The sequence below is a fragment of the Zosterops lateralis genome, assembly GCF_965231275.1.
Source record: "Zosterops lateralis genome assembly, chromosome: 38".
NCBI classification, from domain to species: domain Eukaryota; kingdom Metazoa; phylum Chordata; class Aves; order Passeriformes; family Zosteropidae; genus Zosterops; species Zosterops lateralis.
In genome coordinates this window covers 74,567-214,553 of record NC_139798.1, presented here as the reverse complement: position 1 = coordinate 214,553, position 139,987 = coordinate 74,567, and the positions used below count along the sequence as shown (strand labels likewise).

Below are 139,987 nucleotides of genomic sequence, written 5' to 3'. Positions count from 1 at the left end.
AAGTGGAATTTTTGGGGTCTCCAGGTGTGTTTTCCGCCCCACAAGTGAGTTTTGGGGTGTCCAAACTCCATTTGGTGCCCCACAAGTGCCCAAGGGGGGTCTCGGTGCGGGATCCGTGGGGCCGCTGCCCCCCAAGTGGGTCCCGGAAGGTTCCGGAAGGTTCCGAGGGGGCGGCGCTGGAGCCCAAAAAAGAGACACGTGGGGGCTCCAAAGGGGGAAAATCCGGAGGGGTTTGGGGGGGAAAAATCCCAATTCGGGGGAAAAATCGGAATTTTTTGGGGGGAAAATATCAATTTTTGGGGGAAAAATGTGAATTTTTTGGGGAAAAATCCCATTTTTTTAGGAGGAAAATGTGAATTTTTGGGGGGAAAATTCCCAATTTTTGGGGCAAAAATCTGAATTTTTAGGGAAAATAAACCCGAATTTTTGGAGGAAAAAAATCTGAAATTTTGGGGGGAAAAATCCTATTTTTTAGGGGGAAAAATGTGAATTTTGGGGGGTAAAAATATCATTTTTTAGGGGGAAAATGTGAATTTTTAGGGGAAAAAATCCCATTTTTTAAGGGGAAAAAATCTGAATTTTTGGGGGGAAAAATGTGGTTTTTTGGGGGAAAAATCTCATTTTTTAGGGGGAAAAATGTGAATTTTTGGGGGGAAAAATCCTAATTTTTAGGGGAGAAAAATCCCATTTTTTTAGGGAAAAATCTCATTTTTTAGGGGGAAAAAAGTCTCAATTTTTTGGGGAAAAATCACAATTTTTTGGGGAAAAAACTGAATTTTTTTTGGGGAAAAATCCCATTTTTTAGGGGGAAAAATATGAATTTTTGGGGGTAAAAATATCAATTTTGGGGGGAAAATGTGAATTTTTGGGGGGAAAATCCCATTTTTAAGGGGAAAAAATGTGAATTTTTGGTGAAAAAAACCCAAATTTTGGGGGAAAAAAAATCTGAATTTTTGGGGGAAAATTCTGAATTTTTAGGGAAAATAAACCCAAATTTTTAGGGAAAAAAATCCCAATTTTTGGGGTAAAAAATCTGAATTTTTGGGGAAAATAAACCCAATTTTTGGGTGAAAAAATCCAAATTTTGGGGGGAAAATACCAATTTTTTCAGGAAAAAAATCCCAAATTTTGGGTGTGAAAAGCCCGAGTTTGGGGAGAAAAAAAAATCCCAATTTTTGGGGAAGAACCTGAATTTTTTTGGGAAAAAAAATTCTTAATTTTTGGGAATTAAATCCCAGTTTTAGGTGCGAAAACCCCCCAACTTTTGGGACAAAATCCCCAAATTTTTATATCAAAAATCCCGAATTTTGGGACAAAAAAAATCCAGATTTTTTTTGTGACAAAATCCCCAAATTTTTGAACAAAAACCCCAATTTTAAGACCAAAAAAATTCCAATTTTTCGGACAAAAACCCCCAAATTTTTATATCAAAAATCCCGAATTTTTGAGACGATAAAAACCCAAATTTTTTGTGACAAAAATCCCCAATTTTTGGGACAAAATCCCCAATTCTGGGTGTAAAAATCTGAATTTTGTGTCAAAAACCCCCAATTTTGGGTCAAAACCCTCAATTTTTCGATAAAATCCCCAATTTTGGGTCTAAAAATAAGAAATTTGGGTCAAAAAACCCCAATTTTAGGTCAAAAATGGGAATTTTGGATCTTAAACCCCCAATTTTGGGATGAAATTCCCAATTTTGGGTCTAAAAATCTGAATTTTGGGTCAAAACCCCCAAATTTTTGTACCAAAAACCCAATTTTTGGACAAAAAAAAATCCAAATTTTTTGTGACAAAAATCCCAGTTTTGGGGAAAAAATCCCCAATTCTGGGTCTAAAAATCTGAATTTTGGGTCAAAACCCCCCAATTTTGGGTCAAAAACGGGAATTTTGGGTCTAAAACCCCCAATTTTGGGATGAAATTCCCAATTTTTGGCTCTAAAACCTCAATTTGTGGACAAAATCCACAATTTTGCGATAAAAAAAACCCCCCATTTTTGGGTCTAAAAATCTGAATTTTGGGTGTAAAAATTGAAATTTTGGGTCAAAACCCCCAAATTTTTGTACGAAAACCCCAATTTTTGGGTTAAAAACCCCCAATTTAGGGTCAAAAATCTGAATTTTGGGACAAAAAAAATCCGAATTTTTTGTGACAAAACCCCCAAATTTTGGGCCCAACCCCCCCCCAAACCCCCCAATCCCCTCCCCCCCCTTTGGGCCCCTCCCCCCCCTCGGCCCCTCCCCCCCCAGGGTGGCCCCGCCCCTCCCCCAGCCTGCGCCCCTCCCCCACAGGGGGCGGGGTTACCTCGGGGGGGGCGGGGCCGGGGGCGGCTCCCGGCTCCATGGGCGGGGCCACTGACGAGCTGCAAAGGGAAAAAATTCAATTTTGAGGGGGTTTTTTGGGGGGTTTGGGGGGTTTTGGGGGGTTTGGGGGGTGGGGGGATTTTAAGGGAATTTTTTGGGGAATTTTGGAGGGATTTTTGGGGATTTTTTGAGAATTTTTGGGGATTTTTTGGGGATTTTTTTGGGATTTTTTGGGATTTTTATAGGATTTTTTTGGGTATTTCTCTGGGGATTTTTTGGGGAATTTTTGGGGAATTTTTTTTATTTTTTAGGGAAAATTTTTTGGATTTTTAAGGGATTTTTTGGGGAATTTTTGGGGATTTTTAGGGAATTTTTTGGATTTTAAAGGGAATTTTTGGGGATTTTTAAGGAATTATAAGGGATTATTTTGGGAATTTTTGGGAATTTTTTTAGGATTTTTAGGGAATTTTTGGGGATTTTTATGGGATTTTTTTGGGAATTTTTAGGGAATTTTTTTAGGATTTTTATAATATTTTTACGTGATTTTTTGGCAGTTTTTGGGAATTTTTAAAGGAATTTTTTGGGGTTTTTATGGGATTTTTTTGGGATTTTTAAGGGATTTTTTGGGGGATTTTTTGAGGATTTTTTAAAGGAATTTTTGAGGATTTTTTGGGGGATTTTTTTGGGATTTTTATGGGATTTTTTAGGGAATTTTGGGGGATTTTTTTGGATTTTTTAGGGGATTTTTATGGCATTTTTGGGGGAATTTTTGGGGATTTTTTGGGGATTTTTTGGGATTTTTGGGGAATTTTTAGGAATTCTTTGGGATTTCTATGGGATTTTTTAGGGAATTTTTTGGAATTTTTGGGGAATTTAGGGGGATTTTTGGGGGTTTTTAGGGAATTTTTTGGGGAATTTTTGGGAATTTTGGGGGGATTTTTTTGGGGAATTTTTGGGGATTTTTAATGGGATTTTTTTGGGGATTTTTAGGGACTTTTTTGAGCCTTTTTTGGGGATTTTGGGGGGGTTTTGGGGGGGGATTTGGGGGGGATGGGGGAATTCCTCAATTTTCCTATTTTTCCCTCAAAAATTCCCGTTTTTTTCTCGCTTTTCCCCTCACAACTCCCCATTTTTCCCTCATAATTCCCATTTTCCCCTCAGAAAACCCAGAATTCTCCTTTTTTCCCCTCAAAATCCCAATTTTCGCTTTAAAATTTCCCATTTTCCTCCCACTTTCCCCTCAGAATTTCCATTTTCTCCCTCAAAATTCCCCATTTTTCCCTCAGAACTCCCAATTTCCCTCCAATTTCCCCCAAAACTCCCCATTTTCCCCTCAGAATTCCCTTTTTTCCTCCAAATTCCCCCATTTCCGCCTCAGAATTTCCAATTTTCCCATCAAAATTCCCACTTTCCCCTCAGAACTCCCCAATTTCCCACCCTTTCCCCCTCACAATTCTCTGTTATAACCTCAGAAATCCACATTTTTCCCTCATAATTTCAAGTTTCCCGTTAAAATTCTCCCTTTTCCCACCACTTTTCCCTCACAATTCCCCATTTCCCCTCAGAATTTCCATTTTCCCCTCAGAATCCCCGATTTTCCCTCAAAATTCCCATTTTCCCCCCACTTTCCCCTCAAAATTTCCCATTTTTCCTCAGAATTCTCATTTTTCCTTTAAAATCCCCGATTTCCCCCGCAACTTTTCCCTCAGATTTCCCCATTTTTTCCCCCGAATTCCCAGTTTTCCCCTCACAATTCCCCATTTATCACCCAAAATTCCCATTTTCCTCCCACTTTCCACACAAAATTCCCCATTTTCCCCTCAGAATTCTCGGGTTTTCCCTCAGAATTCTCAATTTCCTCTCAGAAATTCCCATTTTTCCCCTCACAGTTAAAATTTCCCTTTAAAATTCCCATTTTCTCCCCACTTTCCCCTCACAATTCCCCATTTTTCCCCAAAATCCCCCAATTCCCGCCCACTTTTCCCTCAGAAATTCCCACTTTTTCCTCAGAAATCCCCGATTTTCCCTCAAAATTCCCCATTTTCCCCTCAAAATTCGTATTTTCCCTTCAAAATTCTCCTTTTCCCGCCACTTTTCTCTCAGATTTCCCCATTTTTCCCCTCACAATTCCCCATTTTCCCCCTCAGAATTTCCATTTTCCCCCTCAGAATCCCCGATTTTCCCTCAAAACTCCCCATTTTCCCCTCAAAATTCCCCATTTTTCCCCAAAAATTCCCATTTTCCACCCACTTTTCCCTCAGAAATCCCCATTTTCCCCCTCATAATTTCAGTTTTCCCTTTAAAATTCCCCTTTTTTCTCCCCTCTTTCCCTCAGATTTCCCCATTTCCCCTCAGATTTCCCCATTTTTCCGCTCGAATTCCCATTTTCCCCTCACAATTCCCCATTTTCCCCTCAAAATTCATATTTTCTCTTTAAAATCCCCATTTTCCCTCCCACTTTCCCCTCACAACTCCCCATTTCACCCTCAGAATTTCCATTTTCCCCCTCAGAATCCCCGATTTCCCCTCAAAACTCCCCATTTTCCCCTCAAAATTCCCCATTTTCCCCTCACAATTCCCCATTTTCTCCCAAAATTCCCCGATTCCCGCCCACTTTTCCCTCAGAATTTCCCATTTTTCCCTCAGAAATCCCCGATTTCCCCTCACAATTCCCATTTTTCCCCTCACAGACCCTCATTCCCCCCATCTCCCCCTCAGAACCCCCATTTTTCCCGCCCATTTCCCCCTTTTCCCGCCCCCTCTCCCCATTTCTCCTCCCGGAATTCCCATTTTTCCCCATTTTCCCCCATTTTTCCCGTTTTTTCCCCGTTTCCCGCCTCACCCCGCGCCCCCTCCCCCCCCCGCTATTGTGCGGGGCGGCCGCAGCCGGCCGGCGCCGCCATCTTGCCGCGATCCCAGCATGCCCCGCGCCTCGACCAATCAGAGCCGCCCATGGGGGCGGGACATTCAAATTTCGACCAATCAGAGCACGGGGTGGGCGTGGCTAAGAACAGCAGAGCGCCCATAGAAAGAGGAAAAAGGGGGCGTGGCTATGAGGCAATGGGGGTGGGGTTTATGCAAATGAGGGGTGGTGTTTGGGCGCGGCGGGAAAGCCGTATATGGGCAGGCCACGCCCACAGGGATCAGCGCCCTCAGAGCCCAATTGGGGAGGCCCAAAATTCCCCAAAAAATTCCAAAAAATTCCCAAAAAAAGCCCCAAAAATAGCCTAAAAAATGCCCCAAAATCCGCCAAAAAAAAGCCCCAAAAATTCCCAAAAATCACCAAAAAAATGCCCCAAAAATCCTCCAAAAGTCCCCAAAATATCCCAAAAAATGCCCCAAAAATCCTCCAAATATCCCCAAAAAATCAACAAAAAAATCAACAAAAATCTCCCCCAAAAAAAACCCCAAAAATCCCAAAAAATTCCAAAAAATCCCCAAAAAAATCCCCCTAAAAAATCCTCCAAAAGTCCCCCAAAAATCCCTAAAAAATCCACCAAAATCCCACAAAAAATCTCCAAGAATTCCCCTAAAAAAATCCCTACAAATCCCCCCAAAAATCACCAAAAATGCCTAAAAAATGCCAAAAAAATTCCCAAAAATCCAAAAAATTTTTCCAAAAATTCTACAAAAAATCCTTCAAAATCTCCCCAAAAACTTCTCCCAAAAACCCTCAAAAAATCCCCCCAAAAATCTCCAAAAACTTCTCCCAAAAAAGCCTGAAAATCCCCCCAAAATATCCCAAAAATTGCCCCTAAAAATCCTCCAAAACTCTCCAAAAATATCCTAAAAAATGCCCCAAAAATCCCCCCAAAAATGCCGAAAAAATTCCCAAAAATACCCCCAAAAATGCCCAAAAAAATCCCCCAAAAATCCCTCCAAATATCCCAAAAAATGCCCCCAAAATTCACCCAAAAAATCCCGAAAAATTCCCCCAAATATCCCCAAAAATCACGCAAAAAATCGCCAAAAAATCCTCAAAATATCCCCTAAAAATCAACCAAAAAATCCCTTAAAATCCTCTCAAAAGTCCCCCGAAAATCCTCCAAAAATCCCCAAAAATATCCCAAAAAATGCCCCAAAAATATCCCAATAATGCCCCAAAAATTCCCAAAAATCCCCCAAAAATATCCCAAAAAATGACCCTAAAAATCCTCCAAAAATCACCAGAAAATTCTCCCAAATATCCCCCAAAAAATCCCAAAAAAATTCCCTAAAATTCCCCCCAAAATCCCAAAAAAATCCTCCCAAAATCTTTTAAAAACCCCCTAAAAATCTCTAAAAATTCCCACAAAAATACCCCAAAAATACCCCCAAAAATACCCAAAAAACTCCGAAAAATTCCTCCAAATATCCCAAAAATATATTCCCCAAAAACTCCTAAAAATCCCCTCAAAAATCTAAAAAAAATTGCCCAAAAAAATCCCCCAAGTCTTAAAAATTCCCCCCCAAAAAAAAAAAAAAAAAAAATCTACAAAAATGCCCCAAAAAAAACCCCAAAATCCCCTAAAAAATCCCTTCTCAAAGTCCCTAAAAAATCCCCCCAAAATTCCCCCAAATATCCCAAAAAAATCCCTAAAAATCACCCAAAAAATCCCTAAAAATCACCCAAATACCCCCAAAAATCTCCCCAAAAATCTCCCCAAAAATCCCCCAAAAATTCCAAAAACACCCAAAAAATTCCCCCCAAAAATCTCCAAAATTTCCCCCCAAAAAATCCTCTAAAAATCCGCCAAAAATATCCTTAAAAACCCCCAAAAATTCCCCTAAAACCTCTAAAAATCCCCCCCAAAAATCCCTCAAAAAATCCTAAAAAAATCCTAAAAAAATCCCAAAACTCCCCCAGACCCATTTGGGGACCCCAAAAACCCCCCAAAATTCCCCCCAAATTCCCCTCCCCCACTGACCTCTCGTCCTTGGGCGTGTCCCGGCTCTGCCCCTCCCCCTCCTGAAACACAAAACAAAACAAAAAACCATCAAAATTTTCAACCCTTTTGGGTGGGGGAGGGGCCTTTTAGCCCCGCCCCTTTCCCTTGGCCACACCCCCTTTCCCCTGGCCCCACCCACTTTTTCCTTGGCCACGCCTCCTTTTTCTTTAGACTCACCTCAATATGTAAATGAGGCTGGTGGGAGGGGCTTATAAAGCTCCACCCCTTTGATTGGCCCAATTAGACCTCATTGGCTCCGACCTCTTTAATTAGCCACGCCCCTTTTTCTTGGCCCCGCCCCCTTTTTCCTCTCTGATTTATGTGAGTCAAATAAGGAAAAGGGGGCGGGGCCTCTGAAGCTCTGCCCCTTTTTCAAAGCTCCGCCCCTTTTCTGTTTATATTTCCATGTGCCAATAAATGGGAAAAAGGGGAGGGGTCTCTGAAGCCCCGCCCCTTTTTCCTCTAAACCACGCCCCCTTTCTTAAACACTGCCATTTTAACTCAGGCCCCGCCCCATTTTTGGCCACGCCCCCTTTTCCTATAGACTCACCTGGGCAAGTAATGAGACCTCTGAAGCCCCACCCACTTTTTATAAGCCCCGCCCCCTTTCTGAAATTCCTCCCCTTTTGGCCACGCCCCCTTTCCCTCCAGACTCACCTGAGCAGGTAAAGGGACCTCTAAAGCCACACCCCCTTTTACAGGCCCCGCCCCATTTTTGGCCACGCCCCCTTTCCCTATAGACTCACCTGAGCACCAATAGAAGGAAAAGGAGTGACTTAAGCTCCACCCCCTTTTTTCTTAGCCCCGCCCCCTTTTCCCCAGTCCCTCCCCCATTTTTGGCCCCACACATTTTGGCCACGCCCCTTTTTCCCTCCAGACTCACCCGAACAAGTAAAAGAGGTGGGACCTCCAAAACTCCACCCCTTTTAGCCCCGCCCCCTTTTAGCCCCGCCCCCTTTTAGCCCCGCCCCCTTTTCTTAAGCCCCGCCCCATTTTTGGCCCCGCCCATTTTTCATTAGCTTTACCTGTCCGGGTGAGGCGTGGCCGTGTGGGGAGGGCGGGGCCGAGGACGAGGAGGAGGAGTCAGAGGATGAAGACCGAGTGGGGGAGGGGCCAGAAGGGGGCGGGGCCTCCTCCCTGCCCAATGGCGGCTCCTCCCCCTCCTCCTTTAGCCCCGCCCCCTTCTGGGGAAGCTCCTCCTCCTTTTCCTCCGGAAGCTCCGCCCCCTTTGGGGCGGGAATTTCCTGCTCCCCACAGGGGGGCGCCGTCTCCATTTCCTCCACTTCCTGTTTAGGCTCCTCCACTTCCTGTTTACGTTCCTCCACTTCCTGTTTGGTCTCAGTTGTTTCTACTTCCGCTTCCGGCACTTCCTGTTTTGTCTCCACCACTTCCTGTTCTGCTTCATCCACTTCCTGTTTTGTCTCCGCCATTTCCTGTTTTGTTTCTACCATTTCCTGTTTTGGCTCCGCTATTTCCGGTTTTGTCTCAGCCACTTCCTGTTTTGGCTCCGCCCCTTTTCCCGGAGTGGGCGTGGCTTGTTCCGGCCGAGGCTCCGCCCCCTTTTCGGGTGTTTTGGGGGGGATTTTTGGGGATTTTGGGGTTTCTTCTTCCTCTTCTTCTTCCTCTTCTTCTTCTTCCTCCTCTTCCTCCTCCTCCTCGTCCTCGGGGGCGGGGCGGCGCCGCCGGGGGGCGGGGCTTAGGGAGGGGGCGGGGCTTAGCGAGGGGGTGGGGCCGGGGGGCGGGGCCAGGCGGGGCTGGGGGGAAAAAAAGAGAAAAAATTGGTTAAAAAATGGGAAAAAACTGTTTAAAAATTGGGAAATTCGACCCCAAGATGTCAAAATTTATTGAAAGAAAATTAAAGATAAATTTCAAATAAATTAAAATAAATTATTAAAAAATTTAAGATAAATAAGTGTTAAAAAAATTTGCCCAGAAATAGGAAAAATTTGACAAAAAATGGGAAATTTTACTCAAAAAGGAGGAAAATTCACCCCAAAATGTCAAAAAAATATAAAAAATAAATTAAAAATAAAAAGTAAAAATTCTGCCCCAAAAATAGGAAAAATTCATCCAAAAATAGGAAATTCGACCCGAAAATAAGGAAAATTCACCCAAAACGTCAGAATTTATAAAACGTTTATTAAAAATAAAATAAAAAATAAAAATTCTGCCCTAAAAACCAAGAAAAAACAGAAATAAATTCAAAATAAAACTAATATTAAGAATTTTTCCTCCAAAAAACGAGGAAACTTCACCCAAAATTGGGAATTTCGACCCAAAAATGAGGAAATTTTACCCAAAACTGGGGAAAACTTTCTGAAATTTTAAAAACTCCTCCAAAAAATTAAAAAAAAAACAACAAAATTCTCCCCAAAATTAGAAAAAAATCCCAATTTTTTACAAAAAATTCCCAAAAAATTTCAAAATTAGACAAAAAAAATCCAGATTTTTTTTTTTAAAAAACCCAAAATTAAAGAAAAATTCAAATTTTTTTACCAAAATATCCCAAATTACGACAAAAATTTGGATTTTTTTACCGTTTTCCTCCTGTCCTTCCTCCCCCCTCCTTCCTCCTCCTCGTCCTCCTCGTCCTCTCCTCCCTCCGAGGCTGAAAAAAAACACCAAAAATTCACATTTTGGGGGAAATTTGGGGGATTTCGGTGAAATTTGGGGAAATTTTGGTGAAATTTGGGGGTTTGGGGTAAAATTTGAGGGAATTTTGGCAAAAATTTGGGATTTTTGGGGTGAATTTGGGGGATTTTTTGGTGAAAATTGAGTGAAATTTGGAGAAAATTTGGGGGATTTTTTGGGGGAATTTGGGGTAAATTTGGGTGAATTTTGGGGGTTTTTGGGTAAAATTTGGGATATTTTGGGGTAAATTTGGGGGATTTTAGGGAAAATTTGGGGAAATTCTGGTGAAATTTGGGGGATTTTGGGGTGAATTTTGGGGAATTTTTTGGGGATTTTTTTGGGTGAAATTTGGAGAAAAATTGGGGATTTTTGGGGGGGAATTTGGGGTAAATTTGGGTGAATTTTGGGGGTTTTTGGGTAAAATTTAGGGAAATTTTGGTGAAATTTGGGGGATTTTTGGGGTGAATTTTGGGGAATTTTTTGGGGATTTTTTTGGGTGAAATTTGGAGAAAAATTGGGGATTTTTTGGGTGAATTTGGGGGATTTTGGGGTGAAATTTGGGGGATTTTGGGGTGAATTTTGGGGAATTTTTTGGGGATTTTTTTGGGGGAAATTTGGAGAAAATTTGGGGGATTTTGGGGTAAATGTGGGTGAATTTTGGGGGGTTTTTGGGTGAAATTTGGGGAAATTCTGGTGAAATTTGGGGGTTTTGGGGTGAATTTTGGGGGGATTTTGGAGAATTTTTTGGGTGAATTTTGGGGGATTTTGGGGATTTTTGGGATAAATTTGGGGGATTTTTGGGGTAATTTTTGAGAATAGTTTTTGGGTGATTTTTGGGGTGAATTTGAGGATTTTTGGGGTAAGTTTGGTGGATTTTTGGGGTGATTTTTGGAGGGATTTTGGGGTGATTTGGGGGGATTTTTATGGTAAATTTGGGAAATTTTTGAGGTGAATTTGGGGGGATTTTTTTGGGGTTTTTGGGGTGATTTTGGGGTAGATTTTTTGATGATTTTAGGGGGATTTTTGGGGTGATTTTGAGGAAATTTTTTGGGTGATTTTGGGGAAATTTGGGGGGATTTTTGGGGTGATTTTTGGGCTGATTTTGGGGAGATTTTTGGGATAAATTTGGGGGATTTTTGGGGGATTTTTGGGGGATTTTGAGGGAATTTTCAGGTGATTTTGGAGAAATTTTTAAGGTGATTTTCAGGTGATTCTTGAGGGTAAATTTGGGTGATTTTCGGGGTGATTTTTGGGGAGATTTTTGGGGTGAATTTGAGGGATTTTTAGGATAAATTTGTGGATTTTTGGGGTGAATTTGGGGGGTATTTTTTGGCTGATTTTGGGATGATTTTGGGGTGATTTTGGGATAAATCTTGGGGTAAATTTGAAGGATTTGGGGGTGATTTTGGGGTGAATTTTGCAGGATTTTTGGGGTGTTTTGGTAAATTCTTGGGAGGATTTTGGGGTGATTTTTGGGATGATTTTGGGATAAATTAAGGGATTTTTGAGGTGAATTTTGGGGTGATTTTGGGGGTATTTTTGGGGTAATTTGGGGGGATTTTTGAGGTGATTTTGGGAAATTTTTGGGGTGATTTTTGGGGGAATTTTGGGGGGATTTTTTGGGCGATTTTGGGGGGATTTTTGGGATAAATTCGGGTGAATTTTGGGGTGAATTTGGCATAAATTTGGGAGATTTTTAGAGTGATTTTTAGGGTAAATTTGGGAGGATTTTGGGGTTAATTTGGGGATTTTTGAGGTGATTTTTGCGGTAATTTTGGGGGAATTTTGGGGTGATTTTGTGCGAATATTTGGGGGGATTTTGGGGTGATTTTGGAAGAATTTTTAGGGTGATTTTCGGGTGATTTTTGGGGTAAATTTGGGGTGATTTTGGTCTGATTTTGGTCTGATTTTGGGGTGAATTTTGCGGGATTTTCGGGATAAATTTGGGGAGTTTTTGGGGTGATTTTGGGATAAATTAGAGGATTTTTGAGGTGAATTTTGGGATGATTTTGGGGTGAATTTTGTGGGGATTTTTGGTGATAATTTTGGGTGAATTTGAGGGGATTTTGGGGGTGAATTTGGGGGAATTTTGGGGGGATTTTTGGAAGGATTTCGGGATAAATTTTGTGAATTTTTGGGGTGATTTTTGGTGATAATTTTGGGTGAATTTTGGGGTGATTTTCGGAGGATTTTTGGAATAAATTTTGTGGATTTTTGGGAGGACTTTGGGATAAATATCGAGGAATTTTTGGGGGGATTTTGGGATAAATTTTGGGATAAATTTGGGAGATTTTGGGAAGATCTTTGGGGTGATTTTGGGGGGATTTTTGGGGGGATTTTGGGGGTGATTTCGGGAGGAATTTTCATATGATTTTGGGAGGATTTTGGGGTAAATTTGGGGGATTTTGAGGTGAATTTTGGGCTGATTTTTGGGAGATTTTTGGGATAAATTTGGGGGATTTTTAGGGTGATTTTTGGGAAGATTTTTGGGGTTAATTTGGAGGATTTTTGGGGTGAATTTTGGGCTGATTTTGGGCTGATTTTGGGGGATTTTGGGGTGATTTTTGGAAAATTTTTGAGGTGACTTGGGAAAAACTCTGGGGTTTTTCTGGGGTGATTTTTTGGGGGTTTTTTGGGGTGATTTTGGGAGATTTTGGGCTGATTTTGGGAGGATTTTGGGAGGATTTTTGGGGTAGTTTTGGGTTGAATTTTTGGATGATTTGGGGATAAATTTGGGCTGATTTTTGGGGTGATTTTTGGGATAAATTTTGGGGGTTTTGGGGTAATTTTGGGATGATTTTGGGGCTGATTTTGGGCTGATTTTGGGATAAATCCTGGGGATTTTTGAGGTGATTTTAAAGGAATTTTTGGGGTGAATTTTGGATGATTTTGGGGGAATTTTGGGGATGATTTTTTGGCTAATTTTGGGCTGAATTTTTGGATGATTTTGGGAGGATTTTTGGGCTGATTTTGGGATAAATTTGGGAATTTTTGGGGTGTATTTTCTCACCGTGAGGCTCAGGGGGGTCCCGCCGTTGCTGCAGCAGCTCCTGCTGCTTCTCCAGGTATTGCTTGATGATGCTGTTCTGCCCCATGGCCTCGCCCATCTGGGGGGAAAAAACAACAAATTCCAAACATTTGGGGAATTTTTGGGAATTTTGGGAATTTTTTCTGATTTTTTGGGATATTTTTGGGCTTTTTTTGGTGAATTTTTGATGATTTTTGGGGATTTTTTGGCGATTTTTTGGTGAATTTTTTGGTGATTTTTGAGGATTTTTTGGGGATTTTTTGAGGGTTTTTTTGACAATTTTTGGGGATTTTTCAATAATTTTTGGGGGATTTTTTTGACAATTTTTGGGGAATTTTTTGAGGGATTTTTTTTGGGATTTTGGGGGATTTTTGGGGAAATTTGGGGGGATTTTGGGAGGATTTGGGGGGATTTTTTTGAGGATTTTTTGGGGCATATGGGGGGGATTTTTTGGGAATTCTGAGGGATTTTTGGAGGAATTTTTTTTTGAATTTTTGGGGGAATTTTGGGGGATTTTGGGGGGATTTTTTTGAGCATTTTTGGGGGATTTCTGAGGGTTTATTGGGGCCGTTTTGGTAATTTTTTGGAGGATTTTTTGGGGGAATTTTGGGGGATTTTTGGGTAATTTTGGGGGGAATTTTTGACAATTTTTGGGAATTTTCGGGAGGATTTTTGGGGGGGTTTTTAGGAAGATTTTTTGGGAAATTTGGGGGGATTTTTTGGGTATTTTGGGGAATTTTTTGGGGATTTTTGGGAGATTTTTTGTAGATTTTGGAGGAATTTTTGGTGAATTTTGGGGGGGGTTTTTTGGGGATTTTTTAGGGAATTTTTGGGGGAATTTTGGGGCATTTTTGAGGGGATTTTTGGGGAAAATTTTTGGGATTTTGGGGGAATTTTTTTGGCAAATTTTGGGGCAATTTTGGGGGATTTTTGGGGGGATTTTGGTGATTTTTTTGGTGAATTTTGGGGGATTTTTAGGGGATTTTTGGGGGAATTTTGGGAAATTTTTGCGGGAATTTTTTGGGAATTTGAGGGGGATTTGGGGGGAATTTTTTGGCAATTTTTGGGGAATTTTTTGGAGATTTTTGGGGGATTTTTCAGGGATTTTTGGGGTGTTTTTGGGTGGATTTTGGAGGATTTTTATGGGAATTTTTGGGGAATTTTTGGGGGAATTTTTGAGGGATTTTTTTGGGAATTTTTGAGGGATTTTTTGGGAATTTGGGGGAATTTTGAGATTTTGGTGGGAATTTTTTGACAATTTTGGGGGGATTTTTTTAGGGGATTTTGGGGGGAATTTTGGGGAATTTTTGGGGGAATTTTTTTGGGATTTTGGGAAAATTTTGGGGGATTTTTTGGTTTTTTTCTCACCTGGGAGTTGGGCTGGAAGGTGGGGTGGGGGCTCGAGTGTTTCTGGAGGTTTTCCAACATCAGCGCCTGAAATTCGGGACAATTTTGGCAAAATTAAAACTCCCTCAAATCCCATTTTTCATTCAATCCTTTTATTTTAACCCTCCCACCCCAAAATCCCCCAAATTTCCCCAAAAATCCCCCAAATTTCCCCAAAAATCCCCAAAAATCCACCCAAAATTCCCCAAAAATTCTGATTTTTTCACATAATTCGCCTCCAAAACTCCAATTTTTGCCTCAAAATCTCCCCCAAACTCCCCAAAAATGACTCAAAACAACAATTTCACCCCCAAAAAATCTTTAAAATGTTAAAAACCAAAATTTTTGCCCCAAAATGCTCCTCAAAGCCCCAAAAATGTGGAATTTTGACACCAAATCCCCTCAAAAAACTCATTAAAATCAGAATTTTCACCCCAAAATCCTCCACAAATTCCTCAAAATGTGATTTTTAAACCCAAAGTTTCCTCAAAACTTTGGTCAAACTCCTCAAAATTCAGATTTTTCACCCCAAAATCTTCCCAAAAACTCCTCAAAATCAGATTTTTAAACCCAAATTGTCTCAGGATTTTCCCCAAACTCATAAAAACCACAAAACCCCACAAAAAAAATCTCATTTTTAACCCCCAAAAATCCCTTAAACACACCAAAAACATCCAAAAAAAGTGCTCAAGCCTCAAAATTCCCTTCAAAAATCACCCAAAATCTCCTTTTTTCACCCCAAAAAGTCGCTTTTACCTCAAATCTCCCCTCACAATTTGCCCAAAATCACCTTTTTTACCCCAAAAAATCATTCCCACCTCACAACTCACCCAAAATCCACATTTTTCACCCCAAGAAGTCACTTTTATCTCAAAGTTCCCCTCACAACTCACCCAAAATCCACTTTTTTCTCCCTCAAAACTCACCCTCACCTCAAATCTCCCAAAAAACTCACCCAAACCCACCAAAAAATCCATTCTCACCTCAATTTCCCCTCACAACTCACCCAAAACATCCTTTTTTCACCCCAAAAAACACTTTTACCTCACAACTCACCCAAAATCTCCTTTTTTACCCCAAAAAGTCACTTTTACCTCAAATCTCCCCTCACAATTCACCCAAAAAACCCTTTTTTTCACCCCAAAACTCACTTTCATCTCAATCTCCCCTCACAACTTGCCCAAAATCCGCTTTTTTCACCCCAAAACTCCCCCTCACATCAAACCTCCCCTCACAACTCACCCAAAACATCCTTTTTCTACCTCAAAACTCGCCCTCACCTCAAAATTCACCAAAAAATCCATTCCCACCTCAAAGTTCCCCTCACAACTCACCCAAAATCCACTTTTTTACCCCAAAAAAGTCGCTTTTACCTCAAATCTCCCCTCACAATTTGCCCAAAATCTGCTTTTTTCACCCCAAAAAAATCATTCCCACCTCACAACTCACCCAAAATCCTCATTTTTCACCCCAAGAAGTCGCTTTTACCTCAAATTTCCCCTCACAACTTGTCCAAAAATCCACTTTTTCAAATCAAAAAAAAATCTCACACCTCAAATCTCCTCAAAGAACTCACCCAAAATCCACTTTTTCCACCCCAAAAAACCACTTTTCCCTCACAACTCACCCAAAACCCACCGAAAAAACTCTCCCACCTCAAACCTCCCCAAAAAACTCACCCAAAATCCACTTTTTTCACCCCAAAAAGTCGCCTTTACCTCAAATTTCCCCTCACAACTTGCCCAAAACCCACTTTTTTCACCCAAAAAAAAAAAATCGCTCCCACCTCACAACTCACCAAAAATCCACTTTTTTCACTCCAAAATTATCCCTCCTACCTCAAAAATCTCCCCTCAGGACTTGCCCAAAATCCTCCCTTTTTAAATCAAAAAAATTCTCCCACCTCAAATCTCCCCAAAAAAAATCACCCAAAATCCACTTTTTTCACCCTAAAAAATCGCTCCCACCTCACAACTCACCAAAAATCCACTTTTTTCCTCCCTCAAAACTCACCCTCACCTCAAATCTCCCAAAAAACTCACCCAAAACCCACCAAAAAATCCATTCTCACCTCAATTTCCCCTCACAACTCACCCAAAATCTCCTTTTTTCACCTCAAAAAGTCGCTTTTACCTCAAACCTCCCCTCACAACTCACCCAAAATCTCCTTTTTTCACCCCAAAACTCACCCTCACCTCAACTTTCCCTCACAATTCACCCAAAACTCACCAAAAAAACCCTCTCGCCTCAAATCTCTCAAAAAAACTCACCAAAAATTCGCTTTTTTCACCCCAAAAAGTCACTTTCACATCAAAGTTTTCCTCACAATTCACCCAAAACCCACAAAAAAATCCCTCTCGCCTCAAATCTCCCAAAAAAACTCACCAAAAATTCGCTTTTTTCACCCCAAATAATCGCTCTCACCTCACAACTCACCCAAAATCTCCTTTTTTCACCTCAAAAAATCGCTCTCACCTGAACTTTCCCTCAGAATTCACTCAAAACCCACCAAAAAACTCGTTCGCACCTCAAATCTCCCCTCACAACTTGCCAAAAATTCGCTTTTTTCACCCCAAAAAATCGCTCTTGCCTCAAATCTCCCCTCACAACTCACTCAAAAACTCCTTTTTTTACCCCAAAAAGTCGCTCTTACTTCAATCTCCCCTCGTAACTCCCCCAAATCCCTCTTTTTCTACCCCCAAAAAAACACTTTTACCTCACAACTGACCCAAAATCTCCTTTTTTACCCCAAAAAGTCACTTTTACCTCAAATCTCCTCTCACAACTCACCCAAAACCCCCTTTTTTCACCACAAAAAAACACTTTTACCTCACAACTGACCCAAAATCTCCTTTTTTCACCTCAAAAAGTCACTTTTATCTCAAATCTCCCCTCACAATTCACCCAAAACCCACCAAAAAAACCCTCCTGCCTCAAATCTCCCAAAAAAACTCACCAAAAATTCGCTTTTTTTCACCCCAAAACTCACCCCAACCTCAAATCTCCCCTCACAACTCGGCTCAAAATCCCCTTTTTCTACCCCAAAAAACCACTTTTCCCTCACAACTCACCCAAAACCCACCGAAAAAACTCTCCCACCTCAAACCTCCCCAAAAAACTCACCCAAAATCCACTTTTTTCACCCTAAAAAATCGCTCCCACCTCACAACTCACCAAAAATCCACTTTTTTCACCCCAAAAACTCCCCCTCACATCAAACCTCCCTTCACAACTCGCCCAAAACCCACTTTTTTCACTCCAAAAACACCCTCCCGCCTCAAATCTCCCCTCACAACTCACCCCAAAACCCCTTTTTCTACCTCAAAACTCACTCCCACTTAAAATCTCCCTTCACTACTCACCCAAAACCCCCTTTTTTCACCCCAAAACCCCCAATTTATTCCCCTATTTCCTCCCTTCCCCCTCACCCCTCATCACCTTTAATGAGGGGGGGGGGTCTCTCTCTCCTTTTCCCGCCCTTTTTCTCCCCTCACATTTTGGCGGGAAAACCCCCCTGAGGGGAGGGGGGGGGGGTTTCCCTCACCCCCCCCTTTATTTTCCCGCGCATGCGCCGCCATTTTCCCGCCCCCCCCTTTCTCCCCTCACGCCGCGGCCTTTCCTCCCTCAAAGCGCCATTTCTTTTTTATTTTATATTTATTTCTTTTTTTCTTCTCTTTACCCCTCGCAGCCTCTTGATCAAAGCGCTCTTCTGGCCGCTCTTAGCCAGGCCTCGCTGCTCCAGAGCCGCTTTGAGATCGGCGACTCTCAGGGAATGGAGCGGCCGCCCGTCCAGAGTCACCTCCTCCCCGTCCGCCATCTTCCTGTGGCGCCGCTCGTGAAAACCAAAAAAAAAAAAATAATAAAAGGGGAAGGAAATTAAAAAAACCCTTCGGGAAGTTCCGGGTGGGAGATTCGGAGATTTTCGGCAGCTTTTCGGCTTTTTCCGGAATTAATTCGGGGTGTTTGTGAGGAGGGTTTTCGGGAGGGTTCGGGTGGTTCCGGTGGGGAAAGAGGGTTCGGGTGTTTTCGTCAGGGACAATCGGGACTTTCCGGGATTCATTCGGAGGTTTCCGGTGGTAAAAAGGAAGTTCGGGGGTTTTCGGAAATATTCGGGGGTTTTCGGAAATTTTCGGGGGTTTTCGGAAATATTCGGGGGTTTTCGGAAAGGTTCGGGTGTTGTGGGAGGAGTTTGGGGGGTTTTTCGGAGATTTTCGGAGGTTTTCGGAAGGTTTCGGAGGTTTCCGGTGGTTGGAGGTTCCGGGAAGTGACGAGGGAGAAGAATTTGGGGAGAATTTGGGGAAATTTGAGGAGTTTGGGGAAATTTGGGGAGTTTGGGGGGATTTGGGGTGAATTTGGGGGAAATTTGGGGGTTTTCCAGGTGGATTTTCGGGTGAATTTGAGGAAAATTTGGGGTGTTTTGAGGAGTTTGGGGGGATTTGGGGGAAATCTGGGGGGTTTCGGGGGAAATTTGGAGGATTTTGCGGAGAATTTGAGAGGTTTTGGGGAGAATTTGGGGGATTTGGGGGGTTTGGGGAGAATTTGGAGGATTTTGGGGTGAATTTGGGGGATTTTGGGGAGAATTTGGGGGTTTTGGGCTGAATTTGGGGGATTCGGGACTGAATTTGGGGGATTTTGGGGGAAATTTGGGAGGATTTTGGCGTCTCCAGGTGAGTTTGGGGGAAAATTTGAGGGATTTTGGGGAGAATTTGGGGGGATTTGGGGGTAAATTTGGGGGAAAATTGGGGGATTTTGGGGAGAACTTGGGGATTTGGGGGGAAATTTGGGGGGTTTTGGGAGAAATTTGGGGGTTTTGGGGAGAATTTGGAGGATTTGGGGAAATTTGGGGAGTTTGGGGGGATTTGGGGGAATTTGAGGGATTTGGGGTTTTCCAGGTGGATTTTGGGGTGAATTTGAGGGAAATTTGGGGGATTTTGGGGTGAATTTGGGGCATTTTGGGGGAAATTCGGGGGATTTTGGGGTGAATTTGGGGGATTTTGGGTGAAATTTGGGGGATTTTGGGAAATTTGGGGAGTTTGGGGGGATTTGGGGTGAATTTGGGGGAAATTTGGGGGATTTGGGGGGAATTTGGGGGGTTTTGGGGAGAATTTGGGGCATTTGGGGAGAATTTGGGGGATTTGGGGGGAAATTTGGGAGATTTTTGGGAAAAATTGGGGGATTTTGGGGTTTCCAGGTGAGTTTGGGGGAATTTTGGCGGATTTTGGGGGAAATTTGGGGGTTTTCGGGAGATTTTGGGGGATTTGGGGGAAATTTGGGGGGTTTTGGGTGGAATTTGGGGGGTTTTGGGGAGAATTTGGGGGATTTTGGGGAGAATTTGGGGGATTTGGGGTTTTCCAGGTGGATTTTGGGTGGAATTTGGGGGATTTTGGGGGAAATTTGGGGGGTTTTGGGGGAAATTTGGGGGTTTTGGGGGAAATTTGGGGGTTTTGGGGAGAATTTGGGGGGTTTGGGGAGAAATTTGGGGAATTTTGGGGGGGATTTTGGGGAAAATTTGGGGAATTGTGGGTTTTCTGGATGAGATTTTGGGGAGGATTTGGGAGATTTGGGGGTGAATTTGAGGATTTGGGGAGAATTTGGGGGGATTTGGGGAGAATTTGGGGGATTTGGGGGTGAATTTGAAGGATTTTGGGGAGAATTTGGGGGATTTTGGGCTGAATTTGGGGGATTTGGGGGTGAATTGGGGATTTTGGGGGAAATTTGGAGGATTTTGGGGTAAATTTGGGGGATTTTGGGGGTGAATTTGGGGGATTTTGGGGGGAATTTGGGGAAATTTGGGGGGTTTTGGGGAGAAATTTGGGGGGTTTGGGGGTGAATTTGGGGGGTTTTGGTGAATATTTGGGGGATTTGGGTGGAATTTTGGGGAAATTTGGGGGATTTTGGGGGAAATTTGTGAAATTTTGTGGAGAATTTGGGAAATTTGGGGTTTTCCAGGTGAGTTTTGGGGAGAATTTGGTGGATTTGGGGATGAATTTGGGGGAAATTTGGGGGAATTTGGGGGATTTGGGGTTTTCCAGGTGGATTTTGGGGTGTATTTGGGGAAAATTTGGGGGATTTTGGGGAGAATTTGGGGGATTTGGGGGAAATTTGGGGTTTTCCGGGTGGATTTTGAGTTAATTTGGGGAATTTTGGGTTTTCCAGGTGAGTTTTGGGGAGAATTTTGGCGGATTTTGGGGAGAATTTGGGGGATTTTGGGACTGAAATTTGGGCTGAATTTGGGGGTCCAATTTTTGGGTTGAATTTTGCGTTTGAATATTCAAACAAATCCATTTTATCTTGTAACTCATTTACATAAATTTGCATAGAATTTACATATTGACAAAATGGGCGTGGCCAGAACCACATAAGGTCATTCCCAGTCCCTCCCAGTCACCCCAAACCCCCAAAAATTCAATTTATATTGCAAGAAATCAATTTTATTTGGCATCTCATTTGCATAAATTTGCATAATTTTGCATATTAAGTCGGTGGGCGTGACTAGAACCACATTAAAAACACTCCCAGTCCCTCCCAGTTCCTCCCAGTATAAACCAGTAACCCCAAACCCCAAAAATTCCATTCACATTCAAAGAAATTGATTTTATTTTGCATCTCATTTGCATAAGTCTGCATATTAATGAAGTGGGCGTGGCCACAGACTGTCCCACTCCCTCCCAATCCCCTCCCAGTCCCTCCCAGTATAAACCAGTAACTCCCAAAACCCCAAAAACTCCATTAATATTCTAACGGCTCCATTTTATTGCCTCTCTCGTTTACATAAATTTACATAAATTTGCGTTTTAATGAGGTGGGCGTGGTCAAAGACCCTCCCAATCCCCTCCCAGTATAAACCAGTCCCTCCCAGTCACCCCAAACCCCCAAAAAAACTCAATTTACACTCAAAAAAAAATCAACTTTATTTCGTATCTCATTTGCATAAATTTGCATATTAACTCGGTGGGCGTGGTCAGAGGCGGGGCCGCGCCCCCCCGGCCACCAGCAGGGTCTGTCCGGCCACGTAGGAGGATTGAGGGGACACCAGGAACAGCACGGCCTGAGCCACCTCCTCCGGGGTGCCCAGTCTGGGGGGACAAGGGTTAGACTGGGGGGACTGGGTTATACTGGTTTATACTGGGAGGGGACTGGGAGGGACTGGGAGGGAACTGGGAGGGGACTGGGGGGGACTGGGGGGGACTGGGTTATACTGGTTTGTACTGGGAGGGGACTGGGGGGGGACTGGGAGGGGACTGGGGGGGACTGGGAGGGACTGGGAGGGACTGGGAGGGGACTGGGGGGGACTGGGGGGGACTGGGAGGGGAAAAATGGGGAAATTTGGGGGAAAAATGGGGAAAAAATGAGGAAAAAATGGGGTTTAAAGGGTTAAAAGTGGGATTTGGGGTTACTGGGTTATACTGGGTTATACTGGGAGGGACTGGGAGGGACTGGGAGGGACTGGGAGGGGACTGGGGGGGACTGGGAGGGAACTGGGAGAGACTGGGAGGGGACTGGGGGGGACTGGGGGGAACTGGGGGGGACTGGGAGGGACTGGGAGGGGACTGGGAGGGGAAAAAACGGGGAAATTTGGGCAAAAAATGGGGAAAAAACGGGGTTTAAAGGGTTAAAAATGGGTGATAAGGGGATTTGGGGTTACTGGTTTATACTGGGAGGGACTGGGAGGGGAAAAATGGGGAAATTTGGGGGAAAAATGGGGAAAAATGGGGGGAAATAGGATTTGGGGTTACTGGTTTATACTGGGAGATACTGGGAGGGAAAAATAGGGGAAAATGGGGAAATTTGGGGGAAAAATGGGGAAAAAATGGGGTTGAAAGGGTTAAAAATGGGTTTGAAAGGGTTTAAGTTAGGTTAATGGGGAACTGGGTTATGCTGGGAGATACTGGTTTGTACTGGGAGGGGACTGGGAGGGACTGGGAGATACTGGGAGGAAAAAACGGGGGGGAAATGGGGAAAAACGGGCAAAAAATGGGGAATAGAGGGTTAAAAATGGAGTTTAAGGGGTTAAAAATGGGAGAAAAACGGGGTTTAAAGGGTTAAAAATGGGTGAAAATGAGGATAAAGGGGAACTGGGTTATACTGGGAGGGACTGGGAGGGGACTGGGAGGGAAAAATGGGGGAAAAATGGGGAAAAAATGAGGATTAATGGGAATTGGGGTTACTGGTTTATACTGGGAGGGACTGGGAGGGGAAAATGGAGAAAAAATGGGGAAAAAAAGGAGAAAAAAGGAGAAAAAATGGGGGAAAATGGGGAAAATGGGAAAAAATGGGGAAAATTGGGGAAAAATGAGGGAAAAACTGGGGAAAAATGGGGAGAAAACAGGGAAAAATGGAAAAAAAATGGAGAAAAAATGGGAAAAATGGGGAAAAAATTAGGAAAAAATGGAGAAAAAAATGGGATAAATGGGGAAAAAATGGAGGAAAAATGGGGAAAAATTGGGGGGAAAATGGGGGGAAAATGGGGGAAAAATGGGAAAAATTGGGGAAAAAATGGGGAAAATGGAGAAAAAAATGGAGAAAAAATTGAGAAAAAAATGGAGAAAAAATGGGGAAAAATGGGGAAAAAATGGGAAAAATTGGGGGAAAATGGGGGAAAAAAAGGAGAAAAAACGGGAAAAAAAGGAGAAAAAATGGAGAAAAAATGGGAAAAATGGGGGAAAATGGAGAAAAATGGGAAAAATTGGGGAAAAATAGGGGAAAAAATGGAGAAAAAATGGGAAAAAATGGGAAAAATTGGGGAAAAAAGGAGAAAAATGGAGAAAAAATGGGGAAAAAATGGGGGGAAAATTGGGAAAAATTGGGGAAAAAATGGGGGAAAAATGGAGAAAAAATGGGAAAAATGGGGGAAAAATGGAGAAAAAATGGGGAAAAAATGGGGGAAAAAATGGAGAAAAAAATGGGAAAAAATGGGGGAAAAAAAGGAGAAAAAATTGAGAAAAAATTGAGAAAAAATGGAGAAAAAAATGGGGAAAAAAGGGGAAAAAATGGGAAAAATTGGGGAAAAAATGGGGGAAAAATGGGGGAAAAAATGGAGAAAAAAATGGAGAAAAAATGGGGAAAAATGGGGAAAAAATGGGGAAAAAATGGGGAAAAATGGGGAAAAAAATGGGGAAAAATGGGGAAAAATTGGAAAAATTGGGGGAAAAAATGGAGAAAAAATGGAGAAAAAATGGGAAAAAAATGGAGAACAAAAATGGAGAAAATTGAAGGAAAAAAGGAGAAAAAATGGGAAAAAAATGGGGAAAAAATGGAGAAAAAATGGAGAAAAATTGGGGAAAAATGGGAAAAAATGGGGAAAAAATGGGAAAAATTAGGGGCAAAAGGAGAAAAAATGGAGAAAAAAATGGGAAAAAATGGGGGAAAAATGGAGAAAAATTGGGGAAAAAATGGGATTTAAAGGGTTAAAAAGGGGGATTTGGTGTTACTGGTTTATACTGGTTTATACTGGTCTCACCTCTCAGCCCCCATGGCTTCCAGTGCTCGATCCCTCACGGCCTCGTCCTGCCACAGCTGGAACCAGAATGGACCAGTATGAACCAGTTTGGACCAGTTTACACCAGTATAAACCAGTATAAACCAGTAACCCCAAAATCCCCATTTTTTCCCGTTTTTTCACCATTTTTTCACCGATTTTGAACATTTTTTCCCTCCCAGTATAAACCAGTAACTCCCAGTTCCCTCCCAACTCCCTCCCAGTATAAACCAGTATAAACCAGTAACCCCAAACCCCATTTTCCCCCATTTTTAACCCTTTAAATCCCATTTTTCCTCATATTTTCACCATTTTTTCACCGATTTTCCACGTTTTTTTTTCCCTTTCCCCTCCCAGTCCCCTCCCAGTATAAACCAGTAACTCCCAGTCCCCTCCCAGTACAAACCAGTATAAACCAGTGACCCCAAATCCCAATTTAACCCTTTAAACCCCATTTTTAACCCATTTTTCCCCATTTTTTCCCCATTTTTTCCCCATTTTTTCACCGATTTTCCACGTTTTTTTTTCCTTTCCCCTCCCAGTCCCTCCCAGTATAAACCAGTATGTCCCAGTATAAACCAGTAACCCCAAATCCCATTTTCCCCCATTTTTAACCCTTTAAACCCCATTTTTTCCCCATTTTTTCCCCATTTTTTCACCGATTTTCGTCATTTTTTCACCGTTTTTCACCGGATTTTTTTCTCCCAGTTCCCTCCCAGTATAAACCAGTATAACCCAGTTCCCTCCCAGTATAAACCAGTAACCCCTAATCCCATTTCCCCCCATTTTTAACCCTTTTTTCCCTATTTTTAACCCTTTTTTCCTCATTTTTTCACCATTTTTTCACCAATTTTCCCCATTTTTTCCCTCCCAGTTCCCTCCCAGTATAAACCAGTATAACCCAGTCCCCTCCCAGTATAAACCAGTAACCCCAAATCCCAATTTAACCCTTTAAACCCCATTTTAACCCATTTTTTCCCTCCCACTCCCTCCCAGTATAAACCAGTAACTCCCATTCCCCTCCCAGTCCCTCCCAGTATAAACCAGTAACTCCCAGTTCCCTCCCAACCCACTCCCAGTATAAACCAGTATAAACCAGTAACCCCAAACCCCATTTTTAACCCTTTAAACCCCATTTTTTCCCCATTTTTTCACCGATTTTCGTCATTTTTTCACCGTTTTTCACCGGATTTTTTTCTCCCAGTCCCTCCCAGTATAAACCAGTATAAACCAGTCCTCACTGCGGAGCTGAACCGTGTCTGGACCAGCCCCGGGGCGACGCCGTTGAGGCGGATCCCTCGCGGCAGCAGCTCCGGGCTCAGGGCACTGACCAGCCCCAGCAGGGCAGTTTTACTGACACTGTACGGGCCCAGCCCCTGTGACGTCACCGGGACACGCCCACCTCATTAGCATAAACCGGGACACGCCCACAACCCATCCCAGTATAAACCAGTATAAACCAGTAAGGAAAAAACCCAAACCAGTAACAAAAATCTCATTCCCAGTAAGTCCCAGTGACCCAAAATTTCATCCCAGTGACCCCAAAGCCCCTCCCAGTTCATCCCAGTATAAACCAGTAACCCCAGAGGCCAAACCAGTATAAACCAGTAAGAGAAAACACCAAACCAGTATAAACCAGTAAGGGAAAAATCTCATTCCCAGTAAGTCCCAGTAGCTCCAAATCCCCTCCCAGTTCACCCCAGTTCATCCCAGTTCAATCCCAGTTCAAACCAGTAAAGGAAAACCCCAAACCAGTATAAACCAGTATAAACCAGTATAAACCAGTAAGGGAAAATCTCATTCCCAGTAAGTCCCAGTGACCCAAAATTTCATCCCAGGGACCCCAAAGCCCCTCCCAGTTCATCCCAGTTCAAACCAGTAACCCCAGAGCCCAAACCAGTATAAACCAGTAAGAGAAAACACCAAACCAGTATAAACCAGTAAGGGAAAATCTCAGTCCCAGTAAGTCCCAGTAGCTCCAAATCCCCTCCCAGTCCATCCCAGTCCATCCCAGTCCATCCCAGTTCAATCCCAGTTCAAACCAGTAAAGAAAAACCCCAAACCAGTATAAACCAGTATAAACCAGTATAACCCATTCTCACCGCCATTGGTTGGTATCCGGCGATCGATGACATCAGCACGATGGCCCCGCCCCTAAAACAACAAGGGGGCGTGGCTTAGACTTGGCCACGTCCCCTCAATAAACAGAACTGCAATTGGAACTGTCAATCAAATTAAGCCACGCCCCACCCGGAAGTTATGTCCCTTATGTGTCAATCAAATTAAGCCACGCCCACCCGGAAAGTTATGCCCCTTATGTGTCAATCAAATTAAACCACGCCCACCCGGAAGTTATGCCCCTTATGTGTCAATCAAATTAAACCACGCCCACCCGGAAGTTATGCCCCTTATGTGTCAATCAAATTAAACCACGCCCACCCGGAAGTTATGTCCCTTATGTGTCAATCAAATTAAGCCACGCCCCCACCCGGAAGTTATGCCCCTTGTGTGTCAATCAAAGTAAGCCACGCCCCCTCGACTTAGGTAATGCCTCCCCCAGGTGTCGATCAAATTAAGCCACGCCCCCTGAGGTGTCAGTCAGTGTAAGCCACGCCCCCTTTGAAAGGGATGGGAGCTCCCAGTTCATCCCAGTTCAAACCAGTGACCTCAAAATCCCTCCCAGTTCATCCCAGTCCCTCCCAGTATAAACCAGTAACACCAAATCCCCTCCCAGTTCCGTCCCAGTTTGTCCCAGTTCAAACCAGTGACCCCAAAACCCCCTCCCAGTTCATCCCAATTCCCGCCCAGTCCCTCCCAGTACAAACCAGTAACTTTGAGATTCCCTCCCAGTATAGCCCAGTATAACCCAGTATATCCCAGTATAAACCAGTATAACCCAGTATAAACCACTATAAACCAGTATAACCCAGTATAAACCAGTCCAAACCACTGTAAACCAGTATAACTCAATATATCCCAGTATAAACCAGTATAAACCAGTATAAACCCGTCCAAACCAGTATATCCCAGTCCATCCCAGTCTAAACCAGTATAAACCAGTATAAACCAGTCCAAACCAGTATAAACCGATATATCCCAGTATAAACCAGTATAAACCAGTATAACCCAGTATAAACCAGTATATCCCAGTATAACCAGTATAACCCAGTCTCTCCCATTCTCTCCCAGTCCAAACCAGTATAACCCAGTCCAAACCAGTCCAAACCAGTATATCCCAGTATAAACCAGTATAACCCAGTATAACCAGTATCAACCAGTCCAAACCTGTCCAAACCTGTCCAAACCAGTATAAACCAGTATAACCGAGTATAACCAGTATAAACCAGTATAAACCAGTATAAACCAATCCAAACCACTATAAACCAGTATAACCCAGTTATCCCAGTATATCCCAGTATAACCCAGTATAAACCAGTATAACCAGTATAAACCAGTATAAACCAGTATAAACCAGTCTCTCCCAGTCCAAACCAGTCTAACCCAGTCCATCCCAGTATAAACCAGTATACCCCAGTATCTCACCCTCGTTTCTCCATGTGCGGCACCACCAGCTTAACCAACATGGCCGCCGCCGTCACGTTCACCTGGAACACCTGAGGGGGCGTGGCCGGGCCTCAATGACGTCACAGAGGGGCGTGGCCATCGACAAATATGCTCAATGGGGTGTGGCTTGGGAGGGTGATGTCATTGGGGGCGTGGCCAGTGCTAAATATAATCAAAAGGGGCGTGGCTTGTGACGAATGATGTGATTGGGGCGTGGCCAATACCAAATATGGTAAAGGGGGCGTGGCTTGTTTTGGAGGGTGGAATTGGGGGCGTGGCTTGTTGGTGATGTCATAGAGGGCGGGGCTTAAGGTGGGAGGGGTTAAAGGGAATTGGGGGAGGTTTGGCGGGAAATTTGGGGGAATTTGGGGGATTTTGGAGAAAATTTGGGGGGAAAATTTGGGGGGAAATTTAGGAAAAAATTGGGGAAAAATTGAGGAAAAATTGGGGAAAAATTGGGGAAAATTTGGGAAAAAATGGTGGAAATTTTGAGTGAAATTTGGTGAAAATTTGGACAAATTTTTGGGAAAAAAATTGTGGAAATTTTGAGTAAAATTTGGGGAAAATTCGGAGAAAATGTAGAAAAAAATTAAAGAAAATTTGGGGAAATTTTTGAAAAAAATTAAGAGAAAATTTGAAAATAATTTAGGAAAATTTTAGGAAAAATTGGGGAAAAATTTGGGCAAAATTTGGAGAAAATTTGAGGAAATTTGGAGAAAATTTTGAGAAAATCTGGCAAAAAATTTGAACAAGATTTGGGGAAAATTTGGAAAAATTTGAGAAAAAATTGGGGTAATTTTTGAAAAAACTTTGGGAAAATTTTGGCAAAATTTGGGGAAAATTTTGGATAAAATTTCGATAAAATTTATTAAAAATTTAAGAGAAATTTGGAAAAATTTGGGAAAATTAGAAAAATTCGGAAAAAAATTGGAGAAAATCTGGGAAAAAAATGGAAAAAAAATTGGGAAAAATTTGGGAAAAAATTGGGAAAAAATTGGAGAAATTTTGGATAAAATTTGGATAAAATGTATTAAAAATTTAAGACAAATATGGGTAAAAATTGGGGAAAATTTCGAGAAAATTTGGAAAAATTTGGGGAAAATTTGGAGAAAATTTTGGAAAATTTGACAAAAACTAAAGGAAAAATTTAGAGAAAATTTGGACAAAATTTGGACAAAATTCAGGAAAATTTGGGGAAATTTTGCGGAAAATTTGTCGAAAATTTAGAGAAAAATTGGAGAAAATTTGGAGTAAATTTGGATAAAATTTTGGATAAAACTTGGAGAAAATTTCAGAAAAATTTTGGGAAAATTTTGGAAAAAAATTGAAGGAAATCTCGGTAAATTTTGAGGAAATTTAAGAAAAATTTGGTGAAAATTGTTGGGAAATTTGAGGAAAATTTGAGAAAAATTTGGGAAAAATTGCAGGAAAAATTGGAAAAAATTGACAAAAATTTGGGGAAAATCTGGGAAAAAAAATTGGAAAAAAATGGAAAAATCAAGGGAAAAAATTGGAAAAAATTTGTAAAAATTTGGAGAAATTTTATGCAAAATGTGGAGAAAATTTAAAAAACTTTGGGGAAAATTTGGGAAAAAATTGGAAAAAAATTAGGAAAAAAATTTTAAAAAATTGAAAAAAAAAAAGGGGAAAATTTTGAATAAATTTTGGCAAAAATTTTGGAGAAAATTTTGGACAAAATTTAGAATAAATTTGTGTAAATTTTTGTTCTCACCTTGTCCCAGATTCGCTCCTCGGCCTCCAGGGCGGGGCCCAGGTGAGGATTCACCGCAGCGTTGGAAACCAAAATATCGATTCCCCCAAAGGTGTCCAGGGCCTGCACAGGGGACACCCAAAATTCCCCCAAAATTCACCCAAAATCCACCAAAATTCACCCCAAAAATCCTCCAAAATTCACCCCAAAATCCCCCAAAATTTCCGTCAAAATTCCCTCAAAATCCCCCAAAATTCCCCCAAAAATCCCCAAAAATTCCCCCAAAAATCCCCCCCAAAATCCTCCAAAATCCCCCAAAATTCCCCCAAAAATCACCCAAAAAATCCCCCCAAAAAATTCCCAAAAAATCTCCCAAAATTCACCCAAAATTCCCTCAAAAATTCCCCTAAATTCCCCCCAAAATCCTTCAAAATTCCCCAAAAATCACCCAAAATTCCCCCCAAAATTCCCTCAAAATTCCCCAAAATCCCTCCAAAATTCCCTCAAAAATCCCCCCAAAATCCTCCAAAAATCCCCCCCAAAAATCCCAAAAAAATTCACTCAAAATTCCCCCAAATTTCCCACAAAATCCCTCCAAAAATCCCCCCAAAAATTTCCCCAAAAATCCCCCAAAATCCTCCAAAAATCCACCAAAATTCACCCAAAATTCACCCAAAATTCCCCAAAAAATCCCCCAAAATTCCCAAAAAAATCCCCCAAAATTCACCCAAAATTCCCTTAAAAATCCCCAAAAAATCCCCCAAAATCCTCCAAAAATCCACCAAAATTCCCCCAAAAATTCCCAAAAAATCCCCCAAAATTCCCCCCCAAAGTCCCCGAAAAATCACCCAAAAAATCCCCCAAAATTCCCCAAAATTTCCTTCAAAATTCCCTCAAAATTCCCCCAAAATTCCCCCAAAAAATCCCCCCAAAATCCTCCAAAAATCCACCAAAATTCCCCCCCAAAATCCCTAAAATTCCCCCAAAATTCCCCAAAAGTTCCCCAAAAATTCTCCTAAAAATCAAAAAAAATCCCCAAAAATCCCCCAAAATCCTCCAAAAATTCCCCCAAAATTCCCTCAAAAATCCCCAAAAAAATCCCCAAAAAAATCCTCCAAAAATCACCCAAAATCCCCCCAAAAGTCCCCCAAAAATCACCCAAAAAATTCCCTAAAATTCCCACAAAATTCCCACAAAAATTCCCCAAAAAATCCCCCAAAATTCCCCTAAAAATCCAAAAAAAATCCCCAAAAATTCACCCAAAAATTCCCCAAAATTCCCCAAAAAATCTCCCTAAAATCCCCCAAATTCCCCCAAAATCCCCTTTCAGCTCCTCCAGGTGTGTCCCAGGTGTGTCCCCAGGTGTGTCCCAGGTGTGTCCCCAGGTGTGTCCAGGTGTGTCCCCAGGTGTGTCCCAGGTGTGTCCCCAGGTGTGTCACCTGTCCCCAGGTGTGTCACCTGTCCCCAGGTGTGTCCCCAGGTGTGTCCCCAGGTGTGTCCCAGGTGTGTCCCAGGTGTGTCACCTGTCCCCAGGTGTGTCCCAGGTGTGTTACCTGTCCCAGGTGTGTCACTCACCGTCTGGACCATCCTCTCTCTGCTTTGAGCATCCCCCACATGGCAGGTGACTCCTTTTACCTGTTGGCCACGCCCACATAGGTGACGTCACTGTTTGACCACACCTCCAAGTGACTTCACCATCAAGCCACGCCCCCCAGGTAACCCCAAAACCCCCCAAAAACCTCCCCAGGTGACATCACCTCATGGCCACGCCCCCAGATCTCCCCACCATTAAGCCACGCCCCCTGGATGACGTCATCTCTTAGGCCACGCCCCCAAAAACTCCAAACGCCACCAAGGTGACGTCAGCTTTAGGCCACGCCCCCAGCTCTCCCCACCCTCAAGCCACGCCCCCTGAATGACATCACCCCCAAAGCCGCGCTCCCATTGGCTCCCTCACCTCCAGGCCACGCCCCCGGTAATTCCCACCCTCAAGCCACGCCCCTGAATGACGTCACTCCCCCAAAGCCGTGCTCCCATTGGCTCCCTCACCTCCAGGCCACGCCCCTGGTAACCCCAACCCTTAAGCCACGCCCCCTAAATGACATCACCCCCCATGCCGAGCTCCCATTGGCTCCCTCACCTTCTGGCCACGCCCCGGTAATCCCAACATTTAAGCCACGCCCCCTGGATGATGTCACCCCCAATGCCGCGCTCCCATTGGCTCCCTCACCTCCAGGCCACGCCCCCCAGGTAACCCCCAAACCCCCCAAAATCCCACCCAGATGACGCCATCCTTTGGCCACGCCCCCTGGATGACGTCACCCTTAGGCCACGCCCCCAGGTAACCCTAACCCCCCCTAAAACGCCCCAAAATCCCACCCAGATGACGTCACCTCCAGGCCACGCCCCCAGGTCTCCCCACCCTCAAGCCACGCCCCTGAATGACGTCACTCCCCCAAAGCCGCGCTCCCATTGGCTCCCTCACCTCCAGGCCACGCCCCCTGAGCTCCTGCACCGCCCTCTCCACGTTGTGGGCGCGGCGGGAACTGACCAATAGCTGAGCTCCGGCCACGCCCAGCGCCGCGGCAACAGCCAATCCGATCCTGAGGGGAAAATAAACAATGATTGGGGTTTAGCCACGCCCACAAACCGGAAACAGCCAATCAGAATTTAGTTTGGGGTTAATTTGAATTAATTTGGGTTTAAGTTGAATTAATTTGGGTTTAATTTGAATTAATTTATTTGGGTTTATTTTAATTCATTTTGGGGTTTATTTGAATTAATTTGGGTTTAATTTGAATTATTTTAAATGAATTTATTTGGGTTTAATGCGAATTTAATTTGGGTTTAATTTGAATTAATTAATTTGGGTTTAATTTGAATTTAATTTGGGTTTAATTTGACTTTAATTTGGGTTTATTTTGATTTTAATTTGGGTTAAATCTGAGATTAATTTGAATTTATTTATTTGAATAATTTGAATTAATTTGGGTTTAATTTGAATTAATTTATTTGGGTTTAATTTGATTTAATTTCGGTTTAATTTGGAGTTTAATTTGAATTAATTTGGATTTAATTTGAATTTTATTTGGGTTTAATTTGAATTTAATTTGAGTTTAGTTTGAATTTCTCTATTTGAAATTAATTTGAATAAATTTCGGTTTAACTTGAATTTAATTTTGGGGTTTAATTTGAATTATTTTGGATTTAATTTGGATTAATTTAAATTAATTTATTTGGCTTTAATTCAAATTTAATTTGGGGTTTAATTTGAATTTTAATTTTGGCTTTAATTAATTAATTATTTTGTGTTTATTTTAATTAATTTTCGGTTTATTTGAATTAATTTGGGTTTAATTCGAATTAATTTTGGGTTTAATTTGAATAATTAATTTGCGTTTAATTCGCTTTTATTTGGTTTTAATTCGAATTTAATTTGGGTTTAATTCGAATTAAATTTGAATTATTTTGGGGGGTTAATTTTGAATTATTTTTGAATTGATTTAAATTAATTTTGGATTATTTTTGGGGTCAATTTTGTGGTTTTAAAAACTGATTTTTAGGGGAATATTTTGATTTATTTTTGGATTTTTTTGGGGTTAATTTGGGATTTTTTTTTTTTTTTTCAGTTAATTTTGAATTATTTTGGGTCAATTTTTGCGGGTTTTTAAATCGATTTTTAAGGGAATTATTTTGATTTAATTTGAATTAATTTTGGATTAATTTTGGATTAATTTTGGATTAATTTCGGGTTTTTGAAATTCGATTTTTAGGGGATTATTTTGATTTATTTTGTGTTAATTTTGGGATAATTTTGGATTATTTTTGTGTCAATTTTTAGGCTTTTTTTCCATTAATTTTTAGGAGAAAATTCTGATTTAATTTGGATTATTTTGGATTATTTTTGGGATTAAATTTGGAATATTTTTTGGGGTTTTGGGTCAATTTTTGGGTTTTTTTTTCCATTATTTTTAGGGGATTATTTTGATTTAATTTTGGATTAATTTTGGGTTAATTTTGATTAATTTGGATTTTTTAAAATTGATTTTTAGGGGAATATTTTGATTTAATTTTGGATTATTTTCAGTTAATTTTGGATTATTTTGGGATCAATTTTTGATTATTTTTGGGGTTAATTTTGGATTATTTTGGGGGTTTTGGGTTAATTTTTGGGGTTTTTTTTTCCATTTATTTTTAGGAGATTTTTCTGATTTAATTCGAGTTAATTTTGGAATTTTTTGGGGTTAAATTTGGATTATTTTGGGGTTAATTTTGGGTTAAATTTGATTATTTTTGGATTAATTTTCAGGGTTTTTTTTAAATTGATTTTTAGGGGATTATTCTGATTTAATTTAAATTATTTTGGAATATTTGGGGTCAATTTTGGGGTTTTTAAAAACTGATTTTTAGGGGAATATTTTGATTTATTTTTGGAATTTTTTTTTATTAATTTTGGAAATTTTTTTCAGTAAATTTTGAATTATTTGGGGTCAATTTTTGCGGGTTTTTAAATCGATTTTTAAGGGAATTATTTTGATTTAATTTGAATTAATTTTGGATTAATTTGGGGTTAATTTTGGATATTTTTTTTTATTTATTTTTAGGGGATTATTTTGATTTAATTTTGGATTATTTTGATTTAATTTTGGGTTAATTTTGGATTAATTTTGGCCTATTTTGGGGGATTTTTTTAAGGTCGATTTTTAAATTTAATTTGAATTAATTTTGGATTATTTTGGGTTTAATTTTGGATTATTTTTGTGTCAATTTTTTGGCTTTTTTCCATTAATTTTAAAGAAATTATTTTGATTTAATTTTATATTTTTTTTTATTAATTCTGCTTTATTTTGGATTATTTTTTTCCTTAATTTCTGTTATTTTTGGGACATTTTAAGGCAAATTTTGGGCTTTTTCACCCCCCCAAAAAATAAATTTCTTTATTTTCCACCCCCTGGGACAAATTTTGGGTCGAAAATTCAAAATTTTGGGTCGAAAAATCCGAATTTTGGGTCAAAAATCCCCATTTTTATCCCAAATTTCCCATTTTTAGGTCGAATTTTACCAATTTTGGGTCGAAAAATCCGAATTTCGGGTCAAAAAATCCAAATTTTGTGTCAAATTTTCCCATTTTTATCCCGAATTTCCCCATTTTGGGTCTAAAATTCCGAATTTTGGGTCAAAAAAATCCAAATTTTGTGTGAAAATTCCCCATTTTCGGTGCAAATTTCCCCGGTTTGGGTCGAAAATTCCAAATTTTGGGTCGAAACATCCGAATTTTGGGTCAAAAAAATCCGAATTTTGGGTCAAAAATCCCCATTTTTATCCCGAATTTCCCCATTTTGGGTCTAAAATTCCAAATTTTGGGTCAAAAAATCCAAATTTCGGGTCGAAAAATCCGAATTTTGTGTCAAAATTTCTCATTTTTGGGTCGATTTTGGTCATTTTGGGGTCGAATTTCCCCATTTTGGGGTCGAATTTCCCAAATTTGAGGTCGAAAAACCCGAATTTCGAGTCTAAAACCCCGAATTTCGGTGGGAAAAGGCGGAATTTTGGGTGTTTTTGGGCGTTACTCACCCCTGGGTGGCGGCGGTGACCAGAGCGACTTTTCCCTGGAGGGGCCGGGGGGACCCCCCGAGAGACCCCGAGAGGCGCATCCGGAAAATGGGGGGGCGGGGAGGGGTTTGGGGTCACTGGGATAAACTGGGAGGGGGTTTGGGGTCACTGGGATAAACTGGGAGGGACTTAAAGGGAACTGGGAGGGGTTTAAAGGGGACTGGGACAAACTGGGAGGGGTTTTGGGGTCACTGGGATGGACTGGGAGGGACTTAAAGGGAACTGGGATAAACTGGGAGGGACTGGGAGGGACTGGGATGAGTTTAAAGGGAACTGGGAGGAGTTTGGGGGTTACTGGGATAAACTGGGAGGGACTCAGAAGGGTTTAAAGGGCACTGGGAGGAACTGGGAGGAGATTTGGGGTTACTGGGACAAACTGGGAGGAGTTTAAAGGGAACTGGGAGGAGTTCAGGGGTTACTGGGAGGAACTGGGAGGGACTGGGACAAACTGGGAGGGGTTTAAAGGGACTGGGAGAGATTTAAAGGGCACTGGGACAAACTGGGAAGGGTTTAAAAGTTACTGGGAAGGACTGGGAGGAGTTTAAAGGGAACTGGGAGGGGTTTTGGGGTTACTGGGAGGGACTGGGAGGGATTTAAAGGGAACTGGGAGGGACTGGGACAAACTGGGAGGGGTTTAAATGGGACTGGGAGAGATTTAAAGGGAACTGGGAGGAGTTTTGGGGTTACTGGGAGGGACTGGGAGGACTTTAAAGGGAACTGGGAGAGGTTTAAAGGGCACTGGGATAAACTGGGAGGGGTTTAAAGGGAACTGGGAGGGGTTTTGGGGTTACTGGGAGGGACTGGGACAAACTGGGAGGGACTGGGAATGGACTGGAGGGGACTGGGAGGGGTTTTGGAGTCACTGGGATAAACTGGGAGGGACTGGGAAAGGTTTAAAGGGCACTGGGATGGACTGGGATAAACTGGGAGGAGTTTAAAGGGACTGGGAGAGATTTAAAGGGCACTGGGACAAACTGGGAAGGGTTTAAAAGTTACTGGGAAGGACTGGGAGGAGTTTAAAGGGAACTGGGATAAACTGGGAGGGACTGGGAGGGAACTGGGAGGAGTTTAAAGGGCACTGGGAGGGATTTAAAGGGGACTGGGACAAACTGGGATAAACTGGGAGGAACTTTGGTGTCATTGGGATGAACCGGGAGGGGGATTTCGGCCTCAAATCCCCTCACAAAACCACCGAAAATGTGTTTATTTAACAAAAATCTCCTTGAAAAAATAATTTTCCCTCAATTCCTGCAAGTTTTACCTCAAACCTCCTCATTTTTACCTCAAATCTCTTCACAAATCCCCCAAAATTAATTTTTTACCTCAAATCTCCTCATTTTTACCCAAATTCCTCTCACGAAATGGCCCCAAATATCATTTTTTTGCCTCAAAATCCCACCCTAAAAATTAATTTTTTTTACCTCAAATCTCCTTTTCTTCAAACGGCTCAAATTTCACCCCCCAAATAACGGAAAAAATCCCCTTTTTAAAATAATATTTTAAAATTTTTCTCCTTTTATTTTTAAAGTTTTAATTTTGATTTTATTCCCCAATCCCGAGTCATGCCCTGAACCAAAATGGCGGCGGCGCCTTCCCGCCCTTTTTCCCGTTCCCGCCCTTTTCCTCCCTTTCCATTCTGCGCATGCGCAACCGCCATTTCGCGCCCTTTTTATGCCGCCTTTGCCCTTAATCAAAATGGCGCCAACGGTTTCGCGCCCTTAGTTTGTTCCGTTCTGCGCATGCGCAAACGGCATTTAAAGGCTTTGCCCTTAAATAAAATGGCGACGTCCTATTTTTGCTGTTGTTTCTGATCTGCGCATGCGCAGACGCCATTTTGTGGCGTTTGTTTTGACCGGAAAAAATATGAAAATGAGGAAAAATGGGGAAAAGGGGAAAAAATGGAAGATAAATGGCGAAAAAATAAGGAAAAAAAAGGAAAAAAAAAATGAGGAAAAAATAAGGGGAAAATGGGGAAAAATGGGGGGATAATGGAGGAAAAAATGGGGAAAATGGGGGAAAATGGGGAATAAAAGGAGGGAAAATTGGGGATTTGGGGAAAAAATGGGGAAAAACAAAAGTAAAGGGGTAAAAAGGGGCAAAAAATGGGGAGAAAAAAGGGGAAAATAGAGGGAAAATGGGCAAAATGGGCAAAAATTAAGAGGAAAAATGGGGAATAAAAAAAAGGAAAAATGGGGGAAATGAGCAAAAAATTGAGGAAAAAAATGGGTTAAAAAAGAGAGGAAAAAATGGGAAATAAAAGGAGAAAAAGTTGGAGATTTAAAGGAAAAAATAAAAACGGAATTTGAAGAAAAAAATGGAACAAAATAAAACAAATGGGAATAAATGGAGAATAAAAGGCGGGAAAATTGGCCCCGCCCCCTCTGGGGCCGCCATTTTGTGCCTCTCCTGCGTTTTACCCTTAACAAAAATGGCGCCCGTCGCCTCCCTCACCCTCCCGCCGCCATTTTGTGCCGCATCATCTTATTGCCCTTAACCAAGATGGCGGCGCTCTGACCTCACATTTTCCCGCCATTTTATGGGCGGAGCTTCTTCCGGTTTCCAAAATGGCGCTGGCCAGCGTCCTCCGTTCGGAGCTGCCGGAATTCTCTAAATTGAATAAATTTAATAAATTTTCGCATAAAAATTATCCCGAAGAGGATTTTGAGGAGATTCCGGAGGTTTTAAGGGAAGTTTCGGGGCCTCCAAAGGTTTTGGCGGCGCCGCCTTTGGGGGTTCAGGTGGATCCGGAGGGGCCGGGATTGGAAATGGTTCATGGAACGACAACTTTGGCTTTTAAGGTAAAAAAAAAGGGGTTAAAATTATATTTTTTGGGGGTTTAAATGTGTTGGTTTGGTGGGTTTGGGTTTGTTGGATTTTGTGGTTGGGAGTTTGGGGGAGATTGAGGGAGAAAATGGGGATTTTATGGGGGAAATTTGAGAAAAATGGGGGAAAATTAAGGAAAAATGGGGAAAATTGAGAAAAAAATGGGGGAAAATTAAGAAAAAAATGGGGAAAAAATTAGGAAAAAATGGGGGAAAATTAAGATAAAATGGGGGGAAATTGGGGAAAAATGGGGAAAATTTTTGGAAAAAAAATAGGGATTTTAGAAGGAAAAAAATGGGGAAATTGAGATAAAATGGGGGGAATTGAGAAAAAAAATGGGAGGAAAATTGAGGAAAAAAATGGGGAAATTTTGAGGAAAAAATGGGGGAAAATTGAGGAAAAATGGGGAAAATTTGAGGGAAAAAATAGGGATAAATTTGAGAAAAAATGGAGGAAAATTGAGGAAAAATGGGGGGAAATTGAGGAAAATTGTGAAAAAATTGAGAAAAATGAGGGAAAATTGAGAAAAAATGTGGGGGAAAAGATTGAGAAAAAACAGGGGAAAATTGAGGAAAAAAATGGGGAAAATGGAGAAAAAATGGGGGAAAATTAATGGGGAAAATGAGGAAAAATTGAGGAATTTAAAGGAAAAAATGAGGAAAATTTGAAGAAAAAATGGAGGGAAATTGAGGGGAAAATGGGAAAAATTAGGGGGAAAAATTAAGAAAAAATAAGGGAAAATTTTGAAAAAAAAGGGAAAAAAAAGAGGAAAAATTGGAAAAGAATTTGAGAAAAAGTGGGGAAAAATGGGGAAAATTTTACAAAAAATGGGGGGAAATTAAAGAAAAATGGGGGGAAGTTTGAGAAAAAATGGGGGAAAAATTGAGAAAAAATAGGGGGAAAAATTAGGAAAAAATGGGGAAAATTTCAGAAAAAATGGGGGAAATTGAGGAAAAATAAGGAGAGAAATGGAGAAAAGATTGAGGAAAAATGTGGGGAAAATTGAGAAAAAATTGAAAAAATTGGGGGGAAATTGAGGGAAATGGGGGAAAAATTGAGAAAAATCAGAGAAAAAATTGGAAAAATTGGGGAAAATATTGAGAAAAAATGAGGAAAAATGGGGAAAATTTGAGGAAAATGGGGAAAATTAAGAAAAAATGAGGAAAAAATTTGAGAAAAAATGGAGGATAATTGAGAAAAAAATTGGTATTTTCATATAAAAAATGAAGGAAAAATTCATTAAAAATGGGAGTTTTAATATAAAAAATGCAGGAAACTTTTCTTTGAAAAAAAGGAGGAAAACGTGACAAAAAGTCAGGATTTGTGGAGAAAAAATTAGTGAAAAAATGGGAAAATTTCTTCCAAAAATGATTATTTTAGGGAAATATGAGGAGAAAATTAGGGAAAATATGTAAAAAATAAGCACAAAAGTCAATTTCGAATTAGAAAAATTCACCAAAAATTGACATTTTTCAAAAAAAAAACTAGGGAAAAATTCACATTAAAAAAGAGAGTTTTAATGGGGAAAAATGTGTAAAAAATTGGGGGGAAAAAAAGTCAATTTTGATATTAAAAAATGGGAAAAATCCATGAAAAATTAATCGAGAAATAATGGGGAAAAAATTGAGAAAAAATGGGGGGAAAAAAGGGAAAATATTTGAGGATAAAATGGGGAGAAATGAGAAAAAATAAGGGGAAATTTGAGAAAAAAATGAGGGAAAAATTGAGGAAAAAATGGGGGAAAATTAAGAAAAAAATGGGGGAAAATTGAGAAAAAAATGTGGATTTTCAGGGACAAAATAGTCAGAAAAGGGAAGAAATTTGAGAAAAAATGGGAAAAAGTGAGAGAAAAAGTGGAGAAAAACTTGAGAAAAAAATGGGGAAAATTGAGAAAAATATGAGAACAAAAATAGAGAAAAAATGGGAAAAAATTGAGAAAAATGAGGAAAAATTGAGAAAAAATGGGGAAAAAAATTGAGAAAAAATGGGGAAAAATTGTGCCAAAAATGGGGCAAAATTTTCACAAAATAATGGTGATGTTAATGTAAAAAAATGGGGAAAAATTGAGAAAACATGGGGAAATTGAGAAAAAATAGAGAAAAAATTTGAGGGAAAATTGAGAAAAAATGGGGGAAAATTGAGAAAAAAATGGAAAAAAATATAGGAAAAAAAAAAAGAGGAAAATTAGGTAAAAAATGGGGAAAATGGCGGAAAATTTCAGAAAAAATGGGGAAAAAATGTCGGAAAAATGGGGGAAAATGAAGGAAAATTGAGAAAAAAATGGGGGAAAATTGAGGAAAAAATGGCGAAAAATGGGGAAAAATTGAGAAAAAATGGGAAAAAAATTAGGGAAAAAATGGGGAAAAATTGAGAAAAAAATTGCGGAAAAATTGGGAAAAATTGATTAAAAATTGAGTAAAATTAATAAAAAATAGGGAAAATTTTGCAAAAAAAAAAAGAAGGCGATTTTAACCTAAAAAAACTGAAAAAAAATTTTAAAAATCCGAGAAAAATATGAGAAAAAAATTTAAAAATTTCACAAAAAATTCCTAATTTTAACCAAAAAAAAAAATTCACCAAAAATCTGATTTTCTCCCTTTTCAGACCCCGTTCGGCGTGACGGTCGCCGTCGACTCCCGCGCCACGGCCGGTTCCTACATCGCCTCCCAATCCGTGCGCAAAGTCCTGCCCATCAACTCCCGGATTTTGGGCACCATGGCCGGGGGAGCCGCCGACTGCAGCTTCTGGCAGCGCCTGGTGGCCCGACAGTGCCGGGTGCAGGAGCTCAGGAACAAGGAGCCCGTCTCGGTGGCCGCCGCCTCCAAGCTGCTGGCCAACCTGGTCTACCAGTACAAGGGGGCGGGGCTCAGCCTGGGCACCATGGTCTGCGGATGGGACAAGAGGGGGCCAGGTAAGGGGGTCGAAAATAGGATTTTTTGGAAAAAAATTGGGATTTTTTGGACCAAAAATGGGGTTTTTTTGCCCAAAATTGGGTCCTCATGACTCCTAATAAGGTTCTGAGCCGTTAGAGACCTTAGTCATGCAAAAAAACTTGGTAGCCACATCATGACTTTTGGTAGCCACACCCCAAAATCCGCTTTTAATGGCTCCAAATTCCCTTCTAATGACTCCAGACTGATTCCCAATGCCTAAAAGTCACTAGCCAAGCAAAAAGATTTGGTAGCCACATCATGACTTTTGGTAGCCACACCCAAAAGTTGACCTTTAACAGCCTCAAATTCGCTCCTGACAAGCCCAGACTGATTCCCCATGGTTCAATCTCACTATTCATGCAAAAAAACTTGGTAGCCACATTGCCAAGTTTGGTAGCCACACCCCAAAATTGGGTTTTAATGGGTCAAAATTGGGTTTTAATGACCAAAAATTGGGTCCTCATGACTCCTAATGAGGTTCTGAGCCGTTAGAGACCTTAGTCATGCAAAAAAACTTGGTAGTCACATCATGACTTTTGGTAGCCACAGCCCCAAAATCACCTTTAACATGCCCGAATTTGCTCCTAATGATCCCAGATTGATTCCTGACACCTTAGGCTCACGACCCACGCAAAAAAACTTGGTAGCCACATTGTCGAGTTTGGTAGCCACACCCTAAAAATCACCCAGAAAAGCCTCAGATTCACTCCTGACATGCACAGATTGATTCCTGATGCTTCAAAGACACTATTCATGCAAAAAAACATGGTAGCCACATCGCCGAGTTTGGTAGCCACACCCCAAAATTCCCTTTATTCGACCTCAAATCGGCTCCTAATGACCCCAAATCCGCTCCTGACGAGCCAAACCATTTAGCCACGCCCCCAAGGCCGGTAGCCACGCCCCCAAGGCCCTGGTGGCCCCGACAGTGCCGAGTGCAGGAGCTCAGGAACAAGGAGCCCGTCTCGGTGGCCGCCGCCTCCAAGCTGCTGGCCAACCTGGTCTACCAGTACAAGGGGGCGGGGCTCAGCCTGGGCACCATGGTCTGCGGATGGGACAAGAGGGGGCCAGGTAATTTTAGTAGCCACGTCGAAAATTTGGTAGCCACGCGAAAAAATTGCGGTTTTTTGGCTCAAAACTGAGGAATTTTGGGTCAAAATTGGGTCTTAATGGCCCAAAATTGGGTCCTGATGGCCACAGATTCATTTCTGACCCCTTAAAGTTGGTAGCCACGCAAAAAAATTTGGTAGCCACATCATGACTTTTGGTAGCCACAGCCAAAATTTGACCTTTAACAGCCTCAAATTCACTTCTAATGACTCCAGAGTGATTCCCAATGGCAAAAAGACACTAATCGTGCAAAAAAACTTGGTAGCCACATCGCCAAGTTTGGTAGCCACACCCCAAAATTGGGTTTTAATGGGTCAAAAATTGGGTTTTAATGATCAAAAATTGGGTCCTCATGACTCTAAATGGGGTTCTGAACCATTAGAGACACTAATCATGCAAAAATATTTGGTAGCCACATCGTGACTTTTGGTAGCCACACCCAAAATTTGGGGTTTTTTTGGGTTTTAATGGCCCAAAATTGGGTCCTCATGACTTTAAATTGGTTTCTGAGCCATTAGAGACCCCAGCCGTGCAAAAATTTTTGGTAGCCACATCATGACTTTTGGTAGCCACACCCAAAATTCGCGGTTTTTGGCCCAAAATTGGGTCCTCATTACTCCTAATAAGGCTCTGAGCCGTTAGAGACACTAGCCATACAAAAATATTTGGTAGCCACAACACCAAATTTGGTAGCCACAGCCAAAATTTGGCCTTTAACAGCCTCAAATTCACTTCTAATGACTCCGGAGTGACTCCCAATGCCTAAAAGTCACTAACCAAGCAAAAAAATTTGGTAGCCACATCATGACTTTTGGTAGCCACACCCAAAATTTGACCTTTAACGGCCTCAAATTCACTCCTGACATGCCCAGATTGGTTCCACATGTTTCAAAGTCACTATCCATGCAAAAAAAACTTGGTAGCCACACCCTGAAATTTGGTAGCCACACCCAAAACTAACTAGCCACCCCATTTTCCAGGCCTGTACTACGTGGACAACGACGGTCAACGCGTCCCCGGCGACGCCTTCGCCGTGGGCTCGGGTTCCTCCTACGCCTACGGGGTCCTGGACCGGGGGCTCCGCGGTGGCCACGTGGCCACCGAGGGCCAGGCCCAGGCCTTGGCCAGGAGGGCCATTTACCAGGCGGCCCGAAGAGACGCCTACTCGGGGGGCACCGTCAGGGTCTTCCAGGTGGGGGAAAACGGGTGGAGGGAGGTGTCCTGGGATAACGTCTTGGAGCTTCAGAAGGAGTTTGAGGAGTGAAAAAAAATTTGGGGTGAAAATGCAAAGTTTCGGGAAAAAAACGCGAAAATTCGGGGAAAAAATGTGAATTTTTGGCGAAAAAACGGAGAATTTCCGTCAATAAATGTGGATTTTATGGGAATTTTTTTGTATTTTTTTGTGATTTTTTTTGAGAATTTATAAAGGTCAAAAGTAGCAAAATTTGGGGCATTTTAGGTTGGAAATTTGGGAAGAAAATTTAGAAAAAAAAGTGGAATTTTGGGTGAAAAAACCGCGAATTTTTGGCCAATTTTCATCAATAAATGTGGAATTTATTGAGAGAAAAAAATTTGGGGAAAATATATGAAATTTTGGGAAAAAAAACGCGAAGATTTTACAAAAAAATGTGAATTTTTCATGAATTTTTCGTGAATTTTTCGTGAATTTTTGGTGAATTTTTCGCGAATTTTCGACGAATTTTTCGCGAATTTTCGTTGAGTTTCTGACAATAAAGATGGAATTTATGTGGATTTTTTTGATGGTTTTTTTGTGATTTTTGGGGGGTTTTTTAAGGGGTTGAAAGGAGCAAAATTTGGGGATTTTGGGTTGGAAAAAATTCAAGATTTTTTGGGTGAAAAATGAGGGATTTTGGGCGAAAAACGTGCAAAATTTTTGGCGAATTTTCAGTGGATTTTTCTGTCAATAAATGTGGAATTTATGTGGATATTTTTGTGGATTTTTTTGGTGTTTTTTGGGTCTTTTCTTTATGAGATTAAAGAGAATTTTTTTAGGCTTTTAGGTTTGAAATTTGGGAAAAAAATTTCGAGATTTTTTTGGGTGAAAAATGAGGGATTTTGGGGCAAAAAAATCGTGGCTTTTTTGAGGGAATTTTTTGTGGAATTTTTAGGGAATTTTTGTGAAATTTTTGCCGAATTTTTGTGAATTTTTAGGGATTTTTTGTGGGATTTTTCCTGAGATTTAGAAGGAATTTTTGGGGGGTTTTCAGGTCAGAAATTTTGGAAAAAAATTGTGATTTTTTGGGGTAAAACCCAGGGATTTTGGGCCGTTTCCCAGGTGGGGGGACACGGCTGGAGGGAGGTCCTGGGATAACGTCTTGGAGCTTCAGAAAGAGTTTGAGGAGTGAAAAAAAATTTGGGGTGAAAATTTGGGGTTTTGGGCAAAAATTCGGGGGAAAAATGGGATTTTTTGGGGGAAAAAATGTGAATTTTTCACGAATTTTTGGTGAATTTTCGGTGAATAAAGGTGGAATTTATGTGGATTTTTTTTTGGTGTTTTTTGGGTCTTTTTTGAGTTTAAAGAGGAAATTTTGGGGGGTTTTGGGTTGGAAATTTTGGGAAAAAAATTTGGGAGTTTTGGGAAAAAAGACACAAAATTTTGGGTGAAAAAACCGTGAATTTTTGATGAATTTTCAGCGGATTTTCCGTCAATAAATGTGGAATTTATGTGGATTTTTTGGGGATTTTTTGTGGCCTTTTTTTGAGTTTTGATGAGCTGGAAAAGGAGCAGAATTGGAGGATTTGGGGCTGGAAATTTTGGGAAAAAATTGGGGTTTTTTGGGTGAAAAATGAGGGATTTTGGGCGAAAAAAGCGGAAATTTTTTGGCGAATTTTCGGCGGATTTTCCGTCAATAAAAGTGGAATTTGTGTGGATTTTTTGGGGATTTTTTAGGGTTTTTTTTTGAGTTTTGATGAGGTTGAAAAGGAGCAAAATTGGAGGTTTTTAGGTTGGAAATTTTGGAAAAAAATTTGGGATTTTTTGGGTGAAAAATACGGAATTTTGGGGCAAAAAAACCCACGAAATTTCGGCGTATTTCCGTCAATAAATGTGGAATTTTTGTGGATTTTTTTGTGGAAAAAAATTGTGATTTTTTGGGTTTTTAAGTTGGAAATTTGGGACCATAAAATTGTGATTTTTTGGGGAAAAAAAGTGAACTTTTCGCGAATTTTCGGCGGATTTTCGGTGGATTTTTCTGTCAATAAATGTGGAATTTTTGCGGATTTTTTTGGTGTTTTTTTCATGGGGTTCAAATGGGATTTTGGGAGTTTTTAGGTTGAAGATTGGAGGAAAAAATTGGGGATTTTTTGGGCGAAAAAATGTGAATTTTTCGCGAATTTTCGGTGAATTTTTCACAAATTTTTCGCGAATTTTCGGTGGAATTTATGTCAATAAAAATGGAATTTACGTGGAATTTTTTTGTGGGTTTTTTTGTGATTTTTTTGGGTTTTTTTTTTTTTAAGGGGTTGAAAGGGGCAAAATTTGGGGATTTTGGGTTGGAAAATCTGGGAAAAACAATCAGGATTTTTGGGAAAAAACCGCGAAATTTTTGGGGCAAAAAAAAGACGCGAATTTTTGGCGGATTTTTGTCAATAAATGTGGAAATTTTTGTGGAATTTTTGGGGATTTTTTGGGGGTTTTTTTGAGGGTTTTTAGGTGAGGTTGGAGTTGAATTTTTGGAGGTTTTTAGGCTGGGAATTGGAGGAAAAAAAATGGGATTTTTTGGGTGAAAAAAAGCAACATTTTGGGCAAAAAAATGTGATTTTTTTGGTGCACGCCCACCAGAGGCTCTGAGCCAATCAGAGCGCTACCTGAGCTGTCAATCACACCCTACCAACCAACAGATGTGCGTTATGACCTGTCAATCATTCCCTTAGCCCCACCCACCATCATTTATTTTTGTGACACTTTCAAATAAACTTTGAGCAGAATTTGGAGCTTTTTTTGGGGAAAAATTTAAATAATTTTAGGCGGATTTGAACCAGAGCTGTCAATCATATCCTCGACAACCAATCAAAGGACTGAAATGGAAGCAGTGGGCGGAGCCAGGGGGGATTTTAATGAGCTGGGATGACGTCACGGGGGGCGGTGGACGGAGCCGGGGGTATTTTAATGAGCTGTGGTGACGTCACGGGGGCGGGGGGCGGAGCTGGCGCAGGGCCCAGCGCTTTTGGGCCGATTCCTGCCGGATTTGGCCAAACTCCAGCGCCAGCTGCCGGAACTCCGGGCCCAGAGCCCTGAGGGAGGAAAGCTCCGCCCCCAAGATGGCCGCCTCCGCCTCGGCCGCGCGGAGACGCTCCGAAAGACCCGCCCTAAAAGGGAAAAGGGGGCGGGGTTATGTAAATGAGGGGGGGAGTTATGGTAATGAGTCAAGCCTTGAAATGGAGAAAGGGGCGTGGCTTAGCCAATGGGGGTGGGGTTATGGTAATGAGGGCGGGGTTACGGTAATGAGGGCAGGCCCTGCCCTAAAAGGGGAAAAGGGGCGGGGCTTAGCCAAGGGGGCGGGGTTATGGTAATGAGGGGAGGCGCCGGTCCAAGCGCCCCGCCCTTAAATGGGAAGAGGGGGCGGGGTTACGTAAATGAGGGTGGACACGGCTCCCAGAGCCCCACCTTGAATGGGGAAAGGGGGCGGGGTTATGTAAATGAGGGTAGACACAGCTACAATAGCCACGCCCTGGAACTGGAAAAGGGGCGGGGCTTAGCCCAAAGGGCGGGGTTATGGTAATGAGGGGAGGCGCTGGTCCAAGAGCCCCACCCTTAACTGGGAAAAGGGGGCGGGGTTATGTAAATGAGGGTAGGTGCTGCTCTGAGAGCCCTGCTCTGAAATGGGGAAAGGGGCAGGGCTTAGCAAAGGGGGCGGGGTTATGTAAATTAGGGTAGACACGGCTCTGAAAGGCACCGCCCTAAAAGGGAAAAGGGGCGGAGCTTAGCAAAGGGGGCGGGGTTATAGTAACGAGGGGCGGGGGTATGGTAATGAGGGAAGGGACCACTCTGAGAGCCCTGCCTTAAAATGGGAAAAGGGGCAGGGCTTAGCCAAAGAGGGCGGGGTTATGGTAATGAGGGCAGGCACCACTCTGAGAGCTCCACCCTGAAATGGGGGAAAGGGGCGGGGCTTGGCAAAAAGGCGCGGGGCTTAGCCAAGTGGGGCGGGGTTATGGTAATGAGGGGAGGCGCCGGTCCAAGAGCCCCGCCCTTAAATGGGAAAAAGGGGGCGGGGTTATGTAAATGAGGGTGGGCGCTGCTGCCAGAGCCCCACCTTGAATGGGGGAAAGGGGCGGAGCTTAGCAAAAGGGGCGGGGTTATGTAAATGAGGGCAGACACGGCTCTGAAAGGCTCGCCCTGAAATGGGGAAATGGGCGGGGCTTAGCGAAGGGGGCGGGGTTATGGTAATGAGGGGCAGGGTTATGGCAATAAGAGCTGGCGCTGCTCGGAGAGCCCAGCCCTAAATGGGAAAGGGGCGGGGTTATGTAAATGAGGGCAGGAGCTGCTTTGAGAGCCCCACCCTGGAAATAAAAAAAGAAAAGGGGCGGGGTTTAGCAAGAGGGGGCGGGGTTATGGTAATGAGGGGCGGGGTTACTGTGGTTCCATTTTCTTATGCTAATGGTGGGCGGGGCTCTGCTAATGAGAGACAGGGTTAGGCTAACAAAAAATAATAACATAATTAATAAGATAAAGAACAATTACCTAATTTATAAGAGAAAAAAATTTAGGTGCCATTATGCTAATGAGGGGCGGGACTTAATTGTATTTTACTAATTGGGAGTGTAGCACAAAATGGTGCGGGGCTATGCAAATGAGCTGGAGAAGTTTAATTATTCTAATGAGGAGTGTGGGCGTGGCTCTGGTAATGAGGGGCAGTAATTGTCTTATGCTAATGAGGGGGCGTGGTTATGCTAATGAGGGTGATGCCATTGATATCCTAATGAGGGGGCGTGTCCTCTCACCTGATTCGCCGATGGGCCTCGACGGTGGGGGCGGGGTAAGTGTCCAACAGCACCCGCAGCTCCTCCAGCCTGAGGAATGAATATTCATGAGGGGTAATGAGGGGGCGGGGCCTGGGGAGGGGACTGGGGGGGACTGGGTTATACTGGGAGGGACTGGGAGGGACTGGGAGGGACTGGGAGGGAACTGGGAGGGAACTGGGAGGGGACTGGGAGGGAACTGGGAGGGACTGGGAGGAACTGGGGGGGACTGGGAGGGAACTGGGAGGGGACTGGGAGGAACTGGGGGGGACTGGGAGAGAACTGGGAGGGGACTGGGAGGGAACTGGAGGGAATTGGGAGGGAACTGGGAGGGAACTGGGAGGAGACTGGGAGGGACTGGGAGGGAACTGGGAGGAGACTGGGAGGGACTGGGAGGGACTGGGATAAACTGGGAGGGACTGGGGGGGACTGGGAGGGACTGGGAGGGACTGGGATAAACTGGGAGGGACTGGGGGGGACTGGGAGGGACTGGGAGGGAACTGGGAGGGAACTGGGAGGGAACTGGGAGGGGACTGGGAGGGACTGGGAGGGACTGGGAGGGACTGGGAGGGACTGGGATAAACTGGGAGGGACTGGGGGGGAACTGGGAGGGAACTGGGAGGGAACTGGAGGGAATTGGGAGGGAACTGGGAGGGACTGGGAGGGAACACAGCCATATGTAGATTATATGCAAATGATATGCAAATGAGCCCCTCCTCACCTGCTCTTGAGCAGGACGGCCCCGCCCTTGGCCAGCAGGTACCGGCCCCGCCCCCCGTCCAGGTGAGCCTGGAGAGCCCCCAGGGCGTGGCCTCGGCACAGCAGGGACACACAGCGGGACAGCACCTGGGGACCAGTATGGACCAGTATAAACCAGTGTGGATCATTGTAAACCAGTATAAACCAGTATGGACCAGTATGGACCAGTGTGGACCAGTGTGGACCAGTGTGGACCAGTGTGGACCAGTATGGACCAGTATGGACCAGTATAAACCAGTGTGGACCAGTGTGGACCAGTGTGGACCAGTGTGGACCAGTATAAACCAGTATAAACCAGTATAAACCAGTGTGGATCATTGTAAACCAGTATGGACCAGTATGGACCAGTGTGGACCAGTATGGACCAGTATAAACCAGTATCAAAAACAAATTTTGGCTCTAATTTTTCCCAATTTTTGACCCTTTTCAAGCCCCAAAATCCCCCAAAAATTCCCCAAAAAATTCCCAAAAAATTCCCAAAAATTCCCAAAAATTCCCCAAACCCCCTCCCAGTATAAACCAGTATAAACCAGTCCCAAACCAGTATAAACCAGTATCAAACCCCAACTTTAACTCCGATTTTTACCGATTTTTCCCCATTTTTGACCCTTTTAATGCCCAAAAATCCCCCCAAAAATTCCCAAAAAATTCCCAAAAAATCCCAAAAATTCCCCAAACCCCCTCCCAGTATAAACCAGTATAAACCAGTATAAACCAGTATAAACCACTATCAAACCCCAACTTTAACACCGATTTTTAACGATTTTTCCGATTTTTTGACCCTTTTAACGCCCAAAAATCACCCAAAAAATTCCCAAAAAATTCCAAAAAAATTCCCAAAAATTCCCAAAATTTCCCCAAACCCCCTCCCAGTATAAACCAGTATAAACCAGTATAAACCAGTATAAACCAGTATCAAACTCCAACTTTAACTGTGATTTTTACCGATTTTTCCGATTTTTTGACCCTTTTAATGCCCAAAAATCGCCCCAAAAAATTCCAAAAAAATTCCGAAAAATTCCCCAAACCCCCTCCCAGTAAAAACCAGTCCCAAACCAGTATAAACCAGTATAAACCAGCATAAACCAGTATCAAACTCCAACTTTAACTCTGATTTTTACCGATTTTTCCCCATTTTTGACCCTTTTAGTGCCCAAAAATCACCCAAAAAATTCTCAAAAAATTCCAAAAAAATTCCCAAAAATTCCCAAAATTTCCCCAAACCCCCTCCCAGTATAAACCAGTCCCAAACCAGTCTAAACCAGTATAAACCAGTAGCAAATCCCAACTTTAACAATGACTTTTACCGATTTTTCCCCATTTTTGACCCTTTTAATGCCCAAAAATCGCCCCAAAAAATCCCAAAAAATTCCAAAAAAATTCCAAAAAATTCCAAAAAAATTCCAAAAAATTCCCCAAACCCCCTCCCAGTAAAAACCAGTCCCAAACCAGTATAAACCAGTCCCAAACCAGTCTAAACCAGTATAAACCAGTAGCAAATCCCAACTTTAACAATGATTTTTACCGATTTTTCCCCATTTTTGACCCTCTTAATGCCCAAAAATCGCCCAAAAAATTCCCAAAAAAATCCCAAAAATTCCCCAAGCCCCCTCCCAGTATAAACCAGTATAAACCAGTATAAACCAGTATAAACCAGTCCAAACCTGTGGGTATTTCCAGCCCATCCTCTCCAGCTCCTCCCTCAGCAGCCGCTCCCGGAGCCGCTCCCGGAGCAGCCGGAGCCTCTCGGCCTCCAACAAAACCCCCAATTTTTGGGGATTTTTGGGTTGATTTTGGGGGATTTTGGGATTTTGGGAATTTTTGGGAGGATTTTGGGGATTTTTGGGAGGATTTTGGGGGGTTTTTGGGGGTCCCAGGAGGAAATCCAGGATCTGGTTCCGTCGTTCCCGGAGGCGCCGCTCGAGCTCCGGGATGAGCCCAGGGAGGGGTTTTGGGGGCTGAAAATAAAAATATTTTTGGGGAATTTGGGGGATTTTGGGGGATTTTGGGGAAATTGGGGGAATTTGGGGATTTTGGGGGAAGTTTGGGGGAAATTTGGGGGGTTTTGGGGGGAAAAAAGGGATTTTTTTGGAGAAAAAATAAGGATTTTTGGGGTGAATTTTGGGGAATTTTGGGGTGAATTTTGGGGAATTTTGGGGTGATTTTTGGGGTGAATTTTGTGTATTTTGAGGTGAATTTTGGGGTGAATTTTGGGGTGAATTTTGGGGAATTTTGGGGTGAATTTTGGGGAATTTTGGGGTGAATTTTGTGTATTTTGTGCTGAATTTTTGGGTGAATTTGGTGTGTTTTGATGTGAATTTTGGAGTGAATTTTGGGGCGAATTTGGTGTATTTTGGGGTGAATTTTGTGTATTTTGAGGTGAATTTTGGGGTGAATTTTGGGGCGAATTTGGTGAATTTTGAGGTGAATTTTGTGAGTTTTGAGGTGAGTTTTGGGGTGAATTTTGGGGTGAATTTTGTGTATTTTGGAACAAATTTGGTTTATTTTGGGGTGAATTTAGGGGTGAATTTTGGGGCAAATTTTGTGTATTTTGGAGTGAATTTTGTGCTGAATTTTGTGCTGAATTTTGGGGCAAATTTTGTGAATTTTGGGGTGAATTTCGTGTATTTTGAGGTGAATTTTGAGGTGAATTTTCTGAATTTTGGGGTGAATTTTGTGCTGAATTTTGGGGCAAATTTTGTGAATTTTGGGGTGAATTTCGTGTATTTTGAGGTGAATTTTGAGGTGAATTTGCTGAATTTTGGGGTGAATTTTGTGCTGAATTTTGGGGCGAATTTTGTGAATTTTGGGATGAATTTTGAGGTGAATTTGGTGAATTTTGTGGTGAATTTGGGGATTAATTTTGTGTATTTTGGAGTGAATTTTAGGGTGAAATTTGGGGCAAATTTGGTTATTTTTGGGGTGAATTTTAAGGTGAATTTTGTGAAATTTGGGGCAAATTTTTGGATTTTTGTGCTGAATTTTGTGCTGAATTTTGGGGTGAATTTCGTGACTTTTGAGGTGAATTTTGAGGTGAATTTTGGGGTGAATTTGGTGTATTTTGAGGTGAATTTTGGGGCGAATTTTGTGTATTTTGGGTTGAATTTTGGGGTGAATTTGGTTATTTTTGGAGTGAATTTTGGGTGAATTTTGGAGCGAATTTTCGGGTAAATTTTGGGGCAAATTTGGTGAATTTTGGGATGATTTTGGGGCTGAATTTGGTGTGAATTTGGGGTGAATTTTGTGAATTTGGGGTGAATTTTGGGATTTTTGTGGTGAATTTTGTGGTGAATTTTGGGGTGAATTTTGGTGTATTTTGGGATGAATTTTGGGGTGAATTTCGGGCGAATTTGGTGTATTTTGGGGTGAATTTTGGTGAATTTTGGGGTGAATTTTGTGGTGAATTTCGGGATTAATTTTGTGTATTTTGGAGTCAATTTTGGGACAAATTTTGGGACAAATTTTGTGAATTTTGGGGTGAATTTTGGGGTGTATTTTGGGGTGAATTTGGTGTATTTTGGGGTGAATTTGGTGTATTTGGGGCTGACCTGGGGGGGCGGCAGCAGCTGGGAGATCTCGGGGGGTCCCCGGCGCAGCTGGGCCCAGCTCAGCTCCTGCTCCAGGCCACGAACAACCTGACAAAAAATTGCATTTTTTTTTTTGATTTTTGGGATTTTTTTGGGAATTTTTGGTGGGGGTTGTCAAAGGGAATTTTTGGGAATTTTTTCGGATTTTTTACGGGGATTTTGAGGGATTTTTGGGGAATTTTTGGGAATTTTCGAGGGAATTTTGAGGAAATTTTTGGGAATTTTTGAGGGAATTTTGGGGAATTTTTTGGAGATTCTTGGGGAATTTTTTGGGGCTTGTCGAAGGGAATTTTTGGGAATTCTTTTGGATTATTTTACAGGAATTTTGAGGGATTTTTGGGGAATTTTTGGGAATTTTCGAGGGAATTTTGGGGGAATTTTGGGGAGTTTTTCAGGAAATTTTTGAGGGAATTTTGGGGAATTTTTTGGAGATTTTTGGGGATTTTTTTTGGGGGGTTGTCAAGGGGAATTTTTGGGAATTTTTTGGGATTTTTTTAGGGGAATTTTGAGGGAATTTTGGGGATTTTTTGAGGAAATTTGAGGAATTTTTGAGTGAATTTTGGTGAATTTTTGGGGGGATTTTTAGAGGAATTTTGGGGAAATTTAGGGGGAATTTTGGTGAATTTTTGGGAAATTTTGGGGAATTTTTTGGGGAGTTTTGAGGTGATTTTTGAGGGAATTTTGGGGAAATTTTTGGGATTTTTTTTACAGGAATTTTGAGAGATTTTGGGGGAGTTTGGAGGGAATTTTGGGGAAATTTTGGGGAATTTTTTGGGAATTTTTGATGGAATTTTGAGGATTTTTTGTGGGAATTTTTGAGGGAATTTTGGGTATCTTTTTGGGAAATTTTGTGGGAATTTTTTGCAGGGATTTTTGAGGGATTTTTGGTGACTTCTGGTGCAAATTTTGAGGAAATATGTGGGAATTTTTAAGGGGATTTTGGGGATTTTTTGAGGAAATTTGGGGAATTTTTGAGTGAATTTTGGTGAATTTTTGGGGGAATTTTGGGGGAATTTTTTTGGGAATTTTTGGAGAAATTTGGGGGAATTTTGGTGAATTTTTGAGAAATTTGGGGGAATTTTTTGGGAATTTTTTGGGAATTTTTGAGGGAATTTTGGGGAATTTTTGAGGGAATTTTTTTGGGGAGTTTTGGAGGGAATTTTGAGGGAATTTTTTTCAGGTTTTTTTACGGGAATTTTGAGAGATTTGGGGGAATTTTGGGGAAATTTTTGGGAAAATTTGTGGGGAGTTTTTGGGGGAATTTTGGGGAAATTTTGAGGGAATTTTGGGGAGTTTTTGTGGTAATTTTGGGGTGATTTTGAGGGAATTTTGGGGCAGTTTTGGGATAATTTTGTGGCAGTTTTGGGGCAATTTTGGGTGAATTTGGGGTGATTTTTGGGGAATTTTTGGTGCGGTTTTGGGCTGATTTTGAGGGAATTTTTGGGTGATTTTATGGGAATTTTTTCATTAATTTTGGGGTGATTTTTGGGATAATTTTGGGGTGATTTTGGGATGATTTTGAGGGAATTTTTGGGAGAATTTTATGGGAATTTTGGGGTGATTTTGGGGGAATTTTGGGGTAATTTTGGGGTGATTTTGGGGCAGCTCTGGGGGAAATTTCGGGTGAATTTTAAGGGAATTTAGAGATGATTTTGGGGTGATTTTGGGGGAATTTTTGGGATAATTTTGGGATGATTTTGAGGGATTTTTGGGGGGAATTTTTGGGAGAATTTCAGGGCAGTTTTGGGATAATTTTGGGGCGAATTTTGAGGAAATTTTGGGTGATTTTGGGGCGAATTTTGAGGGAATTTTTGGGTGAATTTTGGGGCGATTTTGAGGGAATTTTGGGGGAATTTTTGGCTGATTTTTTGGGAATTTTTGCATGATTTTTTTGGGAATTTTTTCGATAATTTTGGGGCGATTTTGGGGCTGATTTTGAGGTAATTTTGGGATAATTTTGGGCTGATTTTCAGGGAATTTTTTGGAGAATTTTGGGGTAATTTTGGGGTGATTTTGGGATAATTTTGGGGCAATTTTGGGGCTAATTTTGGGCTGATTTTGAGGCAGTTTTGGGATAATTTTGGGTGAATTTTGGGGCGAGTTTGGGATAATTTTGGGTGATTTTTTGGGAATTTTTTCATTAATTTTGGGATAATTTTGGGGCGATTTTGGGCTGATTTTCAGGGAATTTTTGTGACAGTTTTGGGCTAATTTTGGGCTAATTTTGGGCTGATTTTGGGGTAATTTTGGGGTGATTTTGAGCCCACCTGAGGCTGCAGGTCCCGTGGGTCCCTGATCAGCTCCCCCAGGAGGCCCCGGAGCAGCTCCAGGTGCAGCCACAGCCCCCGGGCCCTGCCCAGGCCCGTCTCTGCCTGGGGAAAAACCAGCAAAAATATTCATTTTCCTCAATTTTTACCATCAAAATCATTTTTCCCCAAATTCCCCCATTTTCCTGGATTTTTACCATCAAAATCCCCATTTTTTTCCCAAAATTTTCTTGAATTTTTACCCTCAAAATCCCCATTTTTTCCCAAAATTTTCCTGGATTTTCCCATCAAAACCCTCATTTTTTTCCCCAAATTCTCCAAAATTTTCCTGAATTTTTACCCTCAAAATCACCATCTTTTTCCCAAAATTTTCCTGGATTTTTCCATCAAAATTCCAATTTTTTTTCCCAAAATTCCCGCAAATTTTCCAGGATTTTTGGGGGATTTTCCCCTAAATTTTGGGGGGTTTTTATTCCTAAATTTTGGGTGATTTCTCCCCAAATTTTTGGTGATTTCACCCCAAATTTTGGTGGATTTTTCCCCAGTTTTTGGGGGTTTTTTTCTCTAATTTTTGGGCGATTTCTCCCCAAATTTTGGTGGATTTTTCCCTAAATTTTGGGGTTTTTTTTCCCTAAATCTTGGTGTGTTTTTTCTCTAAATTTTGGTGTGTTTTTTCCCTTAATTTTGGTGTGTTTTTCCCTAAATTTTGGTGGTTTTTTCCCTAAATTTTTGGGAGATTTCACCCCAAAATTTGGACAATTTCACCTCAAATTTTGGGCGACTTCAGTCCAAATTTTGGGCGATTTTTCCCCAAAATTTGGGGGTTTTTTCCCTAAATTTTGGTGGATTTTTCCCTAAATTTTGGTGGATTTTTCCCTAAATTTTGGTGTGTTTTTCCCTAAATTTTGGTGTGTTTTTCCCCAGTTTTTGGGTAATTTCACCCCAAATTTTGGGCAATTTTTCCCTAAATTTTGGGCAATATCTCCCCAATTTTCTGGCTGATTTCACCCCAAATTTTGGGCGATTTCACCTTCAATTTAGGGTTATTTTTCCCTAATTTTTGAGGTGTTTTTCCCCATATTTTGGGCAATTTCTCCCAAAAATTTTGGGTTATTTCACCCCAAATTTTTAGCGATTTCACCTTAAATTTTTAGGAATTTCACCTTAAATTTTGGGCAATTTCTCTCCAAATTTTGGGTGATTTCTCCCAAATTTTGGGCCATTTCACCTTAAATTTTGAACGATTTCACCTTGAATTTTGGCTGATTTCACCCCAAATTTTAGGGGTTTTTTTCCCCTAATTTTTCCCCAGTTTTTGGTGTGTTTTTCCCTAAATTTTGGTGTGTTTTTCCCTAAATTTTGGTGTGTTTTTCCCTAAATTTTGGTGTGTTTTTTCCCTAAATTTTGGTGTGTTTTTCCCTAAATTTTGGTGTGTTTTTTCCCTAAATTTTGGTGGATTTTTCCCTAATTTTGGAGGTTTTTTCCCTAAATTTTGGACAATTTCTCCCCAATTTTTGATCAATTTCACCCCAAATTTTAAGCGATTTCACCCTAAATTTTTGGCGATTTCACCCCAAATTTTGGTGGATTTTTCCCCAGTTTTTGGTGTATTTTCCCCAGTTTTTGGTGGGTTTTCCCCTAAATTTTGGATGGTTTCTCCCTAAATTTTGGTGGATTTTTCCCCAAATTTTGGGCAATTTCTCACCAAATTTTGGGAGATTTTTCACTAAATTCTGGGCAATTTCAACCCAATTTTTAGGGGATTTTTCCCTAATTTTTGGGCGATTTTCCCCTGAATTCTGGGCAATTTCACCCCAATTTTTAGGAGATTTTTCCCTAAATTTTGGGCGATTTCTCCCCCAATTTTGGGCGATTTCACTTTAAATTTTGGGTGATTTCACCTTAAATTTTGGTGTATTTTTCCCTAATTTTTGGGCAATTTCTCCCCAAATTTAGGGTGATTTCACCCCAATTTCTGGGCGATTTCACCCCAAATTTTGGTGGATTTTTCCCAAGTTTTTGGTGTATTTTTCCCCAGTTTTTGGTGTGTTTTTCCCCAGTTTTTGGTGTGTTTATTCCCCAGTTTTTGGTGTGTTTATTCCCCAGTTTTTGGTGTGTTTATTCCCCAGTTTTTGGTGTGTTTATTCCCCAGTTTTTGGTGTGTTTATTCCCCAGTTTTTGGTGTGTTTATTCCCCAGTTTTTGGTGTGTTTATTCCCCAGTTTTTGGTGTGTTTATTCCCCAGTTTTTGGTGTGTTTATTCCCCAGTTTTTGGTGTGTTTATTCCCCAGTTTTTGGTGTATTTCTCCCCAGTTTTTGGTGTGTTTATTCCCCAGTTTTTGGTGTGTTTATTCCCCAGTTTTTGGTGTATTTTTCCCCAGTTTTTGGTGTGTTTATTCCCCAGTTTTTGGTGTGTTTATTCCCCAGTTTTTGGTGTGTTTATTCCCCAGTTTTTGGTGTGTTTATTCCCCAGTTTTTGGTGTGTTTATTCCCCAGTTTTTGGTGTGTTTATTCCCCAGTTTTTGGTGTGTTTTTCCCCAGTTTTTGGTGTGTTTATTCCCCAGTTTTTGGTGTGTTTATTCCCCAGTTTTTGGTGTATTTTTCCCCAGTTTTTGGTGTGTTTATTCCCCAGTTTTTGGTGTATTTTCCCCTAAATTTTGGTGTATTTTTCCCCAGTTTTTGGTGTATTTTTCCCCAGTTTTTGGTGTGTTTTTCCCCAGTTTTTGGTGTGTTTATTCCCCAGTTTTTGGTGTGTTTATTCCCAGTTTTTGGTCTGTTTTCCCCCAGTTTTTGGTGGATTTTTCCCCAGTTTTTGGTGTATTTTTCCCCAGTTTTTGGTGTATTTTTCCCCAGTTTTTGGTGTATTTTTCCCCAGTTTTTGGTGTGTTTCCCTGACCTGCTGTAGGTCCCTGTGCAGGGCGGGGCTGGTCCCCCCCAGCCCCAGGAGCCCCCCCAGGGCCCGGAGCAGCCGGGACAGACCAGGATGAGCCTCCAGATCATCAGGAGTGGCTGAGCTTGGCAGGATTTCACCTGGAAATTTGAAAAAAAAAGGAAATAAAATTATTAAAAAATATTTTGGAGGGTTCGATTTATTTATTTATTTATTTCTAATATTTTTTTTTCTTTCATTTTTAATTTTTTTAAAAGTATTTCTTAATGTTATTTAAAATTTTGAAATTTTTTTTAATATTATTTTTTAATTTTTTTTGTATTATTTCTTAAAGTTTTTATATTATTTTTTTAATTTTTTATATTAATTTTTAAATCTCTAATGTTATTTTTTTTAATGTTTTATATTGCTTTCTCATTTTTTAATATTTGATTTAATTTTGTATTTTAAAAGTTTTTTATTTTTCAATATTATTTTTTATTTTTTTATATTATTTTAAAATGGTTTAGATTATTTTTAATTGATTGCATTATTTTTAATTGTTTATTTTTAAATGTTTAGATTATTCTTTAAATTGCTACATTATTTAATTTTTTTATATTTCCTATTTCTTAATATTACTTTATAATTTTTATATTATTTTATAATCTTTATATTATTTTATAATCTTTATATTATTTTATAATCTTTATATTATTTAATTTTTCTATAATTTTTTAATATTTTTAATCATTCATATTATTTAAAATTTTTGATATTTTATTTTAAAAAATTTATATTATTGTTTAAAATTCTTTACGTTTTTCAAAATTTTTAATATCGTTTTTTAATTTTTTTGTATTTTTTGATTTTTTACGTATTTTTAAATTCTCTAAATGATTCTATGTCATTTTTTTAATTTTAAAATTTTTATGTTATTTTTAGATTTTTTAATATCACTTTAAATTTTATGTGTAATTTTTTATATTTTTTGTGGTTTTTTAAGTTTTTATATTATTTTTAAAATCTTATACTATTTTTAGAAATTTCTATATATTTTTAAACTTTCTATATTATTTTAAAGTTTTTATATTATTTTTAATCTTTTTATATTTTTAAATTGCTTTGCAATTTTTTAATATTTTTTATATTTTAAAAAATTTTGAATTTTTTTTAAATTATATTTTAGTTTAATTTTTATTTTATTTTATTTTTACTTTATTTTTAGGTTTTTTATATATTTTTTTTTTTAATTTTAAATTATTTTGGGGGAATTTCTCACCTGGCGGCAGCTCCGAGGCCATCGGGGGCTGAATTTGGGCTAAAAATCCCAAAAAAAGACAAAAATTCAACTTGAAAATCCCAAAATTCCATCAGGAAACCCCAAAATAAACAGAAAATCCCAAAATTTCCCTCAGAAAATCCCAAAATAAACAGAAAATCCCAAAATTTCCCTCAGAAAATCCCAAAATAAACAGAAAATCCCAAAATTCCCCTCAGGGAAATCCCAAAATAAACAGAAAATCCCAAAATTCCCCTCAGAAAATCCCAAAATAAACAGAAAATCCCAAAATTCCCCTCAGAAAATCCCAAAATAAACAGAAAATCCCAAAATTCCCCTCAGAAAATCCCAAAATAAACAGAAAATCCCAAAATTCCCCTCAGGAACCCCAAAAATAAACAGAAAATCCCAAAATAAACAGAAAATCCCAAAATTCCCCTCAGAAAATCCCAAAATAAACTGAAACTCCCAAAATTCCCCTCAGGAACCCCAAAAATAAACAGAAAATCCCAAAATAAACAGAAAATCCCAAAATTCCCCTCAGAAAATCCCAAAATAAGCAGAAAATCCCAAAATTCCCCTCAGGAAACCCCAAAATTAAAACAAGAAAAACCCAAAATCCCCTCAAGGACCCTAAAAAAACCCTTAAGGACCCTAAAAAACCCTCAGGGATCCTAAAAAAAACCTCAAAAAAACCATAAACCCCTCAAGGATCCTAAAAAACCCCTCAAGGACCTTAAAAAAACCCCTCAATTACCTAAAAAAACCCTCAAGGATCCCCCAAATTTCCCCTCAGGACCCCAAAAACCCCTCAAGAACCCTAAAAAAAACCCTCAAAGACCCTAAAAAATTCCTCAAGGATCCTAAAAAACCCTCAAGGATCCTAAAAAAACCTTCAAAAACCGCATAAACCCCCCAAAGATGCCCAAATTTCCCTTCAGGACCCCAAATCCCCCTCAGGGAGCCCCCAACTCCCGGCGCTCCCTAAGAACCTCCCCGAGCTCCTCCAAAACAGCGAATTTAACCCCAAAAACCCCAAAGAAATCCTAAAAAAATCCTTCGAGGAGGTTCCGGGAGCCCTTTGGAGCCTTTCCCGGTTTATTTCCATCATTCCCGGCCCCGTTTTTCCCGAATTTTTCCCCAAAATTCCGCCCCCGGCAGCCGCGTCCCCTCACGGGCTTCCCGCCGAGCCGCGCCTGGCCCCGCCCCCCGCGCCGCGTTAGCCAATGGGAGCGCGGGGCGGGAACAGCGCCGGCCAATCAGAGCGCGGAAAAGCGGCGGGGAGGGGCTGTGATGATTGACAGCGCTTTTGACCAATAGGAGAACGGAAATGTGCAAAAAGCGACCAATGAGAAGTGGGGGCGGGACCAAGATGTCTCCCAGTAACTCCCAGTTCATCCCAGTAACTCCCAGTATGGCCCAGTCCCCTCCCAGTAACTCCCAGTTCATCCCAGTCCCTCCCAGTTCAAACCAGTAACTCCCCAGTATAAACCAGTACAGCCCAGTGACCTCCCAGTCCCTCCCAGTAACTCCCAGTTCCCCCCAGTGCCGCAGCCCAAAAGCTCCCAGTATAAACCAGTGCGGAGAGGAGGGGACTGGGATAAACTGCGACGGACTGGGATGGACTGGGATGAACTGGGAGGGACTGGAAGTTACTGGGAGGGAATTTCGAGGGTCACTGGGCCAAACTGGGCCAAACTGGGCGGAACTGGGAGTGGGCGGAGCCTTCAAACCGCGGGTGGGGACCACCAGGAACGGCTTTAACGCGCCTCTTAAAGGGGCAACGCCTTCTTAAAACGTCAACGCCTTCTTAAAGCGGCAATGGCGCCTTGAAAGGGCAATGGCGCCTTAAAGCGGCAATGGCGCCTTAAAAGGGCAACGCACTTTGGTGGGGCCACCGAGTTCTTAAAAGGGCAACGCCGCTTTAAACGTCATCAAGGCCACGCCCCTTTAAGCCCCGCCCATTTCTGGCTTTAATTAGCGAGGCCACGCCCCCTCGGGTTTTAATTAGAGGCACGAGGGAGGGAAAATAATTAAATAAATATAAAATAAAATAACAATGTGCGGCAGCGGCGCCAAAAATTCCTTTTTTTTTTTTTTTTTGTCTAAAAATATTCCCCAAAAAAATTGGTTTTAAAATCGTCTTTACTCCCCCAAAAAAACCCCCAAAAATTCCCAAAAAAAAACCCCAAAAAATTCTGCCCAAAAACCCCCAAAAATTCCCCCAAAAAAACCCCAAAAATCCCCCCCCAAAAAAACCAAAAAAAAAAAAGTTTTAAAGAAAAAAAAAATTAAATAAAAAATTAAAAAACTCCTTTACCCTCCCCCCTTTTTTCTTTCCCTAAAAAAATAATTATTTTTTTTAAATTTTTTTTGTGATGACGTCACCGGCCGAGTCAGCTGACCGGGGGGGTGGGGGAGGGGCTGACCACATCCTGCCCCTCCCCCACCCCCCTTAAAAAATCCCCAAAAAAATCCCCAAAAAAATCCCAAAAATCCCAAAAAAATCCCCCAAAAATCCCAATTTTTTTAGGGTCCATTTTTGCTCCAAAAAACCCCAAAAAATTCAATTTTTTCCCCAAAAAAACCCCAAAAAAATCCGGTTTTTTTTCCCCCTCCTCCCCCAAACTCCTCCCATTTTTCCCTCAATTCCCTCCCAGTTTTATTTTGGGAATTTTTTCCATTTTTTTTTGGGATTTTTTTCCTCCCCAAAGCGGCTCCGAAGATGCTCCCGGGGCTCCTGATTTTTTGGGGGCTCCTTTCCCCCCCCGCCGCCGCCCAGCCCCGATTTTCACCCGAGGTGAGACCCCAGAACCCCAAAAACCCCAAAAATCCCAAAAATCCCAAAATTCCGGGGGGTTTAACCCAAAAAATACCGAAAATTTGGGGGTTTTTACTTAAAAAATAGAGAAAATTTGGGGGTTTTAAGTTAAAAATGAGCAAATTTTGGGGGGTTTGGGGTGAAAATAAATTGAATTTTGGGAGTTTAAAGAAAAATAAAGCGGATTTTTGGGGGTTTTGACCCAAAAATGATCAAAATTTGGGGGTTTGGGTGGAAATAAATTGAATTTTTTGGGGGGTTTGGGGTGAAAATAAATCGAATTTTGGGGTTTGGGGTGAAAATAAATCGGATTTTTGGGGGTTAAATAAAAAAAAAAGAGGATTTTGGGGGTTTTATTTCTCCTAAAAAAACGAAAAGAGGAAAAAGTCCCGAATTTTGGAGGTTTTAACCCCAAAACCACCAAAATTCGGAAATTTTAACCCAAAAAATCCCAATTTCCGTCGGTTTTAACCCAAAAATACCCAAATTCCGGCGGTTTTGCCCCAAAAAAACTCAAAATTTGGATATTTTAACCCAAAAACCCCCAAAATTCGCAGATTTGACCCCAAAAAATCCCAAATTTTGGGGGGTTTGTCCCAAAAACCCCCAAAATCTGGAGGTTTTACCCCAAAAATTTCCAAATTTTGGAGTTTTAACCCAAAAAGTCCCAATTTCTGGCGATTTTACCCCAAAATCCGAAATTTTTACCCCCCAAAACCCCCAAAATTCGGAGATTTGACCCCAAAAACTTCCAAAATTCGGAGATTTTAACCCAAAAAATCCGAAATTCCGGCGGTTTTACCCCAAAATCCGAATTTTTTTAACCCAAAAACTTCCAAATTTTGGAGATTTTGACCCAAAAATCCCAAATTTTGGCGGTTTTACCCCAAAAAACCCCAAAATCTGGAGATTTTAACCCAAAAAATCCCAAATTCCGGCGGCTTTTTCCGGCTTTTGGGGTGAAAACTCCAAATTTTGGGTCAAAATCCCCAAATTTCCTCTCGGGACCCCCAAATTTCGGCCCAAATCCCCCAATTTTGGGTTAAAATACCCAAATTTCGCCCTGGGAGCCCCAAAAATTGGGTGGAAATTCCCCAATTTTGGGTCTAAACCCCCAAATTTTGAGTTAAAATCCCCCAAATCCCCAAATTTCAGACTGGGACCCCCAAATTTCAGTTCCAACCCCCAAATTTTGGGTCAAAATCCCCAAATTTTTAATCAAAATCCCAAAATTTCCTCTCGGGACCCCCAAATTTGGAACTGAAATCCCCCAATTTTGGGTCAAAATCCCCAAATTTGGGCCCAAATCCCCCAATTTTGGCCTCGGAGTCCCCAAATTTTGGGTCAAAATCCTCCAATTTTGGTCCAGGACCCCAAATTTCCCACCGGGACCCCAAATTTTGGGTGAAAATTCCCCAATTTTGGATCAAAACCCCCAAATTTCACACCGGGACCCCAAATTTTGGGCTGAAATCTCCAAATTTTGGGCGAAAATCCCCAAATTTCAAACCGGGAGCCCCAAATTTCTCCTCCAGACCCCAAATTTTGGGTTGAAATCCCCAAAATTCGGGTCAGGATCCCCAAAAATTGGATCAAAATCCCCAAATTTCGAACCAGGACCCCAAAATTTCGGCTCGGGATCCCAAATTTGTGATAAAATCCCCCAATTTTGGCCTCGGAGTCCCCAAATTTTGGGTCAAAATTCCCCAATTTTGGTCCAGACCCCAATTTTCAAATCAGGAGCCCCAAATTTTGGGTGAAAATCCCCAAATTTGGGTCAAAATCCCCAATTTTTGTGTCAAAATCCCCAAATTTCCTCTTCGGACCCCAAAATTTCGGCTCTGGAGCCCCAAATTTGGGTCAAAATCCCCAAATTTTGGGTCAAAATCCCCAATTTTCGTGTCAAACCCCCCAATTTTTTACTCGGGACCCCAAATTTTGGGTCAAAATCCCCAAATTTTGGATTAAATCCCCAAAATTTCCTTTCGGGATCCCCAAATTTTGGGTCTAAACCCCCAAATTTTGAGTTAAAATCCCCCAAATCCCCAAATTTCAGACCGGGATCCCCAAATTTCAGTTCCAACCCCCAAATTTTGGGTCTAAATCCCCCAATTTTTAATCAAAATCCCAAAATTTCCTCTCGGGACCCCCAAATTTTGAACTGAAATCCCCCAATTTTGGGTCAAAATCCCCAAATTTGGGCCCAAATCCCCCAATTTTGGCCTCGGAGTCCCCAAATTTTGGGTCAAAATCCTCCAATTTTGGTCCAGGACCCCAAATTTCACACCGGGACCCCAAATTTTGGGCTGAAATCTCCAAATTTTGGGTGAAAATCCCCAAATTTCAAACCGGGAGCCCCAAATTTCTCCTCCAGACCCCAAATTTTTGGGTTAAAATCCCCAAAATTTGGGTCAGGATCCCCAAAAATTGGATCAAAATCCCCAAATTTCGAACCAGGACCCCAAAATTTCGGCTCGGGATCCCAAATTTGTGATAAAATCCCCCAATTTTGGCCTCGGAGTCCCCAAATTTTGGGTCAAAATTCCCCAATTTTGGTCCAGACCCCAATTTTCAAATCAGGAGCCCCAAATTTTGGGTGAAAATCCCCAAATTTGGGTCAAAATCCCCCAATTTTGGGTCAAAATCCCCAAATTTCCACTTGGGACCCCCAAATTTTGGGTGAAAATCCCCAAATTTGTGTCAAAATCCCCAATTTTTGTGTCAAAATCCCCAAATTTCCTCTTCGGACCCCAAAATTTCGGCTCTGGAGCCCCAAATTTGGGTCAAAATCCCCAAATTTTGGGTCAAAATCCCCAATTTTCGTGTCAAACCCCCCAATTTTTTACTCGGGACCCCAAATTTTGGGTCAAAATCCCCAAATTTTGGATTAAATCCCCAAAATTTCCTTTCGGGATCCCCAAATTTTGGGTCTAAACCCCCAAATTTTGAGTTAAAATCCCCCAAATCCCCAAATTTCGGACCGGGACCCCCAAATTTCAGTTCCAACCCCCGAATTTTGGGTCTAAATCCCCCAATTTTTAATCAAAATCCCAAAATTTCCTCTCGGGACCCCCAAATTTTGAACTGAAATCCCCCAATTTTGGGTCAAAATCCCCAAATTTGGGCCCAAATCCCCCAATTTTGGCCTCGGAGTCCCCAAATTTTGGGTCAAAATCCTCCAATTTTGGTCCAGGACCCCAAATTTCCCACCGGGACCCCAAATTTTGGGTGAAAATTCCCCAATTTTGGATCAAAACCCCCAAATTTCCCACCGGGACCCCAAATTTTGGGCTGAAATCTCCAAATTTTGGGTGAAAATCCCCAAATTTCAAACCGGGAGCCCCAAATTTCTCCTCCAGACCCCAAATTTTGGGTTGAAATCCCCAAAATTCGGGTCAGGATCCCCAAAAATTGGATCAAAATTCCCAAATTTCGAACCAGGACCCCAAAATTTCGGCTCGGGATCCCAAATTTGTGATAAAATCCCCCAATTTTGGCCTCGGAGTCCCCAAATTTTGGGTCAAAATTCCCCAATTTTGGTCCAGACCCCAATTTTCAAATCAGGAGCCCCAAATTTTGGGTGAAAATCCCCAAATTTGGGTCAAAATCCCCAATTTTTGTGTCAAAATCCCCAAATTTCCTCTTCGGACCCCAAAATTTCGGCTCTGGAGCCCCAAATTTGGGTCAAAATCCCCAAATTTTGGGTCAAAATCCCCAATTTTCGTGTCAAACCCCCCAATTTTTTACTCGGGACCCCAAATTTTGGGTCAAAATCCCCAAATTTTGGATTAAACCCCCAAAATTTCCTTTCGGGAGCCCCAAATTTTGGGTCTAAACCCCCAAATTTTGAGTTAAAATCCCCAAAATCCCCAAATTTCGGACCGGGACCCCCAAATTTCAGTTCCAACCCCCAAATTTTGGGTCAAAATCCCCAAATTTTGGGTAAAAAGATCCAAATTTTGGGTAAAAACCCCTCAAAATTCAGCTCAAAATCCTCAATTTTTGTGTCGAAAGCCCCAAATTTTGACTCGGGCCCCCCAATTTGGGCTGAAATCCCCAAATTTTGGGTCAAAACCCCCAAATTTTGGATCAAAACCCCCGAATTTCCCACCGGGAGCCCCAAAAATTGTGTCAAAATCCCCAAATTTTGGGTCAAAAAATCCAAATTTTGGTTCAAAACCCCCGAATTTCCTCTCGGAGCCCCAAAAATTGGGTCAAAAATTCTGAATTTTGGGTCAAAAAATCCGAATTTTGTGTCAAAATCCCCCAATTTTGGCCTCCGGGAGTTTTATTTTATTTATTTTTTTTTTTTTTTTTCCTTTCCCCTCCCCCCTCGCCACGTCCCCGTCCCGCCCCTCCCCCACCCGCCCCTCCCCCACCCGCCCCCGCCTTTTTTTCCCTTTTTTTAAAATTTTTTTTTCGCTTTTTTCCCGTTTTTTTTTTTGGGCCGAAAGTTCCGGGTTTTGTGGGGTTTTTTTTTGTCTAAAAATAAAATTAAAAATAAAAATAAAGAATTGCGGGGGTGGGGGAGGGGCGGGACGTGGCCGCGGGGGCCCCTCCCCCCACCCGGCCTTTTTTAAGTAAAAAAAATCGGATTTTTTGACTCAAAAAAAGCCAAAAAAATTACAAAAAATTCCAAAAAAAATAAAAATTAAAAAAAAAAAAAAAATCCCAGAATAATCCGATTTTTTAACCCAAACAAAACCCAAAAAGTCCCAAAAAATCACAAAAAAATTCCCAAAAAATAAAAAAGCCCTAAATAAGCCCTAAAAAAAATCCCAAAAAAAACCCCCAAAACATCCCAAAAAAAATCCCAAAAAAATCCCAAAAAAAATCCCCAAAAAAATACAGAAAAATCCCAAAAAAGCCCCCAAAAAATCCGAAAAAAAATCCCAAAAAAGTCCCAAAAAATCCCAAAAAAATCCCCCCAAAAAAATCACAAAAAAACCCAAAAAAACCCAAAAAAATCCCCCAAAAAGTCCCCAAAAAGGTCCAAAAATCGACCCAAAAAAGGGCAAAAAAAAGTTTAAAAATCGCCCCAAAAATTTGTTCAAAAAGTGCAAAAAATTGGCCCAAAAATGCAAAAAAAAATTGCCTTAAAAAGGTCCAAAAATGGTCAAAAATTGACCAAAAAATGGAAAAAAATTGCCCCACAAAGGTTTTAAAAATGGTCAAAAATTGGCCCAAAAAACGCAAAAAAAATTGGCCCAAAAAGGTCCAGAATTGCCTCCAAAAAAGGCCAAAAAAAGCCCAAAAATTTGCCTTAAAAAGGTCCAAAAAGTGCCAAAAATTTGCCCAAAAAATGCCAAAAAAATTGCCCCAAAAAGGTCCAAAATTACCCCAATAAAGGGCAAAAAAAGTCAAAAAATTTGCCTTAAAAAGGTCCAAAAATGCCCCAAAAAAAGACCCAAAAAAAGCCAAAAAATTGGTCCAAAAAGTGCCAAAAAATGGCCCAAAAAAAGCCAAAAAAATCACCCCAAAACGGTCCAAAAAATGCCCCAAAAAAGGCCAAAAAACACAAAAAAATTTGCCACAAAAAGGTCCAAAAATGCCAAAAATTGGCCAAAAAATATTTTAAAAAATCGTCCCAAAAAGGCCAAAAAGGTCAAAAAAATGGCCAAAAAAAAGCCAAAAAAGTCGCCCCAAAAGGCCCAAAAATCGACCCAAAAAATGTTTTAAAAATCCCCCAAAAAGGTCCAAAATTACCCCAAAATTGGCCAAAAAAAGGTTTAAAAATTGCCCCAAAAAGGCCCCAAAAATGCCCAAAAATTTGGCCCAAAAATGCAAAAAAATCACCTCAAAAAATGTTTAAAAATCGCCCCAAAAAGGTCCAAAAATGCCCCAAAATTGGTCAAAAAAAAGCCAAAAAAATTGGCCCAAAAAATCCAAAATTACCCCAAAAAAGCCCAAAAAAATTGCCCCAAAAAGGTCCAAAAAGGCCCAAAAAAAAGGCCAAAAAAAGTTTAAAAATCGCCCCAAAAAGGTCCAAAAATGCCCCAAAATTGGCCTAAAAATGTGAAAATATCAGCCCAAAAAATGCCAAAAAAATGCCAAAAAATTGCCACAAAAAAGGCTCAAAAAATGCCAAAAATTAACCCCAAAATATGTAAAAAAATCACCCAAAAAAAGGTTCAAAAATGCCTCAAAATTGGCCAAAAAAATGCAAAAAAATTGCCCCAAAAAGTGCCAAAAATTGGCAAAAAAAAGGTAAAAAAAAGGTCCCAAAAAGGCCCAAAAATGCCCCAAAAAAAGACCCAAAAAAATCCCAAAAATTTGCCTTAAAAAGGTCAAAAAATTGCCAAAAATTGGCCCAAAAAAATGCCAAAAAATTGCCACAAAAAAAGTCCAAAAATGCCCAAAAAAAGGCAAAAAAAAGTTTAAAATTCGCCCCAAAAAGGTCCAAAAATGCCCCAAAATTGGCCCAAAAAATGCAAAAAAATTTGTCCCAAAAAGGCCCAAAAAGGCCCCAAAAAAGGCAAAAAAAAGTCAAAAAATTTGCCTTAAAAAGGTCCAAAAAGTGCCAAAAATTGGCCCAAAAAACGCAAAAAAAATTGGCCCAAAAAGGTCCAAAAAGGCCCCAAAAAGAGGCAAAAAAAAGTTTAAAAATTGCCCCAAAAATTTGCCCAAAAAGTGCCAAAAATTGGCCCAAAAAAGCCAAAAAAATCACCCCAAAAAGTGCCAAAAATTGGCCCAAAAAAAGCAAAAAAATCGCCCCAAAATGCCCCAAAATTGGCCCAAAAAATGTAAAAAAAATTGCCTCAAAAGGTCGAAAATTACTCCAAAAAAAGGCAAAAAAAAAGTCAAAAAATTTGCCTTTAAAATGTCCAAAAAGTGCCAAAAATTGGCCCAAAAAAAGCCAAAACAATTGTCCCAAAAAGGTCCAAAAAGGCCCCAAAAAAGGCCAAAAAAAGCCAAAAAATTTGCCTTAAAAAGGTCCTAAAAGTGCCAAAAAATGGCCCAAAAAATGACAAAAAATGCAAAAAAAAAAAACCCAGAAAAAAACAGGAAAAAATCCCAAAAAAATCCCTAAAAATCCCAAAAAATCCCAAAAATCTCCAAATTCCCCAAAAAATGTAAAAGTGCTGAAAATCCCCCAAAAAAAGGCCTTGGGAAAGTTGTAAAAACTCAAAAAAATATTCAAAAAAAAAGGCCAAAAAACCCTCAAAAAAGTCTTAAAAAAAACCAGAAAAAAATCCCAAAAAAATCCCCAAAAAATCCCAAAAAACCCCCCAAAAATCCCAAAAAATCCCAAAAAATCCCAAAAAATCCCAAAAAATCCCAAAAAATTCCCAAAAAAATCCAAAAAAATCCAAAAAAAATCCCAAAAAAATCCAAAAAAAATCCCAAAAAATCCCCAAAAAAATCCAAAAAAATCCCAAAAAATCCCCAAAAAATCCCAAAAAATCCCAAAAAAATCCCCAAAAATCCCAAAAAAATCCCCAAAAAAATCCCAAAAAATCCCCAAAAAAATTCCCAAAAAATCCCAAAAAAATCAAAAAAAAAAAAAAATCCCAAAAAATCCCAAAAAAATCACAAAAAAAAGTCAAAATAATAAAAAAAAATCCAAAAAAAATCCCAAAAAATCCCAAAAAACCCCCAAAAAATCCGAAAAGTCCTAAAATCCCCCCAAACCCCCAAATTTCCCCAAAAAATCTTTATTTTTCCCCCGTGCAGGCGTGGCTGCAGCAGTACGGGTACCTCCCCCCCGGCGATCTCCGTGCGCGGCCCCGCGCGGCCCCGGCCTCGCTGTCGGCGGCGCTGGCGGCCATGCAGAGCTTCTACGGCCTCAAGGTCACCGGCACCGCCGACCCCGACACCATTCGGTGCGTTTGGGGTCAAATCCGGGGGTTTGGGGGTCAATGGGATCCATGTTGGGGTCAACGAGACCCATTTTGGGGTCATCGTTGGGTTTTGGGGTCAATGGGATCCAATTTGGGGTCAACGTTGGGAGTTTTGGGGTCATCGTTGGGTTTTGAGTCAATGGGATGGAGAAACGTCCATTTATTGGGTCATTGTAGGGTTTTGGGGTCAATGGGGTCTAGTTTGGGGTCATCGTTGTGTTTTGGGGTCATCGTTGGGTTTGGGGTCATTGTTGGGTTTGGAGTCAATGGGATCCATTTTGGGGTCAATGGAGTCAGGTTTGGGGTCAACGTTGGGAGTTTTGGGGTCATCGTTGGGTTTGGGGTCAATGGGATCCATGTTGGGTCAATGGGATGGGGAAACGTCCATTTATTGGGTCATCATTGGGGTTTTGGGGTCATTGTTGGGTTTGGGGTCAATCAGACCCACTTTGGGGTCAATGGGACCAAAAATTGTCCATTTTTGGGTTTGGGGTCAATGGGATCCAGTTTGGGGTCAGTGGGTGGGGTTTGGGGTCAATGGGGTCAGTGGGGTCAGTGGGGTCAGTGGGGTCAGTGGGGTCAGTGGGGTCAGTGGGTGGGGTCAGTGGGGTCAGTGGGGTCAGTGGGGTCAGTGGGGTCAGTGGGGTCAGTGGGTGGGGTCAGTGGGGTCAGTGGGGTCAATGGGTGGGGTTTGGGGTCAATGGGGTCAGTGGGGTCAGTGGGGTCAATGGGGTCAGTGGGGTCAGTGGGGTCAATGGGGTCAGTGGGGTCAGTGGGGTCAATGGGTGGGGTTTGGGGTCAGTGGGGTCAATGGGGTCAATGGGGTCAATGGGGTCAGTGGGGTCAGTGGGGTCAGTGGGGTCAATGGGGTCAGTGGGGTCAATGGGGTCAATGGGGTCAATGGGGTCAATGGGGTCAATGGGTGGGGTTTGGGGTCAGTGGGGTCAGTGGGTGGGGTCAGTGGGGTCAGTGGGGTCAATGGGGTCAGTGGGGTCAGTGGGGTCAGTGGGGTCAATGGGGTCAGTGGGTTCAGTGGGTGGGGTTTGGGGTCAGTGGGGTCAGTGGGTGGGGTTTGGGGTCAGTGGGGTCAGTGGGTGGGGTTTGGGGTCAATGGGGTCAGTGGGGTCAGTGGGGTCAGTGGGGTCAATGGGGTCAGTGGGGTCAGTGGGGTCAATGGGGTCAGTGGGGTCAGTGGGGTCAGTGGGGTCAGTGGGGTCAGTGGGGTCAATGGGGTCAGTGGGGTCAATGGGTGGGGTTTGGGGTCAATGGGGTCAGTGGGGTCAGTGGGGTCAATGGGGTCAATGGGGTCAATGGGGTCAGTGGGGTCAGTGGGGTCAATGGGGTCAGTGGGGTCAGTGGGGTCAGTGGGGTCAATGGGGTCAATGGGGTCAGTGGGGTCAGTGGGTGGGGTTTGGGGTCAATGGGGTCAGTGGGGTCAGTGGGGTCAGTGGGGTCAGTGGGGTCAATGGGGTCAATGGGGTCAGTGGGGTCAGTGGGTGGGGTTTGGGGTCAATGGGGTCAATGGGGTCAGTGGGGTCAGTGGGTGGGGTTTGGGGTCAATGGGGTCAGTGGGGTCAGTGGGGTCAGTGGGGTCAGTGGGGTCAGTGGGGTCAATGGGGTCAGTGGGGTCAGTGGGGTCAGTGGGTGGGGTTTGGGGTCAATGGGGTCAGTGGGGTCAGTGGGGTCAATGGGGTCAGTGGGGTCAGTGGGGTCAGTGGGTGGGGTCAGTGGGGTCAGTGGGGTCAGTGGGGTCAATGGGGTCAATGGGGTCATTGGGGTCAGTGGGGTCAGTGGGTGGGGTTTGCGGCCCCGGCCTCGCTGTCGGCGGCGCCGGCGGCCATGCAGAGCTTCTACGGCCTCAAGGTCACCGGCACCGCCGACCCCGACACCATTCGGTGCGTTTGGGGTCAAATCCGGGGGTTTGGGGGTCAATGGGACCAAAAAACGTCCATTGTTGGGTTTTGGGGTCAATGGGATCCAGTTTGGGGTCAACGTTGGGAGTTTTGGGGTCATCGTTGGGTTTTGGGGTCAATGGGATGGAGAAACATCCATTTATTGGGTCATTGTTGGGTTTTGGGGTCAATGGGGTCTAGTTTGGGGTCATCGTTGGGTTTGGGGTCATCGTTGGGTTTGGGGTCAATGGGGTCCATGTTGGGGTCAACGGGACCGATTTTGGGGTCGTTGTTGGGTTTGGAGTCAATGGGATCCATTTTGGGGTCAATGGAGTCAGGTTTGGGGTCATCGTTGGGAGTTTTGGAGTCAACGTTGGGTTTGGGGTCAATGGGATCCAGTTTGGGGTCAGTGGGGTCGGGTTTGGGGTCAACGGGAACCAATTTGGGGTCAATGGGATCCATTTTGGGTCAATGGGGTGGAGAAACGTCCATTTTTTAGGTCATTGTTGGGTTTGGGGTCAATGGGATCCATTTTGGGGTCAATGGAATCAGTCTTGGGGTCATCGTTGGTTTTGGGGTCAATGGGATCCATGTTGGGGTCAACAGGGTCAACTTTGGGGTCATCGTTGGGTTTGGGGTCAATCCAATGAGGTTTGGGGTCAATGGGACCAAAAAACGTCCATTTTTGGGTTTGGGGTCAATGGGATCCATGTTGAGGTCAACGGGATCAGTCTTGGGGTCGTTGTTGGGTTTTGGGGTCAATGGGATGGAGAAACGTCCATTTTTGGGGTCATCGTTGGGTTTGGGGTCAATGGGATCCATGTTGGGTCAATGGGATGGAGAAATGTCCATTTATTGGGTCATTGTTGGGTTTGGGGTCATTGGAATCCATGTTGGGTCAATGGGGTCAGGTTTGGGGTCATTGTTGGGTTTGGGGTCAATGGGACCCATTTTGGGTCAATGGGGTCAAGTTTGGGGTCAATGGGATCAAGAAATGTCCATTTTTTAGGTCATCGTTGGGTTTTGGGGTCATTGTTGGGTTTGGGTTCAATGGGGTCCATGTTGGGTCAATGGGGTGGAGAAACGTCCAGTTTTTAGGTCATTTTTGGGTTTGGGGTCAATGGGATCCAATTTGGGGTCAACATTGGGAGTTTTGGGGTCATCGTTGGGTTTGGGGTCAATGAGATGCAGAAACGTCCATTTATTGGGTCATCGTTGGGTTTGGGGTCATTGTTAGGTTTGGGGTCGTTGTACTGGTTTGAACTGGTTTATACTGGTCCACACTGGTCCATACTGGTTTATACTGGTCCACACTGGTCCATACTGGTCCACACTGGTCCATACTGGTCCATACTGGTCCACACTGGTCCATACTGGTCCACACTGGTCCACACTGGTTTGAACTGGTTTCTCCCCGCAGGGCGATGCTCCGGCCCAGGTGCGGCGTCCCCGATAAATTCGGGGCTCAGGTGAAGGCCCAGGTGAGGCGGCGCCGCTTCGCCCTCCAGGGGCAGCGCTGGGAGCAGCCCGAGATCACCTACAGGTGAGGGACACCTGGGACAGGTGAGGGGACACCTGGGACAGGTGAGGGGACACCTGGGACACCTGGGGACACACCTGGGGACAGGTAACACACCTGGGGCAGTGCTGGGAGCAGCCCGAGATCACCTACAGGTGAGGGACACCTGGGACAGGTGACACACCTGGGACACCTGGGGACAGGTGACACACCTGGGACACCTGGGACACCTGGGGACACCTGGGACACAGCTGGGGACACCTGGAGACGCCTGGGACACACTTGGGGACACCTGGGGACAGGTGACACACCTGGGACAGGTGAGGGGACACCTGGGGACACCTGGGACACACCTGGGGACACACCTGGGGATTACAGTGCCACACTTGGGGTTACCTGGGACACACCTGGGGGTTACAGTGACACACCTGGGGATACCTGGGGATTACCTGGACACACCTGAATGTTACCTGTCGCCCTCCCAGCGTCCAGAACTACACCCCCAAGGTGGGCCAGGCGGCCACGCTGCCGCCATCCGCCGCGCCTTCGCCGTGTGGGCGTGGCCACCTGGGACACACCTGGGGACACACCTGGGGATTATAGTGACACACCTGGGGTTATGTGTAACTACATGAGGGTTACCTGGGGATTACTGGGACACACCTGGGGATACCTGGGGTTACCTGGGACACACCTGGACCCACCTGGGGGTTACAGTGACACACTTGGGACACACCTGGGGACACACCTGGGGTTACAGTGACACACCTGAGAGTTACCTGGGGTTACCTGTGACATACCTGGGGTTATGTGTGACCACATGAGGGTTACCTGGGCACAACTGGGGGTTATAATGACACACCTGGGGACACCTGGAGTTACCTGTGACCACATGGGGGTTACCTGGTGGTTACAGTGACAACCTGAGGACACACCTGGGGGTTATAGTGGCACACCTGGGGATACCTGGGACACACCTGGGGGTTATAATGACACACCTGGGGATACCTGGGACACACCTGGGGGTTATAATGACACACCTGGAGGTTACCTGGGGTTACCTGTGACACACCTGTGACACACCTGAGCCTCACCTGTGCACACCTGTCCCCGCAGCGTCCAGAACTACACCCCCAAGGTGGGCCAGGCGGCCACGCTGGCCGCCATCCGCCGCGCCTTCGCCGTGTGGGCGTCGGCCGCGCCCGCCCTGCGCTTCCGCGAGGTGCCGTACGCCGAGATCCGCTCGGGGGCCGCGCCCGGCGCCGACATCATGGTCCTGTTTGCCGAGGGCTTCCACGGCGACGCCTCGCCCTTCGACGGCCCCGGCGGGTTCCTGGCCCACGCCTACTTCCCCGGGCCCCACATCGGTGGGGACACGCACTTCGACGGCGCCGAGCCCTGGACGCACCGCGGGGACGACCTCAGCGGTGAGCTGGCAGGACCTGGGGGGGGTCAGGATTGGGATTTGAGCTTCCAGGACCCGGTTTTTGGAGTTAAAATGGGGTTTAGAGCTGCCAGGACCTGATTTTTGTGAGTTCAGGATGGGTTTGTATCTGTCAGGACCCGGTTCTGGTCATTTTGGATGAGTTTGAAGCTGCTAGAACCTTGTTTTTGGATGGTAGTTGGGTTTAGAGCTGCCAGGACCTCAAAGGGTCTCCATTGACTTTCCATGACCTTCCATAACCTTCCATGACCATCCATGACCATCCATGACCTTCCATGACCTTCCATGACCTTCCATCACCTTTTATGACCTTTTATGACCTTCCATGACCTTCTATGACCTTCCATGACCTCAAAGGGTCTCCATTGACCTTCCATGACCTTCCATGACCTTCTATGACCTTCCATCACCTTCCACAACCTTCCATCACCTTCCATGACAATCCATTACTTTCCATGACCTTCCATGACCTCCCATGACCTCAAAGGGTCTCCATTGACCTTCCTTGACCTTCCATGACCTTCCATCACCTTCCATGACCTTCCATGACCTTCCATGACCTTCCATCACCTTCCACAACCTTCCATGACCTTCCATGACCTTCCATGACCTTCCATGACCTTCCATGACCTTCCATGACCTTCCATCACCTTCCACAACCTTCCATGACCTTCCATGACCTTCCATGACCTTCCATGACCTCCCGTGACCTCAAAGGGTCTCCATTGACCTTCCATGACCTTCCACAACCTTCCATCACCTTCCATGACCCAACCTTGACCTTCCATCGCCTTCCACAACCTCCCATGACCTTCCTTGACCTCCCATGACCTCCCGTGACCTCAAAGGGTCTCCATTGACCTTCCATGACCATCCACAACCTTCCATGACCTTCCATCACCTTCCACAACCTTCCATCACGTTCCATGACCCTCCATGACTTTCCATCACCTTCCATGACCCAACCTTGACCTTCCATGACCTTCTATGACCTTCCATGACTTTCCATCATCTTCCATGACCTTCCATGACCTTCCACAACCCAACATTGACCATGAAGGGTCTCCATTGACCTTCCATGACCTTCCATGACCTTCCATCACCTTCCATCATCTTCTATGACCTTCCATGACCCAACCTTGACCTTCCATGACCTCAAAGTTTCTCCATTGATCTTCCATGACCTTCCATGACCTTCCATCACCTTCCATGACCTCCCAACCCCTCCCAGCCCCTCCCAGCCCCCCGTGTGACCTTCCAGGACCTTTCTCCCGTCAGGTAACGACCTGTTTCTGGTGGCGGTTCACGAGCTGGGCCACGCCCTGGGGCTGGAACATTCCAGCGACCCGTCGGCCATCATGGCGCCCTTCTACCAATGGATGGACACCGAGGCCTTCCAGCTGCCCGACGACGACCGCCGCGGCATCCAGCAGCTCTACGGTGGGGATTGCGGAAATTTGGGGGATTTTGGGGGGTTTTGGGGGGTTTTGGGGGAGTTTTGGGGGTTTTGGGGGGTTTTGGGGGTTTTGAGGGGGTTTTGGGGGGTTTTGGGGGGATTGGGGGAAATTGTGGTGGAAATTGGAGGAAAATTGAGGTAAAATTGGGGAAAATTTGGAGAAAAATTGGAGCAAAATTGCCGTAAAATTGGTTAAAAAAATGGACCAAAATCGCCCCCAAAATTGCCATAAAATTGGCCAAAAATTGGCCAAAACTTGAAGCAAAATTGGGGCAAAATTGGATTAAAAATTGGCAAAAAATTGGACCAAAAATTGGCAAAAAAATGGGAATAAAATTGTTTAAAATTGGCCAAAAATTGCCCCAAAATTGACTCAAAATTGGCCAAAAATTGGATCAAAATTGGCCAAAAATTGGACCAAAAATTAGAAAAAAATTGGACCAAAAATTGGACCAAAATTGGACAAAAATTGGACAAAAATTGGACTAAAATTGGCCAAAAATTGGACCAAAAATTGGACTAAAATTGGACTAAAATTGGACTAAAATTGGCCAAAAATTGATCTAAAATTGGAGCAAAATTGCCCAAAAATTGGCCAAAAAATTGGACCAAAAATTGGACTAAAATTGGACAAAAATTGGACTAAAAATTGGACTAAAATTGGACCAAAAATTGGACCAAAAATTGGACCAAAAATTGGACTAAAATTGGACAAAAATTGGACAAAAATTGGACTAAAAATGGGACAAAAATTGGCCAAAAATTTGACCAAAAATTGGCCAAAAATTGGACTAAAATTGAACCAAAGTTGGCCAAAAATTGGACCAAAAATTGGACTAAAAATTGGACCAAAATTGGCCTAAAATTGGCCTAAAATTGGATTAAAAATTGGCCAAAAATTGGACCAAAATTGGACCAAAATTGGATAAAAATTGGACTAAAAATTGGGCAAAAATTGGACCAAAATTGACTTAAAATTGCCATAAAATTGGCCAAAAATTGGACTAAAAATGTCTAAAATTGGCCAAAAATTAGACGAAAATTGGACCAAAATTTCCCCCAAATTTCCCCAAACCCCCCAAATTTCCCCCCAAATTTTAATTTTATTTTTATTTTTCCCCCCCAGGCTCCACGTCGGGCTCCCCCCGCCCCTCCCCCACCCCGGGGTCGCCGCCCCTCCCCCCCCCTGGACCCCCCTACGGGCCCCGAATCTGCGACGGCGACTTCGACACCGTGGCCGTGCTCAGGGGGGAAATGTTCGTCTTCAAGGTGAGAAATTTGGGGGAAAAATTGGGAAAAAATTGGGAAAAAATTGGGAAAAAATTGGGAATTTTTTGAGATTTTTTTTGGAATTTTTTGGATTTTTTTTCATTTTTTTTTCGATTTTTTTTGGCTTTTTTTTTTAATTTTTTTGGATTTTTTTTTGAATTTTTTTGGATTTCTTTTCGATTTTTCTTTAATTTTTTACAATTTTTTTTTTTTTAAATTTTTTGGGGGATTATTTTTGGCTTTTAAAAAATTTTTTTTGGATTTTTTTTTGAAGGTTTTTTTATTTTTCGGGATTTTTAAATTTTTTTTTTTTCGATTTCTTTTTATTTTTGGGGGGAATTCTTTTGGATTTTTTTTTTTTTAATTTTTGGGAATTTTTTTGGTAATCTTTGGGAGTTGTTAAGATTTTTTTTGGAATTTTTTTCTTGAAGTTTTTGTGAATTTTTTCTTGAAAATTATTTTTGGAAGTTTTTTGAGGTGTTTCTTTTTTTTTTTGGAATTATTTTTGATGTTTTTTTTTTTCTTGGAATTTTTTCAGAGGGTTTTTTTTTTTATTTTTTGGTGCATTATTTTGGGATTTGTTTGGAATTTTTTGGGGGAATATTTTTGGGAATTTTTGGGGATGTTTTACGGCCCCGAATCTGCGACGGCGACTTCGACACCGTGGCCGTGCTCCGCGGGGAGATGTTCGTCTTCAAGGTGAGAAATTGGGGGAAAAAATTGGAAAAAATTGGGAAAAAATTGGGAAAAAAATGGGAATTTTTTGAGATTTTTTTGGAATTTTTTTGGATTTTTTTTTCGAAATTTTTTCGAATTTTTTTCCGATTTTTTTCGGAATTTTTTTGGAATTTTTTTGGAATTTTTTTCGATTTTTTTGGGATTATTGGGAATTTTTTTCAGAATTTTTCCCCCATTTTTTCCCCATTTTTCGCCCTTTCTTTTTACCGTTTTCCCACCGTTTTTTCACCGTTTCTCCCAATTTTTTCCCCATTTTTCCCCATTTTCCCTCCATTTCCCCCCATTTTTCCCCATTTTTCTGCCATTTTTTCACCTTTTTTTCCCCCCATTTTTTGCCTATTTTCCCCCATTTTTCTACCATTTTCCCACCGTTTTTTCCTCTGGTTTTTGCCATTTTTCTTCCATTTTTTCCTCATTTTTCCCCAATTTTTTCCCCATTTTTTCCCCATTTCTCGCCCTTTCTTTTTGCCATTTTTTGCTGTTTTTCCACCGTTTTCCACCATTTTTTCACCATTTTTTCCCCGTTTTTCCCCCATTTTTCCCCATTTTCCCCCAATTTTTTCCCCATTTTTTTTCCCATTTTTCACTCTTTCTTTTTGCCGTTTTTCGCCCTTTTTTCCACCGTTTTTTCCCCTTTTTTTTTTTGATTTTTCTGCCATTTTTTTCCCATTATTTTCCCCATTTCCCCATTTTTCCCCCAATTTTTTCCCCATTTCTCCCCATTTTTCTGCCATTTTTTCTCCCATTTTTCCCCCCATTTTCCCCATTTTTCCCCATTTTTCCCCATTTTTCCCCATTTTTCCCCATTTTTTCCCAATTTTTTCCCCATTTTTTATCCCTTTTTTTGTCATTTTTTCACCGTTTTTTCACCGTTTTTCCCCCATTTTTTCCCCATTTTTTCCCCATTTTTCCCTCATTTTTCCCCATTTTTTCCCCATTTTTCTCCCATTTTTTCTCCATTTTTTCCCCATTTTTTGCCCATTTTTCCCCATTTTTTCTCCATTTTTTCCCCATTTTTTCCCCATTTTTTCTCCATTTTTTCCCCATTTTTCCCCAATTTCCCCCCATTTTTCCCCATTTTTTCCCCATTTTTTCCCCATTTTCCCCCTATTTTTCTTCTATATTTTCCCCATTTTTCCCCCATTTTTTGCCATTTTTTATCCCTTTTTTTGTCATTTTTTCGCCGTTTTTTCCCCGTTTTTCGTCATTTTTTCACCGTTTTTTCTCGGATTTTTTTTCCTAATTTCCCCAGAATTTTTTTCCATCATTTCCCATGAATTAATTCCATTTTTCCCCGTCCCAGGAGCGCTGGTTCTGGCGGCTCTTTTTCACCATTTTTTCCCCCATTTTTTCACCAATTTTTTCCCCATTTTTCCCATTTTTTCCCCCATTTTCCCCCAATTTTTTCCCCAATTTTTTCCCCATTTTCCCCCTATTTTTCTTCCATATTTTCTCCATATTTTTCCCATTTTTTCCCCATTTTTTCCCCATTTTTCCCCCATTTTTTGCCATTTTTTATCCCTTTTTTTGTCATTTTTTCGCCGTTTTTTCACCGTTTTTCGTAATTTTTTCGCCGTTTTTTCACCGTTTACCCTCGGATTTTTTTCCCACCATTTTCCCATAAATTAATTTTATTTTCCCCTGTGCCAGGAGCGCTGGTTCTGGCGGCTGCGGGGGGGCCGGGTGATGCCGGGGTACCCCCTCCCCATCGGCCACTTCTGGCCGGGGCTCCCCCCGAGCATCGACGCCGCCTACGAGAGGAGCGATGGGAAATTCGTCTTCTTCAAGGGTGAGAAATTGAAAATATAATGAATTTTATAAGGCTTTTAATTGGGATTTTATTGGGATTTTTTTGGGATTTTTTTGGGAATTTTTTAGGGATTTTTTGGAGAATTTTTAAAATTTTTTAGGGATTTTTTTTTGGGAATTTATTGGGATTTTTTGGGATTTTTTTGGGATTTTATTGGGATTTTTTGGGGGGATTTTTTGGGGATTTTTTTGGTGATTTTTTTGGTGATTTTTTAAGAGATTTTTTTTCAGATTTTTTTAAATTTATTTTATGGGAATTTTTTAGGTATTTCTTGGGGATTTTTTTCAGATTTTTTGGGATTTTTTTTGGTGATTTTTTGGGATTTTTTTGGGATTTTGTTGGGGTTAAATGAAGGTTTAAGGAATTGTTGGGAATTGTTGGGTCGACGCCGCCTACGAGAGGAGCGACGGCAAGTTCGTCTTCTTCAAGGGTGAGAAATTAAAAATTTGGGTGAATTTTAATGGGATTTTAGTGGGATTTAATTAGAATTTAATTGGGATTTTTTCAAAATTTTTTTAAATTTTTTTTTATTATTTAATTGGGATTTAATTGGATTTTTTTGGGGATTTTTTTTTTTAATTTAATTGAAATTTTTTTTGAAATTTTTTTGGGAGGATTTAATTGGAATTTAATTGAATTTTTTGGGATTTAATTGGGAATTTTAGGGGATTTTTTGGGATTTTTTGGGGATTTTTTAGGGATTTTATTGGGGTTTTATTGGGATTTTTTTTTGGAATTTATTGGGATTTTTGGGGGGGATTTTTTGGGGATTTTTTTGGGATTTTTTTGGGGTTTAATTAAGGTTTATTGCGGTTTGTTGGGGATTTGTTGGGGTTTTATTGGGATTTTGGGGTTTATTGGGATTTGTGGGGTCGACGCCGCCTACGAGAGGAGCGACGGCAAATTCGTCTTCTTCAAGGGTGAGAAATTAAAAATATATGGAATTTTAGTGGATTTTATTGAGGTTTTATTGGGATTTTATTGGGATTTTTTGGGGGGTTTTTTTTAAAATTTTTGGGGATTTTTTGGGGATTTTTTGGGATTTTTTTTGGGATTTTTTTGGGGATTTTTTTCAGATTTTTTTCAGATCTTTTTTGGGATTTATTGGGATTTTTTTGGATTTTTTTTCAGATTTTTTTGGGGGATTTATTGGGATTTTTTGAGATTTTTTTTGGGAATTTTTATAGGTTTTATTGGGATTTTATTGGGATTTTTTTGGGATTTTTTTCAGATTTTTTTGGGGGATTTATTGGGATTTTTTAGGGATTTTTTTCAGATTTTTTTTGGGATTTATTGGGATTTTTTTGGATTTTTTTCAGATTTTTTTTGGGGATTTATTGGGACTTTTTTGGATTTTTTTCAGATTTTTTTTGGGATTTATTGGGATTTTTTAGGGATTTTTTTGGGATTTTTTTGGGGATTTATTGGGATTTTTTAGGGATTTTTTTCAGATTTTTTTGGGGATTTATTGGGATTTTTTTCAGATTTTTTTTGGGATTTATTGGGATTTTTTTGGATTTTTTTCAGATTTTTTTTGGGGATTTATTGGGACTTTTTTGGATTTTTTTCAGATTTTTTTTGGGATTTATTGGGATTTTTTAGGGATTTTTTTCAGATTTTTTTTGGGATTTATTGGGATTTTTTAGGGATTTTTTTCAGATTTTTTTGGGGATTTATTGGGATTTTTTTCAGATTTTTTTTGGGATTTATTGGGATTTTTTTGGATTTTTTTCAGATTTTTTTTGGGGATTTATTGGGATTTTTTGAGATTTTTTTTGGGAATTTTTATAGGTTTTATTGGGATTTTATTGGGATTTTTTTGGGATTTTTTTTGGGATTTTTTGGGATTTTTTTTGGTGATTTTTTGGGATTTTTTTTGGTGATTTTTTGGGATTTTTTTGGGATTTTGTTGGGGTTAAATGAAGGTTTAAGGAATTGTTGGGAATTGTTGGGTCGACGCCGCCTACGAGAGGAGCGACGGCAAGTTCGTCTTCTTCAAGGGTGAGGAATTAAAAATTTGGGTGAATTTTAATGGGATTTTAGTGGGATTTAATTAGAATTTAATTGGGATTTTTTCAAAATTTTTTTAAATTTTTTTTTATTATTTAATTGGGATTTAATTGGATTTTTTTGGGGATTTTTTTTTTATTTAATTGAAATTTTTTTTGAATTTTTTTTGGGAGGATTTAATTGGAATTTAATTGAATTTTTTGGGATTTAATTGGGAATTTTAGGGGATTTTTTGGGATTTTTTGGGGATTTTTTAGGGATTTTATTGGGGTTTTATTGGGATTTTTTTTTGGAATTTATTGGGATTTTTGGGGGGGATTTTTTGGGGATTTTTTTGGGATTTTTTTGGGGTTTAATTAAGGTTTATTGCGGTTTGTTGGGGATTTGTTGGGGTTTTATTGGGGTTTGGGGTTTATTGGGATTTGTGGGGTCGACGCCGCCTACGAGAGGAGCGACGGCAAGTTCGTCTTCTTCAAGGGTAAAGAAATTAAAAATATAATGAATTTTAGTGGGATTTTATTGGGATTTTATTGGGATTTTTTGGGGGATTTTTTGGGAATTTTTTGGGGATTTTTTGGGGATTTTTTGGGGATTTTTTGGGGATTTTTTGGGAATTTTTTGGGGATTTTTTAGGGATTTTTTGGGGATTTTTTGGGGATTTTTTGGGATTTTATTGGGATTTTTTGGGGATTTTTTGGGATTTTATTGGGATTTTTTTGGGATTTTTTGGGGATTTTTTAGGGATTTTTTTCAGATTTTTTTCTGGGATTTATTGGGATTTTTTTGGATTTTTTTTTCAGTTTTTTTTGGGATTTATTGGGATTTTTTTGGATTTTTTTTGGGAATTTTTATAGGTTTTATTGGGATTTTATTAGCATTTTTTTGGGATTTTTTTGGGATTTTTTTGGGAATTTTTTGGGGATTTTTTTGGGGATTTTTTGGGGATTTTTTGGGGATTTTTTAGGGATTTATTGGGATTTTTTTGGATTTTTTTCAGGTTTTTTTTGGATTTATTGGGATTTATTGGGATTTTTTTCAAAATTTATTGGGATTTTTTGGGAATTTTTTAGGGATTTTTTTCAGATTTTTTGGGGGATTTTTTGGGATTTTTTTGAGTTTTTTTGGGGGGGATTTTTTAGGAATTTTTTTGGATTTTTAGGGGTTTTTTTGGGGGATTTTTTAGGATTTTTTGGGAATTTTCTGGGGATTTTTTTGGGAATTTATTGGGATTTTTGGGGATTTAATTGGGATTTAATTTGGAATTAATAGGATTTTTTTGAGATTTAATTGGGTTCTTTTGGGGGATTTTATGGGGATTTTTTGGGATTTTTTTGGGATTTTTTTTGGTGATTTTTTGGGATTTTTTTGGGGATTTTTGGGGGGATTTTTTTGCTGTTTTTTTGGGTATTTTTTGGAGGGATTTAATTTGGATTTTTGGGGGGATTTTTGGGGGGATTTTTTTGGAATTTATTGGGATTTTTTGGGGGGATTTTTTAGGGACTTTATTGGGATTTTTTGGGATTTTTTTTTTTGAAAATTTTAAGGGATTTTTTTGGGATTTAATTGGATTTTTTAGGGAATTTTTGAGATTTTATTGGGAAATTTTGGGGGTTTTATTGGGGATTTATTGGAATTTTTGGGGGGGATTTATTGGGATTTTTTTGGGTTTTTTTTGAAAATTTTAAGGGATTTTTGGGGGATTTTTTTGGGATTTTTTTCAGATTTTTTTTTTTTTAATGCGAATTTTTTAAGTATTTTTTTGGGATATTTTAGGAAATTTTTTTTTTATTTTTTGGGGGGATTTTTTTTGGGAATTTATTGGGATTTTTGGGGATTTTTTTGGGATTTTTTGGGATTTTTTTTGAAAATTTTTAAGGGATTTTTTCAAAATTTTTTGGGATTTTTTTGGATTTTTAGGGATTTTTTTTGGGATTTAAGTGGGATTTTTTTGGGAATTTTTTGGGGAATTTTTTTTTTATTTTTTAGGGATTTTTTTCAGATTTTTTTTTTGGGATTTATTGGGATTTATTGGGATTTTTTGAGGAATTTTTTTGGGATTTTTGGGAATTTTTTTTGGAATTTATTGGGGTTTTATCCGGATTTTTTGGTGATTTTTTGAAGATTTTTTGGGATTTTTTTGGGGATTTTTAGGGATTTTATTGGGGTTTTATTGGGATTTTATTGAGATTTTTTTGGTAATTTTTTTGGATTTTTTTTTTATTTTTTTTTGGATTTTTTTTTATTTTTTGAGGGATTTAATTGGATTTTTTTGGGATTTTTTGGGGATTTTTTTTGGGATTTAATTGCAGGGTTTTGGGATTTTGGGGGGAATTTGGGGATTTTTTTTGGGATTTTTTGGGGGATTTTATGAGGATTTTTTTGGGATTTTTGGGGATTTTTTGGGATTTAATTGGATTTTTTTTGGGTGAATTTTGGATGAATTTCAGGGTTAATTTTGGCCATTTTTAGACAAATCTTGGGGTGAATTTGGGCGATTTCGTGTGAATTTTTTGGTGAATTTTTTGATGATTTTGGGTGAATTTTGAGTTGGATTTTTTGGTGATTTTGGGTGAATTTCAGGGTTAATTTTTGGATCAATTTTGGGTGATTTTGGACAAATCTTGGGGCGAATTTTGGGTGATTTTGGCCGATTTTGGGGCCGATTTTTTCGACGACTTTGGGTGAATTTCAGGGTTAATTTTGGGCAATTTTTGGCAAATCTTGGGGTGAATTTTGGGGCAATTTTGGGGTGAATTTTTGCCAATTTTGGGGCGGATTTTTTGGCTGATTTTGGATGAATTTCATTGTTAATTTTGGGTGATTTTGGTCAAATCTTGGGGTGAATTTTGGGGTGAAATTTGGGTGTCTTTGAGTGAATTTTGAGTTGGATTTTTTGGGTGATTTTGGGCCAATTTTGGGGCAGATTTTTTTTTTTGTTGATTTTGGGTGAATTTTGGCATCAATTTGGGACAATTTTGGGCAAATCTTGGGGTGAATTTTGGCAGATTTTGGGTGAATTTTGAGTTGGATTTTTGGCAATTTTGGGTGAATTTTGACATTAATTTTGGGTGACTTTGGGGTGAATTTTGAGTTGGATTTTTGGGCGATTTTGGGTGAATTTCAGGGTTTTTTTGGGCAATTTTAGACAAATCTTGGGGTGAAAATTTGCCCAATTTTGGGACAAATTTCTGAGTTATTTTTTAGTGATTTTTAGACAAATCTTGGGGTGAATTTTGGGCCATTTTGGGTGAATTTTGGGCAGATTTTTGGCTGATTTTGGGTGAATTTCGCCATCAATTTCGGGCAATTTTGGGCAAATCTTGGGGTGAATTTTGGCTGATTTTGGGTGAATTTTGACTTGAATTTTTTTGTAATTTTTGGGTGATTTTTGAGTTGGATTTTTTTGGGTGAATTTTGGGTGAATTTTCAGGGTTAATTTTTGGATCATTTTGGGGCTAATTTTGGGCAAATCTTGGGGTGAATTTTGACCAATTTTGGGGCAAATTTAGGATTTAATTTTGGCCCCTTTTAGACAAATCTTGGGATGAATTTTGGGTGATTTTGTGTGAATTTCAGCTTTAATTTTGAGCAATTTTGGGCAAATCTTGGGGTGAATTTTGGCCCATTTTGAGTGATTTTTGGGGCGGATTTTTTTTGCCAATTTTAGGTGAATTTTAGCTGAATTTGGGCCAATTTTTTTTTAATTTTCCCCATTTTCTCCCGTTCCAGGCTCCCGGCACTGGGTGTTCCAGGAGGGGCTCCTGGCCCCGGGGGGGATTTTGGGGGGGGATTTTTTTGATGATTTTGGGTAAATTTCAGGGTTAATTTTTGGATCATTTTGGGGCATTTTTAGACAAATCTTGGGCTGAATTTTGGCTGATTTTGGGGCAAATTTTAGAGTTAATTTGGGGCAATTTTAGACAAATCTTGGGGTGAATTTTGGCTGATTTTGGGTGAATTTTGAGTGGGATTTTTTGGGTCATTTGGGGTGAAATTGGGTTGGATTTTTTGGGTCATTTTGGGTGAATTTTGGGGCAGATTTTTGGCTGATTTTGGGTGAATTTTGAGTTGGATTTTTGGGCGATTTTGGGTGAATTTCAGGGTTATTTTTGGGCAATTTTAGACAAATCTTGGGGTGAAAATTTGCCCAATTTTGGGACAGATTTCTGAGTTATTTTTTAGTGATTTTTAGACAAATCTTGGGGTGAATTTTGGGTCATTTTGGGCCAATTTTGGGGCAGATTTTTGGCTGATTTCGGGTGAATTTCGCCATCAATTTCGGGCAATTTTGGGCAAATCTTGGGGTGAATTTTGGCTGATTTTGGGTGAATTTTGAGTTGGATTTTTGGGCCATTTTGGGTGATTTTAAGTGAATTTTGGGGTGAATTTTGGGGTGAATTTTCCCCAATTTCCCCCATTTTTTTTCCTCCATCTCAACCCCCCCAAAACCCAATTTTTTTTTTAATTTTTCCCCCTTTTCCCTCATTCCAGGCTCCCGGCACTGGGTGTTCCAGGAGGGGGATTTTGGGGGGGATTTTTGGATGATTTTGGGTGAATTTTGACTTGAATTTTTTTTTGTAATTTTGGGTGATTTTTGAGTTGGATTTTTTGGGTGAATTTTGGGTGAATTTTCAGGGTTAATTTTTGGATCATTTTGGGGCTAATTTTGGGCAAATCTTGGGGTGAATTTTGACCAATTTTGGGGCAAATTTAGGATTTAATTTTGGCCACTTTTAGGCAAATCTTGGGGTGAATTTTGGGTGATTTTGGGTGAATTTCAGCTTTAATCTTGAGCAATTTTGGGCAAATCTTGGGCTGAATTTTGGCCCATTTTGAGTGATTTTTGGGGTGGATTTTTTTGCCAATTTTAGGTGAATTTTAGCTGAATTTGGGCCAATTTTTTTTTTAATTTTTTCCCTAATTCTGCACTTTTTCTCCCCCTTAGGCTCCCGGCACTGGGTGTTCGAGGAGGGGCTCCTGGCCCCGGGGTACCCGCGGCCTTTGGCCGAGCTGGGCCGGGGCGTCCCCGGTGACCGACTGGACGCGGCGCTGCTCTGGCTGCCCAGCGGCCACACCTACCTCTTCCGGGGGGACAAGTGGGTTTACGCACCTGCCAGGACCTTCCTGGAACCTTCTGGGACCTTCTGGAACTTTCTGGGAATTTCTGGGATTTTTCTAGATTTTTCTGGGATTTTTTATTGAATTTCTATGCATCTTTCAGGACCTTTCTGGGCTCTTTTGGGATCTTTATGCACCTTCCAGGACCTGCCTGGGTCCTTCTGGGACCTTCTGGAACTTTCTGGGAATTTCTGGGATTTTTCTGGAATTTTTTCTGTCATTTTTATGCATCTTTCAGGACCTTTTTGGGACCTTTCTGGGCTCTTTTAAGATCTTTACGCACCTTCCAGGATCTTCTGGGATCTTTCGGGACCTTCTGGAACTTTCTGGGACTTTCTGGGAGTTGCTGGGATTTTTCTGGATTTTTCTGGATTTTTTCTGTGATTTTTATGCATCTTCCAGGACCTTTCTGGACTTTTTAGGACCTTTCTAGGCTATTTTTGGGATCTTTCTGTACCTTCCAGGACCTTCTAGAACCTTCCAGGACTTTCTGGGACTTTCTGGGAATTTCTGAGATTTTTCTGGATTTTTCTGGGTTTTTTTCTGTCTTTTTTCAGGGTTTCATATGCATCTTTCAGGACCTTTTTGGGACCTTTCTGGGCTCTTTTGGGACCTTTCAAGACCTTTCTGAACCTTCCAGGACCTGCCTGGACCTTCTGGGACCTTCTGGAACTTTCTGGGAATTTCTGGGAATTTCTGGGATTTTTTTCTGGATTTTTTCGGGATTTTTCTGAGTTTTTTTCTGGATTTTTATGCATCTTTCAGGACCTTCTTGGGACTTCTCTGGGCTCTTTTGGGCACTTTCTGAACCTTCCAGGACCTTCCTGGACCTTTCTGGGACTTTCTGGAACTTTCTGGGAATTTCTGGGAATTTTCCCGAATTTTTCCGGATTTTTTTTCTGGATTTTTATGCATCTTTCAGGACCTTTCTGGGCCCTTTTGGAAACATTCTGCCCCTTTCAGGATCTTCCTGGACCTTCCAGGACCTTCCTGGACCTTCTGGGACCTTTCTCCACCTTTCAGGACCTTCTGGGGATTTTTCCGAATTTTTCTGGATTTTTTTCTGGGATTTTTATGCATCTTCCAGGACCTTTCTGGGCTATTTTGGGACCTTCCAGGACCTTTCTGGGCTCTTTTGGGCTCTTTCTGAACCTTCCAGGACCTTCCTGAACCTTCTGGGACCTTCTGGGACCTTCTGGAACTTTCTGGGAATTTCTGGGATTTTTCTGGATTTTTTTCTGGGATTTTTTCTGGAATTTCTATGTATCTTTCAGGACCTTTCTGAACTCTTTTGGGAACATTCTGCACCTTTCAGGACCTTTCTGGGCTCTTTTGGGATCTTTATGCACCTTCCAGGACCTTCCTGAACCTTCTGGAACTTTCTGGGAATTTCTGGGATTTTTTTCTGGATTTTTTTCCGGATTTTTTTCTGCTTTTTTTCTGGATTTCTATGCATCTTTCAGGACCTTTCTGGACTTTTTAGGACCTTTCTGGGCTCTTTTGGGCTCTTTCTGAACCTTCCAGGACCTTCTGGAACCTTCTGCGACTTTTTGGGATCTTCTGGAACTTTCTGGGAATTTCTGGGAATTTTCTGGGATTTTTTTTTTTTTTTCTGGATTTTTTCTGTCATTTTTATGCATCTTTCAGGACCTTTCTGGGGGCTCTAATTTTTGGGACCTTTTTGGGCTTTTTTGGGACTTTTTTTGGCCCCCAAATCTCCCAAATTTTCCCCAAATTTTCCCAATTTCCTCAGGTATTACCGTTTCAACGAGGCGCTGGGGGCCGTGGACCCCGAGTACCCCAAGAGCATCGAGGTCTGGGGGGTCCCCCCGGGCCCCCGCGGCGCCTTCATGGGCCCCGATGAGGGTGAGAGACCCCCCAAAAACCCCCAAAATTCCCAAATCCCCCAAATTCCAAAAAAATCCCGAAAATTCCAAAAAAAATCCCGAAATTTCCATTAAAAAATCACAAAAATAAAGGAAAAATGGGGGCGGCCGGTAGGGGGCGCTGTCTCTGGGGTTGGGGGCGGGGCCAAAGGGAGGACACGCCCCCAGTATAAACCAGTATAGACCAGTATAAACCAGTATAGACCAGTATAGACCAGTGAGCACAAAGGCCCTCCCAGTTCAGCCCAGTTTGTCCCAGTAACCCCCAAAGCCCCTCCCAGTATAAACCAGTAACTCCCAGTTCATCCCAGTAAGGCCTAAACCCCTCCCAGTTCATCCCAGTCCATCCCAGTTCATCCCAGTTTGTCCCAGTTCATCCCAGTAACCCCCAAACCCCATCCCAGTTCATCCCAGTATAAACCAGTAACCCCCAAATCCCATCCCAGTAACTCCCAGTTCATTCCAGTTCATCCCAGTTCCCTCCCAGTTCATCCCAGTAACCCCAAACTCCACCCCAGTATAAACCAGTAACTCCCAGTCCCTCCCAGTCCCTCCCAGTTCAGCCCAGTTTGTCCCAGTAACCCCCAAATCTCCTCCCAGTATAAACCAGTAACTCCCAGTTCATCCCAGCAAGGCCTAAACCCCCTCCCAGTCCCTCCCAGTAACCCCCGACCAGTATAAACCAGTAACCCCAAACTCCCATCCCAGTAAGAACCAGTAACTCCCAGTCTCTCCCAGTTAATCCCAGTTCCCTCCCAGTCCATCCCAGTTCCTTCCCAGTAACTCCCAGTTCATCCCAGTTGGTCCCAGTCACCCTGAACCCCAAACCAGTATAAACCAGTAACCCCCAAACCCCAAACCAGTAAGAACCAGTAACTCCCAGTTCATCCCAGTAAGGTCTAAACCCCTCCCAGTCCCTCCCAGTCCATCCCAGTCCCTTCCAGTACAAACCAGTATAACCCAGTCACCTCCCAATCCCCTTCCAGTATATCCCAGTATAACCAGTATAACATTAACCCTTTCCTCCCCAGCCCACATCTATTTCTACCACTCCCACTTGTGCCCCAGTATAACCCAGTATAACCCAGTATAACCCAATCCCCTCCCAGTTTGATCCCAGTATATCCCAGTAACTCCAAATCCCATCCCAGTAACTCCCAGTTTGATCCCAGTCCCTCCCAGTCAATCCCAGTATAACCCAGTGTATCCCAGTCCCTCCCAGTCCAAACCAGTATAAACCAGTAACCCCCAAACCCCCTCCCAGTCCCTCCCAGTCCATTCCAGTAACCCCAAATCCCATCCCAGTAACTCCCAGTATGATCCCAGTCCCTTCCAGTACAAACCAGTATAACCCAGTCACCTCCCAATCCCCTCCCAGTTTATTCCAGTCCCTCCCAGTATAACCAGTATAACATTAACCCTTTCCTCCCCAGCCCACACCTATTTCTGCCGCTCCCACCTGTGCCCCAGTATAACCCAGTATATCCCAGTATAACCCAATCCCCTCCCAGTTTGATCCCAGTATATCCCAGTAACCCCAAATCCCATCCCAGTAACTCCCAGTTTGATCTCAGTCCCCTCCCAGTCAATCCCAGTATAACCCAGTGTATCCCAGTCCCTCCCAGTCCAAACCAGTATAAACCAGTAACCCCCAAACCCCCTCCCAGTCCCTCCCAGTCAATCCCAGTATAACCCAGTCACCTCCCAATCCCCTCCCAGTTTATCCCAGTCCCTCCCAGTATAACCAGTATAACCATTAACCCTTTCCTCCCCAGGCCCACACCTATTTCTACCGCTCTCACCTGTGCCCCAGTATAACCCAGTACAAACCAGTATAACCCAGTATAACCCAGTATAACCCAATCCCCTCCCAGTCCATCCCAGTCCATCCCAGTCCCTCCCAGTCCCCTCCCAGTCTGTCCCAGTCCATCCCAGTAACTCCAAATCCCATCCCAGTAACTCCCAGTATGATCCCAGTCCCTCCCAGTCCCTCCCAGTCCCCTCCCAGTCCATCCCAGTATAAACCAGTATAACCCAGCATTAACCCTTTCTCTCCCAGCCCACACTTATTTCTACCGCTCCCACCTCTACTGGAAATTCGACAACTCCGCCCTGCGCGTCCTGCCCGGGTACCCCAAATCCGCGCTCCGTGATTGGCTGGGCTGCGAGGCCCCGCCCACCGCCGCGCCCCCGGACACTGACGTCATCGTTATCGCCCTGGGGGCGGGGCCAGGGGCGGTGGCGGCGCCGCTGGCTCTGCTGGGATTGGCCGGGGCCGTGGTGGGCGTGGCCGCGCTCTGCCGGCGCCGGGGCGGGGCTCACGCTCACCTGCGCAGGTGTCAGAGGTCGCTGCTGCCCAGGGTGTGAGACGGGGGGCGGGGCTAAAGGGGGACACGCCCATTGGGTGTGGGCACACCCCCGGGTCTGCATGGACACGCCCACTTTAAATAGACACGCCCCCTGGACTCACCTGGACACGCCCACTTTAAATAGACACGCCCCCTGGACTCACCTGGACACGCCCACTTTAAATAGACACGCCCACTCAGCATGGACATGGTCCCAAAATTTGCATGGACACGCCCACTTCACCTGGACACGCCCCCCTGGACTCACCTGGACACGCCCACTCAATAGGGACACGCCCACTTTCTATGGACACGCCCCCTAGATTTGCATAGACACGCCCAGTTCACCTGGACAGCCCCTTCCAACTCACCTGGATGGACATGCCCCCTCCTTGGACACGCCCCCCCAGACTCACCTGGACACGCCCCCTGGACTCACCTGGACACTCCCTTGGATTCACATGGACACGCCCACTTTACTTACCTGGACACGCCCCAGAAGACATTTGGACACGCCCACTGGACTCGGACACGCCGTCTTCACTTACCTGGACACGCCTCCAACTCACCTGGACCCAAAGACTCACCTGGCCACGCCCACTTTCTATGGACACACCCCCAGACTCATCTGGACACGCCCACTTGACAAGGACACGCCCCCCCGACTCACCTGGACACGCCCCCGACTTACCTGGACACGCCCACTTTACATGGACACTCCCCTGGACTCACCTGGACACACCCACTTGGACAAACACATGCCCAGACTCACCTGGACACGCCCCAAAATCACTTGGACACGCCCACTTTACATGGACACCCCCCCCTGGACTTACCTGGACACGCCCAATTCACCTGGACACTCCCCCTGGACTTACCTAGACACGCCCACTTTGTATGGACACACCCCCAGACTCACCTGGACACGCCCACTTTGTATGGACACACCCCCAGACTCACCTGGACACGCCCACTTTACATGGACACACCCCCAGACTCACCTGGACACGCCCACTTTGTATGGACACACCCCCAGACTCACCTGCACACGCCCAATTCACCTGGACACACCCCTTGTACTCACCTGGACACCCCCCAAAAGTAACTTGGACACGCCCACTTTGAATAGACACTCCCCCAGACTCACCTGGACACGCCCATTTCTGGATGGGCACGCCCACAGTCTCACCTGACCACGCCCACTTTGCCTCCACACCCCCAAACCGACCAGACCACGCCCCTTTACACGGCCACACCCACTTAGCCACGCCTCCACTCACCTGGCCACGCCCACATCTTTCATTCACCAATGGGCGCTTTGCCCTGTCTTGGCCACGCCCCTTTTCCTTCAGGCCACGCCCTTTTTCTCCATTTTTTGGTGCTGCGGGTCAGGCCCCGCCCCCTTCACTCCTGATTGGCTGGACGGGGCGGGGTTATGCAAATGAGAGCAAAAAAGGGGCGGGGTTTTGCAAATGAGATCAAAAAAGGGGGCGGGGCCCGCGCGGGATTTTTTTTTGTCATTTTTATTTTAATTTTTATTATTTTAAATTTGTTTTTTTTTTTTTAATTTTTTTTTTCGGGGAGGGGGGAGGGGCTGACCCGGGGGTGGGGGAGGGGCGGGGCTCCCCTCCCCCCCTTAAAAAAAATTAAAAAAAATTAATAAAAAAAAAATTTTCCCGCGGGACGGGAGGGGGGGGAGGGGCCAGAGCCAGGCCCCGCCCCCGGGGGGGGAGGGGAGGGAGGGGATTAATTAATTGTGATTAATAAAGGAGAGAAAATCAACTGGTTTGGACTGGTTTGGACTGGTTTATACTGGGAGGGACTGGTTTTACTGGTTTATACTGGTTTATACTGGGAAGGATTGGTTTAGACTGGTTTTACTGGTTTATACTGGGAGGGACTGGTTTGGACTGGGACGGGATCTGGATTAATGGTTTTTATTGGTTTATACTGGTTTATACTGGTTTGTAATGGTTTATACTGGTTTATAATGGGAGGAACTGGTTTATACTGGTCTATACTGTTTTAAACTGGTTTTACTGGTTTATAATGGGAGGGGATTTGGGGTTACTGGTTTATACTGGTTTATACTGGGAGGGACTGGGAGGAGCTGGTTTATACTGGGAGGGGATCTGGATTAATGGTTTTTATTGGTTTATACTGGTTTGGACTGGTTTATACTGGGAAGGACTGGTTTGGACTAGGAGAAACTGGTTTAGACTGGTTTAGACTGGTTTTACTGGTTTATACTGGGAGGGATCAGGGGTTACTGGTTTATAATGGTTTGTACTGGTTTATGCTGGGAAGGACTGGTTTATACTGGTTTATACTGCTTTATACTGGTTTGTAATGGTTTATACTGGTTTATACTGGGAGGGGATCAGGGTTACTGGTTTATACTGGTTTATACTGGTTTATACTGGGAAGGACTGGGACAAACTGGGAGGGGATTTGGGGTCACTGGTTTATACTGGGAGGGAATTCCCATTTAAATCCAGTTCAGTCACATCTTTTTCCACGTCTCATTTGCATAAACCTACATAAATTTGCATATTAATGAGGCGGGCGTGGTCAAAGGTGCTCCCAGTCTCTCCCAGTATAAACCAGTATAAACCAGTATAAACCAGTGCCCTCACAATCCCCTCAAAATCCGCTGTTTTTATTTTTGCTCTAAAATTCGGGTTTTTTCGCCCAAAATTTGGGGGTTTTTTTTGCCCAAAATTCCGAGATTTTCCCCCCAAACTTCCCACTTTAGGAAACCGATCCCCAAATCCCCCAAAACTCCTCCAAAAACCCGCAAAAAAACCCCAAAAATTCCCCCCAAAAATTCCCTGAAATGTCGCGATGTTTTTTTGCCCAAATTTCGCCCTTTTTTTACCCAAAATTCGCCTTTTTTTTACCCAAAATTCGCCTTTTTTCCCCCCTCAAATTTCCCAATTCCGGAAACGGATCCCAAACCCCTCAAATCTCGCCTCAGACTCATGAGGGGAATGATTGACAGCTCGTGCCGCCCATCTATTGGCTGGCAGGGTGGTGATTGACCGCCCACTTAGCGCTCTGATTGGTTCAGAGCATCTTGTAGGCGGGCACGGCGAGCTTTGGTTGATTGACAGCCCAAGCCGCGCTCCTATTGGCTCACACACCCACGTGGTGCGGATTTAACCTTCCTGCCACTGCTTTGATTGACAGCCCAAGCCGCCTTCCTATTGGCTCACACACCCACGTGGGGCGGGCTCAACCTTCCCGCCACGGCTTTGATTGACAGCGCTCCTATTGGCTGGTTTCTTTTCCCGCCTCCGCCGTGATTGACACCTCTCCGCGCTCTCCCATTGGCTCGCTGCTGCTTTCCCCTCCCAGTTCCCTCCCAGTTCAAACCAGTGACCCCGAATCCCCTCCCAGTATAAACCAGTGACCCCGAATCCCCTCCCAGTATAAACCAGTGACCCCAAATCCCCTCCCAGTATAAACCAGTATGGCCCAGTGACCTCCCAGTCCCTCCCAGTTCATCCCAATTCACCCCAGTACAAACCAGTAACCCCCAAACTCCCTCCCAGTATAAACCAGTGACCCCCAGTCCCTCCCTGTTCCCTCCCAGTTCAAACCAGTGACCCCCAGTCCCCTCCCAGTATAAACCAGTATGGCCCAGTGACCTCCCAGTCCATCCCAGTCCCCTCCCAGTTTATCCCAACCCAAACCCTTTAAAAAAAAAAATCACAAAAATTCCAATTTTTTTTTTGTGTGAATTTTTTTTTTTATTTTTTCCGAATCCGGAACAACAACAACAACAAAAAAAAAAAAAAAAGAAAAAAAGAAAAAAAAAGAAAAAAACGAAACGGAAAACCCCCCAAAAAATTTCCCAAAAATTCCCAAAATTTCCCCAAAATTCCAACCCCGGGAGGGGGCGGGGCCAGATCTGAGGCCACGCCCCCCCTTTCCATCACCAGCCAATGAGGAGTAAGGGCGGGAAAATGGAGAGGGGGCGTGGCCTCAGCGCTGACCCCGCCCCCTTTCCCCCACCAGCCAATGAGAAGAAAGGGGCGGGGAAAGGGGGAAAAGGGGCGTGGCCTGAGGGAGGAGGGGGCGGAGCCAAATCTCACCTGGAAAGGAAAAAGGGGCAGAGTTAGAAATGAACTGGTTTATACTGGTTTATACTGGTTTATACTGGGAGGGGTTTGGGGGTTACTGGTTTGTACTGGGAGGGGACTGGGCCATACTGGGATGAACTGGGAGGGGTTTCAGGGTTACTGGTTTATACTGGTTTATACTGGGAGAGGTTTGGATGGCACTGGGAGGTCACTGGGCCGTACTGGTTTATACTGGGAGGGGATTTGGGGTCACTGGTTTGAACTGGGATGAACTGGGATGGACTGGGAATGGGTTTGGGGCTTACTGGTTTATACTGGTCTATACTGGTTTATACTGGGAAGGGTCTGGGAGTTACTGGGATGAACTGGGAGGGAACTGGGATGGACTGGGAAGGGGTTTGGGGGCTTACTGGTCTATACTGGTTTATACTGGGAGGGGTCTGGGTGGGCACTGGGCCATACTGGTTTATACTGGGGTCCACTGGTTTATACTGGGATGAACTGGGATGAACTGGGAGGGGCTCTGGGGGTTACTGGTTTATACTGGGAGGGGTCTGGGCCCTACAGGGATCAACTGGGAGGGAACTGGTTTATACTGGGAGGGGTTTCGGCTTACTGGTCTATACTGGTTTATACTGGGATGGGATTTGGGGGTCACTGGGAGGTCACTGGTCCATACTGGTCTATACTGGTTTATACTGGGAGGCCATTTTTGGGTTACTGGTTTATACTGGGATGAACTGGAAGGGGATTTTGGGGTTACTGGTTTATACTGGTTTATACTGGGAGGGGACTTGAGGGTCCATACTGGTCCATACTGGTCTATACTGGTTTATACTGGTCTATACTGGTCCATACTGGTCTATACTGGTCTATATTGGTCTATACTGGTCTATACTGGTTTATACTGGTCTATACTGGTCTACACTGGTTTATACTGGTTTATACTGGTTTATACTGGTTATACTGGTCTATACTGGTCCATACTGGTCTATACTGGTCTACACTGGTCTATACTGGTCTATACTGGTTTATACTGGTTTATACTGGTTTATACTGGTTATACTGGTCCATACTGGTCTATACTGGTTTATACTGGTTTATACTGGTTATACTGGTCCATACTGGTCTATACTGGTCTATACTGGTTTATACTGGTCTATACTGGTCTATACTGGTCTATACTGGTTTATACTGGTCTATACTGGTCTATACTGGTTTATACTGGTCTATACTGGTCTATACTGGTTTATACTGGTCTATACTGGTCCATACTGGTCTATACTGGTCCATACTGGTCCATACTGGTCTATACTGGTCTATACTGGTCCATACTGGTCTATACTGGTCTATACTGGTCTATACTGGTTTATACTGGTCCGTACTGGTCTATACTGGTCTATACTGGTCTATACTGGTCCATACTGGTCTATACTGGTCTATACTGGTCCAGACTGGTCTATACTGGTCTATACTGGTCTACACTGGTCTATACTGGTCTATACTGGTCTATACTGGTCCATACTGGTCTATACTGGTTTATACTGGTCCAGACTGGTCTATACTGGTCTATACTGGTCTATACTGGTCTATACTGGTTTATACTGGTTTATACTGGTTTATACTGGTTTATACTGGTTTATACTGGTTATACTGGTCTATACTGGTCCATACTGGTTTATACTGGTCCATACTGGGAGGGCTCACATGGTCTGGGGCGAGAAGAGCCCCGAGAGCGTCAAACACTGCGAGGCCAAATTCAGCGCCGGGCTCAGGGCTGGGGAGGGGAGAAAAAAAATACAAAATTTGGGACCCAAATTTGACAAAATTATCACAAAATTATCAGAAAATTCATAAATTTTCTCGATTTTAAAAATTCGCGTTTTTTTCCCCCGAATTTGCGCGAAAAACGGCCTCAAAATGGCCCAAAAATGACCCAAAAAATGATAAAAAATTCACAAATTTTTCCCCCAAAATTCCCATTTTTTTTTCCCCCAAATGTTCCCCAAAATTTTCCCAAAAATTCCCATTAAAATGGCCCAAAAATGAACCAAAAATCCCCAAATTTTTCCCCCAAATCCTCCAAAATATCCCCAAATTCCCTCAAATCTCCCCCAAAAAAATCCCTTCAGGACTCCCCAAATCCTCCCCAAAACCCTCAAATTTCCCCCAAATTACCCAAAAATCCCCCCAAAATCCCCAAATTCCTCCCCAAACCCCCCCCAAATTTTCCCCAAAATCCCCAAAATTCTCTCCAAATCCTCCCAAAATCCCAATTTTCCCCCCAAAATCCCCCCAAATTGACCCAAAATTCCCAAAACTTTTCACAAGTCCCCCAAATCCTCAAATTTGTCCCAAAATCCCCAAATTTTCCCCCAATCCCTCCAAAAATCCCCCAAAATCTCTCAAAATTCCTCCCAAAATTCCCCAAAATCTTCCAAATTTCCCCAATTTTTCCCAAAATTCCCAATTTTTCCCCAAAAAACCCCCCAAAATTCTCCCAATTCCTTTGAAAATCCCCCAAATTTCCCCCCAAAATCTCCAAATTTTCCCCCCAAATCCCCCCAAAATTGACCGAAAATCTCCAAATTTTTCCCAAAATCCCCCAAACCACCAAAATTCCCAAATTTGTCCCAAATTTGTTTGGACAAATTTGTCCAAACTCCCCCCAAAATCTTCCAAATTTCCCCCTAAATTCTCTTCAAAAATCCCTTTAAAATTCTCCCAAAAATCTCCAAATTTTCCCCAAAATCCCCCAAATTTTTCCCAAAATTCCCCAAAATTTCCCTCCAAAATTCTCAATTTTCCCCCAAAAAACCCCCCCAAAATCTCCCGAATTTCCCCCAAAATCCCCCAAATTTTCCCCAAATCCCCCAAAATCCCCCAAATTTTCCCCAAATTCCCCCAAACCCCCCAAAATTCTCTCCAAAAATTCCTTTAAAATCCCCCAAAATCCCAAATTTCCCCCAAAATCCCCCAAATTTGCCCCAAAATCCCCCAAATTTTTCCCAAAATTCCCCAAATTTTTCTCAAATTCCCCCAAAATTCCCAAATTTTTCCCAAATTTCCCCCAAATTCCCAAAACCCCCCTAAATTCTCTTCAAAAATCCCTTTAAAATCCCCCGAAACTCCAAATTTTCCCCCAACCCCCCCCAAAATTGACCCAAAATCCCCCAAATTTACCCCAAAATCCCCAAAATTTTTTCCCAAATCCCCCAAAATTCCCATTATTGTTCCAAATTTCCCCAAATCCCCCCAAAATCCCCCAAATTTTTCCCAAAATTCCCAATTTTCCCCCAAAATCCCCTCCAAAAATCCCTTTAAAATTCCCCCAAAAATCTCCAAATTTTCCCCCCAAAACTGACCGAAAATCCCCCAAAATTTTCCCCAAATCCTCCCAAAATTCCCCCCAAACCACCCAAAATCCCCAAATTTCCCCCAAATTTCCCCAAATTCCTCCAAAATTCTCTCCAAAAATCCCTTTTAAATTCCCCAAAAAATCTCCAATTTTTCCCCAAAATCCCTCAAATTTTTCCCAAAATCCCCCAAATTTGCCCCAAATTTTCCCAAAATCCCCCCAATTTTTCCCAAATTCTTCCAAATTCCCCCAAAATCTCCAAATTTCCCCCAAAATTCCCCCAAAATCCTCCCAAAATCCCCCAAATTTTTCCCAATTTTTCCCCAAAATCCCCCAAATTTGCCCCAAAATCCCCCAAATTTTTCCCAAATTCCCCCAAAATTCCCAAATTTTCCCCAAACTCCCCAAAAATTCCCCCAAATTCCCCAAATTCCCCCAAAATCCCCCAAATTCACCAAAAAATTCCCCCAAATTCCCCCAATTCCCCCAAAATCCCCCCAAATTCCCCCTCAAATCCCTTTAAAATCCCCCCAAACTCCCCAAAATTCCCCAAATTTCTCTCCAAAATTTCCTCCAAAAATCCCCCAAATTTTTCCCAAAATTCCCAATTTTTTTGCCAAAAAAAACCCTCCAAAATCCCCCCAAATCCTCCCAAAATCCCCCAAATCCTCCCAAAATCCCTCAAAATTTTCCCAAATTTCCCCAAATTTTCCCCAATTCCCCGAAAATCCCCAAATTGCCCCAAATTTTGGATTTTTACCTGTGAGGGCGGCGGGGTTGAGCCCCCCCAGGGGGTTCAGGGCCCCGTTGAGCTGCTGCAGCGCGGCCTGGGCGGGGGCGGGGAGCTGCAGACCCGTCCCTGGGACACGGAAAACGACAAAAATCACCCCAAAATCAGAGTCAGGGACCCAAAAAACCCCAAAAAACCCCCAAAACCAGCCCCAGAAACCCAAAAAACACCAAAATATGCCCAAAAAACCCCCAAAACCCACCAAAATACACCCAAAATCCACAAAAAAACACCCAAAAATGACAAAATTCAGCCAAAAATTGGAGTCAGGGACCCAAAAAACCCCAAATCAGCCCCAAAAAACCCAAAAAACAGCCCCAGAAACACCAAAAATGACAAAATTCAGCCCAAAATCAGAGTCAGGGACCCAAAACCCCAAAAAACCCCCATAAAACCTAAAAAAAATCCAAAATAGACCAAAAAACCCCAAAAAACCACCCAAAAATGGCAAAATTCAGCCCAAAATCAGAGTCAGGGACCCCAAAAACCCCAAAAAACACCCCCAGAAACCAAAAAAAAACCCCAAAAAAGGTAAAAATCGGCCCCAAAATGGCAAAATTCAGCCAAAAATTGGAGTCAGGGACCCCAAAAACCCCAAAAAATCCCCCTGGAAACCCAAAAAATCCCCAAAATTCAGCCCAAAAACCCCAAAAATGGCAAAAAACCCCCAAAACCAGCCCCAGAAACACCAAAATCACCCAAAAAATGGGAAAAATCAACCAAAAAATGCCAAAATTTAACCAAAAAATGACAAAATTCAGCCCAAAATCAGAGTCAGGGACCCCAAAAACCCCAAAAAACCCCCAAAACCACCCCCAGAAACCCAAAAAACACCAAAATATGCCCCAAAAAACCCCAAAAAACATAAAAAATCACCCCAAAATGACAAAATTCAGCCAAAAATTGGAGTCAGGGACCCAAAAAACCCCAAAAAATCCCCCTGGAAACCCAAAAAATCCCCAAAATTCAGCCCAAAAACCCCAAAAATGGCAAAAAACCCCCAAAACCAGCCCCAGAAACACCAAAATCACCCAAAAAACGGGAAAAATCAACCAAAAAATGCCAAAATTGATCCAAAAAATGACAAAATTCAGCCCAAAATCAGAGTCAGGGACCCAAAAACCCCAAAAAATCCCCATAAAACCTAAAAAAATCCAAAATATACCCAAAAAACCCCAAAAAACCACCCAAAAATGGCAAAATTCAGCCCAAAATCGGCGCCAGGGACCCAAAAAACCCCAAAAAACCCCCAAAACCAGCCCCAGAAACCCAAAAAACACCAAAATATGCCCCAAAAACCCCCAAAAAACCTAAAAAAATCCAAAATATACCCCAAAAAAACCCAAAAAAACCCCCAAAAATGACAAAATTCAGCCCAAAATCAGAGTCAGGGACCCCAAAAACCCCAAAAACCCCCATAAAACCTAAAAAAATCCAAAATATGCCCAAAAACCACCAAAAAATCACCCAAAAATGACAAAATTCAGCCCAAAAACCCCAAAAATGGCAAAAAAACCCCCAAAACCAGCCCCAGAAACACCAAAATCACCCAAAAAATGGGAAAAATCAACCAAAAAATGCCAAAATTGATCCAAAAAATGACAAAATTCAGCCCAAAATCAGAGTCAGGGACCCAAAACCCGAAAAAACCCCCATAAAACCTAAAAAAATCCAAAATACGCCCAAAAAAACCCCAAAAATCACCCAAAAATGGCAAAATTCAGCCCAAAATCAGAGTCAGGGACCCCAAAAACCCCAAAAAACACCCCCAGAAACCCAAAAAACACCAAAATATGCCCAAAAAACCCCCAAAAACATAAAAAATCACCCAAAAATGGCAAAATTCAGCCCAAAATCAGAGTCAGGGACCCAAAAACCCCAAATCAGCCCAAAAAAACCCAAAAAACAGCCCCAGAAACACCAAAAATGACAAAATTCAGCCCAAAATCAGAGTCAGGGACCCAAAAAACCCCAAAAAACACCCCCAGAAACCCAAAAAACCCCCAAAAAAGGTAAAAATCGGCCCCAAAATGACAAAATTCACCCAAAATCAGAGTCAGGGACCCAAAAAACCCCAAAAAATCCCCCTGGAAACCCAAAAAATGCCCAAAATTCAGCCCAAAAACCCCAAAAATGGCAAAAAACCCCCCAAAACCAGCCCCAGAAACACCAAAATCACCCAAAAATGACAAAATTCAGCCCAAAATCAGAGTCAGGGACCCAAAAAACCCCAAAAAATCCCCCTGGAAACCCAAAAAAACCCCAAAATTCAGCCCAAAAACCCCAAAAACGGCAAAAAAACCCCAAAACCAGCCCCAGAAACACCAAAATCACCCAAAAAATGGGAAAAATCAACCAAAAAATGACAAAATTTAACCAAAAAATGACAAAATTCAGCCCAAAATCAGAGTCAGAAACACCCAGAGCCGCAAACCCGTCCCTGGGACACCAAAAATGACCAAAAAATGACATTTTTATCGGTTTTTTTCTTAGTTTTCCTATTTTTCCCATTTTTTTCAAATTTTTTTTCCATTTTTCCCCCATTTTTTCTCATTTTTTTCAAATTTTTTTTCCCCATTTTTCCCCCCATTTTTTCCCCATTTTTTCCTCATTTTTTCCCATTTTTTTTCAATTTTTTCCCCAAATTTTCCCCATTTTTTCCCCCATTTTTTTCATTTTTTTCCTCATTTTTTTTTCATTTTTTCCCCCCATTTTTTCCCATTTTTTTGCCAATTTTCCCCTATTTTTTTTCAAATTTTTCCCCCATTTTTTTTCCCATTTTTTCCTGATTTGTCTCAATTTTTTTTCCCATTTTTCCCCTCATTTTTTCCTACTTTTTTCACCATTTTTTCCCCATTTTTTTGGCCAATTTTCCCCCATTTTTTCCCCAATTTTTCCTCATTTTTTTCCAAATTCTTCCCCCATTTTTTTCCAATTTTTCCCCATTTTTTCCCCATTTTTTCCTTATTTTTTCCCCCATTTTTCCCATATTTTCAGTTTTTTTCCTCTCTCTTCCTTTTTCCCCATTTTTTCTAATTTTTCTTAATTTTTTCCCATTTTTTCCCATTTTCTCCCATTTTTTCCAGGTTTTTTTTCCCATTTTTTTGCGTCTTTTCGTGGTTTCGCTTTTCCCCGTTTTTTGCCCGTTTTTCCTCATTTTTCACCCAAATTTCTTCGGGTTTTTTTTGCTCTTCCCCTCCCAGACGCCTCCAAGTAAAGAAATCTCTCCCAAACCCTCATTTCCCACCCAAATTTTGCCATTTTTTCCCCATTTTTCCCCCTAAAATCCCCATTTTTTCCCCATTTTTCCTCATTTTTTCACCAAATTTTTTACCATTTTTTCCCCCATTTTTTCCCAATTTTCCCCCATTTTTTCCCCATTTTTTTTGCCAATTTTCCCCCATTTTTTTCCTCATTTTTTCCCATTTTTTCCAGTTTTTTTTTCCAATTTTTCACCGTTTCTTCGCGTCTTTCGCGATTTCCCGTTTTCCCTTTTTTCCCCATTTTTTCCCCATTTTTCACCCAATTTTCTTTGGGTTTTTTTTTGTTCTTCTTTTCTCAGCTGCCTCCAGGTCAAGAAAATCCCCAAATTTCCCCATTTTTCACTCAAAATTTCTCTTTTTTTCCCCCATTTTTTGTCTGTTTTTCCCCGTCTTTTCGTGTTTTTCGCGGCTTCGCATTTTCCCCTTTTTTTCCTCATTTCTTCCTCATTTTTCACCCAATTTTCACCAAATTTTTTTTGTTCTTCTCCTCTCATCCATCCCCACATTAACAAATTCTGATTTTCCACTCAATTTTCACCCAAAATTTCCCAGTTTTCCCCATTTTTCCCCCTAAAATCCCCATTTTTTCTCCGTTTTTCGCCATTTTTTTGCCATTTTTTCCCGTTTTTTTGCTTTTTCACCCCAAATTTTCCTCATTTTTCCCCATTTTTCCCCATTTTTCCCCCATTTTTTCCCCATTTTTCCCCCATTTTTTCCTCATTTTTTCCAAATTTTTCACCCATTTTTTCCCCATTTTTTCGCGTCTTTTCGTGGTTTCGCATTTTTCCCTTTTTTCCCATTTTTTCGTCATTTTTCACCCAAATTTCTTCGGGTTTTTTTTGCTCTTCCCCTCCCAGACGCCTCCAAGTAAAGAAATCTCTCTCAAACCCTCATTTCCCACCCAAATTTTGCCATTTTTTCCCCATTTTTTCCCCAAAATTTCTCGAAAATTCACATTTTTTTCCGTATTTTGCCCATTTTTTTAGTTTTTCACCCCGAATTTTTTCTCTCTCACCTTCGGCGAGTTTGGCCATGAGCTGCAGCCTCCCCGCGGCGGTGCCCAGCTCGGGCTCGTCCCCGCAGGTGAGGGGGGCGCCGGCGGGGCCGGGGGAGCTCTCGGGGAAGGTGACGTCGCTGGAGCCGTCGGGCCGTTCGCTCACCTGCCCCACGCGCATCGGCCGCCCCGCCAGCTCGAAGCCGTTCAGCTGCTCCAGGGCGCGCCGGGCGCACTCCGCCTCCGAGAACTGGGTTGGGGTGAAAAATGGAGATTTTGGTGAATCGGAGGAAAAAAACCGCGAGTTTTTATGAGAAAAAATGACGATTTTAGAGCGAAAAACGCGATTTTTACTCGAAAAAATCGGGGTTTTTTGAGGGTTCTGGGCAGGTTCTGCTACAGAAAACTTTGGGAAGAAAAAAGGGGATTTTGGTTAAAATTTGGGATTTTTTAAAAAAAATTGTGAGTTTTTAGAGCAAAAAATGACGATTTTAGAGCAAAAAATGGGATTTTTTACGCCAAAAAATTGGGGTTTTTTGAGGGTTCTGGGCAGGTTCCGCTACAGAAAATTTTGGGGCAAAACCACAAAAATTTGGTTAAAAAATGGGACCTGGGGAAAAAAACCGCGAGTTTTAATGAAAAAAAATGACGATTTTAGAGCGAAAAATAGGATTTTTACGTGAAAAAATCCGGTTTTTTTTGAACGTTCTGCTACAGAAAATTTTGGGGTGAAAAATAAAGATTTTCCTTAAATAATGGGATTTGGGGAAAAAAACCGCGTCTTTTTATGAGAAAAAATGACGATTTTAGAGCAAAAAATGGGATTTTTTACGCCAAAAAATTGGGGTTTTTTGAAGGTTCTGGGCAGGTTCTGCTACAGAAAATTTTGGGAAGAAAAAAGGGGATTTTGGTTAAAATTTGGGATTTTTTTAAAAAAAATTGTGAGTTTTTAGAGCAAAAAATGACGATTTTAGAGCGAAAAATGGGATTTTTACGTGAAAAAATCGGATTTTTTTGAGGGTTCTGGGCAGGTTCCGCTACAGAAAATTTTGGGGCAAAACCACAAAAATTTGGTTAAAAAATGGGACCTGGGGAAAAAAACCGCGAGTTTTTATGACAAAAAATGACGATTTTAGAGCGAAAAATAGGATTTTTACGCGAAAAAATCGGGTTTTTTTGAAGGTTCTGCCACAGAAAATTTTGGGGTGAAAAATAAAGATTTTCCTTAAAAAATGGGATTTGGGGAAAAAAACCGCGTCTTTTTATGACAAAAAATGACGATTTTAGAGCAAAAAACGCGATTTTTACGCGAAAAAATCGGAGTTTTTTGAAGGTTCTGGGCAGGTTCTGCTACAGAAAATTTTGGGAAGAAAAAAGGGGATTTTGGTTAAAATTTGGGATTTTTTAAAAAAAATTGTGAGTTTTTAGAGCAAAAAATGACGATTTTAGAGCGAAAAATGGGATTTTTAGGAGAAAAAAATGGGGTATTTATAGGAAAAAATCGATTTTTTACAGGAAAAAAATCTGTGATTTTTGGACGAAAAAAAAGGGGATTTTTTGAGACCAAACCCAAGATTTTTAGGAAAAAAAAAAAAGGAGATTTTAAGAGAAAAAAAGTAATTTTTTTGGGGGAAAAAACCCGGATTTTTGGGGTAAAAATTGGGGTTTTCAGATACAGAAATTGGCATTTTTAGGGAAAAAAAATCAGATTTTTTTTGAGCAAAAAAATGAGGATTTCTAGAGGAAAAAATGCAAATCTTAAAGCAAAAAAATGAGGGTTTTGGGGTAAAATTTGAGATTTTTAGAGTAAAAAAGTATTATTTTTAGAGGAAAAAATCTGATTTTTTGAGGAAAAAATGTGGATTTTTTACGGGAAAATTTGGGATTTTTATGGGGAAAAACCTGAATTTTTAAGGAGAAAAAAATTTGGATTTTTGGCGTAAAAAAATTGGGATTTTTATGGGGAAAAAAATTGAAATTTTATAGGAAAAAATTGTGGATTTTTAGAGAAAAAAATTGAGATTTTTGGTGTAAAAAAAAAGGGATTTTTAGGGGCAAAAATTTCGGATTTTTGGGGTAAAAAATTGGGAATTTTTAGAGAAAAAAATTTGAGATTTTTAGGGTAAAAAAATTGGGATTTTTGGGGGTAAAAAATTTATAGTTTTGGGGTAAAAATTGGGATTTTTATGGGAAAAAAGGAGATTTTTAGAAAAAAAAAAGGGATTTTTTAGGGGAAAGATTGGGATTTTTGGGGTAAAAAAATGGGATTTTTAGGGTTAAAAAATGGGACTTTGGGATAAAAATTGGAATTTTTAAAGGGGAAAAATTTAAATTTTTAGGGGGAAAAAAATGGGATTTTGGAGTAAAAAATGGGATTTTTACAGGAAAAAATGGGATTTTTTTGGGGTAAAAAATGTGATTTTTATGGGGAAAAAAGTGATTTTTTGGAGTAAAAATTTTGAGTTTTAAGAGAAAAAAATCAGATTTTTTGAGAAAAAAAGGGATTTTTTTTAATAGGAAAAATTGGGGAATTTTTAGAGAAAAAAATTGAGATTTTTAGGGTAAAAAAAATGACATTTTGGGGTAAAAAAATGGGATTTTCATGGGGAAAAAAGGGATTTTTAGACAAAAAAAATTGGGACTAATTGGGGTTAAAAAATGGGATTTTTAGGGAATAAAAACGGCATTTTTGGGGGTAAAAAATGGGATTTTTATGGGGAAAAAAGGGATTTTTTAGAGAGAATAAATGGGAATTTTTAGAGAAAAAATTTGAGATTTTTAGGGTAAAAAAACCGGGATTTTGGGGGGTAAAAAATTTGTAGTTTTGGGGTAAAAATTGGGATTTTTAGAGACAAAAAAAGGGATTTTTAGACAAAAAAATTTGGATTTTTGGGGTAAAAATGGGATTTTACAGAGCAAAAATTTTTGGTGTAAAAAAAAGGATTTCTGGGTTAAAAAATGAGATTTTTGGGGTAAAAATTTGGGGTTTTTTTAAGAGAAAAAAAGGGATTTTTCAGGAGGAAAAACAGGATTTCTAGGGAAAAAAAAAAATCAGATTTTTTGAGGAAAAGATTTGGATTTTCGGCGTAAAAAATTGGGATTTTTAGGGGGAAAAAATTCGGATTTTTGGGGTTAAAAAAATGGGAATTTTTACAGAAAAAAATCGAGATTTTTAGGGAAAAAAAAAATAAAATTTCTAAGGTAAAAAAATGACATTTTGGGGTAAATAAAACACAATTTTCGGGGTAAAAAAAGGGAATTTTGGTGACTGACCGTGATGAATCCGTAGCCCTTGGACTGTCCCGTCTCCGGGTCCCGCATCAGGACGATCCCCTCGATCTGTGGGCGGGGACAGAAAAAAGGGGCGGGGCCTCAGCAAAAGGGGCGGGGCCTCAGTGTGGCCACGCCCCCAAAACCGACCAATCAAATGTGAGGGAAATTGACACAAAATTTGGCAAAATTTGGCCCAAAATTGACCCAAATTTCCCCATTTTTGACCCAAAAATCCCCAATTTTGACCCAAATTTCCCAATTTTGACCCAAAAAATTCTCAATTTTGACCCAAAAATCTCCACTTTTGACCCAAATTTCCCCAATTTTGACCCAAAAATCCCCAATTTTGACCCAAAAAATCCCCAATTTTGACCCAAAATCCCCAAATTTCCCCATTTTTCCCCAAATTTCCCCAATTTTGACCCAAAAATCCCCAATTTTGACCCAAATTTCCCAATTTTGACCCAAAAAATTCTCAATTTTGACCCAAAAATCTCCACTTTTGACCCAGATTTCCCCAATTTTGACCCAAAAATCCCCAATTCTGACCCAAAAATCCTCAATTTTGACCCAAAAAATCCTCAATTTTGACCCAAAATCCCCAAATTTGACCCAAAAATCCCCAAATTTGACCCAAATTTCCCCAAATTTCCCCATTTTTCCCCAAATTTCCCCAATTTTCACCCAAAATCCCCAAATTTGACCGAAATTTCCCCAATTTTGACCCAAAATCCCCAATTTTGACCCAAATTTCCCCAAATTTCTCCTTTTTTCCCCAAATTTCCCCAATTTTCCCCCCAAATTTCCCTAATTTTGACCCAAATTTCCCAATTTTGACCCAAAAAATTCTCAATTTTGACCCAAAAATCTCCACTTTTGACCCAAATTTCCCCAATTTTGACCCGAATTTCCCCAATTTTGACCCAAAAATCCCCAATTTTGACCCAAAATCCCCAAATTTCCCCATTTTTCCCCAAATTTCCCCAATTTTCCCCAAATTTCCCCAATTTTGACCCAAAAATCCCCAAATTTGACCCAAATTTCTCCAATTTTGACCCAAAAATCCCCAATTTTGACCCAAATTTCCCCAAATTTCTCCTTTTTTCCCCAAATTTCCCCGATTTTCCCCCCAAATTTCCCTAATTTTGTCCCAAATTTCCCCAATTTCGACCCAAATTTCCCAAAATTTCTCCATTTTAACCCAAATTTCCCCAATTTTGACCCAAATTTCCCTTTTTGTTTTTGGTTAATCTGTGGGCGGGGCCAGAGAAAAGGGGCGGGGCCTCAGTGTGGCCACACCCCCAAAACCGACCAATCAAATGTGGGGGAAATTGACACAAAATTTGGCAAAATTTGACCCCAAATTGACCCAAATTTCCCCATTTTTTTGTTGATCTGTGGGCGGGGACAGAGGAAAAAGGGGCGTGGCCTCAGTGAAAGGGGCGGGGCTTCACTCTGGCCACGCCCCCAAAACCAACCAATCAAATGTGGAGGAAATTGACCCAAAATTGACCCAAAATTGACCCAAATTTCCCCATTTTTCACCCAAATTTCCCCAATTTTGACCCAAAATTCCTCAATTTTGACCCCAAATTTTTCCCCCTAATTTCCCAAAAATTTCCCCATTTTCACCCAAATTTCCCCATTTTTCCCCAAAATAACCCCAAAATCTCCATTTTTAACCCAAAATCTTCATTTCTACCCAAAATCCCCATTTTTTCCCCCAAATTTCCCCATTTTTGACCCAAATTTCCCCGTTTTTTGCCCAAATTTCCCCAAAATCTCCATTTTTAACCCAAAATCCCCATTATTCCCCCAAATTTCCCAAAAATCTCCGTTTTTTTCACCCAAAATTCCCCATTTTTGACCCAAATTTTGCCATTTTTCCCCAGATTTCCCCAGAATTGCCCCAAAACCTCTTTTCCTTAACCCAAAATCTTCATTTTTCACACAAGTTTCTCCATTTTTACCTGAATTTCCCCTTTTTTTGACCCAAATTCTCCATTTTCACCCAAAATTCCCCATTTTGACGCAAATTTCCCCAATTTTGACCCAAAAATCCCCAATTTGGACCCAAATTTCCCCATTTTTGTGTCGCTCTGTGGGCGGGGACAGACAAAAGGGGGCGGGGCTTCAGTGTGGCCACGCCCCCAAAACCGACCAATCAAATGTGGGGGAAATTCACACAAAATTGACCCAAAATTGACCCAAAATTCCCCATTTTAACCCAAATTTCCCCAATTTTGACCCAAATTTCCCAAAATTTCCCCATTTTGACCCAAATTTCCCCAATTTTGACCCAAAAATCCCCAATTTTGACCCAAATTTCCCAAAATTTCCCCATTTTTGACCCAAATTTCTCCAATTTTAACCCAAATTTCCCCATTTTTTTTGTTGATCTGTGGGCGGGGCCAGAGAAAAGGGGGCGGGGCTTCAATTGGCCACGCCCCAAAAAACCGACCAATCAAATGTGGGGGAAATTGACACAAAATTTGGCAAAATTTGACCCCAAATTGACCCAAATTTCCCCTTTTTTTTGTTGATCTGTGGGCGGGGACAGAGGAAAAAGGGGCGTGGCCTCAGTGAAAGGGGCGGGGCTTCACTCTGGCCACGCCCCCAAAACCAACCAATCAAATGTGGAGGAAATTGACCCAAAATTGACCCAAAATTGACCCAAATTTCCCCATTTTTGACCCAAATCCCTCATTTTTCACCCGATTTTCACCAAATTTTTTTTGTTTTTCACCTCTCAGCCTCCCCCAGGTGTGTCCAGCCCCTCCCACCTGTCCCCAGGTGCCCCAAAACCCCCAAATTTCCCCCAAAATTCACATTTTTTCCCCCATTTTTGACCTAAGATCCTCATTTTCCACCTGATTTTCACCAAATTTTTTTTGTTCTTTCCCATTTTTTCCACATTTTCTGCCTCCCAGGTGTCCCCAAATGACCCAAACCCCCGAATTCCCCCAAATTTCCCCAAAAATCCCCCCAAAATTCACATTTTTTACCCAAAATTCACTTTTTTTTTCCCAAAAATTCACATTTTTCCCCCTAAAATCCCCATTTTTCACCCGATTTTCACCAAATTTTTTCTGTTTTTCCCCATTTTTGTGTCCCCAGGTGACCCAAACCCCCAAATTTCCCCCAAATTTCCCCCAAAATCCCAATTTTTCACCCCAAAATCCCCATTTTCCACCTATTTCCCCCGTTTTACTGAAAATTCACGTTTTTCGCCTTAAAATCCTCATTTTTGACCTGATTTTCACCAAATTTTTTTTGTTTTTCACCTCCCACCTTTCCCCAGGTGTGTCAGGGTGTGTCCAAACCCCAAAATCACCCCAAATTTTCCCATTTTTCCCTTGGAAATCCAATTTCTTTACCCCAAAATCACCAAAATTGACCTAAAATCCCCATTTTTCACCCGATTTCCACCAAATTTTTTTTGTTCTTCCCCATTTTTTCCCCATTTTCTCCCTCCCACCTTTCCCCAGGTGTCCCCAGGTGTCCCCAGGTGTTTCCAGGTGACCCCAAATCCTCCAAAATTCCCCGAAAATTCCCATTTTTTCCACCATTTTTGACCTAAAATCTTCATTTTTCACCCGATTTTCACCAAATTTTTTTTTGTTTTTCCCCATTTTCTGCCCCCCAGGCGCCCCCAGACCTTCCCGAAGGGCTCGAAGATGCAAAATTGCCCCAAAATCCCCGTTTTTCACCCCAAAATCCCCATTTCCAACTAGAATCACCGTTTTTGATCTAAAATCCCCATTTTTCACCCAATTTTCACCAAATTTTTTTTGGTTTTCCCCGTTTTTTCCCGTCCAGGTGCCCCCAGGTGTGTCCAGGTGACCCAAAACCCCAAAATTTCCCATTTTCACCCCAAATTCCACCACTTTTTACCAAAAATCCCCCCAAAATTCACATTTTTCCTCCTAAAATCCCCATTTTTCACCCAAATTTCACCAGCTTTTTTTTATTTATTCCCTCCCACCTGTCTCCAGGTGTGTCCAGGTGACCCCAAATCCCCCAAATCCCCCAAATTTCCCCAAAATTACCCCAAAATCCCTCTTTTCTCCCTTCAAAATCCAATTTTTTTACCCCAAAATCCCCGTTTTTGACCCAAAATTCACTTTTTTTCCCCTAAAATCCTCATTTTTCACCCGATTTTCACCAAATTTTTTTTGTTCTTCCCCATTTTTCCCCATTTTCTCCCTCCCACCTTTCCCCAGGTGTCCCGAGGTGTTTCCAGGTGTTTCCAGGTGACCCAAAAACCTCCAAATTCCCCGAAAATTCCCATTTTTTCCACCATTTTTGACCTAAAATCCCCATTTTTCACCCCATTTTCACCGAATTTTTTCTCTTTTTCCCCATTTCCTCCCCCCAGGTGTGTCCAGGTGCCCCAAAACCCCCAAAATCCCCCAAATTTCCTCAAAATCTCCAATTTTCCCCCTAAAATCACCAAAATTGACCTAAAATCCTCATTTTTCACCCGATTTTCACCAAATTTTTTTTGTTTTTCCCCGTTTTTTCCCCGTTTTCTGCCCCCCAGGCGCCCCCAGACCTTCCCGAAAGGCTCGAAGATGCAAAATTGCCCCAAAATCCCCATTTTTCCACCCAAAATTCCCCATTTCTACCTAAAATCACCAAATTTGACCTAAAATCCCCGTTTTTCATCCGATTTTCACCAAATTTTTTTTGTTTTTCTCCTCCAGGTGCCCCCAGGTGTCTCCAGGTGACCCAAAACCCCCAAATTTGCCCAAAATCCCCCCAAAATTCCCATTTTTTTCCCGAAAATTCCCATTTTTTCCCCCATTTTTGACCTAAAATCCTCATTTTTCACCCGATTTTCACCGAATTTTTTTTGTTTTTCCCCGTTTTTTCCCCTTTTTCTGCCCCCCAGGCGCCCCCAGACCTTCCCGAAGGGCTCGAAGATGCCCCGGAGCATTTCCTTGGTGATGTTGCAGTGCAGGGAGCCGACGTAGAGCCGCAAGGGGCCGCCCGAGCCCTTCTGCAGGGGCGCCGCCATCGCCGCCAGCCGGTTCTTCTCGGCCTGGGGGGGAAAAGGTGAGAGCAGGTGAGCGAAATCCCCGAAAAATAGAGAAAATTTGGGTAAAAATGACACAAAAATGAAGAAAATCGGTCGAGAAATGACCAAGTTATGGCAAAAAATGACCCAAAAATCATCAAAAGTGACTCAAAAATGCATGAAATGGACCCAAAATTTAGGCCAGGTGAGACAGGTGGGTGAAATTCTTAAAAAATAGAAAAAATTTGGGAAAAAATGACCCAAAAATGAAGAAAATCGGTCGAGACGTGATGAAAATACGGAAAAAAAATGAGAAAATCGACACAAAAATGACAAAAAATCAACACAAAAATGGATTAAATGGACCCAAAATTCATCCCAGGTGAGACAGGTGAGACAATTGAGGAAAATGACCCAAAAAAGTGGAGAAAAATGACCCAAAAATGAAGAAAATCGGCCCAAAAATGACCAAAATACACCAAAAAATTATCGAAATCGAAAATACGACAAAATCGACCCAAAAATGATAAAAATTGATACAAAAATGGCCCAAATTGACCCAAATTGACCCAAAATCCAGCCCAGGTGAGACAGGGGAGAAAAATTCCCGAAAAATAGAGAAAATTTGGGAAAAAATGAGCCAAAAATGAAGAAAATTGGTCAAGAAATGACCAAGTTATGGCAAAAAACGAAGAAATTAACCTAAAAATGAAGAAAATCGACCTAAAAATGGCAAAAATTGACCCAAAATCAGCCCAGGTGAGACAGGTGAGTGAAATTCCCGAAAAAAAATGGAGAAAAATGAGCCAAAAATTCTGAAAAAAATTCCGAAAAGATCCCCAAAAAAATCCTCAAAAAATCACAAAAAAATAAAAAAAAAAAAAATCGAAAAAAATTCTGAAAAAAAAATTTTTTTTCAAAAAATCATCAAAAAATCCCTAAAATTTCCCCAAAAAGACGCTAAAAAACAAAAAAAAAAAATCCCAAAAAAATCGCCCAAAAATCTGAAAAAAATCAAAAAAATTCCAAAAAAAAACAGAAAAAAATCAGAAAAAAATCCCCAAAAAATCACAAAAAAATTCACAAAAACTCCGAAAAAAATCAGGAAAAAATTAGAAAAAAATCCAAAAAAATCTGAAAAAAATCTCAAAAAATTCCGAAAAAAATCCAAAAAAATTGGAAAAAAATTCCAAAAAAATTTAAAAAAAAAATCCCCGATTTTTTCCCCAACTTTTCCCCAAATTTTTCCCCAAAATAAACCAAATTTTTGTGCCCCACCGACTGGATCTCACAGAATCCTCTGGGGCAGTTCTGCTCTGAGGGGCCAAAATGTTCCCCCAAAATGCCCCAAAAAATCCCCCAAAAATCGGAAAAAAATTCCAAAAAAAAATTCCCCCAAAAATTCCAAAAATATTGCACAAAAAATCCAAAAACAATCCCAAAAATACCGGAAAAAGTTCCAAAAAAATTCCAAAAATATCCCAAAAAATTCCAAAAAAAATCGGAAAAAAATCCACAAAAAATCAGAAAAAATAGCAAAAAAATCCTGAAAAAATTATCAAAAAATCACAAAAAATTCGCGAAAAAAAATGAGAAAAAATAGCAAAAAAATTCTGAAAAAACTCTCAAAAAATCACAAAAAAATCACAAAAAAAATCGGAAAAAAATGCGAAAATATCCTGAAAAATTCCGAAAAAATTCTCAAAAATTCCTCAAAAAATCCCAGAAAATTTGCAAAAAAATCAGAAAAAAATCCGAAAAAAATCCGAAAAAAATCCGAAAAAATTCCGAAAAAAATCTAAAAAAATTCAAAAAAAATTCTGAAAAAAATCCGAAAAAATTCTGAAAAAATCCCTAATTTTTTCCCAATTTTTTCCCAATTTTTCCCCATATTTTTCCCATAAAACAGTGAATTTTTTTGGCCCACCTGCTCAGCCTGGACGATGCTGGGCACGCCGAGCAGGCGCTGCCCCGTGAGGCCGATGGCCAAAGGCACCGACTGCATCTCACAGAACTCCCAAAAAATCACCAAAAATTCACAAAAAAATCAGAAAAAAATCAAAAAAAATTTCCAAAAAATTCCAAAAAAATCCCAAAAAAATCCCTAAAAAATCACAAAAAAAATCCACAAAAAATTCTCAAAAAATCAGAAAAAAATCACAAAAAAATCTGAAAAAAATTCTGAAAAATATCCGAAAAAATTCCAAAAAAATTCACAAAAAAATCTGAAAAAAATCCGAAAAAAATCCCAAAAAAATCGAAAAAAAAATTCTGAAAGAAATCTAAAAAAATCAAAAAAAATCCCAAAAAAATCCCTAAAAAATCACAAAAAATCCCCAAAAAATCATAAAAAAATCTGAACAAAATCTAAAAAAATTCCAAAAAAAAATCCGAAAAAATTCCAAAAAAAACCCGAAAAAAATCTGAAAAAATTCCAAAAAAATCTGAAAAAAATCTGAAAAAAATCCGAAAAAAATCTGAAAAAAATAGGAAAAAAATCAAAAAAAAATCTGAAAAAAATCTGAAAAAAAATCTGAAAAAATTCTGGAAAAAATTCCAAAAAAATTCTGGAAAAAATCTGAAAAAATTCCAAAAGAAATCCGAAAAAAATCTGAAAAAAATCCAAAAAAACCCTAAAAAAATTGGACAAAAATCACAAAAAAATCCCCAAAAAATCCACAAAGAAAATCCCCAAAAAATTCACAAAAAAATCACAAAGAAATCCCAAAAAAATCATAAAAAAATCCAAAAAATTCCAAAAAAATCCAAAAAAACCCTGAAAAAATTCTCAAAAATTCCTCAAAAAATCACAAAAAAATTCCCAAAAAATCACAAAAAAAATCAGAAAAAGACCTGAAAAAAATCCGAAAAAACTGGAAAAAAATTGGAAAAAAATTGGAAAAAAATTCCAAAAAAATCCCATATTTTTCCCAAATTTTTCCCAATTTTTTCCCGATTTTTCCCCAAATTTTTTCCCAACTTTTCCCCAAAAAAAATCAAATTTCAGTGCCCCACCTGTGATGCCTGGACGATGATGGGCACGCCGAGCAGGCGCTGCCCCGTGAGGCCGATGGCCAAAGGCACCGACTGGATCTCGCAGAACTCCACGTAGGCGATGCCCTTCGAGCGCCGCGAGTTCCGGTCCGAGATGATCCGCACGTCGCGCACCTAAAGGGAAATAAAAATAAACAAAATAAAATCAAAAATTAACATTAAAATGTGGTAAAAAAATTCAGAAATTCTGGGGAAAAAATCTGGGATTTTTCAGGGAATTTTTTTTGGATTTTTTTTTTTTTTAGATTTTTTGGGGATTTTTAAAAGATTTTTAAAGGATTTTTTGGGATTTTTTTGAGGATTTTTTGGGATTTTTTGGGGATTTTTTGAGATTTTTTTGAGATTTTTTGGGGGGATTTTTGGAGATTTTTTTGAGATTTTTTGGGAATTATTAGGGAATTTTTTGAAGATTTTTTGGGTTTTTTTTTTTATTTTTTTGGGATTTTTTTGAGATTGTTTTGGGATTTTTGGGATTTTTTTTGGAGAATTTTTTGAGAATTTTTTGAGATTTTATTGAGATTTTTTGAAATTTTTTGGGGGAATTTTTTGGGATATTTTTAGGGATTTTGGGGGGATTTTTTAGGGATTTTTTCAGATTTTTTTTTGACTTTTTGGGGAGATTTTTGGGAATTTTTTTGGGATTTTTTCTGGAAATTTTTTGAGGGATTTTTTTTTTTTAGATTTTCTGGGGATTTTTTGGAGATTTTTAAAGGATTTTTTGGGTGATTTTTTTTTTTTTGGGGGGGGACTTTTTTTGTGATTTTTCGGGGATTTTTTAAGGATTTTTAAAAATTTTTCGAAGAATTTTTAAGGGATGCTTTTAAAGACTTTTTTGAAATTTTTAGAAGATTTTTAGGAAATTTTTCTGGATTTTTAGGGAATTTTTGGAAGGATTTTTTAGGGTATTTTGGAAAGATTTTTTAAAGATGTTTTTAGAGAATTTTTAGGTGATTTTTGGGGATTCTTTGAAATTTTTTAGAATTTTTTTTCAATTTTAATAGGATTTTAGAGGATTTTTTTTTTAATTTTAGGGGATCTTTTTGGATTTTTTAAAGATTTTTTTAGGGATATTGTGAGATATTTTTTGGATATTTTTACAGGAATTTTTTGAGATTTTTAAAGAAATTTTTGACATTTTTCCCATGATTTTCCCACAATTTTTCCCAGATTTTCCCCAGATTTTCTCCGATTTTTTCCAGGATTTTTCCCCACATTTCCCACAACTTTTCCCATATTTTTCCCTGATTTTCCCTGATTTTGTCCAGAATTTTTTCCCTGATTTTTTCCAGGATTTTTCCCTGGATTTTCCCGGATTTTTTCCAGAATTTTCCCGGATTTTTTCCCGGATTTTTTCCCATCTTTTCCTGGATTTTTTTCCATCTTCCCCATTACTTTTTCCATGAATTTTCCGGAATTTTCTCCCCAAAATCCCAGGATTTTTACATTATATTTTCCAAGATTTTTCCATGATTTTTTCCTTGATTTTTCCAGGATTTTTTTTTGAACTTTCTCCCCAGAATTCTGGGATTTTTTCCACGATTTTTCCAGGACTTTTCTCCCTAAAAATCCAATTTTTTCTGGGATTTTTCGGGGATTTTTTTCTGGGATTTTTCCAGGACTTTTCTCCCTAAAAATACAAATTTTCTGGGATTTTTTCTGGGATTTTTCCCATATTTTTCCCCACAATTTTTCCCACTATTTTCCCCAGGATTTTCCCGGATTTTTTTCCCAATTTTCCCCATATTTTTCCCAGATTTTTCCCGTATTTTCCCAGATTATTTCCATTATTTTCCCTGATTTTTTCTACAATTTCTCCAGGATTTTTCCCAGATTTTTCACGATTTTTCCCACAATTTTCCCCTGATTTTTCCCATAATTTTCCCTGATTTTTTCCCAGATTTTTCCCATAATTTTTCCCTGATTTTCCCATATTTTTCCCAAATTCTTCCCACTATTTTTCCCATATTTTCCCACAACTTTTCCCTGATTTTTTCCAGATTTTTCCCAGATTTTTCCCACAATTTTCCTCAGATTTTTTTCCCACTATTTTTCCCACATTTTCCATGATTTTTCCCACTATTTTTCCCAGATTTTCTCCGATTTTTTCCAGGATTTTTCCCCACATTTCCCACAGTTTTTCCCAGACTTTTCCCATATTTTTCCCATTTTTTTTCCCACAATTTTTCCCTGATTTTTCTAGGATTTTTACCACGACTTCCCACGATATTTCCCAGGATTTTCCTCGATTTTTTCCCAGATTTTTCCCATATTTTTCCCATTATTTTCCCATGATTATTCCTCGGTTTTTCCCAGATTTTTCCCATATTTTTCCCAGGATTTTCCCTGATCTTTCCCATAAATTTTCCCATATTTTCCCTGATTTTTCCTGGATTCTTCCCATGATTTTCCTGGATTTTTTCCCTGATTTTCCCGGATTTTCCTGGATTTTTTTCCCCAATTTTTCCCATATTTTTCCTAAATTTTTCCCATATTTTTCCCTGATTTTTTCACGATTTTTCCCACCATTTTTCCTGACTTTTCCCAGATTTTTTCCAGGATTTTTACCATTGTTTTCCCCACATTTCCCGCTATTTTTCCCATGATTTTCCCCATATTTTTCCTAAATTTTTCCCTGATTTTTCCCCAGATTTTCCCTGATTTTTCCCACTATTTTCCCAGATTTTTCCCATATTTTTCCTAAATTTTTCCCATATTTTTCCCACGATTTTTCCCCGATTTTTCCCATTTTTTCCCTGATTTTTCCCACTATTTTTCCCCAGGATTTTCCCGGATTTTTTTCCCAATTTTCCCCATATTTTTCCTAAATTTTTCCCAGATTTTTCCCACAATTTTCCCCACATTTTTCCCATATTTTTCCCCACATTTCCCACAATTTTTCCTGTATTTTCCCCCGATTTTCCCCCGATTTTTCCCATATTTTTCCCTGATTTTTCCCACAATTTTTCCCTGATTTTTCCCATAATTTTCCCTGATTTTTTCCAGAATATTTTCCCTGACTTTTTCCAGAATTTTTCCCTTGATTTTCCCATATTTTTCCCAAATTTTTCCCATATTTTTCTCACATTTTTCCCATATTTTCCCACAACTTTTCCCTGATTTTTTCCAGATTTTTCCCAGATTTTTCCCACAATTTTCCTCAGATTTTTTTCCCACTATTCTTCCCACATTTTCCATGATTTTTCCCACTATTTTTCCCAGATTTTCTCCGATTTTTTCCAGGATTTTTCCCCACATTTCCCACAGTTTTTCCCAGACTTTTCCCATATTTTTCCCATTTTTTTCCCACAATTTTTCCCTGATTTTTCTAGGATTTTTACCACAACTTCCCACGATATTTCCCAGGATTTTCCTCGATTTTTTCCCAGATTTTTCCCATATTTTTCCCATTATTTTCCCTGATCTTTCCCATAAATTTTCCCATATTTTCCCTGATTTTTCCTGGATTCTTCCCATGATTTTCCTGGATTTTTTCCCTGATTTTCCCAGATTTTCCTGGATTTTTTCCCCAATTTTTCCCATATTTTTCCCACAATTTTTCCCATATTTTTCCCTGATTTTTTCCAGGATTTTTCCCAACATTTTCCCATTTTTAACCATTATTTTCCCACAATTTTTCCCATATTTTCCCCACATTTCCCACAATTTTTCCCTGATTTTTCCCACAATTTTTCCCTGATTTTTCCCTGATTTTTTCACGATTTTTCCCACCATTTTTCCTGATTTTTCCCAGATTTTTCCCACATTTCCCACAATTTTCCCCACACTTTTCCCTGATTTTTTCCCCTGATTTTCCCATATTTTTCCCAAAACTTTCCCATAATTTTCCCACATTTTTCCACAAATTTTCCCTGATTTTTCTCACAATTTTTCCCTGATTTTTCCCATATTTTACATGATTTTCTCCATATTTTTCCTAAATTTTTCCCTGATTTTTCCCCATATTCTTCATGATTTTTCCCACTGTTTTCCCACATTTTTCCCATGATTTTCCCCATATTTTTCCCAGATTTTCCCCGTATTTTCTCCGATTTTTTCCAGGATTTTTCCCCACATTTCCCACAATTTTTCCCAGACTTTTTCCATATTTTTCCCATTTCTTTACCATTATTTTCCCATGATTATTCCCAGATTTTTCCCATATTTTTCCCAGATTTTTCCCATATTTTTCCCTGATTTTTTCACAATTTTTCCCACAATTTTTCCCACAATTTTCCCCTGATTTTTTTCCAGAATTTTTCCCCTGATTTTCCCATATTTTTCCCAAATTTTTCCCACTATTTTTCCTATATTTTTTCCATATTTTCCCACAACTTTTCCCTGATTTTTCCCAGATTTTTCCCACAATTTCCCAGATTTTTCCTTTTTTTTTTTTTCCTGATTTTTCCCACTATTTTTCCCACAATTTTTCCCTGATTTTTCCCACTACTTTTCCCTGATTTTCTCAGATTTTTTCCAGGATTTTTCCCCACATTTCCCACAATTTTCCCCACATTTTTCCCTGATTTTTTCCCCTGATTTTCCCATATTTTTCCCAAAACTTTCCCATATTTTTCCCATATTTTTCCCTGATTTTTCTCACAATTTTTCCCTGATTTTTCCCATATTTTACATGACTTCCTCCATTTTTTCTCTGGGATTTTTCCAGGAATTTTCTCCCTAAAAATCCAATTTTTCTGGGATTTTTTCTCGGATTTTTTCTGGGATTTTTCCCACAATTTTCCCATTATTTTCCCCACATTTCCCACAACTTTTCCCATATTTTTCCCCCATTTTTCCCATATTTTTGGGGGGATTTTTCCCGACCTTCCCGACGGCGGAGAAGAAATCCTCGAGGTCCCGCGGGCGGATCCGGGCGGCGAGCTGCATGCAGAACACCGTCCTGGCGTCCCGCTCCTCGGGGCTCAGCGACCCCAAAGGCTCCCTGGAAAAGGGAAAAATACACCTGGAGTGAGAATTCCCAAAATTCCCAAAAAAATTCCCAAAAAATTGGCGCAAAAATGACGAAAATCGACCAAAAAATGACGAAAATCGACCCAAAACCGACTGAAATCAACTCAAAATCGACTCAAAATTGCCCCAAAACGGATCAAAATGACCCCAAAGATTTGCTAAGACAAGAGAGACACACCTGGATCCAAAATTCCCAAAAAATCCTCCCGGAATTCCCAAAAATTCCCACGGAATTCCCAAAAAACCTCATCGAAATAGACCCAAAAATGACCAAAATCGACCCAAAAAATGACAAAAATAGACCCAGAAACGACAAAAATGACTCCAAGATTGACCAAAATCAACCTAAAGAAGCTCAAAGATTTTTTGGGACAGAGGGGAAAACACCTGGAGTCAGAATTCCCAAAATTCCAAAAAAATTCCCAAAAAATTGGCGCAAAAATGACGAAAATCGACCCAAAAATGACAAAAATCGACCCAAAAATGACGAAAATGGCTCCAAAGTGGATCAAAAAGAGCCCAAAATGGAGCTGAAAGTGCCCCAAAATTTCCTGGACAGGTGAGACACACCTGGAGTGAGAATTCCCGAAATTCCCCAAAAAAATTCCCAAAAAATTGGCGCAAAAATGAGGAAAATCGACCAAAAAATGACCAAAATAGACCCAAAAATGACGAAAATGGCTCCAAAATTGATCTAAATTGACCCAAAATGGATCAAAATTACCCCAAAGGCTCCCTGGGACAGGTGAGACACACCTGGAGTGAGAATTCCCGAAATTCCCAAAAAATCCCCAAAAAATCGGCGCAAAAATGACGAAAATCGGCCAAAAAATGACCCGAAATGGCACCAAAATGGACCTAAATTGACCCAAAATGGCTCAAAAATGGATCAAAGGTTCCCTGGGAGAGTCAGAAATACACCTGGAGTCAGAATTCCCAAAATTCCCCAAAAATTCCCCAAAAATTCCCAAAAAATCCTGTTAAAATTGACCCAAAAATGACGAAAATCGACCAAAAAATGGCAAAAATGGTCCTAAAATTGACCCAAAATGGATCAAAATGAGCCCAAAGATTCCCTGGGACAGGTGAGACACACCTGGAGTGAGAATTCCCAAAAATTCCCAAATTCCCAAAAAATTCCCAAAAAAATTGACACAAAAATGACAAAAATTGACCAAAAAATGACCAAAATCGACCAAAAATTGACCCGAAATAAACCAAACTTGACCTAAAAGAGCCAAAATATTTCCTGGGATAGAAGAGAAAAGACTGGGTCCAAAATTCCCAAAAATTCCCAAAATTCCCAAAAAAATCCTGTGAAAAATTGATCCAAAAATAACGAAAATAAATCCAAAAATTCCCATTTTTTTCCCCTCTAAAAAGTTCCCATTTTTTTCCCCTTTAAAAATGGCTTTTTTTTGGTCAAAACTCCACTTTTTTTCCCCAAAATTCCCATTCCTCCCAAATTCCCCCATTTTTCCCAAAAATCCCCTTTTTAACCCCAAAAATCCAAAATTTTCCCCCAAATTCCTTTTTTTTTCCATTTTTCATCCCCCAAAATTCCTATTTTTCCTCTAAAAACCTCAATTTTTGCCCCAAAAATTCCCAATTTTTTTCCCAAAATCCCCATTTTTCCCCCAAAATCCCCATTTCTTTTCTCTCTAAAATTCACTTTTTTCTTCTAAAAACCTCCTTTTTTTGCCCAAAAACCCCCATTTTTTTCCCCAAAATCTCCATTTTTTCCCCCTCAAAAAAATCTCCATTTTTGCCCAAAATTCCCCATTTTTTCCCCTTTAAAATTCCCTTTTTTTCCTCTAAAAACCTCATTTTTTCCCCAAAAATCCCCATTTTTTCCCCCAAAATTCCCATTTTTTCCACTTAAAATTCCTGGTTATCTAAAAATAAAAACCCCAATTTTTTTCCCCAAAATTCCCATTTCCCCCCCCCAAAAATCACCTTTTTTCTTTTAAAAACCTCTTTTTTTCCCTTTAAAAATCCCCATTTTTTTCCCCAAAATTTCCCATTTCCCCCCCCAAAAAAATCTCATTTTTTGCCCCAAAATTTCTATTTTTTTCCCAAAAATCCCCCATTTTTTTCCTCTTTAAAATCCCCTTTTTTCCTCTAAAAACCTCAATTTCCCCAAAAATCCCCATTTTTTTCCCCTAAAATTCCCATTTTTCCCCCAAATTTTCCCCCAAAATTCACATTTTTATCCCCCAAAAAATCACATTTTTTTCTTCCAAAAACCTCATTTTTTGGCCAAAAATCCCCATTTTTTTTCCCTAAAAATTCCATTTTTTCCCCCAAAAATTCAAATTTCTCCCAAAAATTCCCATTTTTCCCCCAAATTTGCCCAAAATCCCCATTTTTTTTCCCCAAAAATTCCCATTCTCCCCCTCAAAAAAATCCCCATTTTTGCCCAAAATTCCCAATTTTTTCCCCTTTAAAATTCCACTTTTTTCCTCGCTAAAAAACTCATTTTTTCCCCAAAAATCCCCTTTTTTTTCCCCAAAAATTCCCATTTTTTCCCCTTTAAAATTCCCTTTTCTTCCCTTTAAAAACCTCATTTTTTGGCCAAAAATTCCCATTTTTTTCCTCTAAAAATCCCATTTCTTACCCCAAATTTCCATTTTTCCCCCAAAACCTCAAAATTTACCCTCCAAAATTCCCATTTTTCCCCCCAAAAAAATCACATTTTTTCCCCTAAAAACCTCATTTTTTGGCCAAATCCCCATTTTTTTTCCCTAAAATCCCATTTTTTCCCCAAAAATTCAAAAATTTCCCCAAAATTCTCATTTTTCCCCCAAATTTGCCCAAAATCCCCATTTTTTTCCCCAAAAATTCCCATTCTCCCCTCAAAAAAATCCCCATTTTTGCCCCAAATTTCCCAATTTTTCCCCTTTAAAATTCCCTTTTTTTCCTCTAAAAAACCTCATTTTTTGGCCAAAAATCCCCATTTTTTTCCCCAAAAATTCCCATTCTCCCCCTCAAAAAAATCCCCGTTTTTGCACCAAAATTCCCAATTTTTCCCCTTTAAAATTCCCTTTTTTTCCTCTAAAAAACCTCATTTTTTGCCCAAAAATCTCCCAATTTTTCCCCCAAAAATCCCCATTTTTTCCCCTTTAAAATTCCCTTTTTTCCCCTTTAAAAACCTCATTTTCTGGCCAAAAATTTCCATTTTTTTCCTCTAAAAATCCCATTTTTTACCCCAAATTTCCATTTTTCCCCCAAAACCTCAAAATTTACCCTCCAAAATTCCCATTTTTCCCCCAAAAAATCACATTTTTTCTTCCAAAAACCTCATTTTTTGGCCAAAAATCCCCATTTTTTTTCCCTAAAAATCCCATTTTTTCCCCTAAAAATTCAAATTTCTCCCAAAAATTCCCATTTTCCCCCCAAATTTGCCCAAAATCCCCATTTTTTCCCCAAAAATTCCCATTCTCCCCCTCAAAAAATCCCCATTTTTGCCCCAAAATTCCCAATTTTTTCCCCTTTAAAATTCCCTTTTTTTCCTCTAAAAAACCTCATTTTTTGCCCAAAAATCTCCCAATTTTTCACCCAAAAATTCCCATTTTTTCCCCTTTAAAATTCCCTTTTTTTCCTCTCTAAAAAACCTCATTTTTTGGCCAAAAATTCCCATTTTTTTCCTCTAAAAATCCCATTTTTTACCCCAAATTTCCATTTTTCCCCCAAAACCTCAAAATTTACCCTCCAAAATTCCCATTTTTCCCCCCCAAAAAATCACATTTTTTCCTCTAAAAACCTCATTTTTTGGCCAAAAATCCCCATTTTTTTCCCTAAAAATCCCATTTTTCCCCAAAAATTCAAAAATTTCCCCAAAATTCTCATTTTTCCCCCAAATTTGCCCATTTTTCCCATTTTTTCCCCATTTCTCACCGTCCCGGGCTCTTCTCTCGGTACAAGGGGCTCTTGCTGTGCCCAAAGCGGCGCCTGGGGAGACAAAAAAATCCCAAATTTTACCCCAAAATTCCCATTATTTTAACTCAAAACGATCCAAAATCCCACATTTTAGTCCCAAAACCCTCAAATTTCGACCCAAAAATCTCAAATTTATCCCAAAATGCCCCAAAATTTTGGAATTTCACCCTCAAATCCCAAATTTCAGCCCGAAATTCTCCCAAAAATCCCAAATTTTGCCCCAAAATCTCATGTTTTCATCCCCAAACCCCCCAAAATTCCCATTTTTTTTCCCAAAATCTCTATTTTTTTCCCCAAGTTTTCAGGAATTTTAGCCCCAAACAATCCAAAATCCCAAATTTTAGTCACAAAAATCCCAGATTTTTTGGGGTCAAATTTGGGATTTGGGGAAGAACTTGGGGGATTTTGAGCAGAAATTTGAGAACTTTGGGATTTTGGGCTGAAATTTGGGGATTTTGGGGCAGAATTTTGGAGATTTTGGGCAGAATTTGGGAATTTTTTCGGTCAGAAGACCCAAAATTGGAGATTTTTGACTCAGAACCTCCAAAATTTGGGGATTTTTTGGGGTCAGAATTTCAGGATTTTTTGGGGGGATTTTAAACTGAAAATTGGAAAATTTTTTTTACAATTTTGGGGATTTTTTGGGGCCATTTTTTTGTTAAAAATTTTGGATTTTTGGGGAGATTTTGGGTCAGAATTTCGGGATTTTTTGAGGGATTTTTTGACTGAGAAATTTGGGATTTTTTGGGGGTGGAATTTCAGATTTTTGGGATTTTTTTTGGAGGTTTTTTTTGGCCTCAAAACCCCCAAAATTTGGGGATTTTTGGGGCATTTTTTGTCGGATTTTTGGGGCGTTTTTCAGGATATTTTTGGGGATTTTTGGGGGATTTTTAGGGACAATTTTTGGGATATTTTGGGGGGATTTTCAGGCTTTTTTGGGAGAAGTTTTTGGGGATTTTTGTCGGATTTTTTTAGGGATTTTTGGGGGTTTTTTGGGGGGATTTTTTTGGAATTTTTGAGGGATTTTGGGGGTTTTTTGGGGGGATTTTTTGGGATTTTTGGCGGATCGTTTCGGATAATTTTGGGAGAATTTTTTTGGAATTTTTGGGGCATTTTTTGGGATATTTTGGGGGATTTTTGGAGGATTTTCAGGATCATTTTTGGGGATTTTTGGGGCATTTCTTGGGATGTTTTGGGGGATTTTTGGAGAATTTTCAGGATCATTTTTGGGGATTTTTGGGGCATTTTTTGGGATATTTTGGGGCATTTTTTGTCGGACTTTTGGGGCGTTTTTCAGGATATTTTTGGAGAGTTTTGGGGGATTTTTAGGGACAATTTTTGGGATATTTTGGGGGGATTTTCAGGCTTTTTTGGGAGAAGTTTTTGGGGATTTTTGTGGGATTTTTTTAGGGATTTTTGGGGGGATTTTGGGGGGATTTTTTTGGAATTTTTGAGGGATTTTAGGGTTTTTTTGGGGGGATTTTTTGGGATTTTTGGAGGATCGGTTGGGAGAATTTTGGGAGAATTTTTTGGAATTTTTGGGGCATTTTTGGGGCATTTTTTGGGATATTTTGGGGGAATTTTTGGAGGATTTTTGGGATCATTTTTGGGGATTTTTGGGATATTTTGGGGGAATTTTTGGAGAATTTTCAGGATCATTTTTGGGGATTTTTGGGGGCATTTTCTGGGATATTTCGGGAGGATTTTTGGAGGATTTTTAGGATCATTTTTTGGGGTTTTTTTGGGTCTCTCAGAACCATCCCATTGTCACAACTGCATCTGAAAAACCCCAAAATTTGGGCATTTTTGGGGTTTTATGGCTCAAAATTTGAATTTTTTTGGTGTTTTTTTGCCTCAGAACCCCCAGAACTCTGAGATTTTGACTCAGAACCCCCAGAATTGAGAAATTTTGGATATTTTGGGGTATTTTTGGGGTATTCTGTACCCGGCCCTGTCACTGTGGCTCCACCAGTCGCGATTTTGGCTGAAAAAACCCAAAATTTGGGAATTTTTGGTGTCAAAACCTCCAAAATTTGGGGATTTTTGGGTTTTTTTGGGCCAGAACTCTTAAATTTGGGCTCCAAACCCCCAGAATTGGGAGATTTTTGGGTCAGAACCCCCAGAATTGGGAGATTTTTGGGGGTTTTTAGAGGTTGTGGCTGAAAAAAACCCAAAATTTCGGGATTTTTTGGGTGAGAAACACCAAAATTTCGGGATTTTTTTTGAATTTTGGGTCAGAACTCTCAGATTTTGGGTCACAACTCCCAGAATTTGGGAAATTTTGGATTTTTTGGGGGGATTTTTGTCGTCGTGGCTGCGCCGGTCGCGATTTTGGCCAGAAAAACCCCAAAAATTCGGGAATTTTCGCAGGATTTTTAACCACAACTCTGAGATTTCGACTCAGAACCCCCAGAACTCTAAAAATCTGACTCAGAACCCCCAAAATTTGGGGATTTTTGGGGTATTTTTGGTATTTTTTGGGGTTTCTCACCGTGTCCTTTAGTCACGGCTGCGCCGGTCGCGATTTTGGCTGAAAAAACCCAAAAATTTGGGGATTTTTGTGGGATTTTCCACCCAAACTCCGGGATTTCGGCTCAGAGCTCTGTTATTTAGGATCAGAACCATCTGATTTTGGGGTTTTTTTGGAGATTTTTTGGGATTTTAGGGGTATTTTTGGGGGTATTTTGTACCCGGCCCTGTCGTCGCAGCTCCACCAGTCGCGATTTTCGCCTCAAAAACCCCAAAATTCGGGGGGATTTTTGTTGGATTTTTGACCAAAACTCTGAGAATTTAACTCAGAACCCCCAGAACTCTAAAAATCTGACTCAGAACCCCCAGAACTGGGGGATTTTTTGGGATTTTGAGGTATTTTTTAGGTGTTATTTCTCATCGTGCCCTGTCACGGTTGTACCAGTCGCGATTTTGGCCAAAAAAACCCCAAAATTTGGGGGATTTTTTTGGTTTTTTTTGTCTCACAACTCCCACAACTGGGGGATTTTTGGCCACAACCCTGGGATTTTGGGGAATTCAGGATATTTTAGGGTTTTTTTTGGGGTATTCTGTACCTGGCCCTGTCATCGTGGCTGCGCCGGTCGCGATTTTGGTCTCAAAAACCCCAAAAATTTGGGGATTTTTGGGTCAGAATTTCAGGATTTTTTTTGGGGATTTTGAACTGGAAATTGGGGATTTTTTTTGATGATTTTGGGGACGGAATTTGGGGATTTTTGGGGCGATTTTTTTGTTAAAATTTTTGGATTTTTGGGGGGATTTTGGGTCAGAATTTTGGGATTTTTTGACTGAGAAATTTCAGGTTTTTCGGGGTGGAATTTCAGATTTTCGGGGTTTTTTGGGGGTTTTTTGTCTCACAACTCCCACAACTGGGGGATTTTTGGCCACAACTCTGGGATTTTGGTGTTTTTTTGATTTTTAGGGAATTTTCGGGGTATTTCTCACCTGGCCCTGTCGTCGTGGCTGCGTCGGTCGCGATTTTGGCCCCAAAAACCCCAAAAATTCGGGAATTTTCGCAAGATTTTTAACCACAACTCTGAGATTTTGACTCAGAACCCCCAGAACTCTAAAAATCTGACTCAGAACCCCCAAAATTTGGGGATTTTTGGGGTATTTTTGGGTATTTTTCGGGGTTTCTCACCACGTCCTTTATTCACGGCTGCGCCGGTCGCGATTTAGGCCGGAAAAACCCCAAAAATTTTGGGATTTTTGTGGGATTTTTGACCAGAACTCTGGAATTTTTGGCCAAAACTCTGGGATTTTGGGTTTTTTGGGGGGATTTTGGGGTGGTTTTGGGGGTTATTTCTGACCTGGCCCTGTCGTCGCGGCTGCGCCGGTCGCGGCTGCGGCTCCTCCTCCTGTCGCGGCTGCGGCTCCGGTGGCGGCTCCGGCGCTCCCGACTGCGGCTGCGGCGGCGCCGCTCGCGGTCGCGGTCACGGCTGCGGCTAAAACAAGTCCCAAAATTACCCAAAAATCACCCAAAAGTCACCCAGAAATGAACCAAAAGTCACCCAAAAAAACCCCCAAAATTTTAGCCCAAAAAATCCCCAAGTTCCAGCTGGTCACGATCAAAGTCGTGGCTCTGGCTGAATAAAAAACATCCAAAAATCCCCAAATTTCAGCCCAAAAAACCCTCAAAATGTAACCCACAATCCTTGAAAATAATCCCGAAATTCTGACCCAAAAAATACTTCAAAAATCCTGAAATTTTAACGGAAAAAATACACCAAAAAATGCCAAAATTCCGACCCAAGATCCCTAAAATATCTCAGAATTGTAACCCAAAATGCCCCCCTAAAAATTCTAAAATTTGAACCCAAAATCCTTGAAAAAGACCCCAAAATTCTAACAAAAAATCCCCCCAAAAATCTTGGAATTGCAATTGAAAATCCCTGGAAAAAAACCCCATGAAATTCTGACTCAAAATCACCCCAAAAATCCCCCCAAAAAATCCCCAAATTCCAGCCGGTCGCGGTCATGGTCACGGCTGCGGCTGGGGGAGAGAAAAACAACCAAAAATCATAAATTTTGAGCCAAAAATCCCAAAATTTTAATTCAAAACCCCTTCAAAACTCCAGTCCAAAGTACCAAAAAAATCCTGAAATTCTAAGCCAAAAAATACCCCACGAAATTCCAAAATTCTGACGCGAAATCTCCTCAAGAAATCCTGAAATTGTAACACGAAATCCCTAAAAAAAATCAGGAAATTCGCAACAAAAAAATTCCAAAATTTCGGCCCAAAGTCCTTAAAGAAACCCTGAAACTTCAACTCAAAAAAATCCCTAAAAAAATCCCAAAATTATAACCCAAAAAATACCCGAAAACCCCCGAAATTCTGACCCAAAAAATGCCCCAAAAATCCTGAAATTCTGGCCCAAAAAAATTCTGAAATTCCAGCTCAAAATACCCAAAAAACCCCAAAAGTACAACCCAAAAAACCCCCCAAAATCCTAAAATTCTACCCTAAAATCCCACCAAAAAAATCCCAAAATTTTAACAAAAAACCCCCCCAAAATCCTGAAATTGCAGCTCAAAATCCACCCCAAATATCGCCCAAAATTCTGACCCAAAAAATCCCCAATTTCAGCCACTCACGGTCATGGCTGTGGTTGAAAAACAGGACAAAAATCAGCCAAAAATCACCCAAAAACCACCCAAAAATCACCCAAAAATCACCCAAAATTCACCCAAAAATCACCCAAAAATCAGCCAAAAATCACCCAAAAATCAGCCAAAAATCGCCCAAAAATCACCCAAAAATCACCCAAAAATCACTCAAAATTCACCCAAAAATCGCCCAAAAATCAGCCAAAAATCAGCCAAAATTCACCCAAAAATCGCCCAAAATTCACCCAAAAATCAGCCAAAATCAGCCAAAAATCACCCAAAATTCACCCAAAAATCACCCAAAATTCACCCAAAAATCAGCCAAAATTCACCCAAAAATCAGCCAAAAATCACCCAAAAATCAGCCAAAAATCACCCAAAAATCGAAAATCGCCCCAAATCAGCCAAAAATCACCCAAAATTCACCCAAAAATCACCCAAAAATCACCCAAAAATCGCCCAAAAATCAGCCAAAAATCACCCAAAATTCACCCAAAAATCGCCCAAAATTCACCCAAAACTCACCCAAAACTCACCCAAAAATCAGCCAAAAATCGCCCAAAAATCACCCAAAAATCACCCCAAAATTCACCCAAAAATCAGCCAAAAATCGCCCAAAATTCACCCAAAAATCACCAAAAATCACCCAAAATTCACCCCAAAATCACCCAAAAATCGCCCAAAAATCACCCAAAAATCAGCCAAAAATCAGCCAAAATCGCCCAAAAGTCACCCAAAATTCACCCAAAATTCACCCAAAAATCGCCCAAAAATCAGCCAAAAATCACCCAAAATTCACCCAAAAATCGCCCAAAATTCACCCAAAAATCAGCCAAAAATCAGCCAAAAATCACCCAAAAATCAGCCAAAATTCACCCAAAAATCAGCCAAAAATCACCCAAAAATCGCCCAAAATTCACCCAGAAATAAACCAAAAATCACCCAAAAAAATCCCCAAAATCCCCAAATTTCGGCCTAAAAACCCCAAATTGCAGCACAAAAATCCTCAAAAATCCCCCAAAATATCCTGAAATTCCAACCCAGAAAAATCCCAAAATTCTGACTGAAAAACTCCCCAAAAAACCGTAAAGTGGCAACACAAAATCCTTAAAAAAAATCCTGAAATTTGAACCCAAAAATACTCCAAAAAATCCCGAAATTCTGACCCAAAAATCTTCCAAAAAAACCCTAAAACTAACGAAAAAACCCCCCAAATTCCAGTCTAAAATCTCAAAAAAAAAATTCTGAAATTCTGACCCAAAAAGCCTCAAAAAATCCTAAAATTCTGACCCAAAAAATCCCCAAAATTTCAACCCAAAATCCCAATTTTTAGCCCAAAATACCCCAAAATTCCCCCAAAACCCCAAAATCTTTCATGAAATCCCAAATTTCAGCCCCAAATCCCCAAATTTTTGCCCAAAATCCTTCCAAAAACCCCCGAATTTTGACTCGAAAATCCCCAAAATTTTACCCCAAAATGCCCCAAAATTCTGGAATTTCAACCCAAAAATCCAAATTTTTACCCCAAAATTTCAGCCCCAAAAATCCCAAATTTCAGCCGTAAAATGCCTCAAAATCACAAAATTTCGACCCAAAATCCCAAATTTTACCCCAAAATGCCCCAAAAATTTGGGGATTTTAAGCCAAAAATCGCAAATTTCAGCCAGTCCTGATCAAGGCTGTGACTGAAAAAAACCCAAAAAAATCACTCAAAAATCAATCTAAAATCAACCCAAAAAACCAAAAAATTCTAACCCAAAAACTTCCCCAAAAAAATCCCAAAATTTCAGCAGAAAATCCCCCAAAAATCCTGAAATTCTGACCCAAAAAATACCCCAAAAAACCCCAAAACTCCAACCCGAAAAAACCCAAAAAAATCCTGAAACTCCAACCCAAAATCATCCCAAAAAATCCTGAAATTTTGACCCAAAAAATCCCCCAAAAATACTAAAATTCCGGCCCAAAAAATTCTGAAATTTCAGCCTAAAATCCCTAAAAAAATCCTGAAATTCTAAGCCAAAAAAACCCCCAAAAAATCCTGAAATTTGAACCCAAAATACCAAAAAAATTCCTGAATTTCTGACCCAAAAATTCCCCAAAAAAATCCCAAAATTTCAGCCCAAAATCCCTTAAAAAATCCCAAAATTCCGACCTAAAAAATCCCAAAAAATTCCCAAAATTCTGACCCCAAATCCCTTAAAAAATCTCAAAATTCCAACCTAAAAAATCCCCAAAAAATCCCAAAATTCCACCCCAAAATCCCTAAAAAAATCCTGAAATTCTGACCCAAAAAATCCCCAAAAAATCCCCAAAAAAATCCCAAATTTCCAACCCAAAATACCAAAAAAATTCTAAAATTCCAACCAAAAATCCTTAAAAAAATCCTGATATTTAAACCCAAAAAATTCCCAAAAAAAATCCTGAAATTTGAACCCAAAATACCAAAAAAATTCCTGAAATTCTGAACCAAAAATTCCCCAAAAAAAATCCCAAAATTTCACCCCAAAATCCCTTAAAAAATCCCAAAATTCCAACCCAAAATACAAAAAAAAATCCTGAAATTCTGAACCAAAAATTCCCCCAAAAAAAATCCCAAAATTTCACCCCAAAATCCCTAAAAAATCCCAAATTTCATCCCCAAAAATTCCTAAAATTCTGACCCAAAAAAAGCCAAAATTCCAACCCAAAATCCCTAAAAAAATCCTGAAATTCAGCCCCAAAATCCCCAAATTTCAGCGACAGAAAAACCAAAATTCCAGCCCAAAAAATCCCTCCAAAAAAACCCCAAAATCCCTGAAAAAAATCCTGAAATTTTAATCCAAAATCCCCCAAAAAAACCCCAAAATTTCCACCCAAAATCCCCAAATCTAAAAAAAAAATTCCCAATTTTCCCCCCAAAAAATCCCCAATTTTTCCCTCAAAAAAAACAAAAAAAATCAATTTTTTCCCTAAAAAACGCCCCAAAAATCCCAAATTTTCCCCCAAAAATTCCCTAAAATCCCCCAAAATCCCCAAATTCCCTCAAAAATCTCAAATTTTTGCCCAAAATTTCCAAAATTTGCCCAAAATTCTCAATTTTTTCCCCATTTTTCCCCACCTGTGTCTGTGCTCGCGGCTCCGGCTGCGGCTCCGCTTCTTCCGGCTGCTGAAAACGGGAAAAACATAAAAAAATCGGGATAAAATCCAATAAAATCCTAAAAATTCTCAAAAATCTGACCCAGGAACCCAAAATTCTGAAATTTCCACATGAAATTCCCCCAAAAATCTCAATTTTTGGTCCAAAATTTTGGGATTTCCACCCAAATTTTGGATTTTTTTTCCCCAAAACTCCCAATTTTTGCTCCATTTTTGTCCCAAATTTCCCAATTTTTGCCCAAATTTCCCCATTTTTGTCCCAATTTTCCTCATTTTTGCTCCAATTTCCCCCGGATTCCACATTTTTTTCTAATTTTTCCCATTTTTGCCTCAGTTTTCTCCAAATCCCTCAAATTTCCCCAAATTTTTCACATTTTTCTCAAATTTTTCCTATTTTTTCCCTATTTTTGCCCAATTTCCCCAAATTCTTTCAAATTTTCCCAACTTTTGCTCAAATTTCCCCAAAATTTCCACATTTTTCCCCATTTTTTCCCAAATTTCCCCAGAAATTTCCCCAGAAAATCCCAATTTTTTCCCATTTTTGACCCAATTTTCCCCCAAATTTTCCCAATTTTCCCCCCAAATTCCCATTTTTTTTCCCTCACCTGCTCCCGCTTTCCTTCTTGGGCTCCTTTGGCTCCTCTGGGGGCGCCTGAAAAACCCAAAATCAACAAAATTTACACCAAAATCCCCCCAAAAATTCCCAAAATTCTCCCAAAAAAGTCCAAAAAATTCTCAAAAAATTCCCCCCAAAAATTCCCCAAAAAAATCCAGAAAATTCCCTTGAAATTCCCAAAATTTCTCCCAAAAATTTCTCCAAAAATTTCTCCAAAATTCCCAAAAAATTGCCCAAAAAAATCCCCAAAATTTCGCCCTCAAAATTCCCCCCAAAATCCCAAAAAATTCCCCAAAAATCAAAAAAAAATTCCCCAAAAAATTCCCCCCAAAATTTACACCAAAAATTTCCCCCCAAAATTCCCAAAAAATCCCCAAAAATCCCAAAAAATTCCCCAAAAAATTCCCCCAAAAATTCCCTAAAATTCCCCCAAAATGCCCCAAAAACTCCCCAAAAATTCCCTTAAAATTCCAAAAAAGTTCCTCAAAAACTCCAAAAAATGCATCAAAATTTCCCAAAAATTCCCAGAAAATTCCCTCAAATTCCCAAAAAAAATTCCCCCCAAAAATTCCCCAAAAATCCCAGAAAATTCCCAAAATTTCCACCAAAATTCCTCAAAAAGTTCCCAAAAAATTGCCCCGAAAATCCCTGAAAAATTCCCAAAAATTCCCCAAAAAAATTCCCAAAAATATTCCCCAAAACTGCCTAAAAATTTCCTTAAAATTCTCTTAAAATTTTCCCAAAATTCCCAAAAATCCCCCAAAAATTCCCCAAAAATTCCCTTAAAATTCCCCAAAATTCCTCAAAAAATTCCCCAAAATTCCCCAAAAAATTCCCCAAAATTCCCCAAAAAATTCCTAAAAATTGCCCCCAAAAAATCCCAAAAAATTCCCCAAAGTTGCCTAAAAATTGCCAAAAAAAAATTCCCCAAAATGCCCCAAAAATTCCCCCAAAATTCCCCAAAATGTCAAAAAAATTCCCCATAAAATTCCCCAAAATTCCCCAAAAAATCCCTTAAAATTTAAAAAAAAATTCCCTTAAAATTCCAAAAAAATGCCTCAAAAATTCCCAAAAATTCCCAGAAAATGCCCCAAAAATTCAAAAATTCCCCCAAAATTCCCCAAAATGTCCAAAAAATTCCCTAAAAATTCCCTTAAAATTCCCCAAAAATTTCCTTAAAATCCCCCAAAATTCCCCAAAAAATTCCCAAAAATCCCTTTAAAACTCCCCAAAAAACTCCCAAAAAAATCCCAAAAAATTCCCCAAAGTTGCCTAAAAATCCCCAAAAAATTCCCCCCAAAATTCCTCAAATTTCTCCCCAAAATTCCCCCAAAATCCCAAAATTTCTCCCCAAAATTCCCCCCAAAAATTCCACAAAAAAATTGCCCAAAAAATCTCAAAAATTCCCCGAAAGTTTCCTTAAAACTCTCCCAAAAATTCCCAAAAAAATCCTCCAAAAATTCCCAAAATTTCTCCCCAAAAATTCCCCCCAAAATTCCCCAAAATTGCCTAAAAATTCCCAAAAATTCCCCCAAAAATTCCAAAAAAATTCCCCAAAATTCCCCAGAATTCCCCAAATTCCCCCAATTTCCCCAAAATTCCCAAAAATTCCCAAAAAAATCCCGAAATTCCCGTTTTGTCTGACCTGCGCCGGGGGCGGCTCCGGTTGGGCCTTGGAGGGGCCGGGCTGGGCCTGGGGGGGAAAAATCAACAAAATTCAGCAAAATTTATCCAAAATTCACCCAAAATTTCCCCCAAAAAATCCCCCCAAAAATCCCCAAAAAATCCCCAAAAATTCCATAAAAATCCCCCCAAAATTTTGCAAAATTCCACAAAAAATTCCCAAAAATTCCCCCCAAAAATCCCCAAAAAATCCCCCCAAAATCCCAAAATACTCCCCAAAAATTCCATAAAAATCACCAATAATTCCCCCCAAAATTCCTCAAAATTCCTCAAAAAATTCCCAAAAAATCCCTGAAAATTCCTTTAAAAACCCAGAAAAATCCCCCCCAAAATTCCCCAAAAATTCACCCCAAAAATTTCCAAAAATCCAGCAAAAAATCCCCCAAAAATTCCCTAAAAAATCCCAAAAATTCCCCAAAATTTTACCAAAGAAAACCTAAAAATTCCCCAAAAATTACCCCAAAATAATCACAAGAAATTCCCACAAATTCCCCAAAAAGTTTCCTAAAAAAATCACAAAAATTCCCCAAAATTTTCTCAAAAATTCCCCAAAATTCCCCCCAAAATTCACCAAAAAATTCCCCCAAAATTCTGCCAAAAATCCCCCCAAAATCCAAAAAAATTTCCAAAAATTCCCCCAAAAAATCTCAAAAAATTCTTGAAAAAAAAATCCAAAAAAATCCAAAAAAATTCCCCCCCAAAAAATCCCAAAATCCCTTCCAAAAAATTCCAAAAATTCCCAAAAAAAATCCCGCCAAAAAGTCCCTAAAAATTTACCAAAAATTCCGTAAAAATCCCCTAAAAAAAATCACAAAAATTTCCTGAAAATTCCTGAAAATTCTCCAAAAATTTCCCAAGAATCTCCTAAAAATTTACCAAAAAATTCCAAAATATCCCGAAAAATCCCAAATAAATTCCCTAAAAAAATTCCCAAAAATTCCCCGAAAACTTCCAAAAAATTCCTCAAAATTTCCCAAAAATATTCCCAAAAATTCCCTTAAAATCCCCCCAAAAATAGCGAAAAAAATACCAAAAAATCACCAAAAAAATCACAAAAAAATCCCCTAAAATTCTCTCAAAAATCCCAAAAAATTCCTTAAAAAATTTGCAAAAAATCCCCAAAAATTCCCCCCCAAAAAATCACAAAAAACTCCCAAAAATTCCCCCAAAATTCCAAAAAACTCCTCAAAAATTAAAAAAAAAAAAATCCAAAAAATCCCCAAAAATCCCCCCAAAAAATCCCAAAAAATTCCCAAAAAATCCCCAAACCCCAAAATTCCCAAAAATCCCCAAAATTCCTAAAAACCTCCAAAAAATCCCCAAAAATTAAAAAAAATTCCCAAAAAATCTTTAAAAATTTGCTGAAAATTCTGCAAAAAATCGCCAAAAACTCAAAAAATTCCCCCAGATTTTCACAAAAAAAATTGTCAAAATTTTCCAAAAAATTCCTTAAAAATTTCCAAAATGTCTCAAAAAAATTCCCCAAAAAATCCCCAAAAAAAACTTGAAAAAATCCCAAAAAATTCTTCAAAAAATCTCCAAAAAATCCTCAAAAATTTCCAAAAAAACTCCTCAAAAATTCAAAAAAACTTCAAAAAAATCCCCAAAAATTAAAAATTCCCAAAAAATCCTCAAAAATTTTCCGAAAATTCTGCAAAAAATCCCCAAAAATTCCAAATTTTCACAAAAAAATTGTCAAAATTTTCCAAAAAATTCCTTAAAAATTCCCAAAATGTCTCAAAAAAATTCCCCAAAAAATCCCTGAAAAAACCCCCAAAAACCCCAAAAAATCCTCAAAAAATCCCCAAAAATTCTTCAAAAAACCTCCAAAAAAATCCTCAAAAATTTCCAAAAAATCTCCTCAAAAATTCAAAAAAAATTCCAAAAAAATCCCTAAAAAATCCTTAAAAATCCCCCAAAAACCTCCAAAAAATCCCAAAAAAATCCCAAAAAATCCCCAAACCCCAAAATTCCCAAAAATCCTCAAAATTCCTAAAAAAAATTCCCAAATTTCCTCACCTCCTCTTTTTTATAGGGCGCCTCCAGCATGGCCTCGATGACGATGTCGAAATCGTCCGACGTCATCGCGTCCGCCTGCGGAAAAAAAGGGAAATTAAATCCCAAAATTCACAAAAATTCCCAAATTTTTTTAATTTTGGGAATTTTTGGGGATTTTTTGGGAATTTTCAGGGATTTTTTGGGGATTTTTTTGGGATTTTTCTGAATTTTTTGGGAATTTTTCGACAATTTTCGGGAATTTTTTTGCGGATTTTTTTAGGATTTTTGGGGAATTTTTTGGGGTTTTTTATGGATTTTTTTGGGGATTTTTTTGGGATTTTAAAAGGATTTTTTTGGGGATTTTTTGGGATTTTTTTGGGATTTTTTGGGATTTTGGGGGGATTTTTTTGAGATTTTTTTGGATCTTTTGGGGATTTTTCCGACAATTTTTGGGGATTTTTTTGGGGATTTTTTGAGAGTTTTTTGAGGGTTTTCTGGAAATTTTGGGAGATTTTTGAGGATTTTTTTGAAAATTTTTAGGGATTTTGGGGGGATTTTTGAGGGATTTTTTTGATTTTTTTGGGGATATTTTTGGGGATTTTTGGGGATTTTTTTGAGATTTTTTTGGATTTTTCGAGGGAATTTTTACGGATTTTTCGACAATTTTCGGGAATTTTTTTGCGCATTTTTTGAGAGTTTTTTAGGGATTTTTGGGGAATTTTCGGGGGATTTTTTGGGGATTTTTAGGGATTTTTTTGGATTTATGGGGGGTTTTTTGGGATTTTTTGAGAATTTTTGAAGGATTTTTGAGGGGATTTTTGGGAAATTTTGGAGATTTTTTGGGATTTTTTTTCAAGGAATTTTTGGGGATTTTTTAGGATTTTTTTAGGATTTTTGGGGGATTTTTGAACGATTTTGAGGGGATTTTTTTTGAGAATTTTTGGGGATTTTTTGGGGGAAGTTTTAGGGGATTTTTGGGGAATTTGGGGGGAATTTTTTAGGATTTTTTGGGGGGTTTTTTTGAAGATTTTTTGTGGATTTTTTTGAGTATTTGAGGGGATTTTTTTGGGGTTTTTTGGGATTTTTTTGAGGAATTTGGGATTTTTTCAACAAGTTTTTCAGAATTTTTCTGCGGATTTTTTGAGAATATTTTGAGGAATTTTTGGAAGATTTTGGGGGGATTTTTGGGGGATTTTTTTGAGATTTTTTTGGATTTTTCGGGGGAATTTTTGGGGATTTTTTGACAACTTTTGGGGATTTTTTTGAGGATTTTTTGAGATTTTTTTGGGGGATTTTTGGGGAATTTTTGGAAGATTTTGGAGGAACTTTGGGGAGATTTTTGGGGAGATTTTTGAGGATTTTTTTGGGAATTTTTAGGGATTTTTGGGGGGATTTTGGGGGGGATTTTTTGGAAATTTTTGGGGGATTTTTTGTGATTTTTTTGGGAATTCTTTAGGGATTTTTTGTGGAATTTTTCAGGGATTTTTTTGGGATTTTTGGGGGTTTTTTTTGGGATTTTTTTGACGTATTGCGGATTTTTTCGACAATTTTTTGGGAATTTTTTTTGCGGATTTTTTGAGAGGTTTTGGGGGGTTTTTTGGGAATTTTGGGGGATTTTGAGGAATTTTTAAGGAATTTTTGGGGAATTTTTTGGGAGTTTTGGGGTTTTTTTCGGGGTTTTTGGGGGGATTTTTGTGAATTTAAGGGGATTATTTGGGGATTTTTTTGGCCATCTTTGGGGCATTTTTTTGGGGATCTTTTGAAGAATTTTTCAGGATTTTTGGGGAGGATTTTTAAGGAATTTTTTGGGGGATTTTTAGGGAATTTTTCGGGGAATTTTTGGGGTTCTTGGGGGGATTTTTGTGAATTTTAGGAGATTTTTTTGGGGATTTTTGGGAGATTATTGGAAAATTTTTTAGGGGAGTTTTTGGCATTTTTTTGGGAGGTTTTGGGGGGATTTTGGGGGATTTTTTCGGAGTTTTTGGGGATTTTTTAGGGATTTTTAGGATTTTTTAGGGGATATTGGGGGGGTTTTTTTTGAATTTCGGTGAATAATTTGGCGATTTTTTGGGGAGGTTTGGGGGGAATTTTGGGGATTTTTTGTGGAATTTTTCTGGAAATTTTGGGGAATATTTTTGGGAATTTTTGAAGGATTTTTCAGGGGTTTTTGGGGGATTTTTTTTTGGATTTTCCGAGTGTTTTATGAGAATTTATGGGATTTTTCAGGAATTTTTGGAGGAATTTTTTGGAGTTTTTTTGGGGGGGGATTTTTTGGGGGGTTTTTGGGGCATTTTTGGGGTATTTTTCTCTCACCGGATCCGGCATCTCTTTGGCTCCCCCCGACTCCATCCCCGGGGGGGATTTTTTAGGGTGGGGGGGAAACCCCCGGGATTCCCTGGTGTGTCCTGTGGTGACATCATAAACAGAACAATGACGTCATTGTGGCGGCCATGACGTCATGGACACTCAAGCCACGCCCCTCCCTATTGCCAACAATGGGCCACAAGCCACGCCCCTCCCCATTGACTATAATGGGCCACAAGCCACGCCCCCTCCCCATTGACTACAATAGGGCGCAAGCCACGCCCCATTTCAAAGCCACGCCCCTTCCCATAGACAACAATAGGGTATAAACCACGCCCCTTCCCCATTGACCACAATAGCGCTTAAGCCACGCCCCCCAAAGCCACGCCCCATTAGAAACAACGACGCTTAGACCACGCCCCCTCCCTAAGCCACGCCCCCTCTTCATAAAACAGTGAACAAGCCACGCCCCGTTTAAAGCCACGCCCCATAGTATTAAAAACAACAGCGCACAAGCCCCGCCCCCTTTAAGCCCCGCCCCCTTTTAGCGCCCCCTGGCGGCGTTCCCCCTCACGCTCCGTTTCCCGCCCTCCCCCCCCACTCCGTTTCCCCCCCCCCCCGCCGCCTCCGCCGCTCCCCCCCCGCTCCCCCCGCCGCCCCCGGAGTGACGTCACGGCGCGGGGGGCTCTGACGTCATGTCGCGACAGCGCTGGCGGCCTTACCGGCCCCCCCCGGGAGCCCCGAAACGGCGGCGGCGGCGGCGGCGGCCCCGGACGCGGCGGCAAAGATGGCGGCGGCCTCCAGAACCTTCCCCCTCCTTCTCCCTCCTCCTTCGCCCAGCCCGCGCCGCTCGCCCCGCCCTCCCCCGCTCCCATTGGCGTTCTCTCCTCCCTTCCTCTCTCTGATTGGTTCGCTTAGTTGTCTGTCACTATTCAGCGATGCTGATTGGTTGCTATGCCTCAAAGCGTCGGCGCTGCGGATTGGCGGATGAGACGCGCGCGGTGATTGGCTGAGAGCGAGGCCACGCCCCCTTTTCCTGCCGCGCTGTTGTCTTGGCGACGCGGCCTAGCGCGGCCTGTGGAGCCTGAGCTCGAGTAGAGCCGGAACCCAACGGCCAAAAAACGCTTTAAAAAACATTTTTTTGGGTAAAAATCTTAAAAATGAGATTTTAAAGCGTTGAGGGAAGTTCTGGGGCTGAAAAAATGGATTTGAGGCCGTTTTGATGAGGTAAATTGAGGGGGGGAAAACAGAGATAAAAATAAAAACAAAAATCCCTTAAAAAATTCCCCAAATTCCAATTTTTCTACCAAATTCACAAATTTTCTCCCTTTTTATCCTCGTTTTTTTTGCTTTGGACCCAAATCTGCCTCATTTAGGGAGATTTTCGGGGTTTTTGGAGAAAAATCCCATTTTTTAACTTAAATTCCCTCAAAATGTCAAAAATTGGTCCAAATTGGAACAAAATTTCCTCAAATTCCACCAAATTTTCGTCAATTTCCACGAATTTCCCCCAATTTCAAGGTTTTCCCCCAATTCTATTCGATTTTTATATTTTTTTCTTATTTTTTAAAGTTTTACCCAAAATTTCTTCATTTTTATTCAAATTTCGCCCAAAATCTTCATTTTTTCCCCCCAAATTTTCCTGATTTTGGTGAAATTTTCCCCATTTTTGCCCATTTTTTTTCCTTTTTTCCTACAATTTTCTCCAATTTCTCAATTTTCCTTCAAAATTTCGGGGGTTTTTTTTCCAAATTTTTCAAAATTTTCCGAAAAATTTCCTATTTTTTTCCAAATTTCCCCCAAAATCCCTAAAAAATCCCCAAAAAATGCCCCAAAATTCCACTTTTCCTCTCTAAAATTCTTTTTTTCCCCTTAAGTTTTTCAATTCTCCCCAAAAATTCACCAAATCCCCTTAAAATCCTCCCAGAATTCTGGGATTTCTCAGAAAAAATCCAGATTTTTCTCCCAAAAACCCAATAAAATCCCTGG

At 40.7% G+C, this 139,987-nt stretch overlaps 6 protein-coding genes and 1 long non-coding RNA gene across 10 annotated transcripts in view; 3 read left to right on the top strand and 4 right to left on the bottom strand.

The window, feature by feature from the left end:
- ACIN1 (apoptotic chromatin condensation inducer 1) overlaps positions 1-18,335 on the bottom strand; it is a 37,090-nt gene extending 18,755 nt beyond the window's left edge. Inside the window, exons 1-7 of the mRNA XM_083882171.1 lie at positions 17,954-18,335; positions 14,257-14,322; positions 12,871-12,967; positions 9,773-9,837; positions 8,255-9,037; positions 7,209-7,249; positions 2,303-2,360 (exon numbers count right to left, since the gene is read on the bottom strand). Of these exons, the coding sequence (XP_083738297.1) occupies positions 2,303-2,360; positions 7,209-7,249; positions 8,255-9,037; positions 9,773-9,837; positions 12,871-12,967; positions 14,257-14,322; positions 17,954-18,091 (1,248 nt within the window). The 5' untranslated portion in view covers positions 18,092-18,335. The remainder of the gene's footprint in view (positions 1-2,302; positions 2,361-7,208; positions 7,250-8,254; positions 9,038-9,772; positions 9,838-12,870; positions 12,968-14,256; positions 14,323-17,953) is intronic.
- Positions 18,336-21,204: 2,869 nt separating this feature from the next.
- On the bottom strand, positions 21,205-34,696 carry LOC310921935 (dehydrogenase/reductase SDR family member 4-like). 2 transcript variants are annotated; one of them, XM_083882190.1, is made up of 9 exons: positions 34,602-34,696; positions 31,513-31,630; positions 30,603-30,662; positions 29,049-29,150; positions 27,296-27,366; positions 25,855-25,906; positions 24,994-25,128; positions 23,735-23,790; positions 21,205-21,350 (listed from the first exon to the last, which is right to left on the bottom strand). In XM_083882190.1, exons 1-9 carry the CDS (start codon positions 34,679-34,681, stop codon positions 21,236-21,238), a joined length of 789 nt encoding a protein of 262 aa, XP_083738316.1. In that variant the 5' UTR covers positions 34,682-34,696; the 3' UTR covers positions 21,205-21,235. The 2 variants fall into 2 exon arrangements, with proteins under 2 accessions (XP_083738316.1, XP_083738317.1); XM_083882191.1 differs by having other exon boundaries at positions 21,252-21,350; positions 24,984-25,128.
- Positions 34,697-34,705: 9 nt separating this feature from the next.
- LOC310921937 lies at positions 34,706-35,288 on the top strand. The gene is made up of 2 exons (XR_014592242.1): positions 34,706-34,827; positions 35,178-35,288. It is a non-coding gene; the product is annotated as an uncharacterized lncRNA (long non-coding RNA).
- Positions 35,289-37,162: 1,874 nt separating this feature from the next.
- PSMB5 (proteasome 20S subunit beta 5) lies at positions 37,163-42,819 on the top strand. The gene is made up of 3 exons (XM_083882192.1): positions 37,163-37,438; positions 40,068-40,374; positions 42,487-42,819. Exons 1-3 carry the CDS (start codon positions 37,205-37,207, stop codon positions 42,768-42,770), a joined length of 825 nt encoding a protein of 274 aa, XP_083738318.1. The 5' UTR covers positions 37,163-37,204; the 3' UTR covers positions 42,771-42,819.
- A 2,832-nt stretch (positions 42,820-45,651) lies between these two features.
- Positions 45,652-59,163, bottom strand: HAUS4 (HAUS augmin like complex subunit 4; the record flags this gene model as incomplete). The annotated part of the gene is made up of 9 exons (XM_083882170.1): positions 58,973-59,163; positions 58,249-58,892; positions 56,994-57,127; positions 54,099-54,203; positions 51,793-51,879; positions 49,909-50,202; positions 48,207-48,331; positions 47,468-47,536; positions 45,652-45,835 (listed from the first exon to the last, which is right to left on the bottom strand). Exons 2-9 carry the CDS (start codon positions 58,268-58,270, stop codon positions 45,652-45,654), a joined length of 1,020 nt encoding a protein of 339 aa, XP_083738296.1. The 5' UTR covers positions 58,271-58,892; positions 58,973-59,163.
- A 1,810-nt stretch (positions 59,164-60,973) lies between these two features.
- MMP14 (matrix metallopeptidase 14) lies at positions 60,974-90,419 on the top strand (the record flags this gene model as incomplete). The annotated part of the gene is made up of 10 exons (XM_083882169.1): positions 60,974-61,048; positions 68,744-68,892; positions 72,223-72,345; positions 73,438-73,748; positions 75,044-75,205; positions 76,417-76,490; positions 78,879-79,017; positions 85,994-86,144; positions 87,920-88,032; positions 90,112-90,419. 10 exons carry the CDS (start codon positions 60,974-60,976, stop codon positions 90,417-90,419), a joined length of 1,605 nt encoding a protein of 534 aa, XP_083738295.1.
- A 3,960-nt stretch (positions 90,420-94,379) lies between these two features.
- On the bottom strand, positions 94,380-138,816 carry RBM23 (RNA binding motif protein 23). Of its 3 annotated transcripts, none has more exons than XM_083882187.1 (16): positions 138,721-138,816; positions 138,008-138,099; positions 135,716-135,790; positions 133,659-133,706; positions 132,003-132,049; positions 131,360-131,407; positions 126,966-127,100; positions 123,106-123,159; positions 119,062-119,179; positions 114,199-114,351; positions 111,070-111,207; positions 106,164-106,229; positions 102,912-103,140; positions 98,604-98,702; positions 96,160-96,262; positions 94,380-94,497 (listed from the first exon to the last, which is right to left on the bottom strand). In XM_083882187.1, exons 2-15 carry the CDS (start codon positions 138,041-138,043, stop codon positions 96,189-96,191), a joined length of 1,320 nt encoding a protein of 439 aa, XP_083738313.1. In that variant the 5' UTR covers positions 138,044-138,099; positions 138,721-138,816; the 3' UTR covers positions 94,380-94,497; positions 96,160-96,188. The 3 variants fall into 3 exon arrangements, with proteins under 3 accessions (XP_083738313.1, XP_083738314.1, XP_083738315.1); XM_083882188.1 differs by having other exon boundaries at positions 94,403-94,497; positions 96,180-96,262; XM_083882189.1 differs by having other exon boundaries at positions 94,403-94,497; positions 96,193-96,262; positions 138,721-138,806.
- Between the last annotated feature and the right edge of the window lie 1,171 nt (positions 138,817-139,987).

Bases quoted from the DNA above. Each gene is read 5' to 3' on its own strand.
- LOC310921935 (XM_083882190.1), bottom strand. From the start codon at position 34,681: ATGCGCCTCTCGGGGTCTCTCGGGGGGTCCCCCCGGCCCCTCCAGGGA. The intron at 30,663-31,512 runs GTGAGGGAGCCA...CGTGGCCAACAG, and splicing joins TCAGGGGGCGTGGCCTGGAG to GTAAAAGGAGTCACCTGCCA. The intron at 25,129-25,854 runs GTGAGAATGGGT...GTGACGTCACAG, and splicing joins CCGGATACCAACCAATGGCG to GGGCTGGGCCCGTACAGTGT.
- PSMB5 (XM_083882192.1), top strand. From the start codon at position 37,205: ATGGCGCTGGCCAGCGTCCTCCGTTCGGAGCTGCCGGAATTCTCTAAA. The intron at 37,439-40,067 runs GTAAAAAAAAAG...CTCCCTTTTCAG, and splicing joins CGACAACTTTGGCTTTTAAG to ACCCCGTTCGGCGTGACGGT. The intron at 40,375-42,486 runs GTAAGGGGGTCG...CCCATTTTCCAG, and splicing joins ATGGGACAAGAGGGGGCCAG to GCCTGTACTACGTGGACAAC.
- RBM23 (XM_083882187.1), bottom strand. From the start codon at position 138,043: ATGGAGTCGGGGGGAGCCAAAGAGATGCCGGATCCG. The intron at 123,160-126,965 runs GTCAGAAATAAC...TTGTCTCCCCAG, and splicing joins AGCCGCGACGACAGGGCCAG to GCGCCGCTTTGGGCACAGCA. The intron at 106,230-111,069 runs GTCTGGGGGCGC...CCCCGCCCACAG, and splicing joins TCTTCGAGCCCTTCGGGAAG to ATCGAGGGGATCGTCCTGAT.